At 48.0% G+C, this 125,165-nt stretch overlaps 6 protein-coding genes, 1 long non-coding RNA gene and 1 other non-coding gene across 16 annotated transcripts; 2 read left to right on the top strand and 6 right to left on the bottom strand.

Moving 5' to 3' along the window:
* Nucleotides 1-11,153: 11,153 nt before the first annotated feature.
* Nucleotides 11,154-15,742, bottom strand: LOC107542006 (uncharacterized). 2 transcript variants are annotated; one of them, XR_001603664.2, is made up of 2 exons: nucleotides 15,470-15,742; nucleotides 11,154-13,985 (listed from the first exon to the last, which is right to left on the bottom strand). It is a non-coding gene; the product is annotated as an uncharacterized LOC107542006 (long non-coding RNA). The 2 variants fall into 2 exon arrangements; XR_001603665.2 differs by lacking the exon at nucleotides 15,470-15,742 and adding an exon at nucleotides 15,380-15,443.
* A 15,724-nt stretch (nucleotides 15,743-31,466) lies between these two features.
* ZNF629 (zinc finger protein 629) lies at nucleotides 31,467-40,145 on the top strand. 2 transcript variants are annotated; one of them, XM_016219195.2, is made up of 3 exons: nucleotides 31,467-31,681; nucleotides 34,130-34,237; nucleotides 34,392-40,145. In XM_016219195.2, exons 2-3 carry the CDS (start codon nucleotides 34,165-34,167, stop codon nucleotides 36,923-36,925), a joined length of 2,607 nt encoding a protein of 868 aa, XP_016074681.2. In that variant the 5' UTR covers nucleotides 31,467-31,681; nucleotides 34,130-34,164; the 3' UTR covers nucleotides 36,926-40,145. The 2 variants fall into 2 exon arrangements, with proteins under 2 accessions (XP_016074681.2, XP_087671930.1); XM_087815804.1 differs by lacking the exon at nucleotides 31,467-31,681 and adding an exon at nucleotides 32,117-32,317.
* Nucleotides 40,146-43,303: 3,158 nt separating this feature from the next.
* RNF40 (ring finger protein 40) lies at nucleotides 43,304-55,301 on the bottom strand. 2 transcript variants are annotated; one of them, XM_016219193.2, is made up of 20 exons: nucleotides 55,182-55,301; nucleotides 54,872-55,072; nucleotides 54,316-54,483; nucleotides 54,041-54,182; nucleotides 53,011-53,217; nucleotides 52,347-52,468; nucleotides 52,077-52,223; nucleotides 51,906-51,980; nucleotides 51,099-51,218; nucleotides 50,838-51,017; nucleotides 50,507-50,642; nucleotides 49,531-49,652; nucleotides 49,016-49,443; nucleotides 48,812-48,929; nucleotides 48,539-48,688; nucleotides 48,143-48,355; nucleotides 47,939-48,064; nucleotides 46,853-46,993; nucleotides 46,643-46,744; nucleotides 43,304-44,443 (listed from the first exon to the last, which is right to left on the bottom strand). In XM_016219193.2, exons 2-20 carry the CDS (start codon nucleotides 54,998-55,000, stop codon nucleotides 44,267-44,269), a joined length of 3,003 nt encoding a protein of 1,000 aa, XP_016074679.1. In that variant the 5' UTR covers nucleotides 55,001-55,072; nucleotides 55,182-55,301; the 3' UTR covers nucleotides 43,304-44,266. The 2 variants fall into 2 exon arrangements, with proteins under 2 accessions (XP_016074679.1, XP_016074680.1); XM_016219194.2 differs by lacking the exons at nucleotides 54,872-55,072; nucleotides 55,182-55,301 and adding an exon at nucleotides 54,634-54,864.
* A 261-nt stretch (nucleotides 55,302-55,562) lies between these two features.
* Nucleotides 55,563-60,231, top strand: CFAP119 (cilia and flagella associated protein 119). The gene is made up of 9 exons (XM_016219180.2): nucleotides 55,563-55,949; nucleotides 56,247-56,278; nucleotides 57,454-57,519; nucleotides 57,682-57,851; nucleotides 58,748-58,818; nucleotides 59,016-59,132; nucleotides 59,221-59,290; nucleotides 59,363-59,452; nucleotides 60,053-60,231. The coding sequence occupies exons 1-9, from the start codon at nucleotides 55,785-55,787 to the stop codon at nucleotides 60,229-60,231; spliced, it is 960 nt and encodes a 319-aa protein (XP_016074666.2). The 5' UTR covers nucleotides 55,563-55,784.
* On the bottom strand, nucleotides 58,342-69,059 carry PHKG2 (phosphorylase kinase catalytic subunit gamma 2). Its single transcript, XM_016219207.2, has 10 exons — nucleotides 68,997-69,059; nucleotides 68,568-68,680; nucleotides 65,346-65,521; nucleotides 65,014-65,068; nucleotides 63,627-63,692; nucleotides 63,380-63,543; nucleotides 61,466-61,556; nucleotides 61,217-61,370; nucleotides 61,020-61,145; nucleotides 58,342-60,932 (listed from the first exon to the last, which is right to left on the bottom strand). The coding sequence occupies exons 2-10, from the start codon at nucleotides 68,660-68,662 to the stop codon at nucleotides 60,639-60,641; spliced, it is 1,221 nt and encodes a 406-aa protein (XP_016074693.2). The 5' UTR covers nucleotides 68,663-68,680; nucleotides 68,997-69,059; the 3' UTR covers nucleotides 58,342-60,638.
* A 5,244-nt stretch (nucleotides 69,060-74,303) lies between these two features.
* On the bottom strand, nucleotides 74,304-77,804 carry TMEM265 (transmembrane protein 265). The gene is made up of 3 exons (XM_016219192.2): nucleotides 77,324-77,804; nucleotides 76,159-76,329; nucleotides 74,304-74,749 (listed from the first exon to the last, which is right to left on the bottom strand). Exons 2-3 carry the CDS (start codon nucleotides 76,324-76,326, stop codon nucleotides 74,588-74,590), a joined length of 330 nt encoding a protein of 109 aa, XP_016074678.2. The 5' UTR covers nucleotides 76,327-76,329; nucleotides 77,324-77,804; the 3' UTR covers nucleotides 74,304-74,587.
* A 100-nt stretch (nucleotides 77,805-77,904) lies between these two features.
* Nucleotides 77,905-114,605, bottom strand: SRCAP (Snf2 related CREBBP activator protein). 6 transcript variants are annotated; one of them, XM_016219191.2, is made up of 34 exons: nucleotides 114,524-114,605; nucleotides 113,023-113,096; nucleotides 112,427-112,689; nucleotides 110,976-111,227; nucleotides 108,931-109,116; nucleotides 108,540-108,680; nucleotides 105,934-106,156; nucleotides 105,541-105,818; nucleotides 104,817-104,910; nucleotides 104,592-104,681; nucleotides 103,678-103,866; nucleotides 103,272-103,588; nucleotides 102,991-103,168; nucleotides 102,107-102,243; nucleotides 101,706-101,875; nucleotides 101,401-101,593; nucleotides 99,727-99,863; nucleotides 99,444-99,630; nucleotides 95,959-96,128; nucleotides 95,310-95,575; nucleotides 94,817-95,101; nucleotides 94,145-94,309; nucleotides 93,691-93,876; nucleotides 93,211-93,477; nucleotides 91,384-92,858; nucleotides 87,267-87,532; nucleotides 86,925-87,127; nucleotides 84,853-85,022; nucleotides 84,502-84,698; nucleotides 84,293-84,407; nucleotides 83,968-84,087; nucleotides 81,319-81,513; nucleotides 81,095-81,178; nucleotides 77,905-80,987 (listed from the first exon to the last, which is right to left on the bottom strand). In XM_016219191.2, exons 3-34 carry the CDS (start codon nucleotides 112,478-112,480, stop codon nucleotides 78,312-78,314), a joined length of 9,666 nt encoding a protein of 3,221 aa, XP_016074677.2. In that variant the 5' UTR covers nucleotides 112,481-112,689; nucleotides 113,023-113,096; nucleotides 114,524-114,605; the 3' UTR covers nucleotides 77,905-78,311. The 6 variants fall into 6 exon arrangements, with proteins under 6 accessions (XP_016074677.2, XP_016074676.2, XP_016074672.2 ...); XM_016219190.2 differs by lacking the exon at nucleotides 114,524-114,605 and adding an exon at nucleotides 113,515-113,616; XM_016219186.2 differs by lacking the exon at nucleotides 114,524-114,605 and having other exon boundaries at nucleotides 83,968-84,084; nucleotides 113,023-113,798.
* On the bottom strand, nucleotides 105,001-105,129 carry LOC148093592 (small nucleolar RNA SNORA30/SNORA37 family). The gene has a single exon (XR_015714308.1). It is a non-coding gene; the product is annotated as a small nucleolar RNA SNORA30/SNORA37 family (small nucleolar RNA).
* Nucleotides 114,606-125,165: the final 10,560 nt, after the last annotated feature.

Here is a 125,165-nt window from a genome sequence, read left to right as displayed (position 1 = left end):
TCTCCAGGGCGCCCCCTACTGGGGATGGAGCCTGCAGCCGGGGTATGTGCCCTGACCGGGAACTGAACATTGACCTCCTGCATGGGACCATGCTCAGCCAACAGAGCCACAGGGACCAGGGCTATATAAAACATTTTTTAAAAACTTTTTAAAAAAATATGTTTTTATTGATTTCAGAGAGGTGAAGGGAGAGGGAGGGAAAGGGAGGGAGAGAGAGAAACAGCAATGATGAGAGAGAGTCATTGATCGGCTGCCCGCCCCACACTGGGGATCGAGGGGGCAACCCAGGCCGTGTGCCCTGACCAGGAATCAAACCACGGCCTCGGGGTTCATAGGTCGACGCTCAACTGCTGAGCCACGCCTGCTGGGCTCTATTTTCCCAATTTTCTGACTGATTGTTCTTAAGGTTCAGAAAAACATAAAATTTTTGGAAAATGTCAGTAAGGACTTTCTGCATATAAATACTATTCCAGGCTGAGCAGGACTGGCAAGGCAGCTGCAGAAATAATTACTTAGCACATCTTCAAGCCAGTCACTGAGGCTTCATGGTTTCAGGGGGCTCAGAGCCAGGAGATCCAGTTATGGATCCCAGTCCTGCCATCTCCTGGTTGTGAGACATTGGGCAAGTCACCTTACCTCTCTGAGCTTCAATTTAGTGGATAGCATGGTGCCTGGGAAATAACATACTTGCTTTCTGAGGCAATAGTGTAGAAGGTTAAAAGTGTGGCTTTGGAGTCAGACAGTCTGGGGTGTGAATCTATTATTTGCTACCTCTTTGATCTGGGGCAAGGTCTAACCTCTCAGAGCCTCATTTTTCTCTTCTGTAAAATGGACAAGCTGATTGACCCCATTTCATAGGATTTAGGTGAGTTTAAATGAGATCACATATGAAAATTCTCAACGCAGAACACGGTACATTGTAAACTCTTGACAAATGTGGAACAGTGTAATTATTATCTGCTATATCTACCTCACAGGGCAGTTGTGAGAATGAAAGGGAAGTTATGCTGTGAAAATGCTTTCTGAGCTATGAAATGGTACCCACACGCTTCTCTTTCTTTCAGAAATGGGGCCGTCAGAAGTTGCTGGCAGACATTAGTGGTCTCCCAAGTAGGGGGCCTGAGAATGCCTACTCATATTCATAGAGTAACTGTTGAGAAGGAGGTGTCACATGGTAAACAGGGTTTAGTTGCAATCAAATAGGCCCACTCCGGCATCACCTGACTTGGGGCACACTTGGATGACGGGGGGAAACCAATTTCAGGAGCAGGCTTTGGAGAAAGGCCAATGTGAAACGGAGCCTGCCTGCTGTAGGTTCGTTTAACAGGGATTGCAGCAGAGGAAGGGGACATGTGATAGAGGGTGGTGAGGAGGCCCTGACTGTTGTCTGACGCCCTACTATTGGCTGAACTTAGGAAACAATCCTCTTCACTGGAGCCAGCGCATCCTGCCCCTGCTGTGCATGCACCTCTGGCTCTCGCTCATCCCGAGGCTGTAGACCAAAGGTGGCTCACAGGGCTTTCCAAGACGCTCTCGATCTCGTGTGATCCTGCCAGCAGCCCCAGACACTAAGCACTAGCGCCTTTCCCAGATGAGGGCTTGGATCTGGGAGCTAAGTGCTTGCCCAGGGTTACTCAGCCTATATGTTGTGGAGTCAGGATTCAGACAGAGTCCAAGCCCTTAGCCCCCTGCAGGCTGGGTCAGCTCACCGAGAGCCAGATGCTGAGCTTGAACCGGAAGAAGGAAACACAAGTGTAAGGGACTGAGCACCTAAGTGGCCTCCTCTCTTGCCTTCTGTGACAACTCTCTCTCCTGATATCGCCCGCTGTTCCTGGACACTGTGCCTGTGCTTCCACAGATGTTTTTCTCTGCTTAGCCCTTAAGTCCAGGTCTTCTGGGCCCCATCCTTGGACTCCCTTCTCTTTCTCTGGCACAGGCCTGTGAGGGAGCTTCTTTATGCCCACAGCTGCAGCTACTGGCATCTCTCATTCTGACCCAGACTGTCCCTCTGAGCGCCAGCCGGGTCCAGCCAGCTGCCTCCCGACATCCCTGCTCATTCCAGGCTCCCGACTGAATTCATCATCTGTTCCCTAATGTCACTCTCCTTCCAACTTCCCCTTCCTCCTTACCATGGCCTCTTCATGTCTTTATTTTTTAAAATATATTTTTATTGATTTCAGAGAAATGAAGGGAGAGGGAGAGAGAGATAGAAACATCAATGATGAGAGTCATTGATCGGCTGCCTCCTGCACGCTCCCGACTGGGGATCAAGCCCACAACCCAGGCATGTGCCCTGACCAGGAATCGAACCCCGATCGCCTGGATCCTAGGTCAAAGCTCAACACTGAGCCATGCCCAGCTTTGCTTTTTTTTTTTTTTTTTTTTTAGTATATCTTTAGCCTCTTCATTTCAAATGCTGGTTGTAGTGGTGGGAAAGCCCAGCAACCTTCGTAGATGAAGCCTCTGGAATCAGTTCTTGGGGCTGGAGATGGACTATCAGGTGTGTTCTCTAAGAGCAGCTCTTTTTTTTTTTTACCCTCACCTGAGGGTATTTTCTCCATTGCTTTTCAGAGAGAGTGGAAGGGGGAGAGAGAGAGAGAGAGAGAAACATCGATGTGAGAGAGACACATCAATCGGTTGCCTCCCACCAGGGCTGGGGGATCGAGCCTGCAACCGAGGTATGTGCCCTTGGCCGGATAGAACCCTGAACCCTTCAATCCAAGGGTCTCTAACCCCTGAGCCAAACCTACCAGGGCCCACTTCCTCATATTTTAATGACATTGTCAACACAATCATTACTGGTTGCATAAATATCTCATTAGGCAAATCATAGTTAATCCTCTTAGTGTTGGAATAATTCACTTCAGGCCTCACGACATTGGCTTGGAGGCTGTGGCTGGGTAGTGGGAACAGAAGCAACTAGCGACCAAATGCAACTCAGGAATCAGTGCTTGAGCGCATCCAACTCATTCTTTCATTCAGCAAATGTTTGTTAAGGATCCACCCCAGCCCAGGCTCTGAGGACACAGATGATCAGGACATGCTTCCTGTCGTGAAGACCTCAAGTCTAGTAGAAAGGGAGTCCCAGGTGGAAAGAATTCATTGTGGCGCGCATGTGGGTGCCACCACGGACGCACAGCGTGTAGAAGACGCGGCGCTGGTTAGAGAAGGGAGGCGAAGGGAGCTGGGGCCTTGGGAGTAGATGAGCGCACTGAGCAGAGATGGCGCGGTGGGCACGGGAGGCCTGCGGGCAGCGTCAGACCAAGTCCACGCGGGCACAGCTGCTTGCTGCTGCCCGGGGGCTGGAAGGTAGAGCTTTCCTACCCTTCGGCTGCTGGGTGTTTGTTTCTTCTGTTTCTACTTCAGATATTTCCTTTCTCCCTTTGGGGGTGAGATGGCATTGTCACACTCTTCCAAAATCTCAACTTGCCTGCTTCATTCATTCATTTTATTCTTATTTTTGACACTAACAACATTTAATGCTGTTAATTTTACCTCTGCGAGAGCTTTGCCTATATATTTTTTATTATTATTTTCTAAATAGTTTTTTTTTATTGTCCTAAGGGTAATTCGAGGTGCTATCTATATGTTTTAATTTCTAAGTGGTGTGCTTTATACTATTATTAGTTGAATTGCATTTTGATCAGAGATTGACTTCTAGAATTTCCACTTTTCAAAATTTACCAAAATAGTCTCTGTAGCTTAATATTTATTGAATTTTGTCACTGTTCATGAAACTTGAAAAGAAGGTATACTATTTGTTTTCAGGGTAAAACATTTTATGTTCATATCTTCTGTGTCCCTATTTATTTTTCATTACTTGTTCAGAAAACGTGTTAGAATGTTTCAAATAAAACTGTTTCTTATGTTTCTCCTTGTTTATTAAATATTTTATTCCATGAAGCTTTGCTGTTATTTAACATGTAAGAAATTAAACCCCTTGACGTTGCCTGAGGTGGCAGCATCTTTGACGGCGGAGAAATGAGGCAGGAGCGGAGAGGAGGTCTCAGCCCCGAGCTGATGACACTGACCATAGATGTCATCAAACACCTGACTGAGCCCACAGTCAGGGGAGAGACGTGGATCTAGGTAAGGTAAACCCAAGGAAGGTGCCAAATGCGGCCTTTGGGCGCAGCCCCGCCTGCTGGATATTGTTGCTGCAGCCCCGCCTCTGTCGGAAGGTCTGGGTCCCAAGTTAAAGGCAAAGTCCACCGGAAACGCCGGCGGGATACCCCCCAGTTGCCCACACCCCAGTGTTACAGGAAATACATCTGTACCCTGCCCTGGTGGCCTGGTTCCGATGCTGAATGTCGGACCCAGTCCTGTGCCGGGTACGAGCCAACCTCCGTGCTCGCTACCCTGGCAGACACGGCCCTTCCCTCAGACAGGACGCAGAGGACAGGAGTTCAGACGCCTTGGCCTCAGTGTGGATAAAGCGGAGCCTATGGAGATGGGTGGAATGTTTATGGTTCTTCCAGAAGAATGCAGAGATTTTTATTTTTTGTTGACAGAATTACAGATGTCCCCCACTCCTCCTATTTGTCCCCCTCCAACCAACCCCCACCCACCCCAAGCTCTCCCCACGCTATTGTCTGTGTCCATGGGCTATGCGTCTATGCTTATATGTTCTCTGGTCAGTCTCTTCCTGTCCCTCCACCCCCCACCCTCTGAGATCTGTCAGTCTGTTCCATGCGTCCATGCCTCCGGACCCATTTTGTTGGTCAGTTTATTTTGTTCATTAGATTCCACATATAAGTGAGATCATGTGATTTTGTCTTTCACTATCTGGCTTATTTTGCTTCGCATAATTATCTCGAGGTGCATCCACGCTGTCACAAAGGGTAAGAGACCCTTCTTTTTAACAGCCACATAGTATTCCATTGTGTGGAGGGTGTGGAGAAACGGGAGCCCTGGTGCACTGCTGGGGGGAATGCAGACTGGGGCAGCCACTGTGGAAAACAGTATGGAGGTTCCTCAGATAATTAAAAATGGAGCTGCCGTTTCACCCAGTGACCTCACTTCTGGGAATGTATCCTAAGAATCTCAAAACACCCATCAGAAAGAATATATGCTCCCCTATGTTCATAGCAGTGTCATTTATAATAGCTAAGATCTGGAAACAGCCCAAGTGCCCATCAGTAGGTGAGTGAATAAAAAAGCTGTGTTATGCCCAGCTGGTGTGGCTCAGCAGTTGAGCATCGACCTAGGATCCAGGAGATCGAGGTTTGATTCCCGGTCAGGGCACATGCCCAGGTTTCGGGCTTGGTCTCCAGTTGGGGACCTGCAGGAAGCAGTCGATCAATGACTCTCTCATGATTGGTGTTTCTATCTCACTCTCTCCCTCTCCCTTCCTCTCTCTGAAATCAGTAAAGATATATTTTTTTAAATAATAAAAATTTTAAAAAATGTTTTTATTGATTTTATAGAGAGAGTGAGAGAGAGAGACATCAATGTGAGAAACATCTATCGGTTGCCTCCCACACTCACCCTGACTGGGCATCAAAACCTGCAACCTGGGTATGTACCCTGACTAGGAATCAATCCCAAGACCTCTTGGCATATGGAACGATGCTCCAACCAACTGAGCCACACTGGCCAGGCCCTTTACTATAATTTTAAAGGGGTTTTGTTAGGGGCAGAATTGTTGATCATGCTCTGTTGACCGTGATTGTTCTGTTCTGATTAGAGAAAGCACATTCTAACCTGACAGAGTTGTACACCCTGGGACCTGGGAACTAACCTGGGAATTCGGCCCATTCTCCTGTTCCAAGAACTGCCTCTCATCATGGAAAGATGAACAACCTTGTTCCTGAAACAAGAGAGTCCCAGAGGCGCCTGCCCTTTGCAGCCCCCAGCCCGCATTTCCTGTAACCATGATGCCCATTCTTATTCCTTTCGCCCACTTCCCCATGTACTCTGTCCTTCTACCCAATACAAGCAGCTGGCTTATGGGAGGGTGGAGCGTATTTTCATGGACGACCTCCTGCTCTCCCATGCTGCCCGTGTTATTGGAATAAATGCTCATATATGATTCAACCCTGTCTTTGCTTAATTGGCTCAAGTAGTGACAAGCAGCCTGTACCCATTTGTTGCCCAGTTTCAGTTTCAGGAAAAATCAGAAATAAATAAGTGCCTACAAACTGCCACATTTAACTAGAAGTTGTCCATTAATGCCTGTTATATCATTTTTATAAATAAACGTGATTAAAAAAAAGTCTAGAGGCTGTACAAGATGATTCTTTCTGGCCCTGTCACATGATGACTGATTTCCAACTTGGGGGAAATAGTTGTTCCACAAGATGAGCCCTTTACTAGAGTAGAGAGAGACCAGTCCCTCCCTCCTTGTCATCCTCAGTGTTCATTGCTGCGCTGACTGCACACACTGCGCCAGCCACTGATCACCACGCTTTCTCCCGCCAGCTGTCATCATCAAGATCTGGGCAAGTAAAGATTGCCTCAGTGGTTTAGATTGAAAAGATTTCCAAGTGATTCTGATACGAACCCACATCACTCATTAGAGAATCACTGGGGTAGCTCTTCACCCTTATAGAAGTACAATTGATTTTTTAAATGTTGATCTTGTATCCTGACTTTTTGACCCGAAGTTATCAAACTTTGTTATGTGCTCTGGTCATATCTGTACTTCTCTAATTGAAACACTCCACTTGTAAATTTTTTTTTAAAAATATATCTTTATTGATTTCAGAGAGAGGAAAGGAGAGGGAGAGAGACAGAAATATCAATAATGAGAGTCATTGATCGAGCCCACAACCCAGGCATGTACCCCGACCGGGAATCGAACCCCGATTGCCTGGATCCTAGGTAGATGCTCAAACGCCGAGCCACGCTCGGCGGGGCATCCACTTGTAAATATTGATTTTCCTAAGAACCCCAAGCCTGCTCCACTCCCAGCCTTTTCTACTTCAGTTGATAGCAACTCCTCCTTCAGTTGCTCAGGTCCTGTCTTTAAATCATAGACAATTTCCAATCTTCTGAGGAATCCTTTAAACTCTACCTTCAAAATGTATGCACAATCTAACCATTTTCACCACTTCCAGTACAAACTAACATCATCTCCTACATACTGTGGTATGCATTATTGCAATAACCTAGCAGGTCTCCCTACTGCTATCCTTGCCACCCCCCTCCACTGATTCTCAACACAGCAGCCAGCATGGTTATTTTAAAATATGTCAGATGATGTCACTCTTCTGCTCAAAACCCTGCAATGGCTCCCTATGTCAGAGTAACAACTGTTACCCTGGAAACAATGAGAAGACCTCTGTTCTTGATTTTTTTTTAAAATCTTTATTGATTTCAGAGAGAGGAAGGGAGAGAGAGGGAGAGAGAAACATCAGTGATGAGAGAGTTGTCATTGTTCAGGTGCCTCCTGCACGCCCCAGACTGGGGATCGAGCCCGCAACCCGGGCATGTGCCCTGACCGGGAATTGAACCACGATCTCCTGGATCCTAGGCCGATGCTCAATCACTGAGCCATGTCGGGCTGGGCTGTTCTTGACTTCTTGAGAGAGAGATTTCAATCAAGAGACAAAGTGTAGAAAAGAAAGCAAGAATTTATTGACTGCAGCAAAAATATACTTGGGAAAATGAAACAAGGACGGGCATAGAAGCAACAGGAGAGCCTAGGCCAGGCTGCCTTGGCTCACTGGGATGTCAGAGAAAAGGGGGAAAAGGGGGCCTTGGAGACAGGTTTAGGGGGTTAGCCTTGGACGAGCTGCCTCTGCCCATTGCTCCCCTGGTTGCAAGTCTCGTGGGGTCCCCTCAGAGGAAAGAAGGGGGAAGGAGATGATACTGGCATGCTCCCCATGGGGGAGAGCGCATTGGGATCTGTATTTTCAGGGGTTTTAAAGGCTGGGCACTTAGGGGAGGTCTTAGAGGAGGGTCAATAGAATATTCATCACCCTTATGCTAATGTGCCAAAATGAGGTTTATTCTCTTAATTTGTCTGTCCTTGGGTGTGGTTTGCAAATGGCACTAATTGGGTTTCTGTTACCTGACTCCCTGAGTGGTGTGATTTAAGCTATTTACCCTCTGGCTGGGGAGGAGAAATACAAACCATTTACTCTCAAGTGTCCTTGGTTTAGGGAAGATAGAATTTACCAGGTGGTTGCACCTGCTGTTTAACTATCTGTCTCAGTTTCCCTGTTCCACTTGTCCTGGAATTTTCCTAGCTTCTTACTATGCTAACACAGCTAAGCATCCAAGACTGTACAAGACCCGCACTCCCTTTACCCCCGACTTGTTGCTACCACTCTCCCCTCACACACAATGCTCCAGTCACTCTCTTCTCCCCGCTGTTCTTCTATAAGACCAGTCAGCTGGTCCGTCTGGAATGCTCTGCTCCCAGAGAGCTCACTGGCTAACCATTTTGCCTGCAATTCTACTTTCAGATCTCACTTTCTCACTGGTGTCTAACCAGCCACCTCTTTAATGATGTAACCCGCTCCATCTAATTAACTTACTCATTTGTAGGTGGCTGGAACGGCAATAGGTGTTAGACCCACAGGGTTGGACCAGACCTGGGTTCAGCAACCTCCCTTACTTGAGTTCTGGCTGGGAAAGAATTCATAGCCAAGACTCCAAATATAAGAGAACATTTATTTATAAAATCATGGAGGTAGGAACAGTAATTCCTAGAAGAAATGGGCTGAGCATACAAGTTATAGAGGTAAAGGGAGGGCCCTTGGAGCTTGGGAGTGAGAAAGCTAACAGTAACGAGCCGGGGGAGGGAGAAGGGGAGAGGAACCGTAGACAGGGGTATGCTCCTGGGAGGGAGAGCCCACTGGGTCCTCCATCCTAAGGGTTTTAAGGGTGAAGATTTTAGGGGAGGTCCCAGGGGAAGATCTCAATAGAATATTCATCAGCTTTCCAGGTGTGTCCTGTCAGGATCTAGGTCTCCACTAATTGATTGGTTGAGGGGGGGGTGGTCATTATCCAGTGCAGGTGGTCCTGGGGTCAGTCAGTGGCTGGTTTTGTTGCATTTCTGGGCCTGGAGCTGAAATACACTGAAGCCTACATATTATCTAAAGGCCAGGGGGTCCAAACCACTTGACCATTGACAGGCTAGGGGAGGAAAGGTTACCCTGGGGTTGAGGTCCCACCCTACAGCTGTCTGTTTCTAGGCACCTGGGGCTTCGGCCCTGGGGCCCTTCTGTACCTGCCCACCGTCCTTGCTCTGCTCATGTCTAACTGCCCACCGCAGCTCTACTCCCCCCTCCCCCCATAGCCTTGTCCCATCTTGTAACACACTAGGTGATGTATTTTCTCCTCTTGTTAGAACACAAACTTCCAAGAAGGCAGGAACCTTTTTGTTCGCTGAGCCCAAACACTTAGAACCGTGTCTGGCACACAGCAGCCGCTCAAGAAATGTTAAATTTAAACATTAAATGCCCGCATTCCTCGCAATACTACTATCAAGAAAGTGTAACTAACAATATCGGATGGTGGGGCCCGGGGGTTCTTGGACTCCCACTACGTTCACTCACACCTGGAAGAACCGTTATTTTGAAGGGAAAACACCGAATTTTCAAGTCCTGTCTCCGCTCCGCTCCTCAAACGTGCGCCTCCCGGCCTCCCCGCGTCCACCCCGGGCGAGTCGCGCCGCAGCGCCCAGCGCGCCAGCTCGCCAACCAATCGGAACCTCCGTCCTTTGTGCCCTTTAAAGGACTTCGCTTTCGGTCCAGTTGCGCGAAGAGGGCAGGGACGCAGCTTATTTAGCAAATGGAGGCTAAGCCAGGCCCGTTGCCTAGGTCACCGCGCAGCGTTTCAGCGGCGGAGAGGAAAATGGGCGGGGTGAGAACGCGGACCTCCCGCCCTATCACGGCGAGGCCCGGGATTGGCTCGCCGCCGTCGGGCCCCGCCCCCAACGCCTGGCTGCTCCGGGGCTGGTTGCGAGAGGACCAGCCGGCTTCTGCCTGGGGAGGGGACCCCAAAGGCAGCGACACCTGGGCCCTGCGCCGAGCAATCCGCCGACCCTGCGCTGGGAGAGATGTCTCTGACCCCGGGGTCCCCTGCGATCACAGCTTCACCGGTTATTCACGCAGGATGCCGTGCGAGTCTGGAGGTCTGGATCCAGGTTCAGTAAATTCCGAAAAACCTCAGCCCAGGGCCGGCATTCGTCTCAGCCGGTTAAAAAAGGGATTGGACTCCACAGATGATCTCCAAGAAGCCTGCCCCGTCTGACAGGCCCGATAAAAGTCTCTGGGCTTCGGCTTCCTCCTAATCGAGTGTAAATGATTATGATCGGGAAGCCCAGAGCAGCCGGGGCTCTGGCACCCACTTGCTGCGTGGGTGGCCTTGGGCAAGTCACATCCTATTTTCAGGCTTCGGTCCTCATCTCATTGTGAAGGTATTGGACTAGATGTCCTCTAAGGTCCCTTCTAGTTCCTCCTAACTGTGAAAAAGCCTTGACAACATGTGTAAAGGCTTTGTAAATGTATAACATGTTATACAAATTTTAAGCAATTCATATTGCTTTCTTTACCCAGAAGTCCCAGGAATGGCAGGAAAAGTCTAGAAGGGCACCTAAAAATAAAATAGGGACATCACCAGATACTGGAAAGGCTGATTGCCTGCAACTCAGGAGATGATGCTGGAGAGGAGGGTGGACTACTCCTCTATACTTTAAGCCCCTCATTTTACAGAAAAATTTAAAAGCAGCTAAATCAGGCTGCTTATATAAGGGGGAAACCCAGGTTTTCTGACTATAACTCTTCCCACTCCCATTTACTTGCTGTTCCTATCCTATGGACATTTGGGGTAACTTACAAAGCAGAAATAGAGCAATAAAAAAATAAAACATAAGCAAGTTATCTTCTGCTTTTTCTTTTTGTTGCCCTTATCTCTCCAGAAGAGCTTCTCACCTTTATTTTTAGTTGATTTTAGAGAGAGGGAGAAAAGCATTGCTTTGTTGTTTCACTTATTTATACATTCATTGGTTGTTTCTTGTATGTGCCCTGACTGGGGTTCGAATCCACAGCCTTGGTGTATCAGGATGTCCTTTTAGCCTACTGAGCCCCCGGTCAGGGCGAGCTCCTCAGCTTCTGATGTTCCAAACCCCCTTCATAATATTCTTCAGTGGCCACCCACCAACATTCCAAAATGAGAAAAAAAAAGTCAAGTAAAGCCAAAAACAAAACATGCCATTTATATGAAATGTCCAGAATAGGCAAATTACAAATACAGTACATTAGTGGTGACCTAGAGTTGGGGTGGGAGTGGGTGGGGTGGAGATTGAGGGGAAATAAGAATTAACTAACAGATACAAAGTTTATTTTGGGGGGGTGATGAAAATGTTTGAAAATTATGGTGATGATTGTACAGCTCTGTGAATAGACTAGTACAATATGTGACTTTTTTCTCAACGAAGCTATTACCACAAAGGAGACATACCCGAAAGCAAACCAAAAAAAATCCTATGTGTTTACATCCTCTCACTTTCAGGAGACCTGGGTGGCAGTTCTGGGCCATCTGCTCCTGAAGATGCTTCCTCAAATCTCCAGGTGTGTCAGCCCCAGGGTTGCCCACCTCGTGCTCCAGCCACCACTTTACACTCTGCCTAGATCCGTATCATTGAAGGAAGCATGCTAGTTCCCCTGCTCACCTGCTGCAGCTGCCACCTCCTTTCCTGGCTACCCTGGACGGAGTTGGGATATAGAAGGGAAGGACAGACTGGACAGAATAGGGGTGAGTCCTGTGGGAGACTGAAGAAGGGAGAAACCATCTAGAGCAAAATCAGGAAGAACAAAAGGGACTGTTGAGAAGGGAAATAATCAACTTCGATCTGTGTGATTTTTTCCCTCCTAAACTACTTCAAGGATGACAGGTAGTGTTTGAGCAGCTTTCCTCCAGGTCTAGGCTATCTTCTTGCTGGAGGAGTTCTTGGAGCGAGCAGCCCGCAGTTGACTGTCACACACCTACTTCAAGTCTTTTCAAGTTCACCTCAGAGTCTCCCTGGCCTCCTCAGCCAAAACTTCAACACCTTCCCTGGTCCTGACACTTCCTAGCCCCCTTTCCCACTTTTGTCTTATTTTGTTTCTCTGTCTTCCTAGAATTTAACCTCTGTAAGGGCAGGAATTTTTATTTTAGGGTTTTAATTTTTATCTGTTTTGTTCACAACCATTCTTTTCAGTGCCTAGAAGAGCCCAGAGTAGGGACTCATATGTATTTGCTGATGGAAGAAGGAAGGGAGAGAGGGAGCGAGGAAGGAAGGAAGGAACCTACTATGTGTGGGGGGCTTTTTTAATAAAAAGGGAAAATTTTAAAAGAGTATTTTGTAAACCCGACAGATTCATAGATAGCTAGGAGGCAAGGGAGATAAAGAGGCCTTTTTAAAATTTCCCTCATATGGGGCCATCTAAAAAAAACCTGGAATACAAGGAGAGAGAGGTCTAGAATGACGTCTAGGCCATGAGGGACTAAAGTTAGATGGACCCATAACTCATAAGTCAACAGTTTCTTTGACTGGACCATTCCACACAGAGACATAGAAGAGAGGATGAATGCAGGCACCTTCCTGAGAGCCAGGACCGGCTTCTGCTCCAAGCTCTAGACCTCAGTATAACTTGTGCAAAATGGCATAATATTTTAAAGCTTCCCTTCCCAATTCTGCACAATAAAATGATAGTACCTTCATATTTGTAAGATTCAGCGAGATGAAATAGGAAAACATCTGTCAGCCCCTGGCACGGTGGGCGTTCAGTTCACTGCCGCTTTCCCTCTCTGCCCTTTCTTTGGGACGCTGCTTTGCCCTCTTGTGACTTCCTCCTGTCAACATAGGCTTGTTAATCAAGTTTGAAGCTACAGTGTCAATTTGATTTTTAAAAATCTGACGTGTTCTTTTTGGACTTTTTGAGTTTATTGGGTTCTAAAGATATATATTTTAATTCCTTAGGTAGGGAGTTAAAAAAGAATGTAAGAAAAAAATGAGCGAAAAGGCACTGAGGGTTGGCATTTGCATTAGGTTTACTACTTGGCACATAACCTAGAGCCCAAATTAGCTGACAGCTGAGTCTCTGGGTCCTGCCCAACATCCCTCTTCAGCCTTAGATGTTCGGAAGGAACACAGCACTAAACACGGGGGGCCCTGGAATCAGTCCACATGGACTTGAACTCCTGGTTCAGCCTGTTACTATTGGCCTTGGGCAAGCTACTCAGGCACTGGAGCCTCAGCCTTCTCATTCTGCAAAGAGGAGATGCAGTATTGACTCCAAAGCAGTGGTGAGGCTGGAAGGAGGCCATGGATACTAAGCCTTTGGCAGTGCTTGGCTCTGAGAGTGCCTCAGTACATGAGAACTATTGTTATTCTAGAGCCTGGAATTCAGAATCAGAATCAGGTTGGATTTCCTCTCACAAGGTCATATGAATACAGCTGGGTCCTGGATGTAACTTCAGCTGAATCCTGACCAGAGCCTCCAGGTCAAGGTGGCTGCGAAGTGCTCCCCACTTTTAGAACTGAGTAAGGCCTCTGATCTCTAGGGCTGCCTCTCCCTTCCTCTGCACCACTAAGGCTCGGGGATGAGGTAGTGGGGTGATGCTTCCAGCTGTGGGACATGACTGAACCTTGGTATCTATTGCTTGTCTGAGGCACCCCCTCATAGCCCGTATTTTCTCAGACATTACCAAGTGTCAGCTATGTGCCAGGCACTGTGCTAGTTGCTAGGGCAGTGCAGATGGAAACCCTTTGAACCCCACTCTCAAAGATCTTAAAATCTAACTAGGAGAGTGATGTATTGTGACTGTGCCAGTTACCCGATTGATAATTATTTACTGATCACCTACCACGTGTAAGGCATCGACTCAGGCACAGCCACAGAAGTCCAGAGGAGGGAGTGATGGTGGTGGCTTGGGCATACATATCTAACCCAGTGCCTGGCCTCCAGAAATGTGGATGAGATGAATGGATGGAGTTGTTTGGACGGTTGGTTGTCAGGGAAAGCCACGGACCTTGTTGAATAGAATTTACTCTGCGGAGATGGTGCAAAGATATGGTAGTGAGGTTCATTTCAAGCTGTGAGGCATTAATCTAGCTGTTTGTAAGGTTCCTGTAGGGCCTGAAGAGAAAATTCAAATAGCTATGGGGTCCATAAAGAAAAGCAAGTAAGTCAAGGAGGCTGGGTGCTTACTCTCCCCGTCTTTACACATGCATCCCTCTTAAAGAAAAAAATAAGTTTCTATTAATTTCAGAGAGGAAGGGAGAGGGGGAGAGAGAGAGAGAAACATCAATGATGAGAAAGTCATTGATCAACTGCCTCCTACACGCCCCCTCCTGGGGATCAAGCCTGCAACCCAGACACGTGTCCTGACCTGGAATTGATCCATGACCTCCTGGTTCATAGGTTGTCCCTCAACCACTCAGCCACGCTGGCCAGGCACGCAATGCAGCCTTCTTGGTCTACTTTTCCTTTTTGCACTTTTGATAGAGATATGGAAACCAGAAACCTGTTTCTCTATTTTATGAAAAAAACCAGTGCAAGCACAACAGCTGATCCTCAAGCTTAGAGACAAGGACTTGGGACTGAAAGAGACTAAGGTGAACTGGGAGACACAGCCCTACATAAGGGAGCAGCTACTTCTCAGTTTAAACCAGTTTCTGATGCAAGGACATAGGCCAACTGTTTCCAGCTCCAATGTTTCAAAAGAACCTAGAATTATGGGCTTTTTAAATGAAATCGCCCAATTTAGAAATAAATATCAACTCAAATTTTAAGAAGACACTTTGTGGGAGACAAAATTTCCAATTGTAGCTACCAGTCTGTACCCTCTACTTAGGGGGAACCAAGGGAAATCAGGTTAGACAGATGGGCTAAAGCCAAGTTTCAAGTGGCCTTAAATGTCACGCTTAAGCGTTTGACTTGAGCTTACAGTTTTAGTTTTAAAGGCTACATTGGGTTGCCCTGGCCAGCTTGGCTCAGTGGTTACAGCATTGGCCAGGGGGCTGAAGGCTCTGAGGTTCGATCCCAGCCAAGGGCACGTACCTCGGTTGCAGGCTCGATTCCCAGCCCCAGTCGGGCCCTGTGTGGGAGGCAACCAATTGATGTTTCTCTCTCCCTTTCACTGTTTCTGAAAAAACAATGGAAAAAAATATCTTCGTGTGAGGATTAAAAAACAAAAAAAGACTACATACGGTTTATCAAACAAGGAAGTGCCTTGATGCAAGGGTAGTGGAGTGGCATGTGAAATAAAGGCAGTCAGGATTGTAGGTTACTGCAATAACACGGGTCTGTGACAATGAGACTGAAAGATGGTGGCAGTGGGACTGCAAAGATGGGTTGGCCCAAAAAAGATAGCAAGGAGAAGACGAGGGAAATGAAGGGGTGTGCGGGGGAGGGGCAGGAGGAAAGATAACTGAGGTTCCAACCTGAGAATGACCATCTCCCTTGGCATTAGGCCTGCTGAGCTGAGAGAGGCTGGCCTGAGGGTCATCTCCCCAACAGGAAAGGGGTCTAACCTGCGCCGTGCAGTCCTGGCTCCGCTGCGAGACGGCGGGCGTCTCAGACGAGCTTGATTATAAAATAGACGGTACAGGCCAGTAGCCTATAAAATGGGGATGATGCCACTGCCTCCTCCAGGGGGTTGAGGGGAATAACGAGGGGGCGGGCCGGCCGCCCCGGGCACGGGGAGGACGAGCGACCCTTTCTCACCCGGGGCTCTGCAAGGCCCGAGGTCTCCGGGAGGGGCGGGCGGAGGGCCTCGTTCGGCCGGGGCCCAGGCAGCCGGCCCTTCCCCGGGGCTCGCCCGCCGCCACGTGCCTCCCGCTCACCCCGGCGCGTAGAGGACCAGAATGCACCGCGGCGGCCAAGTTCAAGGCCACCCGCGCCCGCGGCCCGCCCCTCCCCAGCTCGGAGCCCGGCCCTCTGGAACTCGGGAGGGCAGGGACGCCCTTACGAGGGACCCGCCCCCACCTCCGGCCCCGCACCGGCCGGGGTTCCCCGCGGGGAGGGGAGGGTCGGGCCGCGCCGAGCGGAGCGCCGCGAGCCGGGCAGGGCGGGCGGGTTCCCGGAGCCCGGACGGGCCGGAAGTGCCTGCGCCTCCCGCCCCCGGCGGCGCCTCTCTAGGAGCCGGGGTGCCGGCGTCTCAGTGGGAATAACCCCTTCGGCCCCAGCGGGCTGAGCCTGTGGCTGCAGGAATTCGTGCGTTTTCTCCCTGAGCCGGGCCGAGTTGTCTTGTGTTGACTGAGGGACGTTCTGACGAGTGAGAGCGGTGCCCGTGCGTAGTGGGCAGAGACCCACCGGCTGGGTTTGTGTCCCAGCGCTGGGTTTACGTCCCTGCTCCGCTAGGGTGCTGAGCAGCCTCGGCCAGGTTACCTAGCCTCTCTGAGCCTTGGCTTTCACGTTTGTAAATACTCAATGAATCGACACATGTAAAGCACTTAGTGCTTAATAAATACTGTGGAGTTAGTCTGGAGCTGAGGAGGCTGTGCGACATCACCCAATTCCTACAGCGGGATAAAAATCAACGATGAATGGTGCTGGCCCTGAATGAACATCAGCCTTGCTTAAAGAAAAGGATCTTGTGACCTTAAAAAGAAGCTAGCTGCAGACATCCAAAGGTGAAAATAAAACCACATTTTTATGTGCAAAAACAGTTACCATCCAGCCCAACCTTTCACACCACCTGTGGAAACCTCCGAGGCCAGTTCGACTGGCCATTTTTTAAAATCCTCACCCAAGGATAGGTTTTTCTTGATTTCAGAGGGGGGAGGGGAGAGAGATAAGCATCCATGTGAGAGAAACATTGATCAATTGCCTCCCATAGGCTCCCCAACTGGGCTTCGAACCCGCACCTGAGTATGTGCCCTGACTGGGGACCGAGCTCCGCTTGGTGTAGGGGGTGGTCCAACCAGCAGAGCCACCTGGCCAGGGCCCGACTGGCCTTTTCTCCCTGCTTCCATACTCCGTCCCTTTGGGCAGTTTCCACATGGCTCCAGCTTTAGTACTAAAGGTCTTTGGTTAGAGTTTGTGGAGGCCTGGAGAACATGGCCAGGCTGTCCTTTCTTCCTTTCACTCCCTAGGGATTCAGCAACTAGATAGTCATACAAGAGAGCAGCCCAGGAGAGTGGGGCCATGAGAGCATGAGAGAAAGGGGCCAGGGCGATGGGAGATGAGGAACTGGAGTTGGTGGGCATGGACTTTCTCACCTCGGTGCCCTTGGCCACGCTGCTCCCTCTTCCTGGTTTAGGATTTGAGAGGACACCCCGGCCGGGCGTGGCTCAGCGGTTGAGCATCGACCTAGGATCCAGGAGATCGGGGTTCGATTCCCGGTCAGGGCACATGCCTGGGTTTCGGGCTCGATCCCCAGCAGGGGGTGCGCAGGAGGCAGCTGATCAATGACTCATCATTGATGTTTCCATCTCTCTTTTCTCTCCCTTCCTCTCTCTGAAATCTGTAAAAATATATTAAAAACAAAAAAAAAGATTTGAGAGGACAGGACGTTTCCCATCTTGTCGTTTCTGCGCCCTAACACCAAGAAAGGTGGGCTTTCCCAAGATCACTCCACCAGTTAGTGATTCAGCCCGGACTGTTTGATCAGCAAGGGTCACTGAGCGTCTCTTGTAATAATGTACCCAAGGGCAGGAAGAGGAGTGTGGCGCCGCCCAGTTCAAAGACCACACACACTTTCTCCAGCAAGGAAATGATGTCTGTACCACACAGGGGAGATGTTTTCTAATAAGATTTGTTTAACGTTTTTCTTTCTCACTTCTTTTTTTATTGTGAAAAAAATTCAAACGGTGCAGAGAATAGTGAAAAGCAGGCTGCCCTCTGGCCTCTGTCCAAGCCCGGGCCTCTCACACCTCCTGGGTGAGCACTGTGGCCCGTTTCTTGTGTCGCTTTCTAGAGTAGTCTATGCATTTGCGAGCATCGCCTTTTAGAGAAACACAAGATGATAGCACACCGTAGTTACTTGCTTTCCCCCTTCCTTTTTTCACATAACGTATTTTGGAGAATGTTTCATGTCAGTTTGTACGTACCTGCTTTATTTATTTTCACAGTTGCCAAGTATTCCATTATATGGAAATGCCATAATTTATTTAATCAGCTCCCCTATTTCTAGACATGTAGGTTATTTTCAGTCTTTTGCTACCGAAAGAACATTTCAGCGTGATCACTGTGCACACATCTTTGGTTCTCTGCCACCACGCCTGTAGGATCCAGCAGCGGGCTTTTTGGGTCAATGGTTGTGGGCATTTTGAAATTTGACCAGTGCAGCCAGATTTTCCTTCCTCCAAAGAGGCAGTGCAGATGTATACTCTTACTAACAATGGTTGAGAGTGCCTGTTTCTCTACATAAAATATATCCAACTCTTTATATTTGATAACCTTAGATTTAAAATATTTCATGGTTGCTTTTATTTGCATTATGAGATTATTTTATAACAAACACTGGTAAGAGGCCGTTGAAACCTACCATTGGAGGTGTGAAGTTTTAAGAACTTGTGCTGCTTCGAGTTAGTCCACAGCTCCGGATCAGACGTGGACAAATAAATGAGCGCTCCAAGCCGCCTGACTCCTTGGAGAAGAGACACAGAAGCTGGAGACAGACAAAGAACATCCCAACTTTTAAAAAAGAAAAGAGGAAAGATATTGTTAATACAAACCAAAGGGGGCTCACAGGAGAACTTTCTCCCAAGCCTTGTATGAATTACGTAACAAATATTTGCTTGGGCCTCTAGAAACCTCAGCAGATCTCTAACCCACTTCCAGTAACTGTGTAATAAGCGGAGCTCTGTGTCGGGCTTTGTGTACCACGCTGGATTCATGTTCTCATTTTCCCGCTGCCTTCACTTCGCTATTTTATTTTCTCTCTAGTTCATGATACTCTGCTCCTCCTGCTGCTGTTGGTGATAATAGCCAGTGTTTAGTGACTGAGAGTCTTACCAGATGCCAGGCACCTGTTGTATATGTGGCTCCATAAATGCCTCAAGTCCTTTTCGAAACCAAGCAAGGTATAAATAAAGAAACAAACCCAACTGCCAATTCCCTCATCTCCTTTCTGTTACCCACCTAAGGTGTCTTTTTAATATCTGAGGCAGTAAGTATTAGAGAAGGACTCCACATCTGTGACTTCATAGTTCTCCTTACGAACCTGTATTTGAAAAAAAAAAACAACAGCAAACCTACAAAACAAGAATCTCTTAGCAGTCAGAGGCTATTAGTCGAGTGATAATAACCTTACAAAACTTAACCCCTAAGGCCCCAGTAAGGAAAGTGGTGATCACCAGGAACCCACAGAGAGCCACTGTACCAGACAACTCTTGTGTCATTTGTATAGTGAAGATAAGAACATGGGTTGACAGTGGCCGAGTGCTCGCTTATGCTAGACCCTCATCTAAGCTATTGTGCATTAATATGTTTAATCCCCACATCCACCCTATGAAGTGGGAAACATTTTCTTTTATTTGTATTTTTAATTTTTTGGTTCTTTTTCAATTTTATTTTTAATTGAATTTATTGGGGTGATGTTGGTTAGTAAAAGTATATAGGTTTCAGGTGTATAATTCTGTAATACGTTGTTTGTATATTGTATTTCCCAAGTGGGAAATGTTTTCTACAGGTATAAGGTTACAAGGGTCATAGACCAAGGAACTGAGATCTAGTTTATGTGGATTTCAGCATGGTAGGTACTAAAATCTCTACTCACATCCTTTAGATAAGATGGGCTGAATAGCTTGCACTTAGAGCCATGATAATTACAAGAGTATGCACCGCAAAGCCAGAGAAATGCTCACAGATTTGACCCAGTATTTCTATTCCTGGAACTGTATTTTAAGAAAATGGTCAAAATTAGGGAGACAGATATTCTCAGAGATGTTTATCAAAGGTTTATGTATAAGAGCAAAAAATGGCAGCCATGTAAATATTCAACAACAGGGAAATTGTTACAGGATAGGAGAGGGCCTCATCTCCCCTGCTTGCTCATGGAAGTGGGGCTCTTGGGGTAACGCTGGAATAAGCATTTCCAAAGGCCCCCACAGAAGGGTGAGGTATAATAGAAGGCTTTATTTCTGTGGAATTACACCCCTGGTTTTCCAAAGCCCCATTTCCCTTAGTCTAGTCATAGAAGAAGTGTAGCTGGAGCTTCAGTAGAGCTGAAATCAGATCCAGTGTGCAGAGTTCCTTTTCCATGTTGGAGCCGGGTCCAGGCCAGCATCAGTCTAGCTTAGCTTGTATTTCCCATCTGCAGTCCATTAGTCCATTGTGTGTGGGGTCCTTATGGCTGTGGACCATGGGGTGAATGCAAGGAAGCAGGAGCAAAAGAGCCCCACAAGTCAAGAGTCAAGTGCAACAGGAGAGAGAATTCCTTTGATTAGGGGGTTATGTATCCCAAGTTTTCTTGCGCTCACGGTAGCCACGCCCATTCTGGCCAACCATCTCTGTCCCCAGGTGTGACTGACAGACAAGTACCTTCCCTATGTCACCCCAACTTTAGTGGGCATGCGTCTGTCTTCCCTTTGTTGGACCTCTTCCCCCAGTGTTTTGCAGGGAAAATAGGCCAGTGGTTCCCTGGGGAGTGCAAAGTTGCAGCTTCCTGGTGAAGCTGCCCAAATGACATGCCTATAATGTCTGGCCTTCCCTTTGCTCCTTTCCTATTATTAACAACTAGCTAATTACAACAGTATCAAAATGACTCAGCAAAATATTGTATATGTGGAAATTGTATATACAGCCATTAAAATTATGGCTGTGAAGGCAGTGAAGCAGCAAAAACTTACAAATATGGTTTTTGGTTTTTTTCTTTAATATATTTTTATTTATTTTAGAGAGAGGCAGGGGAGGGAGAGAGAGAAATAGAAACACCAATGATGAGAGAGTTATTGATCGGCTGCCTCCTGCATGCCCCCTGCTGGAGATTGAGCCCAAAACCCCAGGCATGTGCTCTGACCGGGAATCAAACTTCGATCTCCTGGATCATAGGTCAATGCTCAACCACTGAGCCACACCAGTAGGGCCAAACATGGGTTTTTTTTTAAAGCTTAGAAAAAAATACTAGAGGGAAATACAACAAAATGCAAAAATAGTTGAACTAGGGGCAGTTATTTAATTTTTAATTTTTTATTGTATTTTCTTTTGTATGGTTATATTACTTTTCTAGTGCAAAAAACCAAGTGTATTTAAGCCAAAATGAAAGTTGAGTTGATTAATGGGAAAAGCAGGAGATGAAGGGAACAAAACTCAAGGTCAGTGTGTGCACACACCTCATTTAATCTTCACACTCTTCTGAGATGGTTTTCCCATTTTACAGATCAGCAATGGAGATTTAGAGAAGGTCTAGTAATTATGATAAGGTCTCACAGCTGGAATGTGGTGGAAACAAGAATTGCAACAGTCTTATTTGTTTTCAAGTTTATACCCTTTTCACTACCAGGTTTCCCAAAATATAGAGGAGGGCTCAGAAAGGTGCCCCTCAGGGAAGGCAAATAAAGGAAGACCCTTTACTCTGGGAAGAAATAGCCCCTGTACCACAGCCCTTGGCTTTTGGATTAAGCCTGGGTTGAAATGCAACCATATCTGTCCCAGTAGCCAGCACCTTTGTGCAGGACATGAACTGTACTAGCTCTCACACAGCGCCCATGTAGACACAGGTGGTACCCAGGTGATCTTAGGTGGTTTCTGCCAACGTGCTGAGATAGCACCATGAGAAAAGTGGTCCTTCAGGTTCTCCTTTAGGTCATTTGATTCCACCCAGGAAGAAGCCTCAGATTGGTGCTAAGCCTTTAATGCCTCTCAACTCTCTGTGTCTCTGTCTCTGTCACTCTCTCTCTTTCTCACACATACACACAGGACAAGCCCCTTAGACCCAGAGCCTTGCCTTAATTAGACAACAATATATAAGTGGCATTTATTAACATAATTTAATATCGATTGTAGTTTTTATCATGGTAAAATTCACATAACATAATTTCAACATTTAAATTTTTTAAACATATGTCTTTATTGATTTCAGAGACAGGATGGGAGAGAGAGAGAGAAACATCAATGAGTCATTGATTGGCTGCCTCTTGCATACCCCCTACTGGGGATTGAGCCCATAACTCAGGCATGTTCCCTGACCAGGAATCACACTTCCATCTCCTGGATCATAGGTTGATGTTCAGCCACTGAGCCACACCGACTGGACCTTAATTTCAACATTTTTAAAGTATACAATTCAGTGGCATCTAGTACATTTACAATGATGTGAAAACCATTACTATTATCTAGTTCTAAAACATTTCATCACACCAAAGGAAATCTTGTATCCATCAGCAGTCATTCCCTCCATCTAGCCCCTGGCAACCATTCATCTGCTTTTATCTCTATGGATTCACCTATTCTGGATACTTCATATAAGCAGAATCATAAAATATGCAGCCTTTTGTATCTGGTTTCTGTCACTTCATATGTTTTTAAGTTTCATCCATGTTTTAGCATGAACCAGTGCTTTATTTTTTTTATGGCTGAATTGTACAGATAGATACACTACATTTTGTTTATCTGTTCATAAGTTGATGGACATTTAGGTTGTTTTCACTTTTTGGCTATTATGAATAGTGCTACTATGAGCATTGTGTACAAGTGTTTGTGTAGACATATGTTTTCATTTCTCTTGGGTGTATGTCTGAAATTGCTGGGTTTATGGTAATTCTATGTTTAACTCTTTGAGGAATTGCTAAATTGCTTTCCACAGTGGCAATTCCATTTTACATTCCCACCAGCAATGTACAAATATTTTAATTTCTACACATCTTCACCAACATTGGTTATTCTTGTGGGTTTTTTTTAAAAAATACGTTTTTATTGACTTCAGGAGAAGAAGGGAGAGGGAGACAGAGATAGAAACATCAGTGGAGCCCAGCCAGGTGTGGCTCAGCTGTTGAGCATCCACCTAGGATCCAGGAGATGGAGGTTCGATTCCCGGTCAGGGCACATGCCCGGGTTGTGGGCTCAATCCTTAGTCAGGGGAGTGCAGGAGACAGCCGATCAATGACGACTCTGTTTTTCTCTCTCTCTCTTCCTCTCCTTTCCTCTCTGAAATCAATAAAGATATATTTAAAAAAAGAAAAGAAACATCAATGATGAGAGTCATTGATGAGCCGCCTCCTGCACATCTCCTACTGGGGATCCAGCCTGCAACCTGGGCATGTGCCCTGATGGGGAATTGAACTTGACCTCCTGGTTCATAGGTTGACGCTCAACCACTGAGCCATGCTGGCTGGGCTATTTTCAGGTTTCAAAAAATTATTATTATTATAACCATTCTAGTGGGTGTGAAATGGAGTCTCATTGTGGCTTTGATTTGCATTTCCTTAATGACTAATAATGTTGACCATTTTGTCATGTGGTTGTTGGCTGTTTGTCTATCTTCTTTAGAGAAGAGTGTATTCGAGTTTTTGCACATTTTTAAATTGCGTTGTCTGTATTGTTTAATTGTAACAATTCTTTATATACTCATAATACAAGTCCCTTATCAGATGTATGATTTACTAATGTTTCCCCCCAATCTGTGGGTTGTCTTTACTTTCTTAATAGTTTTCTTTGATATATAAATTTTTAAAATGTAGATAAAATCCAATTTACTTATTTTTTTCTCTTGTTACTTGTACTTTCAGTATCATAGCTAAGAAAACACTGGCGAATCCAAGGTCATGTTTTCTTCTAAAAGTTTTATAGTTTTAGGTCCTAATTTTAGGTCTTTGAACAACTTTGAGATAATTTAATATTGTATTTATTTATTTTAATTTTAATATTAATTTTAATATTGTATTTATTTATTTTTAATTTTATTAATTTTTAATTTTTATTTATTTTTAATTTTTAAATATTTTTAATATTTAATTTTAATATTGTATTTATTTATTTTTAATTTTATTTATTGATTTAGAGAGAGAGACAGAGATCAATTGTTGTTCCACTTATTCATGCATCATTGGTTGATTTTTTAAAATATATATCTTTATTGATTTCAGAGAGAGGAAGGGAGAGAGAGAGAGAGAGAGAAACATCAATGATGAGAGAGTCATTGATCTGCTGCCTCCTACGCGCCCCCGACTGGGGATCGAGCCCGCAACCTGGGCATGTGCCCTGACCAGAGATAGAACCTCGATCTCCTGGATCCTAGGTCGACGCTCAACCGCTGAGCCACATGGGCCGGGCACTGGCTGATTCTTGCATGTGCCCTGACCAGGGTTTGGTTCCACAGCCTTGGCGCGTTGGGATGATGCTCTCACCAACCGAGCTACCTGGCCAGGGCTATACTTATAATTTATAACAAGCAATTTTCTATTTACTGATATTGAGTTTCCTTCTCAGCTTTGTTTCTTTCAGTTGAAAAAGAAGGCTCAGTGGTTAGAGCGTCAGCCCGCGGACTGAAGGGTCTTGGGTTCAATTCTGGCCAAGGGCACGTGCCTCGGTTGCAAGCTCCATCCCCGCCTGGGTCGGGACATGCGTGGGAGGCCACCAATCGATGTCTCTCTCTCACATTGACGTTTTTTTCTCTCTCTCCTCCTTCCACGCTCTCTGAAAAGCAATGGAAAAAATATCCTTGGGTGAGGATTTTAAAAAAAAAGGGCAAATTGAAGAAAAATATCAAATAATAGTGCAGAGGGGATCAAGTGTGGCAAAGACGGTGAGTAAAACTTGGGAACCCCTGCAGTCAGACCATGACAAGGGGAGGAGACACTGTAGTCTGGGGAGGAAGAGGCAGGATTTAGCTGGATTTTGGAGGAGGGAAGCCCTAGGCCTGGAGTCAGGAAAGCCAAGACCTCCAGACCCCAAGACCTCACAGTTGCTCTGTAAGCGGGACCATGTGACCTGACCTGTCTGAAGTCCGCTTCCTCGTGGGTAAAAAGAGGGTGCCAGTGCATACCTCTCAGGGGTGTCAGGAGGAACAAACGCCTTGGCATGCATGAAAGTATAAATTGTGAAATGCTTAACCAATGTGAGTTAGTATCAGGGCCTAGACTTGCATGATCTGGAATTTGAACAGGGCCCTGAAGAGAAACAAGACTTGCCCAAGTGGAGAGGAGGGGAGGTGGTCTAGAGGGTGCCTGGAGTCACACTTGGCGAAAGCTTCAGAAGCAGGACAGTCCTGACTGTGATGGGGGAGGGTTGGAGTGGAGCACGTGGTCTGCGTGAGAGTGGGGATGACCTAGGAGATCACTGTGCAGAGAGGCGGGAAGGCTGGTTTCAGATGGGGCCAGGCCCTCTACGAGTTTGGACTTCACTGTTCTACAAGCACAATTCTCAGTTCCTTGGGATATGCCAATCATGAAATGAGATTTCAAATATCTTGAGAGTTTACTGATTTTTTAAAAGTACTAATGTGTGATAATATAATACTCTCCTCCATCTGGCGTCAATCTCCTATCCCATGTTTAGGCCACAGTAGAGCATTTGCTTCTAGGGGTGATGGGTCTTCTTTAGGAGGCTAGTTCATGGTTCACATTGGGTAGGAAATCAGTTGAATTTGACTTAACATGATTCAGATCAGTACAGACCTGAAAAGGAAATCAACATGTTTTAATCCTATAATCTTCACTCCCAATTTTATAGTCTAAACATTTACCATTTTAAAAGTGTTGTTTTCTGCCCGGCCGGGTGTAGCTCAGCGGTTGAGCATCGACCTAGGATCCAGGCGATCAGGGTTCGATTCCCGGTCAGGGCACATGCCCGGACTGAGGGCTTGATCAATGACTCTCTTATCATTGATGTTTCTATCTCTCTCTCTCCCTCTCCTTTCCTCCCTCTGAAATCAATAAAGATATATTTTTTTTAAAAAAAAGTGTTGTTTTCTTATTTAAACTAGAAATTATCGAACAGAACAAAAGGTTACAAAGTTAAGTCTCCCTGATCCTCAGTCTTCCTCCCCAGAAACAACTACTCTTTCCAGGCATTTATGTATTTGTCTCAAGTAATCAAATACACAAGTTATTCATAGAGTCAGACCTGCCCGGCCGGCATGGCTCAGCGGTTGAGCATCGACCTAGGATCCAGGAGATTATGGTTTGATTCCCGGTCAGGGCACATGCCCGGGTTGCGGACTTGATCCGCAGTGGGGAGTGTGCAGGAGGCAGCCGATCAATGACTCTCATCCTTGATGTTTCCATCTCTCTCCCTCTCCCTTCCTCTGTCTGAAATCAATAAAGACATATTAAAAAAAAAAAAGTCAGACCTAATGGGGGGAGAACATCTGATCAGACCCTGTCATTTTGCAGATGAAGAAACCGAAGCCCAGAAAGGGGCTTAGATTTATTTCAAATCACACCTTAATGCAAGTATTTGGTTACAATAGTGTATATATATTTTATTAATATTTAATATATATACACTTAATATATAAATTTATTTTATTTACCCAATTACATATGGTTTCTATAGCTTAATCAAAGTTATTTTGACTTTTCAAAAATATAAAAATTCTGTAATTTCCAAACATTAAAAAAACCCCAAACCCTCTCTATCGATAGTGAGGACCAAGGAGGCATTCCGAGGTGAGCACAGTGGTATTTTATGAATGGGCACCAGATGGTGGGGAGAACGGGTGGGGCTGGACTCAGGACAGTCACTGCAGCCATTCAGGAAGAAGAACCAGGGGGCTACAGTGGCCTGGAGCCGGGGGACAAGAGAGGTGGGCAGATTCAGCAGGATCACAACAGACCTGAGAACTTACTGGCTGAGGGGTGTCGAGGCGGGCACCCCCATGACCTTGGGGAGCGGGATGACCCGGTATCGTGCAGGGAAATGGAGCTGGTGAGTTTGGATGACTGCAGGCCGACGGGGCTGTTAAGCAGATGGAGGGAAAGAACGAGGCCTCGAGGACTGGAGCAGGTGGGCAGCTAACATGCGGTTGGATTTGACCGCATGAAGCAGGAGATTTTTGAGGAAGATAATGTAAGGAAGGACTTTGTTCTGAGCCTTAGAGAAGATGGTTAGGGGGCACCAGGGGGGAGACGATCTGAGAAGTCTTAGGGCCTCTCTAGTTTCTTGAGCAGAGGGGACCCTGGAACCCCAGACTCTCAGGCAGAAGGGAACTCCCAGGTCCTCAGATGGGACCCAGCTCTTGTCCCACATTTGAGGACCACATTCCCGAAAAGCAATCCCCCATACGCCTCGTAGGCATGGACATCTCCAGGAAAGGAGGCCCCAAGCTTTCCCGGCCGCAGCATCTGACAGCCTCCCCTACCTGTGGATAGATGCTGATCTGGTGAGATGGCTCATCAGCTTCACCTTCTTGGCCTTTGCGCCCTGCCCTGAGAGTGTCCCCATCTGTAGAGCATCTTGTCGTGGCCCCGAGTCCTCCCAGTTTACTCAGGACATGGTTTCCAGGCGCCTGGCTCTCCTGCTCAGCAGGCGAAGGGCTGTGCGTCCTGATGGAAAAGACCGAGGCAGGCCTATAGCGTTGGTCAGCTCGGAGTTCTTCCATCATTTCGTTGAACCCTCCTGTCTCTTGCGAACTAAGGCTTTTCCCCTTTCGAAAGAGGAAGCCGAATCTACAAGAGGCAAAGTGAGTTGCCCAAGGTCACACTGGCAGCGAGGATGGACAGGGTTTGGGCCAGGGTCCGCCTCTAGGACCTCGCTGGGCCTCGGCACACAATGGCAGTGCCAAGGGGCCATGTGGGGGCTGATGAGATTGTGCCCAAGAAGAGCGCAGTGGTGGGTTTTACATGAAATGTAGGAAGTTAGGGCTGGAGTTAGGGGTCATCCCCATCCTTCCAGGAGCTCCCCTGCCAGGAGGGTCTCCTTCATGGCCGCTGTGCCAGCCAGCTGCAGGCACCAGGAAGCACACCGCTGCCGTAGGCAGAGCGCCCTTTGCCTCCTGGAACGGGGCGCACAAACTCTTTCTGGAGAAGGCCCGGCCCAGTCGGGGGAGCCCTGCCTTCGGGACTCCTCTCCCCGGCTCCTGGAGCGAGGTGAGGGAGAGAATGTGGGGCTGAGGGGCTTACCCTGTCCTCATGCACGAGCCAACCAGAGAATTGGGGTTAGGAGCCAGGGAGGCTCTGGAATCAGCACGCCTGGGTTTGAATCCAGCTCTGTCCCCAGTGAGCTGTTTACAAGTGACTTACTCTATCCTCGGGGCGATAGTAATATTGGTGTCATGAGCTGTGAGTTTTCTAGGAACTGCTACAGTCATTCGCCACTTAACGACAGGGCTGGAGTCTGGGAAAGGCCGTTCGGCCAGGGCGCTTACGCACGCCCGCACGGGTGGCCCGCACGGGTGGCCCGCACGGGTGGCCCGCTGCGCACGAGGCTCTGTGGCGCGGGCTGCTGCTCCAGGCCGGCAGCCTGCACGGCACGCGACTGGACAAAACAGCTCGGGGTTAAATCAGGCTCGAGAGAAAATGATGCACTCAGGGGACGCGGCCAGCCTGACGTGGCACACCGACGGCAAGCCTCTTCCATAAGTAGAAGGCGCGCGCTGTAAAATCGTGATGAACGTATAGCATAGTAAATACACAAACTTGTAATATAGTCATTTATTATCATTATTAAACATTATGTGGTGTACATAATTGTTTGTGCTGTACTTTTATATGACTGGCAGGGCAGTAGGTGTGTTTACACCAGCATCACCACAAACACATGAGTAATAATACCTTGCGCTATGACATCTCCATGGCTATGATGCCACTCGGCAACAGGAATTTTTCAGCTCCATTATAATCTTATGGGACGACTGTCACATGTGGTCCATCGTTGACGGAACCAAGGTTATGCATTGCATCACTGCACATGTGAACCTTGGAACAGTGTCTGCACATAGTGACTATGTCAGGAGACATCCTCATTTATTAGTCTGCACCTGGGGGACACAGACCAAGGGATACAGAATCAATACCTATAGTGAAACGGGTGTTGGAACACCAACAGCGAAAGATCATTGATATACTGAGACCACCTCCCAGCCTCATGCTTGGGGACACAGTAAGAGTTGTGGAGACTGTGATAAACTGGAAAGCCAGTGCTGTCTAAAGAAGGAAGCTGCTGTCCCACCAGCTAGTGCCATGTGAAATGTGGGTCATTGTTGCCACATCTTTGGATTTTTCCAAAGAAGTAGGAAATGTGGGTTTTTATATGAAATGTACTGATATTTAAATGTGGCAATTAGTTCAATTTAAAACAAAATAAAACTGAAGGCCAAATTAAACTCTTCTGTGAGCCTCCAAGGCACAGCTTTCCTGTAGACCCACCATCCCAGGACCGGGTCAGGCTTTCACAGCCCTGAAGGGTCAGAGAAACAGTGAGGGCTGGATCTGTCCCAAGTCTCTCTGATCCTAAGTTGTCCTGCTTCTCACCTGTCTCTCAAAGTGAGGGGTGAGAGGGTGGGGGTGTCTGTGAATGAATGGGATTGTGCAGCAGAGCCCAGCGGTGGAGGCTCTGTACAAGTTTGCTCTGTCTGTCCTGCCTGAGGATTGACCCGGAGACAGATGATGGGGCAATGCATGACTTCATTCCGTGCACTGAGCACCTACTAACTACATGCCAGACACTGTTCTAGGTGCTGGGGAAACAGCAGCGTACCAGAGGCTGTGCCCCTGCCCTGGTGGAGCTGACACTAATGTGGGCGCACAGGAGGTGAAACTGGATACAGTGGGTCCAGGCGGCCTATCGCCACTTGAGTCAATTAAGCAGAGACAGATTGATTCATATATGAGCGTTTATTCCAGTAATGCCGGCAGTGCGGGGATAGCAACAGGATTTGCCCATATACAATCTGCTCTTCCCTCCTTCTACTAGCTGGTTGATTATATAGGTGTAAGGAAGAAAGGCTGCATGCAAGGGGGAAGGGGGAGTGGGGATGGCTGCCGGGTCTGTGGTCAGTGTGTCTCCTTCCAGGATCTTGAAGTCTGATAACAAGGTAGTTAATTTTCTATGGTGTTAAAACCCAGTTCCGCCAGTTCCTGGGACCTGAGGATGGTCAGCATTCCTGAGGCAAACTCCTGTGGGGGGGTCAGGCTCCAGGCACAGCAACCAAATCAAAGCACATCCTGTCCTTTGTTGTTCTCAAAATGCATTTTCTTTTCTGAGCAATGGACCCATCCAGGCCCCAAGGTATCTCTTATCTTTTTCAGCCCTGTTTTTCTCCTTGCCGCACACCCTCCAGTTTCCCAGGGTCAGTAGGAAAACTTCTTATCTATAGTTAGTAAGGTGAATAGTCATTAGACAACTATTAGGTGCCCTCCCCCCCTTCACAGTCATGGTCAACAGAGCATGATCAACATCTCTGCCCCCAGCAGAGGGATGGGCACAGACAGGTGAAAAACACATAGATATTCTGCCAGGGGTGATACATATTGTGAGAAACAGAGTAGGGTAAGGGGCCCAGGAGGGGCAAAGGCCCTGAGGTGAGAGTGAGGTAGCGAAGGTGATGGAAGCCAGGAATAAGATGGAGACATGCCCGGGTGAGAGGGAGGGTGAGGGAGTCAGCCCTGGGGCATGAGCCGAGGCTGGCCCAGGGGGCCTTCTCCTGGCGGCCACACTCTGAATGCCAGCTGTAGGCCCAGAGGAGCTGCATCCTCTTTAGCAATTCCTGACATACGGTTTGTTCCTCCTCTGGCTCCCTCACATCTCTGGACAGCTAGCCCTTTTCACCTGTAATTCCTTTGTGTCTATAACACACACAAACTTCTTGAGGGTAGAAAACCTGACTCTTGTTCAACTCTGAGATCTTCCCACCTCTATGTTCCCTCCAGTGCCCAGGAATAAGAAGATCCAACATAGGAATGTGTTGAATTGAAATGATGACATGGCCTTGAGCACCTGACCTCACGTCTCACGTGGTTTCCTCTCCTGCAAAACGGGGATCGTATGCTGTCTTACCTCAAGGGACTGTGGGGAGGAAATGAGTAAAGGACATAAAAACTGGGAGCCCAGGCAACCTGGGCCTTGGGATTCCCCCAGTGTTCCCAGGTTTTTAAAGGTTCCTTTTGTTCTGAGCTGGGTGCCCCCTGAGCTCCTGGGAAAGGTTCTTGCCCTCCTTGGTCAGGGAACTCCGCTGGCTTCCCTCCTGCCCCCAGGTTAGTCCTCTGAGGGCAGCAAACGGCAGAAGAGGGCCCAGGAACACAGGCTGCCGCAGAGTCCCCTAGGCCCCAACTCTAGTTGCCATGACTTACTATTTCATTTAAGCCATTTTTAGTCTGTAGGAGGTTCCCTCTCCGATCCTCCCGCCCAGCCCCTGCAGCCACCCCACAACCCAGGCTTCGGGGCCCATCTCTGGGTCTGAGTCCCAACAAAGGCAGGCCCCGGGGGACCAACGGCCACCAATCGGCTTCCTCGGTGGCTGGCAGAGCCCCTGCGAGATGGAGAGTGGCCAGAAATCCGGAGACCCCCGCTGGCACTGGGTTCCCCGAAGAATCTGCTCCCACTGGAGACAGAAAACGGGGCACCGCCGCAGCCACCTCCCTGCTCCCCGGCCTCTTTTTTTCCCAGGCTGTGGGAGGCAAAGGGTTAAATCCCATAGAGCTGATGCTCTGACTCCAGGCTAGAGGGACCCGGGAAGCTGGGGTCACTTCCTGCTCCGTCCCAGTCACCCTGAACTGGTCCCCGGGTCCTCAGCCTGGGATCACCCCTTGAGAAGGACCCCAGAGTCCTCGGCGTCTAGCCCGCCACCCCCCAGGCAGGGCATTCAAGGGGTTAAGTCCCCTGGGGCTGGATTCTGCCTTCTGCCTTTCCCAGACCCCAGAGCCGTGAGTTGGGGACGCCTGGGTCCCGAGGGGTGGCCCGCCGGCCCGGGAGGCGGCCCGGGAACAATGGGGCAGGGCGGCGGGCGCCGGCCGAGCCCTCCCGGCCGGGCGCAGGGGTGGGCCGGCGGGCAGGGGGCAGAGGCCGAGGATTCTGGGAAGACGCGGGGGTCTGGCTGTGGGGGAGGGGAGGCGGGGCATTCTGGGAAGAGGGAATTGGAGCGCCGGGCCGGCCGGGGCTGCGAGCGGCGCGATCCCGGGCCCGGGGGCGGAGGATGCCCGAGCCCGGAGCCGGGAACCGAAAGAGGGCGGCGGGGACCCGCTGGGGCAGAAGTCCAGGGTCTAGGCTGGTGCGGCTGTGGGGGGGCCGGGGACCAGGATGGCTGCGTGCCCGCTGCTGCCTCCACTTAGGGGTCACCCTGGGCCGCTCTCCACACCTCTCGGGGAGGCGGCTTCGCTCCCTCCCTGCCTCCCTCCGTCCGCAGTGGAGGGAGGTCCGAGGTCAGGGACCTGGGCCTAGGTCTGCTCTGAGCACTTCTCGCCTCCCTGTGTCTTCCCACTTTCACACTCCATGGCGGCCTTGTCATTAACCCCTTCCCTCTCCTCTGGACCGCTGGGTTTGAATTTCTGGAAATAGTGAAGGTACATAAGGTGTTACCTGTCCTCAGCAAACAGCAGGGCATCCTTCCAGGCCGCCTGAACAGGCAGCCCCAGCTTGGCAGAGGTGCCTGCTTCCATCCCCCCGAAAACACAGATGGGGGAGGGGAGGTTGTCATAGCCTAAGGAGCTACAGACATGAAGAAATTAATTTACTTCCTAAAATCGAACTCCTGTCTCCCCTGCTGCTATTTAGCAGGGTTCCACTAGCTCCTGCTTCACTTGGGTTACCTCCCGGCTGCCTCCTCCTGAGTCCCGGTCTTGTCTGCTTGCACCACTGGCCCCATACACACGGCCCGTCCCACACAGCGACCCAAAGCCCAGGCTTTCCCCAGGGACTCTCTTTGGGTCTCAACACTGTGGGGAGTTCTCCTAGCAGTCAGCTCCTGTGGTCCTGTTCCCTCATGCTGAAATCATATCTCCCTTTGTGGAGTGAGCTGGCTGTTTTTCCAGGCCACTCCGCACTGTTTCTTTGCTGTCCCCTTGCAGACTGACCTTTAAAGGTATTGGATAAGCAGGTTTTCCAGGAGCAAGGGGCATCTCATTCAGTTTTCAATCATTCAACAAAATGTACTGAGCACCTGTTCTTTGTTAGGCATCGTGCTAGGCACAGCATCCAGGAGCAGCAAGACAGAAAAAACAGGGTCCGAGACGGGGACTGATAGGGAAGGCTTCACTGGGGAGGGCCGTCTGAGTTTACAGGCACGGGTTGTCAGGCTAGTCACTGGATCCAACCCCTCCTTTTACAGCCAAGGACCTCTTGGTCCCAGGAATTTCGCTATCCCATTTTCATGGCAAGTAGGCTGCCTCTGAGCTTTCCTCATCACCGGTCCCTGCCAGCAGCCCACGTTTATGAGTTTCACATGACTCCCAAGGTCATCTTCCACTCTCAGAGGTTAGGGCAAGCCAGACACAGAACCTTGCATTTCTGGTCTATGCCGCTTCCCGGCCTGTGACCTTGGAGAAATCTCCCTGAGGGTTGATTTCCTAATCTGTAAAATGGACAATCTGATTCCTGGGTCTCCTCACGGGATTGGGAGGAAGATTGGGCCAGATAATGAGGACATCACAGTAGGCACTGTGTCAGCTGCCGGGGGCCTTCACACACATCTCCCTTCTCTCTTTTCCTTTCCATTTTCCTCTCAAGGTCGGTCCTGCACAAGCCCCTAGTGGCTTTAAAACAACCCTTCCTCCTAAACTGGCTTGACCTTCTTTCTGTGCTTGGATAACGGGGAACGTGCCCGAGTCCCTTTGGAGGGCTCCTGTCACCTCAGGAAAATCAGAGTGGTTTCTTTTTTTAACTCTTTAAGTGTTCCAGGCAGTCTCAGTTCTCCGTGAGGCTCTTAAGGAAAGTTTATTGGTCCCAATTAGCAGCCCCATTAAGGAGGAAAATTAGAGTCTTAATGAGTTTCTTCTGATTAGCAAAATAACAGGTTTCCCAGCCTCTGGGCATCATAGGGGTGGGGTGAGAGCCACTTCCCCTGTGGGTGTCAGATACCTCTTCAGCCCCCAGTCTGGGTTCAAAGGGTTATGACTGATGAGCTTTTAATTACACTCTTACATTCACCAACTTGCTTAGTTGTGCTCCTAAGAGCTGGATCAGGAATCAGGCCTGCGGAGGTGGGGTGGGTAGGCACAGTGAAAACGAACGCTCAGAAAAATGGGTTGGTAGGAAACTAAAGTTTACATAGAGGAATGAGAGCTGGGGGACTGGGCGAGCGGGGAGTGAAAAAAAAAGTGGCAGGTCAGCTCCCATTGTGTGCTCCTCTCTCTCCTCTCTCCTCTCCCCTCTCCCAGGGTCCCTGGAACACTGGGCAGCCCTGAGCTCTGGGATGGAGCCTGAAGCGGTGCTGTGGGGCCCAGATCTGCGGGGTCCTGAACAGAGCCCTAATGATGCTCACAGAGGTGAGGGGCACAAGAAGGGACTGCAGTCCTGACAAGACAGTGGCCCCAGTTCAGGGAGGGGCCCAGACTCTGGGGGAAACCCAGGGGAGGGAAGAGAGACCGACCCCCTGTTCTGAAAGGAGATGGGGGCTGGAGACTCCCTTTCTCTCTGTAGGTGCCGAGAGTGGGAACGAAGAGGAGAGCCCTCGGCAGGAAAGTTCTGGGGAGGAGATCATCTTGGGCGATCCAGCTCAGAGTCCAGAATTCAAGGACCCACCAGAGATGCCCCTGGAGAGACCCTCCCAGGATCCCTCAGGCCCCCAGGACCCCCCAACTTCACTGGGTCACTCCAACCCCTTGGACCACCAGACTCCTCTTGACTCCCCAACCCCCGAGGTAGTTCCTGCCCCGTCTGACTGGACCAAGGCCTGTGAGGCCAGTTGGCAGTGGGGGACTCTGACCACATGGAACAGCCCCCCGGTGGTCCCCGCCAACGAGTCCAGCCTGCGGGAGCTGGTGCAAGGCCGCCCCTCCGGGGCTGAGAAGCCCTACATCTGCAACGAGTGCGGCAAGAGCTTCAGCCAGTGGTCCAAGCTGCTGCGGCACCAGCGCATCCACACGGGCGAGCGGCCCAACACCTGCTCCGAGTGTGGCAAGAGCTTCACGCAGAGCTCGCACCTGGTGCAGCACCAGCGCACGCACACGGGCGAGAAGCCCTACAAGTGCCCGGACTGCGGCAAATGCTTCAGCTGGAGCTCCAACCTGGTGCAGCACCAGCGCACGCACACGGGCGAGAAGCCCTACAAGTGCACCGAGTGCGAGAAGGCCTTCACCCAGAGCACCAACCTCATCAAGCACCAGCGCTCACACACGGGCGAGAAGCCCTACAAGTGCGGCGAGTGCCGGCGCGCCTTCTACCGCAGCTCGGACCTCATCCAGCACCAGGCCACGCACACTGGGGAGAAGCCCTACAAGTGTCCCGAGTGCGGCAAGCGCTTCGGCCAGAACCACAACCTCCTCAAGCACCAGAAGATCCACGCCGGCGAGAAGCCGTACCGGTGCACCGAGTGCGGCAAGAGCTTCATCCAGAGCTCCGAGCTGACCCAACACCAGCGCACGCACACCGGCGAGAAGCCCTACGAGTGCCTCGAGTGCGGCAAGAGCTTCGGCCACAGCTCCACCCTCATCAAGCACCAGCGGACCCACCTGCGCGAGGACCCCTTCAAGTGCCCCGTCTGTGGCAAGACCTTCACCCTGAGCGCCACGCTGCTGCGGCACCAGCGCACGCACACAGGCGAGCGGCCCTACAAGTGCCCCGAGTGCGGCAAGAGCTTCAGCGTCAGCTCCAACCTCATCAACCACCAGCGAATCCACCGCGGCGAGCGGCCCTACATCTGCGCCGACTGTGGCAAGAGCTTCATCATGAGCTCCACGCTCATCCGCCACCAGCGAATTCACACGGGCGAGAAGCCCTACAAGTGCTCCGACTGCGGGAAGAGTTTCATCCGCAGCTCCCACCTCATCCAGCACCGTCGCACCCACACGGGCGAGAAGCCCTACAAGTGCCCCGAGTGCGGCAAGAGCTTCAGCCAGAGCTCGAACCTCATCACGCACGTGCGCACCCACATGGATGAGAACCTCTTTGTGTGCTCCGACTGCGGGAAGGCCTTCCTGGAGGCGCACGAGCTGGAGCAGCACCGGGTGATCCACGAAAGAGGGAAGACGCCAGCCCGGAGAGCTCAGGGCGACACTCTGCTGGGGCTCGGGGACCCAGCCCTGCTAACCCCGCCCCCTGGAGCCAAACCACACAAGTGTCTTGTCTGTGGAAAGGGGTTCAACGACGAGGGCATTTTCATGCAGCATCAGAGGATCCACATCGGAGAAAACCCCTACAAAAATTCAGATGGCCTCCTTGCACACCCAGCTCCCAAGCCTCCTCAGTTTCGATCTCCCAGGCTCCCTTTTGGAGGCAATTCCTATCCAGGTGCTTCAGAGGGCAGAGCTGAGCCCCCAGGACAGCCCTTTAAAATGCCTGAGGGGCAGGAGAGCTTTAGCCAAAGGCTGGGCCTGCTCTCCTCCAAGTCCTACATTTGCTCCCACTGTGGAGAAAGCTTTCTGGATCGGGCTGTGCTCCTCCAACACCAGCTCACCCACGGCAACGAGAAACCCTTTCTGTTTCCTGATTATAGGATTGGTTTAGCAGAAGGGGCAGGGCCCAGTCCCTTCCTAAGTGGAAAGCCCTTTAAATGCCCTGAATGCAAAAAAAGCTTTGCCCTCAGCTCTGAGCTGCTGCTGCACCAGAAAGTCCATGCAGGTGGGAAACCACAGAAGAGTCCAGAGCTGGGGAAGAGCTCTTCTGTCCTCCTGGAGCACCTCAGGAGCCCCCTGGGGGCCAGACCCTACAGCTGCTCAGATTGTGGGGCCTCCTTCCTGGATCGCCTGGCCCTCATCCGGCACCAGGAAACCCACACCCAAGAAAAGTCCCCCAGACCCGAAGACCCCCTTCCAGAGCCAGTCACCCTGTCCACAAGCCAGGAAGATGAAGGGGAGGCCCCCACCCCCACAGGGAGCAGTAGCCATGAGGAAGGGGAGACCCCCAAAACCCTTTTGGAAGAAAAGCCCTATTTGTGCCCCGAGTGTGGAGATGGCTTCACAGAAGTCGCAGCCCTCCTTCTCCATAGGAGCTGCCACCCAGGGGTCACCCTGTGAAATGGGCCTGGGGGCCAGGGCCTCTCCTGAGAGGAACACTGGATCTCCCCAAATGATTTTGCGAGAAAAGGAAGAAAACCTTATCAGATTGTAGAGATGTGGAGGATGAGGACCCTGGGTAAAAATAGTGCTTTTATATGAGTGATAAGAAACCCTATAAGTTGTTGGCGGGAACCACTTATAATGCAGTAGAGAAAAACTGGGGTTAGGAACCCTATAAATATGTAGGAAAAAAAGCCCTTTAAGTCTGTAGCAGAAAATCCCTATAAACCATAGTGGATAAAAGCCCTATTAATTGTAGGATGAGGTCCCAATATGTCTCTAGACAACCCTATAAAACTGTACCGAAATCCTTGTGAAACTATAGGGTCGGGGAAGTGCAGGGAATATACAATGGTGTTGACTTGGGAGCAGTGACCCTCGGAAGGTGTGGAAGAGCCTCCCGTGAACTTGTTGCCCAGGGCTCCCTCCTGCCACGTGGGAGGGGGGCTCCTTCCCAGCAGCCGTGGACACTTCCGCTGAGTAAACCGCTCGGTGCGGGATAGTGTGGCAGCCGGGTGGGACTGGGAAAGGAAAACAGGATGGGAGACCCCGCGGAGAAGTGGCCCAGGAACTAGGAAGAGGAAATCTAGTCATTGCGTGGGGTTTCCTGGGGGCACAAGGCCAGTCGGAGGTGAACAGTGCGTGCGAGAGGGAGAGGCCCATGGAATTCCATCAGAAAGAGGCCAAAAGTGGGGAAGGAAAAAAATGTTGAGCCTTTTTGAAGGCTGAAGTTTGGGGTGCATAAAACTTTTAAGTGTAAGAGTACTGGGGAACCACCCCAAAAATTTAGGGGGAAGAGTCAGGGGATTCTGTCACAGTGCTTTGAGGGAAGGAAACCAAGTAGCAAAACTGTCCAGGTGGAACCCAGCAAACTCCAGGCTGTCTTCCCGTTTCCGGGAGCTTGTTAAACTCCAAGTGCAAGCAGATCCTGGCCGGGCCGCCAGGGTCCTCTCCCAGCCGGGCAGGACGACCCTTTCCTGCGGACTTCTGTTCTGAGAGGCCTCCTGGAATGGAGGGTCCCTCCCGCTACATCTCAGGTCTCACTGTCAGGAGGTTCCTCCTGAAATCTAACTGCCACCAGTGTCGCTGCAGTGGCAGCCCGTTTCCTCGAATTCTGTCCTCAGTGAAGAGGGAGGACTGCTGCTAGTCGACCTCCAAAGAATAAAGCCCTTCAGAGACTCAAGGCCTGTGTGTGGTTAAATCCTCTAGACTGCTCTTCTCCAAGTCAGCGAGAGCCACATGTAGGTTCTCTGGCAACGAGGGACGGCAAGTTGACAGAATAGAGCTTTGATTAGCCAGCAGCCTGCTCTTAAATCTCAGTCTCCTCCAAGCTGATAGCAAGGCTGCGGGCAGGATGAGCCAGCCTGCACATATGATGGGTGTCCAAACACCCCACGGAAGAGAGTATGGAGCCCTGACCACCTTCCTCCAGTAGCTGGAGCCCTCTGAAGTCGTGACAACCCAGCCTGATTGCGGTTTTGGGAAGGGATGGATTCCACCTACTTGGCTTCTCTCCTTAGCCAGAAACCTTCAGAGGGGAATGGAAAGATGAGAACCACACCCTTGCCAGACCCATCTCCTGTCCCCACACACCACACACTGTTACACACTTCCATTAACCCAGCCAGACCCGCTAACGTGTGTGTGGCAGGGGAGAGACTGTTGCCCTCTAAAATGGTTGGAAAAAACTCTTGAAACATCTGTAACAAGAACCCATCCCCTAAGCCTGTAGACTCCATCCAGTGCTGGGTCCAAAGGAAGTGCCCATTGACCCCATGCTGCCACCAGTAATGCACTGTGGTCCTGGAGTAAGAGAACCAACGTGCCAGGTGAGGTGGCGCCCGTCAGGAGTCACATCCCCTAGAGGGTGACCCAGAATCCTACAAAGCTGTGGAAGAGACCTCTAATTTCATTACCTGAAGTTCAAAAGGTGAAAGTCTTTCACCTTTCATCTACCCTGCCCCCCAAAGGATAACCCGCAAACTCAAAGGATCAAAATCTAGAACACTAGTTGGAAAAGGCCAGGCCTGCTGGGGAGAAGGCAGGCATTGCATGATTGTGGGGAGACCCTTTCTACCCTCTGCATTAAAGCCCCACTGACCCCAGTGCCAGGTTGGAAAGCACTACTGAGGGGAGGAGCCTGCCTGCCGAAGCTCTGCTGACAAGCGTCCACAAAGGGGGTGTCCCTGTGAGACTGAGGAACAGGACACAGTCCTCCAAGTCAAAGCAGATTCTTTTCCCTCTAAGATGGTAGGAGAAAGAAACTCCAGTTGTAGACAAACCCCTTTTAAAGCTAGAAGCAGAACCCCCAGAGCAGGTCTGAGAAATCTTTCTCCAGAAGAGTCCTGGGGAGCAGCCTTCGAAGCTCGGGGGCCAGTCCGGGGGGAGGTGGGCAGTGTGGTCAGAGGCCAACTGCAGGCCGACTGAGGACTTGGGTGTAGCATATGTAGTGTGATGCTCGCATGTTGTAGGAACTGGTTGGGGCTGGGAGTTTAGGCTCTGGTACTTCAATGGATGATGCGGATACGATGAGTTGGGGTCTGGGGTTTTGTAGCAAGAAAGGGGCAGAGTCGGAGACCTTTGGGTATGACCTGTTCTTTGGGTATTGCCCACCACCCTAAACTCCTTTAGCCAGGTGCTTCCCAAAATAAGCTACATCTTGGAAGGAACTAAGCAGGGAACTGGCAGGGGGAGGTGGCAGTGTCCAGAGTCCCTCTGATCAGCTCCGGCAAAGGCCCAGCTCATTCTGGAAGGCCTCTTGTCCAGCTCCGTGCAGGCCTGACTCCAGAAGTGCCCCAGTTGAGGAGCCCATAGATAGGGTCACAGAGTCATTGGTGAAAGCAGAGGGAAGAGTAGAAACTGATCTGAGCTTAGGGTGAAACTTGAAACTGCTATGGATATGGAGGTCAAATGGGAACTCGAAAGAACTGGGCATGAATCCTGAATGATGGGGAAACTTGAAACCATCACAGTCAAGAGGTGGGGTTCCATGACACCTGCCCGAGGCGAGCAGCCCTAGACGCCTTTGCCTTCATTAGGGAAGCCCCACTTACCTAACTTGCCCACCTGGAGTGAAGAGAGGCCCCACTTTTGAGTGTTGTGTGTCAATAACAGTGTTGTGTCACTGGTGGTCATGTTGATTAGCTGAAGAGAATAAAGGGAATAAGGTTTCCCAGGTGCTCTCTGTCTTCTGTGTGAATCCTAGAGCAAGCTCAGAGAGTTTGCCCCTCCCAGAGCAAGGGTCCATATAGAGCCTCAGAAGCTCAGCTCAGCTCCAGGCCACTCTTGCACTCTTCCCAAAGACCCTAAAATCCCCACCCCATGCCTGCTGGTGAAGATTGAGTTTTAAAATCCATACCCTTGGGAGAAAGGGGGAGAAACTTCTGAGGTGGTGGCAGAGTCAAACAGCTCTTGTTGACTGATGTCTGGCTTTGGCATCAGCACATCCTGCTGATTGTTGGGTGACTGGCTGGTGACTCTGGCGCTGGCTAGCTCAGGTCCAGCTGTGCAGCTCCAGGGAGGTCTCTCTGGCCACCATACCCGCCCCCTCTCCAGACTGCCACATGGGAAAGCTCCAAAGATCAAGTTTCAAAAGCTGGAGGCCACCTTCCCTGGTTCACCTGGGTCCTGGACCTGGTACAGCCCATCATTTGGACAGCTTCCTAGACTTGGAAGAGAGGTGGTGGAGGAGACCTGGCTTGTGATCTCACTCTCAGGCTGTAGTCCATAGCCCTCACCATGTTGAAAGGCTGAGGCTCAGAGAAGGGCAGCCACTTGCCTAAGATCCACAGCAAGGAAGGGAGGGAAACCAGAATGGCCAGGAACAGCTCTACACCTAACCAAGCCTCTCACCCATCGTTGGGCCTGCCTGGGCCTAGTCTGGGCTCCACAATGGGTCAGGCAGGGCTGCTTTGATGAATCCTCAATGCCCGGCTTACCTCTATGCTATCTCCTGGGCCTAGGCCTGGCCATGGCCCAAGCCTGAGGTCAACACTTGCTCTAACCCATTGCCTGCATCTGCCCTGGTCTGCCAGGAGCCTCCTGCTCCAGCCAGGAAGCTGTCTCCCCATCTTCCCTGTGCTTCTCTGACCTAGACTCCCAGGGCAGGCTCACTGCCTCTCCTTCCCCTTCTCCATCTGGAAAGCAAGGAAAGAGGGACTTGTCTTTCATAGGGAGGTAATGAAGGCTATCCCACATTCCCTGTGTTCCCAGCCCTGGGGACAATTGAGGTACATCAGAACTGGTCTCAGCACAGGAGTCCTCAGTAAAGTGAGGAGACTGCAGGGAAAGAACATGCACTGGAGTAGTGATTTGTTCAGATTTAGCAGGAGGGACCATGTGCCCAGACATGGTGCCTGCCTCAGCGCAGGTTCAGGAAACTGGCTGGAGTGACCTAAGGAGTGAGGGTTGCAGCAACAGGAAATGGTATGTGTAGGGGCCAGGGGTGAGGTGGGGGATAGAGGGTGCATAACAGTTGGATGTGGGTGTTGAACAGGGGTGAGGATTGAAGGAAGGTAGAGAGCAGAGGCCAGAGTGTGGAGTATCCTGAGGAGCTTAGGGTCAGGGCACCATTGGGGGACTTTTAAGGAGAGTACATGACCTTACCCTCTAGTCCCACCCCAGGTTTGGACCTCAGGAAAGAAAACTGGGCTGGAGTTGGGCCTTAGCAGCTTAGCTGTAGCCATGGCCACGGATAAACATACCCAGGAAGAATAGCAGAGTAGAGAGGAGAGTCTAGAGAGAGGACCAGCAGAAAATAGTACATGAGGAAAAACCAGGGGAGTGTAGCACCACAGGTCTAAGGTAAGGTTTGAAGAGAGTGGTCAATGCTAAATGCTCCACTGGACCCCTGGGGCCAATCGCAGACAGTAACCCTAGTTCTGGCTAAAATGACCTTCACCAGAAGGCCAGCATCTGCTCACCAGAGACTAGGCAAGGTCAGTTTTGGCCTGGCTATCCCAGGAACCCAGGGTATCATAGCCACTGAGGCCACTGGGGTTGTAAGAGGTCAAAACTGGCTAGAGGGGCCTGACCAGCCCCTAAGGTAGGTCCTCCCAGCACTGGGCAGGCAACTGCAAACTAAAGTTTATGGAGTTTATGGAGTTTACTCTGCGGCATCAGTGCTTGCCCCGTCACTAAAATTCTGGATCTTTATCCCATGCCCTTGGGCTTGAGAATGTGGTTTGATGCCTACTTTATTAGGTATGAGGACTCACAAGGAGTTTTTAGCTCCTCTGGATATGGAGGATGGCTTAGGTAAGATACTTGGGGAGGTGATGTGTAGTTACTTGCATTTAAGGAACCTACATGGAGGTGACTCCTGGGAAAGAGGTGACTTACAGAGTATTGGCTGACCCCAACCGACTCCTAGGCACCATGCTCCTCTCAGAGGCAAGCAGCCTCTCTGTGATGCAATATGCTGCGTTTCCCCACCCTTGCTACGGCTGCTCCTGGGCCACGCACATTTGTTCAGAGGCTTGATGCCATCTCCGGCCCTGGCCCGTGCCTCAGTGAGCGTGCCCACGACCTCCAGCACGGCGCAGGAAGTCACTGTAGCCCGCGTGTCCCTCTCCAGTCCAACCTGGTCCAGCCGTTGCGGCCCCGCCGAAACCCTGGGCACCAGATGGGACCCACAGACGGACAAGGTTACAAGCCCCTGTGAAGGCGCCACTTCCAAGACTGCAGGACCGCGGGAAAGTGGGGCTGCTGCCAAGCCCACGGCCGTTACCCTGGCCATGGCCCCGACTCCAGCTCTGGAACCAACCGCGGTCAACACCGGCCTTAGTGGGAGCCCAGCACAGCCTCAGTGATGGCTCTCTCCACCACAAGACGCTGAACCCAGACGTGCCCCTCAACACTCGAAACAGTTCCGAGGGGCACTAGCCGCCGGCTCAAGTTGCAATAAAAAGTCACCCACTGAGGTGTCCCAATCTGTTTGTCCGAGGGGAGGGACCGCCCGCAGGATACAGGCCCATTTCTCGCAGGCACCACCAGAACCGGCCCTCCTGTGCCAGCACCTTGTCGCCCTGTGCCAACAAGGAACTATGTTTCCCAGGATGCAACTGGAGATTTCCCAGCATCCCAGCGGCCAATGACTGGCAGGGGTGTGGCGAGCCCGCGCGCAAGAGGCCAATGGGGTCAGCCTTCCAGGACCCGCTGGGTCGATGATTTCTTTACGCGGCCACATTCCTCCCAGGAGCCCGGTACGGAGTCTCCGGCAGCCGTTAGGTCTAAGCGTACCTACGTGTTGGGGTGGCAAGAGCAGGGCCTCTCATCTGTACAGAACGTTCCAGGTACACACACCAGGTGGGGCAGCATCGGGACAGGGGGACCAAGTTTAGGGCAGGAAACCTGGCTCCCCGGACCACGGGCTGAGCGTTTATTCGTAACATACAGCCTATACAAGACATCTCTAGAGCAGGGGCTGAGTCCGAATGGACCCTTGCACCTGCCAGCAGCTCCACCTTCCAGGCCTGGCCTGCTCCTTCACAGCCCAGTTTGCTTGGGCAGGCCGCACAGCAAGCATCGTGGATACAGGCTCAGTTACAGGGTTAGATGAAGCTCTTCTACCTGGAATGATCGGAAGTTCTGCCTCCACTGCAGTTAAGGCCACCAGGATGAAAGCAGAGTCAGGGCTGGGGACCCACTGGAGACTTGGGAAGCATGAGGTGGAGGTATGAGGGCTTGGGGGAGTAGATATTGAGAGGGGCCTGATTAGAATAGAAACTGATAATCTTGGCTCAGCACTCCCCAAATAAGGGCAAGGTGACTGCAGCAACCACAGAGCTTCCCAGAGGAAGAGGACCGTGCACCCCCCTCGCCCCCAACACCAGGATATAAGCCCTTTGCACAAGAGCCAGACCAAAGAGCCCAGGGAACTCCACAGGAGGGGAAGCCTGCCCAGGCCTGGAGGGCGGGGAGCAAGGGGCTGGGAACCTGGCCCACCCCTGGTCCTCACTTGTGGGTGTGTAAGCAGGTAGTGAGTGAGCCTCCTCTTCCATGGGAGGTCACAGCCTGGGGAAATTTCCCCCTTAGGGCTGGGATGGGCCTGGGTGTCTCACAGCACATCTTTCCTGCATGGCGGGTGCCTCAGCTCTGACTGGAGAAAAAATGGAACTGAGCTTGGCTGATTCCCACTCCCACTAACATGCACTGGGGACCCCAAACCAACTTGATGGGAAGGGGCTGGACACACAGAGTCCAGAACAAAGGGTGGGGCCACGGGATGTGGGGTGGGGAGGGACTGGGGGCACAGCCCCCAGGGTCCATGGGTGTTCTAAAGTCCCCTGAGTTACGGGTTCAGCTGATGTAGACACGGTGGAAGTCATGGGCACCAAAGGCTGCATTGCACTTGGGGCACTTCCTCTGGCGGGCTTCATAGCGGCCCCGCACACACTCAAAGCAGAAAACGTGGAAGCACTTCGTAAGGACTGCATCCTTCTTGCGGGTGTTACAGCAGGGGCAGGTCAACCTTGCCTGAGGCAGGAAAAGGTATCAAATCAGATCAGGAACATTCCTGACAGTGTCCAGACCCCAAGCTGCCAGCAGGAGGTGGTCTGCGCTAGGCCATCATACATATAGCCAACTGCAACTAACTCTCCCCATAACCCTGGGAGGTAGGGATGAGCACTCTCTACATGAGGAAACAGACTCAGAAGCTGGTCTCAAAGCTACAAAGTAGCAGTCTGGACTCTAACCTGGGCAATGATGGCCAGTGGTCACGTGTTCCCTCTTAAGGCCAACGATCCACAGGCTCAGCCTGGGCTTTTCTGCCCTTGGGTTTCATCTCTTTCCCCTCTGGTCTTCTCTGGAAAAACCCCAATCCTGGCTTAAGCCAACTGTCTACTTCACCTGCACCTGCTAAAGTCACAGCTGGGTATGGCAGAGCCACTAGAAATATGCTGTCTCCACCCTCACCTGGGCCCACCCCTGGTGCTACCCAGAGATCTTGCTGTGGGTCCCTGGAGGTTTCACAAATCTCCGTGTCTGTTCTGAAACCTGCCACCTGCCACCAGGTCTCTCCTCCAACTCCAGACAGAAATTCCCTCAACTCAGCATTCCTCAACATTCGTCCTCTGCTCTTCTTGAAATCCCAGCCCAGCCCACTGCCTTCGTCCCTAGCTCTCAGAACCCAACCCATCAGCATTTGACAGGCTCCAAAATCTGTCCCCTCTTGAGAAATCCTCCACCATGGCTGTCTGCAGCTGCCTGACCCTTTAAGTCCAAACTGTTTCAAATGTTTACTCTTTACTGACCCACCTTTTGCCCTCTCTCCACTCCAGTTAGTGAGAGTGCAGGTAATCTGACCTCCGCCTCCACCCCTACCCAAGAACCATTCCCACCAAAACTGCCAAATCCAAGGGGCACCTCTCATCACTCACTTCATTTGCCTACTTGGCAGCTCTGATTAGCTCACCCCCACCTCCTTGAAATTCCTCCCCCACCAACTCCGTCTACAACACTCTCCTTCCTTCCAGTCCACAGGCTTCTCTTCCTCTGCCAATCATTTAAGCTCTGAGGTTCCTGAGGAAAAAGGCTCCCAAACCTTCTCACGCCACAGACCCTCGTTTCCATTTCTGCCTCTGCTGACAATTCCCCAAGCCCGTTCTCCAGACTTGCCCTTTTGCTTTTTGAGTGCCTTCCCAGACAGCCTCTCCTAAGATGTCCCACATGCACCTTGTTCTCAACATCTTTGAACACTGTCCACCAACCCCTATTCACTACGTAGTCTTCCAAATCCCACTAGGTGCCACTAGTCATCCACCCAGTTTCTCAATCAGGAACCCAGGAGTTCTCAGTATCTCCATCTCCCTCCATGCATTCCATCCATCACTGAATCCAAGCATTTCTGCCTCTTAAATACTCCTGAACTCCTCTACTTGTTTCTAATACCTTAGACTAGCTCAGTATCAGGTTTTGCCCCAATGACTACACTAGCTTAACAAATTCCCCTGCCTCTAGTCTTTACCTACTCTAGCCCAAATCCAACAGCAAATCAGACCACGTCACTCTGGTTTAAAACCTTTCACGTCTCCAGTTGCCAACCTGGCTTACCACATGTTTAATTCTGTGTCAAATGTTTCAGGTTCTGACACTACCCAATGTTCTCAGGCTTGCCAATCACCACAAAACCCACGTTCTGTCCTCCAAATACAATGTCCAGCTCTGTCCTTCAGCACCCCTCTCTCAATTAGGGGCCTCACCTCTGCCTTCCCTTTTGCCAGAATCCCCTTGTCCCCATTCCTCACATCCAACTCTGACTCCTTGTGTTTCTTTTGGATGACATTCCTTCCAGGAAGCCTGCTGACACCCAGGGCTAGTTTAAGAGCCTCCCCTCCCCCAAGTTCCCATAGCCCCTGTAGCCTCTGCCATCACTTTGCTCATCACTCAGATGGGAGAATTACTTGGCTGCCTCCTCCCACACATACTCAATTTCAAGAGCTCTGAGACCAGGTCTAGTTCCAAGCCCTCCCACACCTTGCCAGGCACTCTGCCTGGCCTGCAGTACACATGTACAATTCTCAGTCAATTGTCTGATTCTTCACAACAGGTTCAGCCCACTCTTTACTATCCTACCTTATCTCCAGGGTCCCCAGACTACCCACGAGTGCTCTCACCAATCCCCCATCTAAGATTCCTAGATTGATGGGACACAACTTGGCCCCACAGCCCCACCTTGTACTCCTTGATCTCCTCCTGGAGAATTTCGTCAGCATCGGCATAAACCTCCACCTTCCTCTGCTTCTCCAGCTTGCGCCGCAGCCGAGAGATGTCCTCCTGAAGCAGGACAGGGGCCAGGCTAATTGCAGGGGTCTACATCCCAAACCACCCACCCCCAGGAGACACCAGTGACCCTGTGCGAACCTGTCCCCACCACATGCACACCTGAGCCCTCTTGAGGTTGAAGCTCTCTTTTTCTCGAGCAGCCCGGCTCTCTGCCAAGCAAGGCTGGATTTCTCGCAGCCGTGTCTGCACATGCTCCAGCTGCACCTTCAGGTCCTCAGCCAACTGGGCTGCTTCCACAGCCTGAGGTGGGTGAGATAGGAAGGAGGGCACCATTCTCTTGAGCCTAGGAAGTTAGGCACCATGGTCCACAGATGCTTGTCAGACATTCCAGTGATTCTTGCTCTTGCGATTAAGTCTAGTATCTTCAGTAGAGCTGGTTCTGCCTCCTGACCTCTCAACTCACACCTCCTATTCTCCCTTGTTCCCAACACTTCCAGCTCCTCACCTGAATAACTCTCCTGATTCCGAGCTTTCACAGGGCTTGTCCCTCTGCTACTGACTCCCCCAACACGTACATTTTCCCTGCAACTCCCTCAACTCAAATGACACTTCATATGTTTTTACAGCACCTTAGTTATCCTTCATAAGACTTACTATGATCTGTAATAACACTATTTTACCCTGGGATTATTGACTGGCTATCCGTCCCTAAAGACCGGAATTTCCTACTTCCAACAGGACCCTCTTATTCTCACGGTCTCGCCAGCACTCAGCGCAGGGTCTGGTATATACGGAGAGGGCATGTATAATATTGCCTAAACGAATGAACAAAGCAAGAGGAGAAAAAAGGCCAGTGGAGAAAGAAAATGAAAATCGATGTCCATCTCAAGCCTTTACTATGAACTGGATATTTCTTAGCTTTAATATAACTACATGGCAGGAGCCACCATCCCCATTTTACAGCTGACCAATGCCCTGGTCAGGATGTGGGTCCTGGAGCCAAGGAGACCCACCAAATCCCAGTTCTATTCTTTGACCTACTCAAGTCAGTTGACCTCCTGAGCCTTAGTTTCCTCATGGATGACAAGAAAAACCATCAAAGGATTATTGTGAGACTGAAATTTGACCAAGTACTGAAAGTCCTCAGCACAGGGTCTGGAACACAGAAAGTGCTTGAGATGTGAGCATGATTTCTTCAGCTGTGAGCCAGCATCTTAGGTTGCTTTCCCTCAGGCCCAGCCTCACCTTCCTCTTATTGAGTTCCAGGGCCTGGCTGCGCAACGTCAGTTCCTTCTCCACACCTCCAAGGCTGCCCTGCAGGGCCCGCTCTTTTTCCTCCAGCTTCTGCACAGTCAGCAGCTGGGCATCCACCTGGGGACAGGAGTAGGCACTCAGCACTGGAAGCCCCTACCTCTCCAGCTCCACCCTGCAAGCCCAGGACAACCATACCTGAGACTTGAGGCCAAGAACCTGCTCGCCCAGCTCGTCCTTCTCTTCCCGCAGCAGCTTGTGAATTTGGTTGGCCTTGATCCGCTCCGACATCAGTTTGAAGTTGGCATCATCCTTTTCCCGCAGCTGCTGTAGCAGCCGCCCATTTTGCTCCTGCATGTCCTCAAAAGCCTGGCCTGTCACATCCATCTCTGACAGCAGAGCCTCCTCCTCCTGTAGTGGGCAAGACCAGGACGGAATGTGGTAGACGGACACGATGACCATGTGGAAAACAGGAGAACATGGCTGAGCAAAGAACCACAGAGTGGACCAAGCTTCTGCTAGAAGCATCCGAGAGGGGGGCAGTTAAAGGGAATCCTAACATTCAGAAGCAAGAGGACCACAAGAGGTTCACACCTGCTTGGTGGCACCCAACTTGCGCTGCAGGTGTTCTATCTGCTCCTCCGCCTGCCGAATGCGCCTCAGGGCATCCTCATCTGCAATCTTCTTGCTCTCCCTTCGATCCCTCTCCTCCAGTTCCCGGATACGACTCCGGAGCTCATCGACCTAGTCACCAAAAGGAGGGAGCTCTCTTGTCATTATGGCTTCCTACTGACTGAGGGCTCTGCTTTGGTCAGAACCCGCTAGGGTAACCTCTCTGCATGTCCCACAGGCCCTACCTGACCTCACCTCAGCCTTGGCCTTGCGTTCAGCTGCCATGAGCTGCACCTTATCCCGCTGCTCCTTGGGCGCCGATTTGTACATGTCCAGCAGCAACTTCATCTCCTTCTGGCTTTCCTGGGCCTTCCTGTGGGAGGCACAGAAGAAGGACTTGGTAAGTAGGGCTGGATGCTGCTTGGCAGGGGTGGGAAGAAGACAGGAATAGGGCCTCACTTGAGCTCCACTCGGAGACCTTTGAGGAGTTCTGACTCCTTCCTCTTGGCCTCCTCCACCTTGACCTTCTCCCGATCAGCTCTTGAAAGTGCTGAGGCTACAGACTGAGGTCCCAGGCCAGGCCCTTCCCGCTCCCGAAGCTCCCGTTTGGGCCTGGCCTCAGGTTCTCGGCCCCGGGAAGAGAGGCCCTGGGACCCAGGGGTTAAGGCCTGGGTGTCTTCCTCAGAGGGGACCAGTTCCTCCTTCTTTGCTGAGGAGGTAGTCATGGTGGTAACAGGCATTGAAGCCATCTCCTTTCTGCTCTCGTGGGCACCAACAGGGCCTGCCCCACCCTCTTCTTTCCCTGGGGCTGGGGCAATGAGGCCAGAGTCCTCTGAGTGGCCCAGGTTGGGGACAGAATGCGTAGAGCCACTGGCTTGGGCCCGGAGCTGTAAAGAACAGGAGAGAAGAGGGCTGAAGTGAGATGGCACTCACTGGGGTCTAGCCAAGGCTTCTCCCAGGCAGCCCCTCCTCACCTTGCCAATCTCAGCCTGCACTTCCCGCAGCTTCCTCTTGTATCGCTGGGCATCCCCCTTTAGCTGGTGATTGTGGTTTTGAAGGCTGCTGATTAGGTGGCGCATCTCACGGTTGATGGGTCCTAGGGGCGGGTCAGGGACTAAGGTCAGACTGGCCCCTGGGTTAGGGGCCCAACTCCTCAGTGGGGAAAGAGGAGGAGCCAGAGCCATCACTCCCATTATAAAGACAAGGAAAACTGAGGCCTTATACAGTATGATCTCATCAAAGTAAATAACACAGACTTAAAGAAAATTCACCCCAAAGTAACTTCGCACTGCCTTTGTGTTATTTCTGCTCATGTACATTTTTAAATATTTCCAAATTTCCTTCAAAAGAATACATAACTGTAAATTCACAAAAATTAGTCAGCCTTTTTCTGAGTTTTTAAACAAATATCATCTTCTCAGTTATATCTCTCTGGTCTCCCCATCCAAAATTGCAACACCCTTTCTCCTAACACTTCCTGTCTTCCATCCCTGCTTTATTTTTCTTGACATATATATCATTACCTAAAAAACATGTTCTATTTTTTCTTCTCTACTGCCTGCCTTCCCCCATTACAACACTGCTCCACACCAGCAGGGATTCTTTGTGTTTTGTTCACTGGTATAATCCCAAAGCCTAGAACAGAGCCTGGCTCATAGGTAGTATTAGATAAGCCTTTCTAAAATAAATGAATTATTTCAGAGACAGAGAAGGCCAGAGAACCAAAGATGGGGTTGATAGCTCATATTCTAAACCTGCTCCACCAGCCACCTCAGCTGGTTGTGACCCTTACTGCGCCTTTGAGCCAGGTGGGTGATACTTGCTTTCCACTGGAGATGAGGCTCTGTGACAGGAAGGGTTAAACCTCTTGCATCTGGACGAGCAGCAGCCCCTCACCAGGGCCCAGCAATCCCAGACAAGGCCCACCTCCACCCTGTCTTCACCACATACCCGCCTGCTCGTTGGCCGCCAGGTTCTGTTCAAACTCGATGCGCAGCATCTCGTACTCCTTGCGTACCTGGGCCAGCGTGTCCTCCAGCTGGATAACCTCTGTGCGCAGCTTCTTCTGCAGCCCCAACTCATCGCTCTGTGGGTTGAGGCATTAAGGATCCACACAACCCCTTTGCCCTGTGGCAAGCCCCCCACCTTAGGCCTCAGTGGCTTAAGAAGAGTTTATTCCCAAGGGACCCCTGGCAGGCATACAGGCACTTGACTCAGGAATGCCTTGACCCTCAGGGTCTGGCCCTTACCCTCAGCCCTCACCCCTGTTCCAGGGCCTTACCTCCATGTGCTCAATGTGTCTCAGGTGGGAGTTCTTGGTGGCCAGCAGCAGCCCCCGGGCCTCATCCAGCTGCGTCTTCACTTGCAGAGACTCATTGTAAAGCAGTGAGAACTGGGCCTGCAGCATTCTATACTCCCCTGTCTCCCGTACCACCTCTTCAGGAAGGCTCCGTAGGGCCACCTAAACGCAGGGATGCCCAAATGTCAGGGCTCAGGCCCCACCTTGTAGTCTTAGGCCCTCCCAGCCCCAAACACAGCCCACCTTGAGGCGCTCATTGGTCCGCACAGCCCCCTGAAGTTCGGCCTGTAGCTTCTCCAGCTCTGCCATGCGGCTGTTGGCCAATTCCTGGTTTTCCTCTAACTCTGCATTCAACATCTCAAACTGTGGAGTGGGAAGGGCCGTGGGAGTCAGGGCCAGGCCAGGAGGCATGATTCCCTCACATAAGCCCCATCAAGCTCCCCTACGTGCAGCAATGATGTATTCTGAGGCCAAGCCAGTGCTTAGGACAAGCCAGACCTAAGCACTTTCCTAAGAGCTCCCAGGCAAGTGGAAGAAAAAGCCTTCCTGGAAGCCCTGAAGAGCAAGCTGAAGGAAAGGGAAATAGGGTGCAGTGATCCCCACAGCACCAAGAAAACATACAACAACCAAGAGGTGAGAGAGCAAAGGTAGGACAAGATATGAGATAGTGATTAAATGCACTGTCTCAGCAAGGCTCCTCTTCAGCCACCCAACTAAAAATTCCAATTGCCTCCAACACTTCCACTTATCTATTATCTGTGCTTTTTTTTGGTGGTACTTATGACCAACTGATGTACTATTTTACTTACTTCTTATTAGTTCTCCTAACTAGAACATAAGCCCTGTGAAAGCTTTGAATTTTGTCTCTCTTGTTCTCCAATACGCCTGCTTTCTAACAGTGTTTAGCAATTACTTAGTGGACATATTTGTGCACAAATACAAGAGCACCATGAGTGACAGGAAAGGGCCTCAGACACTATAATTCTGTGGGGAATTCCAAGGGTAGAGAAAAGATTACGGGAGGGACTTCGAAGAATGATGCCTGCTCACCTTTTGCATGCTGAGTGTGATCTGGCCCCCCTGGAAGCCTGAGGAGCTCCCAGACACATAGTAGCCAGAGTTGAGCTGTGGAGGGAAAAGAGACTGATGAGTGTGGAGCAGAGAACCTAGGGCCTTAAGTACCCAGCCCTGGCTCCATCTGACACAGCATTCTAGCCCCACCTGCTCCAAGGCCTCCGCCAGGTGCTTATTGAGCTTTTGCTCACGCTTGCGCAGCTTCTCAATGTCCCACTGCAGGTCCTCTACTGTAGTCTCCATCTCTAGCACTTTGGTCTCTGCTGATGTCACTTTATCCTGGAGCTCAGAGTACTGAGAACAATGAAGAGGGCAGATGCTTAGATGAGGAGACTTGGTTTCCTGAGATCCTTGGGTGTCCACCTAACCTAAACCCTGCCCTGGGTCTAAACCCATCCCAAAAAATGCAACTCCCACCTCCAAAGAGATACGGTGGTGCTTCTCCTGGAGCTGGGTGGCCAAGTCCTGAAGTCGCCGGTTCTCACGGCCCAGCTCCCGGGTACGTGCCCGAGCCGCCTCACCAGGGGGTTCATTGTCCCCTGGGAAATCAGAGCTTGGGTCAGTCAAGTCCAGGGCAATGGGGAGAAGTACTAACTCATTCTGGAGTCTGCTATGTGCCCAGTGTGATACACCATGACAAAGCCAGGAGTCTTTATCCCCACTGCACAGAGGAAACCAGTTCAGGGAGGAGAGCCACTTGCCCAGAATAACAAAGCTAGAGTGACAGAATTAAGGCTGGGAGAAGCCTGTCTGCACACAAAGCCTGGGCACTTGCTGCTATGTCTCATGGATCAGCAATTGCCACCAAGATTTGTGCAAAGTGCTCCAAAAAAGATATCCAGCCAAAAGGGCATGGCCTCACCAGATCAACAACTCCTTTCCCCCATCTCTTTAGAGTTCAACTCCAGAAATCAAAGTTGGAGCCCCCATCTACAACCTAACCCTTTCCCTAAGAACATGGCTGATTTATTCCTTGGGGAATTCTGGCTGTCTTTGGGCTAGAGGCATTGAGAAAGGGATATCAGAAAGATGCAAACTGGTATGGACATCTCTGGGGGGGGGGGGGGCACAAAACACTAACCTCGGCTGTATACTCGCTGACAGAGTTCCTCCACCTGGCGCTGTAGGCGGTCTGAGGCCTCTACGACACGGGACACGGCTGCCTTGGAGAACTCCATTCGGCCCTGCAGCTGCAGCTCCACCTCCTCAATACTGCTGGCGCCCAGTGCTACCACAAAAGCCAAGGCTGGCTCACTGAGTGGGGGCCGCAGCTGCACTTGCAGGGTCTCTGGGAGGATGGACAGACACTCATGAGGATAATAACAACAGTTACCACAACTCTGCACCAAGTACCACACAGAGCCCTTCAACACTCTATGGCTCACGTAATCAAAACAACTGACACCTGTAGTACATTGTTATTATCTTGAAATCAAAACAACCGAGATTCAAGAGGTAATTTCCTCAAGGCCACAAAGCTCCCAATTATTGCCGCAGGAGCCTTCTCTGCCTTCTCAAACTAAATCAGAACCCACACAAGGCCCTGGCCAGGTAACTCAGTTGGTTAGATCATCATCCAGACATGCCAAGATTGTGGCTGGATCCGAGCACATACAAGAATCAACCAATGAATGCATAAAAAGGTGGAACAACAAATCAGTGCTTCTCCCTCTCTCCCCCCCTGCAATCAGTAAGTAAAACAAATAGAACCACGCACAAGTACATACACACTAATTCCTGCTCAGGGGCCCCTATACTTTTAACTTATGGTTTTCAATCACTTCTTCTCTGGTGGTAGGGATAGTATTTCTTTTTGCTTATCTATGCCTCCTGCGAGTGTAGATCAGTGCCAAACAAATGAACATTCAATATTGACACTTTTTTTGAAGTGAGTGCCAAGACATAAAATGCACTACAAACCAAGTCACTCAGATTCCAAAGCCCGTGTTTTTACTCACTGTACTATGCTGCCCAAACATGAAGTTAATTTTGTGTGCACGTGTGGGAGGGGAGGTGGGGAATCCAGAAGCCTAATATCAAAAGTCCCTTCCTTTCCAGGATCTTTCCCAGAACTTAATTACACTCCCCAGATCCTAGGGCTCTGGCCCTACCCCTCAGTTCTGATGTCCCTGGCTCTGTGAGAGGGGTCTCATCACGTGTCGGCCCCTCCTGGGTCCCAGGCGCCTCTGTCCCTGAAGACAGCTCCCCCTGGTTCTCATGGTGTCGGAGAAGGGCTTCCACAGTTTCATCCAGCTGAAGGGAGAAAGCACCAAAAACGTTATGAATCCCTCAGGTGCTTCCCATCATAATACTGCTTCCTAGCAGAGGAGTCTGAGAATTGGCAACTGGATCAAGGCCAGGTCTTGGAAAGCAGAGGGGCATCCACCTGGGCCCAGTAGCGATTGACAATGAGGAGTGTGGCATCATCTGTGGCCTGCCGCTTTTCCAGCTTCTCAATTCGTTCTCGGAGTTCATCTTCACAAGCCTGTCGCTGTTCCAACCGCTCTGCTAGTTTCTTATTCTTGAACTGCAAAACCTTCAGGTCCATCTCCTCCTACCAAGGAAAACAATGGGGCCAAGGAGAAAGTCAAAGAGGGCCCAAGATACCAATCACAGAGACAGAGGAAAGCAAATGGAATGGGTGGGAAAGGGGAGTAACCCCAAACTAACTGCTAACAGGATTTAAAGAGGCTCAGACACCCACAGATAGCGTCTTGGTTGAGGAGGGTTTGCTTCTGTCTCTTCCTAACCCTTCTAGGAGCCTGTTTTCCTATCTGTAAAGGGAAAACAGACGTCTTGTTCTCGGTTTGTTTCAACAATGTGTTCTGTAAAGTGGGTCTTGCTAAACTTGGAGAACTGGGAATAAGATTCCGGATGATTTGGGCGGAGAACAGAGTTGGGAGTCTGGCAAGTTGTGAGGGCTGGAACAGGAGCCCACAAACCGTGGAAGAGATGCCCCCAAGACGAATGGGCTCTATAAGCGTGGTTGTGGTCTTCTCCTCGCGGCTCAACTTCTCTGGGGGCCCCGAGCCCCCATCGCCGGAGGCGCGTTTGTTGCCGGGCCCAGACATGGCTGCGGCTGCAAGGAGCGGCAAAGGGTCTCCCCAGGGACGTCAGGCAGGAGGCGGCGGCACTTCCGTCACCTGCAAAAGACGGAGAGCATACATGCGGACGCAATCGGTGCTCCGCAGCCCCAGCGCTCCCCCGCACACACCTGCTGCATCTGGCTCCCACAGGCCCCGAGCCCCTCACCTGCAGCAGGATCAGCCCAGCGCCGCCATCTTGGACTTCACCCGACGTCACCGGCCTCCCGGGCACAGAGCGCAGGCGCCAGAGGCAATGCCGGATGTGGTGGGACAGCATTTCCTGTTTCTATTGGTCGTGCTTAGTCCTGTCTCTCAGGTTGATTCCCGAACACCGCCTCTTTCTCTCGGTGATTGGCCAGTGGACGGTTCCCATGGTAACTGCACCACACTCCCACGCCCCAGCCCTAACGAGGCCGCTGGCCTCCCTCCCATTAGAAACTCTGGAGAGGCAAAGGGGCACGCTTTGCAATTTATTACGCATGCGCATTCTCTCCTCACTGATTGGGGAGCACATTACACTTCCCTCCCCCCCCAGTCGCCCTAACAACGGTCCGGGTTGAGACCAGATGAGCCGCCCCCCGCGGATTGGCTGCAGCTGACCTCTAGGCAGCGTAGATTGACTGAAGCTTGGATAGAGGGTCCGACCTTGGAAGTGGCTGCGGAGAACCGGCTGTCCCAGAACAGTGGCAGGATTGAACTTGCGGCGACCCAGACCCCGAGGAGCAACGAGATAACCCGTCAGAAGTCCAGCCAATTCCGGGGGCCGAGAATGCAGTCGGAGCCTGAGCAATCCTCCGAACTGCGGCCGGAACCCAAGAAGGGCCACAGCTCAGTGAATGAACCAGCCACGCGTGTGGGAACAGGTGTGCGGACCGAGTTCGGCCCCGCGGCCTCGGTGAAAAAGGATGAAGATCCTGCAGCCAGATTGTTCCCGGTGAGGGCGACAAGGAGTGGTCCAATCATGAATGTTCATAAAAGGGCACCACTCGTCATTATGTTTACTAAATGCTCAAGACGTTCCCTGGGCTGCCTTGGTGAAGGGGCGAGTGTATAACCCCGATTGTTAATATGTTCATTACTAGTATTACTTAGGGCCTGCTGAAGCCCAGCCCTCCCGCGTTGTTCGTTTATAGTCCTTAAGACGAGAAAGCAAGTGAGTTCTCAGGTCCGCTGGAGGGTCGCCAGGGACCAGGGACTAGGGCCTTGGTCCAATCTGCTTTCTCTCCCGCAGTCTCCGCTGCCCCAGCCCCGGATCTGCATGTGGTGAGTATACAGAGCCTGGGGAAAAGTTACATTTCACTCTTGAGTGATTTCCTTAGTGCCTCCCCAACAGTCCTGTCAAACAGCCAGGGCAGGGGGAAAAAAATAAAAATAAAAAGGTCAGGGCATCCCCATTTTACAGAGGAGACTGAAGCCCAGAAATGCGATTACCCAAGGTGACTAGAAGAGGGCCCTCGTGCCTCAGCAGTCCAAAGAGGTGTGGGAAGACGGGAGCCAAAGATTGAGGATGTAAATGGAGTATCACAGCTGCCATGGAGCATTGTGCAAATGGGGACACTGAGGCCCATGGGAGTACTTGCCCAAGGTCATACAGTAAGGGAATGACAGAGCAAAGACAAGAACTCATTTCCTAACCATAGACTTTATTATTTTTTATTTAAATATGTTTTTATTGATTTCAGAGAGGGAGGGAGAGGGAGAGGAAGAGAGAGATAGAAACATCAATGATGAGAGAGAATCATTGATCAGCTGCCTCCTGCATGCCCCCTACTGGGGATCAAGCCCACAACCATGTGCCCTGACCCAGAATCGAACCTTGGTCTCCTGTATGGTAGGTCCCTTGCTTAACCACTGAGCCACACCAGCCAGGCATCTAACCATTGGCTTTATAATGAAAAGAATCATTAAGAGTTCACTTAGGCCCTGGCTGGTGTCACTCTGTGGTTAGAGCACCACTTTGCACAGAAGGGTCGTGCAAGGGTCTTTGCTCTGTCATTCCCTTACTGTATGACCTTGGGCAAGTACTGGATGGTCAGTTCGTGGTCAGGGGCACATACCTGGGTTGCAGGTTTGATCCTCTGATCCTCCAGCCCAGTCAGGGCATATGCAGGAGGCAACCAATCAATGTGCATCTCTCTCTCTTTCTCCCTTTCCCCTTCCCTCCATCCCTCCTTTCCACTCTCTCTAAAAATCAATGAAAAAAATATCCTCAGGTGAGGATTAACAAAAAAGAGAGTTCATGAGACCATACTGGTATTTACAGATGGAAAATGTGAGGCCCAGAGAGGGAAGTGGCTTGCTTAAGGTCACACAGCAAGTTAGTGTAAGGGCTGAACTTCAAACTCAGGTCTCCTGGTTCCCAGTCCAGTGCTCTAGCCCTGCCATGAGACTAATGTATAATGGCCACCAACACTTTTTCTCCTCTTTTCTTATGACAGGAAGTACCTTGACATCCATTCTATGCACAGCCTGGAGAAGACGGCCAACGTTGAGGAGATGAGGGAGTATGGGGGGGAGAAGCAGGGAAGGGAAGAAGCATGTGAAAGGCTGAGGGTGTACTGGGAAGGCATGAGGAATGCCTGGCTCCAAAGCATGTTGTACACTAGTGTGGGGTAGTGAAGGGAGGCTTCCATTGTCACTCACTCCTTCCCTCTCTCCCTCTTAAGGGTGCTGGCCAAGATTTTGGGGCTAAGCTTTCCTGAGCAGAGCCTGCAGGATGCCATCACCCTGGATCTCTTCTCCCATGCACTCATCTTCTGCCGCCAGCAGGGCTTCTCACTGGAGCAGACATCAACAGCTTGTGCCCTGCTCCAAGATCTTCACAAGGCCTGTATTGGTAAGAGGAGGGGGCTACCGGAAGGTTTGAGCCCAGGAAAGAGGAGGCGGCTGGATGGTATAAGTAACCATGGGAAGTAGAAATAGGGAGATTATCACCTGGAGCCTGTTCATTACTAGCAGTGTTATCACACACACGTTATTTCACCTATGAAACCCTTCCTTTCCTTATTTAGAAAGACACTATTCTGTCCTAGCTGGCTTGGCTCAGTGGTTAGAGTGTTGGCCTCCGGACCGAAAAGCACTACCTTGTTGCAGGCTCCATCCCTGGTCCTGGTCAGGGCATGTGTGGGAGGCAACCAGTCAATGTGTCTCTCTCACATCAATGTTTCTCTCTCCCCCTCTCCCTTCCACTCTCTCTGAAAAGCAATGGAAAAAATATCCTCAGGTGAGGATTAAAAAAACACACCAAACTGATCATTCTAATATACAGTATGTCCCCAAAAATGTATACACACTGAGTAGTTATTAATTCCAATGTTTCTTTTTAGATTTAACCCATTGGAATTAATTATTCAGAATGTATACACTTTCTGGGAGGATACCCTATATAGGTAAATATATGCACAATGTTCAGTAAAATAGCTCTTGCTTTCCTCCCTTTATTCCCAGAACTGGTTTTCTTCAGAATGTTTAGCAAGAACTAAAATGATGTATTTCTTGGTTTATTGTATGTCACTTCCACTATCACGTAAGTCTCTTAAGGGCAGGGCCTTGTCTGTCTTAGTGCCCAGAACAGTCACAGCAGGTACTCAGTATTTGAGTTAATGAAACAAACCACTACTTAAACCTAGATCTGTCCACTTCTAAAGCTCATGCTCAATAAGTAGCTGCTGAGTGAGTGAAATGAATGATTATCAGAGAGGTGACTCACTGGACTATCTTGTTTTCCCTCAGCAACCCCCTTGGGCAATGTGGAGGAATGTTACCGCTACTTCACCAGTGCTCTTTTTTGCCATGGAGTCAGGGTCAGTTCCTCTGAGTGGGATCTTCACTCTTCCCCAGACGAGGTCTAGCCCAGTGTCCTGTTCTCTCACACTCACCACCCTCATCTTCCTCTGAAGGCCACAGTGGGCTCTCCCTACTCCTGGACCTCTGGGCACTAGGAGAAAAGGCCAGAGCTTCAGGAGGTGGTCAGTCCTCTAACACCCAATCACCTCCACAGCGGCCCCCTTTCAGTATCAATCTTTTTGAGGAGGAACAGCTGCTGGCCCTGGCTGATTATGTGGTCAACACCTATTTCCGCCACTTCAAGCTCTACAAATACGTCTTTACACCCCAGGTACTGGGCCATGGGCTACAATAGACCACTCATCTCCCCCTTTCCCTCAGCGCAGGGGCCCTCCTCTCAGCTGTCCTCCTCTTCCCAGGTGCGGCTGGATCTCTCTTTGACTTATGTGGGGCTGCAGCCACCCAAGCCCTGGCCAGAGGATGAGACAGGTAAGGGGGAATGCCAGGGCCAGGGCTCGGCTGCGGCTGGAGCTAAAGCCTCCTCCTGCGTCTGGCTTGCAGAGAAAGAAGGCGGCAAGGAGGTGGAGGAGCAGTCAGTCACCCTACAGGAGGAGGAACCAGAAAAGGTGGTCGAGCCACAGCGAGAGCCAAGTGAGGACCTGGAGGGGTTAAGGTCCCCTGTGATTTTGGGCAGGTGTAAAATGAAGGGTTTAGACCACATCAGGACTTCAGACTTTTTGTTTTAGTCATGGTGTCCTTCCTGCAAATGATTCCGTATGCAGAAGTCCAAGATGACAAACAGATAAAAGCACAGCTGGTGTGAGGCAGGAGCTCCAGAAAAGCATGATTATAAAACTATTGGCAGTAATAGCCAGCACACATTTGGTAATGCTGTGTGCCAAGCAGGCCCTATTTGAAACATTTATGTATATTACCCCATTTTATCTCCCCTCAACCCTAGATGCTAGGTGCTGTCACTGTCCACATCACACAGGACGAAACCTAAGGCATGGGAAGGTTAAATCACCTGCCTAAATTCACAAAGCTACTAAGTAGCAACCCAGAAAGTCTGGCATAGCCATTCTGCTCACCTATCTCACAGAAGGGCTGGCTGACATTTCCTGAATTGAAGCAGCATTGTCACCTGTGTAGCCCCTAGGAACACCTTGGATACTGTGTTTGTCCAGCTAGGGGCAATCTTTCAGCCTCAAGCAGCATCTCCTGACCTGCCCCTCTTCTCTGCCCCTGCAGGCCATGTCTCCATCCTTCAAGCCTACATCAAGACCCAGCTGAACAGGGAGCTGGAGCAGCTCCAACAGCTGGTGGAGGAGCGCCTCAAGGCCAGTGAGGAAAGGCTCAACATCAGGTTGACTGCATTAGAGCGGCCCTTCCAACTAACTCCAGGCAAAAACAAGAATAAGACCAAGTGACCCCCTGTGTTTTCCCCAATAAAGGCCTGGGCCACAGTGCCCCCATCTGTGCCCCCTCCCCCCATCCTGAGCAGCTTCTGGGCTTCCCTGCCAAAGCTTAACACCAGACATAGGGCACTGGCTCTCCCTGGTGTGCAGGTTTTATTGCATACACAGAACAGGCAGCGCTGACAGAGCCAGGCATGGCATTCTGAGTGGCTCCCTTCCACCTCAGCTCTGATCTCAAAGCCCTGGCCAGCGGGGGAGGTATTCAGGGATGGTCCTTATGATAGTATATTGAGTGGTGGACCTGGCCAGGCAGTGGGGCCTGAGGCCAGAGCCCAGAGCCCAGAGCCCAGAGGGGCTGGAATGATTAAAATCCTCCTTATGGAGAGTCCTGCATTCTGGGATTCCCCAGGGCTGAGGTGCTAGCCCAGCGCCATCATGGCCTCATCCTCAGTGACAGCAGCAGAGTCCCCCTCCTCTTCAGGGCCCACGATGGGAAAAGGCCCAGGGGGCCGGTGTTGGAAGAGGGCAGCCCGGTTCTGCTGCTCGCCCTTCTTCACCCAGTGCCCATAGAGCCGGAAGGCACAGCTGTCGATGAGACGCCGCACTGGCCGCAGTGCGTAGGGGTCCCTTAATAGTGCACTCTTGGTCAGTGGCCGTGCATGGTGGATGCTTAAGGCCACTCGTCCGGCAGCCAACACTGTCCACACTGCCACCTGGGAAGGGGGAGGGGAGTGAGTTCCAGTGTAGCATCACCACATGGGACAGAGGAACAGGCCCAGACCTGACACTCTCAGGCTTACCCGGAACCGCTGTCGGGGGGTGAGGTTCCAGGGTTTGCTGCCTTCACAGCGCTCAAAGAAGGGGTGCTGTAGGGCTTGCTCAGCTGTCAAGCGCTCCTCAGGATCCACCTGCAGCAGCCTTGAAATCTAGGGGAACTCCAGAGTATGAGGGGCAGCTCCTCGGCCTCCCACCTTGCACCCTCATTGCCCCAGCTCACCAGGTCTTTAACGGTGTTTGAACGGTCATCCCACTCGGGTGAATTAAACTGGTACTGGCCTTCCATGATCATGCGCAACATCAGGATCTGACGCCGGTGCCAAAATGGTGGTGAGCCAGCCAGGAGTGTGAACAAGATCACCCCACAGGCCCAGCTGGGAAAGAGACCAAAGTCAGGCAGGACTAGGTGCTGGGCAAATGTATTGAAGGACAGTACACAGGAAGAAGACGGGGGATACCGGAAACTCACAGGTCGACCTCCTTGCCATAGCCTGGGTGGGTTTCATCCATGGAGCATTTAAGGATCTCTGGTGCTAGATATCCTGGGGTCCCACACAACTCTGGGAAGAGAGGGCTGAGATTGATGGGATGCCACCAGCCCCCCCATGGGCCCTTAACACCAGCCCTCTGCTGGAGCCTCAACACTGCCAGGGCCACAAGTGTTCCCGTTCTGCTCCTGCCTGCCTCTGCTGAGTCTTAGTACTAGATCCTGACCCTGCTGAAAAACTCAGATACCCACCAAGGCTCTTGGTGGCCTTGGGCAAAATCAGAAAAAACCTGATTTTTGGATTGACTTCAAGGTCCTACCCAACTATCACCTGCCTCCAACACTCTGGCAAACCAACCTACCCACTCACACAACATGTTATCACATTTTTACATACATAACACAAGAAAAACAAAACTTTTCTGCATTCCTTTCTGCCCAAATCTCTTCCTATAATCCCTACTCTGGTTAGAACTACTACGCAAACCAAGGGGAATGAGCGCAAGTATGGGATTTCTTGGGTAGGTCCCTTGTTTTAACTCTTCCCTAGCTCCCCATTATGGCCTCAGGATCAAGTGTACTCTTATAGCACAGAGCCCTCCATGACTTGATCCAAACCTATATTTTTAGTTCCTACCACTTCAGGCACCAATTCTAACATCCCAGAAATTTCCAAACTGTATTCCATAGCGCACTTCCAGGAGACCTTAACAGGCATAAAATGAAAATGACTCTCGGGAAATTCATTCCTAAACCAAGTAAATTGCCAACCATGTCCCAAGCACCACACTGGACACACTGGTGAATTAGATGTACTCTTACCAAACTCGATGTCTACCAGAAAGCAAATGAGAAATACTGGAGTAAGAAGGATGCCACGAAGGGGGTGAAGAACAAAAAGCAAGGGTTCTCACCTGACCAAGAACCTGCAAGTGAAACCTGAATTGCCCAAGCCAGGGGACAGGATGAAGTGGGTGAGGGCGAAGGTGATTCCAGAATGGGGAAAAGTATATGTGGAAGCCCAAAGGGAAACAAAGCACAACATGGAAGACATGGAAGTCCACAGATCAAGAAGAGTTTGAGTCAGACCGCCCCAGTTCAAATCCCAGCTACAGGACCTCAGGCAAGTCACAACACATCTATAAAATGGAGACACAAATGCTATCTAAAAGAGTTGTTGAGGGGGGAAAAAGGGGACACCTGCAATAATGTCTACATTAAACATTTTTAATAAAAGTTGAGAGAATTTAGAGAAATAAGCCATGTGAAGACTCAGCATGGAGCCTAGCTCACAGTAAGTGCCCAGTAAATGTTAGCTATTAAATTCAGTGCAAAACCATTGAGGGAAAGTAGCATATTAAAAGCTCTGAGGAATCTTGCAGTTGAGCTTTATTCAGTTTTCCATTTGCACCAGGATTATTTCTGTCACAGCAAATGTATTGACACTGGGTGAGCCTGAGTCCCAGAGTACCAGGTTTCTCATAGCACCCAAGCTGCACACTGCCAGACCTCAAATGTGCAGCTGAGTCCTGCTATATCCCCCTCTCCTTTTTCCCCTCCTGGGACAAGCCCAGCCTCCCAAGGCCCAGCTCCAAGCGCCTGCTCTGCAGGCCCCACCAGCTAAATCAGGTGCTCCTGTGCCCTTGCTCTGCCCCCTTAAGGCCTCCAGCCCCTGCTGTGTGCTACTTACCTGCTCACTTGCCTGTCTCCACCCTCCCCAGGCCAGGAAACTCATTCTGAGCTGCACACAAGGCTTTGCACCCAGAGGGTACTTGGCAAGTGTTTACTGACTTCCGTTTGCTTGGTACCTGGGACTCGGTTCTCAGACCCAGCCAACAAGCCTCAGGTCTGGGTGTCCTTCCCTCTCAAGCCTCTTAGGGCACCAGGCCCCCTCACCTCGAAGCTTCTCGCCAGGTTCCAAGTGGCAGGAGAATCCAAAATCTGAAAGTCGGATCTGCATATTGTCATCTAGGAGAATATTCTCGGGCTTCAGATCTCGGTGCACAATGTTGTTGGCATGGAGAAATCTCACTGCTTCCAGCAGAGACCTCATGATGGACCTGGGGGAGGGGCAGTCTCCTCTGTTTCTCCTTGCCCCACCCCACTCCCTGCTCACCCCAGGGGCTGCAGGCTCGGCCATTACCTGGTTTCCTTTTCAGAGAGGGCCACCTTCTCTGTGAGATAGTCAAACAGCTCTCCCTTCCGCATCCTAAGGGATAGGAGTGGAAGGGAGGTAGGTGCACCTCACAATGAGGGCTGGGAAAATAAGCCAGGGCTCACAGAACAGGCCAGTAAAGAGAGATCCCTTTGTAAACAAACTAAAGGGTCTCAAGACAGAGCACTCCCAAGAGTGAGAGGAATGCCAGGGGCAGTTTGGCCCAGTGGATTGGCAGTTAAAATATCTGCATTGTGCCTGAGGAGGCTATTTTAGCAAGAATGAGTGCCTTCTTGTGCCAATAATTTGCAGGACCTTGTTATCTGATACTCAAAAAGGCCTTTTAAAGTGAATCTATTTAGCACTGGCCGGTATTGCTTAGTGGTTAGAGCGTAGGCCCATGCACCAAAGGTTGCGGTTTCAATTCCTGGTCAAGGACATGTACCTGGATTGCAGGTTCGCTCCCCACCCCAGGTCAGGGCACGTGCAAGAGGCAACCAGTCAATGTGTCTGTCTCTCTCACATCAATGTTTCTCCCCCTTCCACTCTCTCTGAAAAGCAATGGAAAAAATATCCTCAGGTGAGGATAACAAAAAATAAAAAAATAGAGTGAATCTATTTATACCACTGACCAAAATCTCAATAGTGGCAAAAAAGTTGTATAGGACTTTATTTTTGCTTATTTTGTCTTCTCTTTAAAGAGTGAGGTTATAATTGCAATTCTGTCAATCATTAAAATATAAAAAACACATTAGGTATCGTTTTAGGAAGTATCATTGTTGGGCAAAGTTGCATGATGGGTAAATAAAATGGACACTTCCTGCCTCCCCTCGGACTTTTGCAGAGGGTCATTTCTGTATGAAAACAATTTTTTCCAAGGGTCTCTCTTAAATATTTGGTGTTCAAACCATTCTCTTTTGAAGTACCTCTACAACTGGTTTGCATTATATTGTATAGTATGTGACATTCAGATTCACATTGACAAGAAAAAGAATTGATGAGCAGAGACAGACACCAGCATAGGGTATTAAACAGTGAGAGACTGGTGAGCAAAAATCTGTTTTCTAAGTGGTCAGCTCCTAGACAGACACTCAAATCAGCCCTTTCTTCCCTGCTAACCTTATAACCACGGGGGACTAAGATAGCTGGGGACTTGGGTCTTGAAGACCCTCTGTCTCTGGTCACTATTACTCTTTGAAGAGCTTGCCTCAATCAGGGCACCCAGGAAAGGGGCCAGGGCCATGGACTGCTAGGCAGGCCCTAGCGGGAACAGAGGGAGGTGTGAGCAGAGTGGTCTTCAGCCTACGGTGCTGTAAGGCTGGGGCTATGCATGGAGGTGAGGAGGCTTCTCAGATGGGGGTAGGGAGATACTCACAGGTCAAACACCAGGAACATGAAGCTAGAAGACTCGTAGGAATCGATGAGAGTGACTGGGGAAAGAGGCAGAAAGGCAGAGAGACAGAGATGGAAAGGAGTGGATGCATATTAAAGGGACTTTCCACCCTGAGGCAACAGTACACTGTTACTGGGAAGGAAGGAGAACCAAAGGAGGCAGCAGGGAGGACCCAAAGGCTGGCCACACTTTGAGGTGGAGCAGAGCCAAGAGGAAGGGAGTAGAGGGGTAGAGGCAGTGTTGGGGGAGTGGGCTATGGGCAGGGCCAGCAGGAGGTGGTTGTCCTCTAACAGGAGCTGGGAATGCAGCCTCACTGATGTGGGGGTGGCCAGCGACCTGGCGAAGGATGTGTGTCTCTCGCCGCGTGGCTTCTCGCACCTCCTCCAACTGCTCAGGACTCAGTCGCTCAGCTGTCACCTCCATGATTTTCACTGCAAACTCATGGCCAGTAGCTCGATGAACACAACGGCGGACCACAGAGCTCACTCCTCTGCCAGAGTCAGACAACACAGGAGTCAGGGCCTCCTGTTCTCTCGATTCCATATACAATGCATCAGACTCTGAAGACCCATCTGGACAAGGCAACCTCCCAAGGAGTTCGTCCTGGCCTACAATAGCTTCACGGTAACCTCAGCAAGCAACCTGGGTACCCACCAAAGTGCAACACAAAGCTCACAGGGAAGGCAGGCACGGCTACGTGGTTTCCAATCCATGCCCTCCATGGGTGAGCCCAGGCAAGTCCTTTCTACAGTGAGTCCCAGAACCTGCACCCTTGCCCTGAAACCCCATGAGGAAAAGTGAGAAGAAATGTTCTAAGGCTCCCTCCAAATTTTACTCATACTTCCTGATTACCCCATCCAAATCTCAAAGTTCCCCTACATTAGCTCAAGTACAGGAGGTTCCAAATAAATATTGGGCAACTGACTAGAAGAACAAGTTGAGAATTAGGAGATCGTGGTTTGGGCCCCAAATTTGCCACTAATTAATCTCCAAGGGACCCACTGACATAAGGTCTCTGAACTTCTGCCTCTCAGCTCTGAAATGTAGCCAAAAATATCTTGAAGGGATGTTGAAAGACATTAATGAGGTAGAGACAGGAAAGCCCATTTGGCATTGTAAAGAGAAAGTCCTAGATAGAGATGTCCTTGCTTGGGCTCTGTTACCAACTCCATATGACCCTACAATACTTCAGGCTAAAGTGCAAATCTTTCCAGGATCACACTACATTTCCTATGCTGGTTCCCAGGCTGCCCTTCATGTAACCTTCCTGCTGTGTTTTCATGGCCTCCTTGACCTTATGTAACTCCCTTTGCTTGGAATGCCTGTCACCCACATCTCTAGTTCAATCAAAGGGTGCAAACTATTGAACCTCTGGCTAAACACAGCCCACAGCTGAATTATGCTTTGGTCAGTGCAATGTTCTTTACAAATCTGAATTCACATATCTTAGATTGGAAAAGAACCCTCCAGCTGCCACAATGCTCATCATTTCCCACTGTCTTACTCTCAGCCACCTCACAGTTTTATTTTGTATTCAACCACTAAATGCATCTGAGTTTGAGGCCTATTGTAATTATTTTAAAACTTCACACCTTTATACATGAAGAAACTGGTACTCTGGGAAAAATAATTCAGTGTAAGTGTACAGGTAATTTACTGTGCAGGAAAAACAAGGGAAAATAGAGGAGGCAAGGGATGATGCCACACAGTAATCTCGGAATGAGATGATAAGGCCACTACCTTCTGATCTGCCTTTTCCCAAACTGCCTTTCTGTCCCCCTTTGCAGTAGAACCACCGTTCTTCCCTGAGGGTTCTTCCTAGCCTCTGTGACTCCTCCCTCATCTGATCCTAAAATCCTGCTCCTCTGGACTTGGATCTCAGCTCTCTTCTTTTCCCAATATTCTCCCCTGGAGACCTACATTCATAGTCCCAGGGGCTTTTAATACCAACCATGTGTAAATGATTCCTGTTATATGCCTTCATTATTTCTCTCCAGAATTCCTGCTTCCAATGGTCTGTTGACATCTCCATGCGATAGCTAAAAAGTCTGAACAAATCTAATGGACACACACCCATACACTTTCCTGGCCTCAGCAGCATTTGTCACAGACCACGCCAACCTTGCAGAAGCACATTCTTCCTGTTTTTCTTTGTAACTCACAGATGGCATCTCCTTGGTCTCCCTTGCTGGTTCCTCCTCTAACCCTTCATACTACGCCCCAGGGCCAGAGCCCAGGCCCCTTTCATTTCTCTGTCTATATTCTCTCACCAACTACTATCTATACACTGTTGCTTCCCAAATTTATAGCTTTAGATCTCTCCCTTGAATTCGAGACTCACAGACACACTTGACAGCTCCAGTTGCATATCTCAAATTCAACATTTTCAAAATGGAACTCTTAACTTGCTCACCCATCCCCACAGCCTGATCCTCCCATCTTCTCTGTTTCAATAAATGGTACTCAAGCGCTCAAATCCAAACCTTAGAGGTTACTCTTATTTTCTTCTCTTTTTCCTTCATGGTCATATGCAATCCTTCAGGAAACTGTATCAGGTCATCTCCTAAATCTATCCACTTCTCTCCACCTCTGCCACCCACTACTCTAGTCTTAACCCATCACCATCGCTAGCCTGAATGAAGCAATAGTTTCATAACTGGTCTCTATGCTTCCATTCCTGCCCCCTCCTCCACTCTCTACAGAAGAGACAGAATGATATAAGCTGCAATTAACACACCTGTACTGAGCACTTACCAAGTGCCTGGAAGTGTTCTCAGAGTATCGTATTAACTCTTTTCATCTCACATCAACCTACAAGGTAGGATACTTTTATTCCCAATTCACAATGGAGAAACTGAGGCATAGAAAGCCCTGTTCATTCTCATCTTAAGTCTCAGCTCCATTCATTTCTCTCGTTCCATCACCCTAGTTATTTTCTCCATAGCACGGCTGATCTTTATCTTGTTTTTGTTTATGTGGTCTGTCTCTACAACTGGAATATAATCTCCAGAATAGAAACCTTGTGGGTCTTGTATCCCCAGCGCCTGCCACAGTGCACCCTGCACACTGTACATGCTTAGGGAGCCTTTGATGAATATCTATCTGCCACTGCCTCTACATAGAGGCCTTCCTTCTGTTCTCTGCATGCTGAACTACTCATCCTCCAAAACCTAAATATCACCTCTTCTGGGAAGCTGTGGTTTTCTGAGACCCCACAGCACTTTTTGCACAGCCTGACACTTTTTGAATGTTCAAGTGTCTCTTTCAGTTACTTCACTTGGAGTACCTTGGGGGCATAAGCAGCTCTCCTTCCCTCCCCGTTTAGCTTTGTGCCTGGCACACAGTAGGTAATTCAACTATGTTTGAACACATAAATGAATTTGTGAGAAAATGGGGGTTGACTCAGAATAAGAGCCTAGTCACCAAACTAACCACTGACCTATCCCATTTAGAACTATCCAGCCCTTAGATGGAACTGTGTATCCCAGCTAGGACCCGACCTCTCTGGACCTCCGTTTTCCTGGCCGTGGTCTCACCTGCCAATGACGTCCTTAGGGTCGTACTTCTGGTAAAACTCCTTGGCCGCAGCCCAGTCGGGCAGCTCGTCCTCGGGTCCCACGTCCAGCGTCATTCTGACGGAGGTGGGGGCCTGCGTGGAGGAAACGGAGGGCAGGGAGGCCCACAGGCTCTGAGAGGACGCACATCGCGGCTCGCGGAGGCCCAGTCCTTGCGGCTGGGGCGCCAGGATCTTGGGGAGCGGGGACGGGGCTGGGGAAGGATCGGGACTGGGGAGGCCCAGCAGAAGGGCCTAAAGGGCCGGAGGGTTGGCAGGGCTGGGAGGGGGCGGGGGAGGGGGAGGGAAAGGCTTGGAGAATAAGGGAAGGGTACTAGGGCGGGCGGCTGTTGCTGCGCAGGCGCACTTGGCCCGGCGCTGCGAGGGGGCGCGGGGTCTCGCGCAGGCTCACCCGCGGGGGCGGAGAATGAAGCCGGGGACCACCGGAGGCCGCTCCGTCGCGGGGTTCGCCTCCAGCCCCTACCTTACCCCGGGCGGTGCCGGCAACCACCTCCGGCCCCGCCCCCGTCCTGCCCGCCAATAGCCAGCGCCGCCTGGAGACTGAGGTTCAAAAACCCTGCGGATTGGAAACCGCGTGTCTAATAGGCAGCCGAGAGGCCGCAGGCCGGAGCGGCCGTTGGAGCGTGGAGTCACTTAAGGCTGCGACGCTAAGGGGGCTTCAAATGTAGCCAATCAGCGCGCCGGGCCTGCTGGGCCAGGAGAGGGCGGGCCTTGTTGATCAGCCTGGTTGGCGGCCTGGCCCGCCACCCGGAAGCCGCGTTTACTGGGAAGCAGGGCCTCCGGGCGGCCGTGCGCGACTCGCTCACCTCGACTCCGGCCTCGGCGCGGCCCGCTCGGCCTCCGCCCCGCGTCCCCGTCTGCGTTTGGCTCTGTACTAGCGGCCGCGCCTGAGGCAGGCTCCGGCCTTGAAAACTCGAGCAGCACGGAGCTTTACTCCAGCGTAGCCACCCGGTGCCACCTGCCACGGTTTGTCAGCAAGGAGAGGCTGTCTGGTCCTGTCACTACTCTGACTCTTGAATACTTCTAAAGCCCTAGTGCTCACCAGCTGGGGGTTATACATTTTCCCAACCTCCCTTCCCCCCCCAAAGCCTTGGGGAGTCTCGCACTCTGTTCTAAGCCTACCAGGTTGTGAGATTCTGCCGGGGGCGACTTGCTTCCTAACCCTCCTCTGCACCGCAACCTTGGCATTCACTTACTCATTCATCAAATACTTGTGCGTCTATGCGCTAGACCAGAAGTTTTCAACCTTTCCATCTCATGGCACACAAATTCATTACTAAAATTCTGCAGCATACCAAAAAATAGGTTATAATTTTTGTCGATCTGACAAAAAATACGTATAATTTTGATTCATTCACACTGGCTGGCTATTGTTGTGTTGGCTGTTGTCATTTTTTGACAATCTAAGGGAAAGAAAAGAGGTCAGTGGCCCTGACTAAATAGTCAGGTATTGCATGTTTTAAAAATTCTTGTGGCACACTGGCTGAAAATCGCAGCGCTAGGCTAATAGCAATGAAAAAAAAATTCCCTACCCTTGTGGAAGTTGTTTTCCAATGAAAGAGGCACAGAATGAATTCATATAACCTAACAACTATCTTAGAAATGTCACTTTGGGATCACAACCATGTAACAAGTCCAAGTAACTTTAACAGAGTACTTTGACTATACCATCAATCTAAAGACAAAATAGTCGCACACTCCCTCCCAGGAGCATGCCCGCACATTTCTCTTCCCCTCTTCTTCCCCCACAGGTGTGTATCTCCTAAACTCTATGGGGCCCCATGAGACTTGCAACCAGGGAAACAGTGGGGAGCTCCTCCCAGGCTAACCCCTGAACCTGTCTCCATGGCTGACTCTCCACTGAGCTAACAACAGTCCCGCCTTGGCTCACTTCTTTCCCATAACATTTCTAGAGCGCCAAAGCAGCCCCGCCTAGTCGCTCCTTGTGCCTCTGCCCTAAGCCCTTCCTTGTTTCACTGTCCTCAGCTTTAATAAACATACTCTAAAAATAAAGACAAAATAATTGCAAAGAAATTTTGAACTTTACTTAGTAGGCTTATTTGGTAGTATAATGGGATAATTATTCTAAAATTGAGCAAGTGAATAAACATTTGGCAGCCAAGGTTCTTATTGTGGGAATATGGAATTTAGAATGGGGAAACGAGAGCCTTGGCCGGTGTGGCTCAGTTGGGCATTGGCCTGTGCACCAACGGGTTGCTGGTTTGATTCCAAGCCAGGGCACCAACCTGGGTTTCAGGCTCAATCTGGCTGGGGGGGAGGGGGGGAGTCGTGCAAGAGGCAGCTGATTGGTATTCCCCTCTCCCATCGATGTTTCTTTCTCTTCCTTCCACTCTAAAAATCAATGGAAAAAATATCCTCAGGTGAGGATTAACAACAACAAAAGAATGGGGAGAGAAAGAACCTTATGATTGATTTAAATCAGAGATGTGGTTTTAAAGATAGATTTAAAATACATAAAATTAGGTATTTTCTAGCTCTAACCTCTGAAAGGGCCTAGAAGCAGTAACATCCCAGTAGAATGAGCATAGCTAGTGTGTTAGAAATGGTCTATTCACCTAGGTGGCAATTATACAGGTGTGTTTGTATCAAAACATTCATCAAGCTGCACACTTAAAGATCTGTATACTTTACTGTATGTAAATTATACCTCAACAAAACATTTTAAGAAGGATGACAGTAAAGGATGTAATAAATTGAACTAAAGAACAATCTGAGACCACATTGACACTAAAAATTGTAAATAAATTATGGAGAAAGGACATTCTTCATAGTAGAATGCCAAATAATAAGTGTAGAACGATAAACTTAAAATATCAACATTTTGTAAGCCTCATAATTGTCTTGGGGAACTGGGCATTAAAATTATTGGTGAAAATTTGCTGGGGAACAGGGTATTTGTACAGATTAGTTTTAAAAAATATATATGTCTTTATTGATTTTAGAGAGAGCAAGGGAGAGGGAGAGAGATAAAAAATTCAATGATGAATCATTGAGTGGCTGCCTCCTGCACACCCCCTACTGGGAATCAAACTGTGATCTCCTCTATCATAGGTCAGTGCTCAACTACTGAGCCACGCTGGCCAGGCATACAGATTAGTTTTTAATTACCAAGAATAAAAGGTATCTTTACCTTGCAGAAGTCTGACAGACACTACCTTAACCCAGTTGTCAATATTATCAGCACCAATAAGAGAGTAAATTGACATCACATGCCTCTTGATGTGATGTTCTGAGGACACATTGACATTACATAGTATTTCTAACCTGAATCCAATCATAAGAACCCAAATTGAGGGCATTCTACAAACTGTCCTGACCTCAAAAACATCATGAAAGACAAAAATTGAAGGATGGTCCCCAGCCAGCATGGCTCAGTGGTTAAGCATCGACCTATGAACCAGGAGGTCATTCCCCATCAGGGCACATGCCCGGGTTGCGGGCTCGATCCCCAATGGGGCCGTGCAGGAGGCAGCCGATCAATGACTCTCTCATCGTTTATGTTTCTATCTCTCCCTCTCCCTTCCTCTCTCTGAAATCAATACATATTTTAAAATATATATATTAAAAAAAATTGAAGGAGACTAAAGAGATACAATTGAATGCAATGTGTTCCCACACAGGACCTTAAAACAGAAAATAAATTGCTATAAAGGATGTCACTGGGACAACTGGCAAATTTGAATATGGACTATATATTAGAAGAGACTCTTTTATTGATATACCTTTTGTGGATTACATAATTGTTCCCTAGTCATGTAAGAAAATATCCTTGTTCTTAGGAGATAGATCATGAAGTATTTAGGAATGATGGGCCTTCAATTTAGCCTCAGATGGTTCAGTAATAACAGTATGTATATTTAGAAAGACATATAGTAAATGTGGAGAAATATTAAAAATTATAAATCTAGCTGAAGAGTACACGAGCTCATTGTACTATTCTTTTATTGTTCTGAGGTTTGAACTTTTTTCAAAATAGAGTTAGAAATTAGCAAGACCTCATTTAATCAGTTTGGGGGAGTGACATTTTTTTCCTAGTAAACCGAAGCTGCTGATTAATCAAATATTAGCTTTAAAAGAAAGTTTCTGTAAAAATCTCTCTGGAATGTGTTATCCTGAAGACCAGGCAGCACCTCACACCAATTAAATTAGAATCTCTATAGGTAAAGCTCAGGCATAAGTACTTTTTAAGGCTCCCCACGTGGCTCCATTGTTGAAGACAGGTTGAGAACCACTGCCCTATGTATGGCTTCTACCCATTGTTGTGATTCTAAACTCTGGGACCAACAATGGATTCTCTTCACTTTTTCCTTCCTGGAGCACTTAGAAACACTGAAAACTATTACGTGCCTCGTTTTCCCCTTTAATCACCCTTCCATGTGTACTCTCTAATTCTTTTAGGTGCTCTGCTGATCTCTGGATTATGGTGAAATAACCCAACAATTCCACTCACAGGGCATATGCACTCCAAGAGACATGTACAAGAATATCCACAGCAGAATGATTCATAATATCCCCAAACTGGAAACATCCCCCAAATCCACCAACATAAAATGGATAAATTGCAGCATATTCATGTAATGGAATACTATACAGTAATGAAAACTATAGCTATACCAGACTGATAATCTCATAACCAACATTAAGCAGCCAGACAAAGAAAGAATACATATGAGTTTTGGCCAGGTGGCTCCTTTGGTTGGAGCACTGTCCTGTGCACCAAAGGGTCGTGGGTTCAATTCCAAGTCAGGGCACATGCTTAGGTTGCAGGTTTGATCCCCCGCCAGGGCACGTATGGGAGACAACCAATTGATGTTTCTCTCTCACATCGATGTTTCTGTTTCTCTCTCCCCCCTCCTAAAATCAATAAACATATCCTCTGGTGAGGATAAAAAAAATACATATGAATCCATTTATATAGTGTTCAAATGCAGGCAAAACTAAATTGTTTGAAGTCAGAATGATAGTTACCTGTGGGAAGAAAGGAAGTAGTAGTGATTAGAAGGGATTATAAGGGAGGCTCTGGAGTGTTGGCAATGTTCATTTCTTGATTGAATAGTAGTTTTTCAGATGTTTGCTTTGTGTTAATTTATTTAGCTGTTTATTTGTTTTGGATATTTTCCTGTATATGTGATATATCTCATTTTAAAAATGTTTAAAATATTAAGCCCAAGATAAAGGATATGAAAATTCATTATAATCATAGAAATCTCCATATACATGCTTGCTGTATCCAATCCTTTTACTGCTCTCTCAACTCCGGAGCCAAACTGTCTGGGTTCAATCCCAGCTCTGCCACTTACTAGCTGTGTAACCTTATAATCTGTACCTGTTTCCTCAACTATAAAACGAGCAGTGTTACCTACTATTGAGTGACTGTGAGAACTGAAGAAGTTAAGATATATAGTGTTTAGAACACGGCCTGGAATATATCAAGCATTCAATAAATAGTAGCTGGTGCTACTACTCTTTGCTCTCTGGCCCCTGGGTCTCCCTTCATGTGTAAGGAAGAAGCTGAGGTCTTTCCAAGAAGGGACACTTCCAGAAGAAGAAGAAAAGATCTTCTCATGGAGCAACTAGGTAAGGGGAGATGCAGATGTCTGCCATCAGTCCTGTCCACTCTGGCTCTCACCAAGGTTCCAGAGAAAAGCAGGGGAAGAACAAGTAGACAGGAGCAGCATTTCACCACTAAAAAAGGTTTTTATTACAAAACAAATTCTAATAAAAGCAGGCCTGGTCTTCAACCCCACCTCTGGGTAGAGGGCCCAAGGATGGGGTAAATTGGGGGGAACAGGGAATGATGAACACTGAAAGAACAGAGCAGGCTGGCCTCCCCTCATCAGTCTCAGTTGCCGTTTCCTTTTATAAAGGGCTGGAAGACCTCTTCCAAAGCCCTTTGAGAGAGGCACCGTCCTCCAGCCAGGAAGGATCCAGGTCTCAGCTCTCAGCAGAGGCCACCCATGGTCACTCAGCTTGGGCGATGGCGTAAGAGAGCAGCCACAGAAGTAGGGGGCCCAGAACGAGGACGGCAAGCCAGAGAGCAAAGCTGGCCAGGATGAACCTCCGGGCCCGGGTCCCCCAGCGCACTGCTTCCTCGGAGTGGCCTGCCTTATGCCGCTCTTCCGCCTGTGGGGGCAGGTTTTTGGTTAGGTTCTCCCCCTGATTCTGTCCCAACGTGCCCACTGCCCCACTCCAATCCTCCATCCTTGTCATAGCTCAAAACCTCACACCCAAATCCTCTACCGTCCTTTCCAGTTTCTATTTCTCATGCCTCATCTGCAAAATGTTATCCACTCTGCTCTGCCTATTTTTCAGGGTGACCATTGTTAGCTCACAAGATCATATATGGTAAAATACTTTTCAATCCTTTTATTCCCTATCTTTTTCTACTCATCCCAGATTCATCCAAATTTGGAATTCTTGGCAAGATATAGTGAGCTATCTTGGAGTATTTTTCACTCATGTCCAAATAACATCCCATTCTCATTAGTCCAATGGGCCTCATCTTTTCATTATTAAGAATTCTTTTTATGATTTTACCCTAATAAAACCCAGAAATTTTTATGACAACAGGAATAGTTTCTAATGGTTAAAATATAACCAGGGCTGAGAAAATTCAAGCATGATGTTTAAGTTAGTCTGTGTGGCCTTTCAAAAGGTATATGTGCAGTTTCCGTTAGGTATTTTGAAGTGATGAAGTCCTCTCAAAACCCCTATAGCTTCTCCTAGATGCCTACAGACTGCTCTCATCACTGTTCAGCTGCCTCCAGTTTTCCCTCTTCTAATTAATTCTCTATGTAGATCTTGAGAATGGATCTTACTAAAACACAAATCTGACCATGTCTCTCTCCTCTGCAAAAACCCTTGAATGGTTCTCCAGTATTTTCAAGATAAAGACCATACTCCTTGGGAATCTGGGCCCCCTGGCTTCATCTCTCACCATTTCTCACTGGTCCAGGCCTTTGTACACACTTCTTCAGTTATGCTGAACTAATAGTCCAGGCCCTCGTACACACTTCTTCCTTTACCTGGAATGCCTTTCACCCTAACTCACTCATCCTTTAAGGTTATTTTCCTGTCACCTAACCTCTCCAGGATGCCTTTCCTGCCGCTTACTCTACTCTACACACATGTAATCACACACATACACAGTGGAACAAAAGTAGGTTTACAGTTGTGTGGAAATTAATACAATAAATAATACAGGAATAAACTGTTTCACATACCCACAACTGGAAACCTACTTTTGTCCCACCCTGTATCTCCTTCCCCAACTCCCAGAATACCCTATGCTTCCTCTACCATAGTACCAATGAGCTACATTCCATTAGTAATTATCCATTTTCACAGCTGTCTCTTTCATTAGACTGTGGGACTGCTGACAACAGGAACCATGTCTTATTCTTACTTCTGGCACAAGGCGCAACACCAAGCTCTGACAGGCACTTAGTAACTGTTTGGTCAATGTAGATAGATATGAAACCACTGCCTTACTACACCCACCCTCCTGCTCCCATAGGAACTGCATTCCTCACCTTGATGGCAAACACAAGGGCCATGACTCCCAGGCAAGAGCAGCCACAGATAATGCTAGTAGCTGCCAAGTAGCGGAGGCGGAGCCAGCAGCAGCGAATGGGGGATGGAGAATGAGCAGCTTCCGTGTTGCTCACCAAGATCTCCACTGCATTCTCCTTGTCCTCCATCACCTGTGGGCGATATAGTCAAGGTACTTTTAAGCCCCCAAACTGAGCCCTTGGCCTGGCTTGCTCAGACTCCACCCCTCTTGATCATGTCCTTGTGGCCTAGCCCAACTCTCAAGAATGCTGCCTTACTGGGGAATTCTTCTAATGATTCAGACCAAGAGAGGAAATGTGTGGATGGAATCCTTTCCTCAGTCTAAGATTTCGAGTCCTTAAAGGCATGCCACTGTGAACACAGCATTATCTCTATTATTGTTTTGACAAGTGGGGAGAAGCAGAACGACAAGTGCACACTGAGCAGGAAATAGAATCTCAACAGCTGCTAGGAATCTGAGACTATCAAAGTCTGATTTTTAAACTGTATTTCAAAGGGCACTACAATTCCCCAGAAGTTCCTCAGATACTGCCCCTGATCATAAGGAGAGATCAGAGAATGGCACCCTAGGCCCTGTTTCCTACTTAAGCAAAACAGTCATTTCATGTGAAAACAATTCTGGGGATGGGAGAAAGGAGGGGAAAAGGACCCACCTAAGCTCTCTTTATAGTTGAGGAAACAGAACATCAGAAAGACCTTACCTCCCCAAACTGGGGCCTCCTTTGCTATGCTGACTCCTTGCCATCTCTTGTCTCCATTTCAACCCAGGCCACACAAAACAATGACCTCATAACCCACACAGAAACCTGCATGATGCCCTACTTAATCATTGCTCATTCCCCTATTTCTCAGGTCCTCTGAGCTTTGACACCAAACCACCATTTCTAACCATTCCTCTACATCCTAGAAAAAATGAAACCATTTGCAGTTCTCTGAACACAACACAGGACACAAAGGGTAAAGAGAAGAGGCAAGATAAGCAAAGAATATGTGCCACATAGCTGAAGTGGATATGAGAAAAGAACTCAGATGAAGTAAACAGATACAGACATGAAGGAGAGAACACAAGGAGAAGGTCCAGGGAGTTGAGGTCAGAGAAAATGTAAAATGAACAGGGGCTCTTACCTGGCTACAGGCCTTGAGGTACTGTGAGTTTCGGCTTCTGCCTCAGGTTTGATTTGGCTTGGGTAGACATGGAGCTGACTCAGGGCTCCAAGCCAAGCCCAGGGGTGGGGCTGGGTGGCCAGCCACCACCTGAAGAGCCTCAGGAGCTCATATGGGGGTGTAGCTGACTCAAACCAGTTTGGCTAGATGGAGGCAAGGGAGGAAAATGATGGGGGCAACTCAAGGTAGTGATGCCTGCCTTCTGGAAAAGGAGTAAAAGCACCTGAGCAAGGAAGATAAAAGCAGGGAAAAGTCTAAGGCATCAGAGGGCTCTGAGGGAAAAGTCCAGGAACTGAGAGAATAAAAGGGAGGAGAGGAAAAGTGTGTCTGAAAACTAAAACTTTAGGGAAAGGCACCCTACCAGATCAGATTTGCCAAATCTTCCCTCTTCCTGGGTGGACATTTTTACCTCCAAGGTATGTGATTCTGAGTTAGAGACGAGGTACTAGGATCTTGGCAGGAGCAAGAGAAAGAAAAAAAGATGCCCAAGTTCCCACCCAACCCTCCACCAGACCAGAAAATCAGAAGCCTCCTTACGCGGATGCTCATACAGAAACTAAGTTTATTATTTTTTCTTCTTAAAAAAAAAAAAAAAAAAAAAAAAGAAAGAAAAAAAACCTTATTGTAGAGAAGCCCCTCCCCCTTCCCCTAAGGGTGGGGGGCTGTGAGAGATTGCTGGGGAATCAAGTACAAGGGGGTGGGGACAGAGACTATCTTGCCACCCTTAACACTGCCCAGCCATGTGGGGTGGAAGGGAAGGGAATATCTGAAGTGCCCCATTTCCATGACAACCAGTTTCCTACCCCCTACTTTGGTGGAAAGAAGGGAGAAGGCCCCTGTCTCTGGGAGGCTTTCCCCCTCAAGACTTCAAGTAGTGGTTAACAGAGTCAGGCCTGGTAGTAAAGGGAGAGGGGCCATGGTGGAAAGCCTAGGTGGAGGGGCAGCCCACTCACGTCTTGGCCTTTCGGCCTCTGTGACTAACAGTGGGGCCAGCCGGGTGGGGAGGGGCACTGCTGCGCAGGATACGCTGGTCCCCTTGGTTGGTTGTCCCACCAAGGCGGTGGGAGCCAGACCTTCGGCGTAGGGTTCCATCCCCTTCCTCTTCCTCACCTGAGGCTTCAGCCTCAGACTCCTCTACTGAACCCTCAGGCCCCAAGGGACTTGGGGACTGCAGGCGGCCCCGCTTTGCCTGCCCAGGACCCCTACCAACTGGGACACCTGCCCGTTTGCGAGGCACCTTCTCAGTCTCTAGTGGGGGAACTAGAGAACCTGGACGCAGCCGGGTGGAGCGCAGTTTTGGAGCTAATGAGACCACGGGAGGTGACAATTCTAACCCGCCTGGCCCACCATCTGCTAAATCCAGGTCATCTTGAATTACAGCCACCACCATGGACCCTTCACTCTTTCGTCCCCGCATTCCCTCTGCTTCGAGGCGCAAGCGGGCCAGGCGGGTGAGGGGGCGGCTTCCGTCCTCATCAGAGGAACTACCCTCACTCTCCCCCTGGCCCTGGGGTTGCTGCCGCCTCCCCAATCCACAGCTCTCAAGGACAGAAGATGAGTCACGATCCAAGACAGGGAGCTGGCTGGGCCGGGGTGATGGTGGATTCTTGGGAGGTCGGCCCCGCTTCCGCTTAGGTGGGGATGTTGAAATGGTGAGAGTGGTGACAGTGTTGGCGACAGTAGCAATGGGACAGGCTAGGAGTGGTGGGAGTGGTGGCACAGGTGGTGGTATTGGGAGTGGCTGTGTCCGGCTCTCTAAGCTGTCATCCCCTGGAGAGGAAATGGTCCCAGGAATAGGTAAATCTCGTGCCTTAGGGGGCCGCCCACGCCTTCTTTTCTCCACAGGCGATAGGATGATGGGCTCTGGTCTATGAATTAGCTGGGGTCCAAGAGGCTGAGGCCCAGGAATAAGCTGGGGGCTCAGGGCAGGCTCTGCAACAATAAGGGTCTCAGCTCCAGGAACTGGGTCAGCCCCATTGGTTTTTCCCTTAGAGGTGGATGAAGGTGCCTCATCCACCCCTCGTCCAGCATCTGCTGGAGACCTGTTCTTCTTGGGAGGCCTCCCCCTCCGACGTTTCATAGCAGGAGAGGTGATGGCAAGCAGTGCCCCTTCTCCATTCTCTGGGCTGCCCTCTCCAGTCACCCCCAGCTCAATGTGACGGCGAGCTATGAAGGGCTGCTGGGTTGGGGTGGGCAGTGTGGATGGGGGAGCAGCTTCACAGGGCCCACTGATGGGAGGTGAGGATTCTGGCCCCAACATGCTGCGAGTAGATGGGCTTCCTGGGCTGGCACCAGTCTCAGAGACCCCAGGCACTAGGATGCTGGCAGTTCCCCGCTGCTGTCGCCGTCGCCTCACCAGTTCCTTTTCCTCTACCACAGTCACTAGCCGTCCTGGCAACTTGCGAAGCACTTTGGGGCCTGGAGGCTGCCCGGGCCGACCAGCCCCCTGACCCCTAATTTCTACATCAGCACTGGTGCGACGCCGAGGGGGCCGGGCAAGCGAAGAACCCTCAGGTGAGGAGGTGGCTGAGGATGAGGTTGATGGAGCTGTAACCTCAGCTGAACCAAGCTCCTGTGGTGGCTTCTGTGGGCTGGATGTTGGGGTCCGGGCTTCCACCAGCTCTTCTGAGTTCTTGTCAGCCTCCAATGGCAACTGAAGTAGTTCATCAGATACTGCTGAAGGTGGGAGCGCCAGCCCACTGTTCTCACTCAGACACATGGGCACCTCCTCACCATCAGGCAGCACTGTGAGGATGGTCCCCTCAGCAGGCTCTGGTACCTCCTGCTCTTGACCACTGGGGAAACTGCCAGCCTCCAGGATTGGGCTAGGTGCAGAAGAGGTGAGAGAAAGGTTCTTCTCTGATACAGGCAGGATCTCAACAGCAACTGGCAACAAATCCTTAGGGGGCATACAAGTAAGAGGGGAAGTCTCAGAACTGGCCATATCAGCCAGCTCCAGGGACTCAGTAGATGTCAATGCTTGTGCACATAGCTCTGCCTCAGGCCCCATGCCCAAGGGGAGGTTGGTGACTGGGGGGAAGATGGGCACAGAAGGTAGACCAAGCAAGAGAGGGGAGGTAGGAGTTAAGACAGAGGTTTGAGCAGGAGGTGGAGTATGAGCTGGTGGAGGAGTACCGGCAAGAGGAGGTGTGCTAGCAGAAGAACAAGAGGGAGGAGTCTGTGGAGGAAGTGGGGGAGAAGGCAAGATATGGACAGGAAGCATAGTTAATGAATTTGGAGCTGAAACAGGGGTTGGGGCAGGGATTGGGACAGGAATTGCAGTAGCTGAAGTTGGAGTGGGTCGAGGCCTAGGCGATGGCCTGGGAACTCGCTCCCTGGCAGGGCTGCAGCGGGGGGGTGTGGAGGTGCTGCGGGTATGATGGGTGGATACGATAGGAGTGTGGTTTGCCCCTTGAGTCTCAGCCCGGGCTCCACGAAGACGCTCACTGACTCGAGTTCCTGGCCTTTCAGGGGCTTTGACCTTCTTACTTCGCCGGTGGCTGCCTCCACCAGTCCCACAGGAAACCTCATCCCCAGCCCCTGGCCCCTCCTCCTCCTCTTGGGGTAGGCGGAACACCTCCTCCTTGGCTTGGTCCAGGTCCTTGCGGGCAGCTTCCACTTGCTCCTGCCAATGAGAGAGCCCATGGTGTGGTCAAGGAGAGGGAAGTAAGGTGGTAAGTGGGTAGAAAGCAGTAGCTTCCACTTCTAATCCCACCCCCTAGAACTACTCACTTCTGCCTGCTTGAGTTCCTCTCGGCTCACCTCCTCCAGTGAGGCTTCCAGGAATTTCATAGCATAGCGCTCAATAGGGGTCAGCTGTGGAGAGGAGCAGTGGTGGTGAGCCCAGGGCCCAATCAAAAAATGATTATTTTTACCAGGGAAGATAGCAGGGTCACAGAGTCCAGAGGGAGGAGTTGGAGAGGGTGAGGTTGAGAACTAGTGGGTCCAACACTGACCTGTTCCACAAGCGCAGCAATTTCCTGCTCAGCCCGGGACATCTCCTCATCCTCAGCCCCAGGCCGACCAGCCTCCTCTCCCTCGCCAGCAGGAAACCCATCATTCTCATTGAATTCTGCAAGCTCAGCCACCTGTTCAGCCTTGGCCTGGGTGGCCGCACGGATATCCTCTTCATCTTCTGCCCGACACAGTGCCTGCAAGAGTATGTGGAAGAAAATCCATGAAAATGAACAAACTTTACATTCTGTGATTTGATTCTGGCCAAAATTTGAGGCCAAATTTACACCAAAATAAGGAAACAAAAAAAGCACTGGGATCAAAAACCCTGGATCCCAGTCCTGGTTCTGTCCTTGTCTTTTTTATTAGACAAGTCAGTTAATGTCTAAGGAGCAATTTTCTCATCTGTAAAATGAGATCACAGCACTTTTCCTGCTTACCCTGATGCACTTACTGTATTTAGACATACTGTATGTTTATAATTTATTAAGTACTATAAAGGTGATAACATTATTATAAGCAGTGAACTAAACTGGTTCTTCAGTCTACATGGTAGATTCTGGAATAAATCAAATATCATCTGGGCCCAAGGGGAAAAAACTGTCTGGGTCACAGGCCAGATTAAAAAAACAAAACACAAAATCCCGTTTATACCAAACCAGCTTTATAATATTATAACCAAAGTTAACTCTCATCTGCGTCCCTAAAGTTACCAAAGCAATGCAGTGGTCCACATAGGATTTGACCAGGACTCCCACTAAGGACAAAATAACTGTTCTAGTGACCTTTCACTCTACTTCCTTTCTATTTGGGTAAACCTTAAGTCTTTTCAAAAGCAGAAAGTTTTGAATACAAAATTCTTTCTTGCACCGAGATGTCTCATGACAACAGACTAACCATATCTAATCTTTCCCTTGAGAAATGATGGGAGCTTACACCCAAGGCGCTGAAGGAAGCAGCCTAGAGTATGCTCAACAATGAGAAGGCACTTGGCACTGAAAAACAGCTCCATGATACTCTGCACCTATAGTTCCTAAACATTTGTTTGCTTCTGAAGAGCTTTGAAAAAATACATATGCCCAGACCTTATTTCCTAAAATGATTTAGATTTTCAGATGAGGTCTAGGAATCAAACCTTTTATTTTTTTAAAAAAATATTTTTATTGATTTTAGAGATAGAGGAAGAGGGAGGCATAGAGAGATTTTTAGAAACATCCATGAGACATTGATCAGCCGCCTCCTGCACTAGGGATCAAGCCCAAAACTCACGCATGTGCCCCGACTGGGAATCGAACTGGTGACCTTTGTTCACAGGTCAACTACTGAGCAACACCAGCCTGGTTAGGGATCAATCCTTTTAAAAGCTTTCCAAGTGATTCTATTATGCATCAATGTTTGGAAAATAGTAGTTCTACACCATGTACAAAGCACTTTTAAAAAAATTTAATATATCTTTATTGATTTCAGAGAGAGGAAGGGAGAGGGAGAGAGAGACAGAAACATCAATGATGAGAGTCATTGATCAGCTGCCTCCTGCACGTCCCCCAACTGGGGGATCAAGCCCACAACCTGGGCATGTGCCCTGACCGGTAATCAAACTGTGATTTCCTGGATCATACGTCGATGCTCAACCACTAAGCCATGCCAGCTACAAAGCACTTTTTAATCCACTATGCCATTTAACCTCAGGCACTTCCTTCTCATTAGCATTTTAGAAAAGTAGAAAGTAAGGCTCAAAAGATTAAACAATCTTAGCTTAACAAATACAATTATTATGAAGCACTGCTGCTGGGGCTGGGCGGGGGCGGTGCTGGGTAGAAGGGGTCAATGAGGGGAAAAGGGGACATCTGTAATACTTTCAACAATAAATTTTTTTTAAAAAGCACTGCTGGCTCTGGCTGGTATGGCTCAGTGGGTTAAATGTCATTCCATGCACTGAAGGGTCACTTGTTAGTTCCCAGTTGGGGCCCAGGCCCAGGTTGTGGGCTTGATCCCTGGTTGGGGTGCATGCAGGAGGCAGCTGATGAATGTTTCTCTCTCACATTGATGTTTCTGTCTCTCTCTCTCAAATCAGTAAGAACATATATATTTTTCTAATTTCTATTTATTTTAATATGTCTTTATTGATTTCAGAGAGAGGAAGGAAAAGGGAGAGAGAGAGAAACATCAACGATGAGAGAGTGTCACTGATCAGCTGCCTCCTGCATGCCCCCTGCTGGGGATCGAGCCCAAAACCCAGGCATGGGCCCTGATCAGGAACTGAACCTTGATCTCCTGGATCCTAGGTTGATGCTCAACTGCTGAGCCATGCCCTGCCAGGCAATAAAAACACATTTAAATAAATAAATAAATAAATAAATAAATAAATAAATAAATAAATAAATAAATAAATAAATAAAAAAGTTTTGTTTAAAAAAAAAAAAAAAAAAGCACTGCTGGATTTCAAACTTAGAAATAGAAACTTTAAATCCTGTCTTTGTTTTATGAAGTCACGTGAACCAATAAGCAATTTATCCACAACTATTAAAAGCCAACTGTAATCTGGGAAGCTGCAAAAACAGTTGCTTTCCCTCTGGACAACCTCAATAGACCAAGAGACCATACACACTATAACCATTAGCTCTCCTCTAGGGACTGCCCACTTTTTTCACCTGCTCCAGGATGTGGGTCTGCTTGCTGGCCACAGTCTCTTCCTCCTCTTCGGGGGCAGAGGGTACAGATGAGCCAGATGACTCTTCCAGGGGCATATCAAACAGCTCTCGGATGGTCTGCTTTGGGAAAGAACAGAAGGAAAATGTCAGAGTCAATGGAATGCTGATCCCAGGCCTACAGCTATGAGGCTAATGGTAGAAGTACCAGAGGTGCCACTGGTTGAAGACACAGATCTGTAAAGGTCAAAGCATCCTGTTTCATAAGCAGGAGTAACTCTTACAGGCATAGCAGTTCTCTCCTGCACAGGCTGGAAGATAGCAGTACCTGTTTAAAATAGGCTGTGGTAAAGTTGCCTCCCTCAATGGCCATGTCTCCCAACATTCTCTTCTGATTTGCCTTTTTTAGGATGTTCTCCTCCACTGTCCGTTCACTGATAAGCCTAGGGGTTGATGAAAGCCATGGGTAAACAGCCAAAAAAATCAATAAGCCCTACCAGCAAAGAGGAAGTAAAGTAAGGGGAGACTAGGCAATACCTATAGATGTGAACATCTCGGGTCTGGCCAATTCGGTGACAGCGATCCTGGGCCTGAGCATCCATGGTGGGATTCCAGTCGCTGTCATAAAAAACAACAGTGTCTGCTCCTGTCAGGTTCACGCCCACACCCCCACTTCGAGTTGAAAGGATGAAGCAGAATATGCGTTTGTCTGCATTGAATCGTTCCATCAAGGCCTAGAGGAAAAGGGGGGGAAAAAAAAGAGAGCATTGGGAAGACATCCCCCAAAACAGACTCAAGGCTTAGTGTAGCCCTCTCTGGGACCCTAAGGTCTCGGAAAAGGAGACAGAAGCTGAGGTGAGTCTGTAAGGGCCACAATGTCTGGATTACCTGTCTCTGTTCAACTCTCGTAGACCCATCCAGACGCAAGTAGAGGTGGCCATGGTAGGTGAGAAACTGCTCCAATACATCCAGCATTCTGGTCATCTGGGTGAATATGAGCACCCGGTGGCCCTCCACCTTGAGCTGTCGCAACAGCACTGCTAACGTCTGCAACTTTCCTGAAGAGATATGAAGGGATACAGAGAGATAGCTATAAACAAAAGTGGGGAGAAAATTTAGCACTGGAAGGCTGTAGTTGAAAGATAACCAAAATTTTAGACCAGGATTTCAATTAGCCTAGGATATAAAAAAATATCTGAGTTCATCTATTTTCTTCCCTTAAGGGTTCCCCTCTTCAGCTGCTCCTGTCTTGGATCTAACTTCTCTAGTCTAACTAGGGGTAGGGTAATATAGACCCTAAGGGGGAAAAAAGGAATCTGCAATAGTGTGTGAACAAGAGAACTTTAAATACTACAATAAATTATACCAGCTGTATCACAGGACAGATTCACAGGATAAACATCAATAAATCCACTGATGTCATGGTTCAGACATGGATTGAAGGTCACTGAGATCAGAACCATAGAGGCAGGATCTTAGGTTATCTAGTTCAACCTGCCATCAAACACAGAATTAACTTCTGCAACATTTCTAATAAGTGAGTCTGAAACACTTTTAACAAAGACTTTGGATTCATCTACTTTGAATGATTTCAAATTATTTTTTTACTAAAATCTGTACTGAGCCCTGGCTGGTGTGGTTAGAACGCCGGTCTGCACACCAAAGCGTGGGTTCGTTTCCTGGTCAAGGGCACGTACCTGGGTTGTGGGTTCATTCCTTACTCCTTGCTCCCTGCCCCCAGTCAGGGCATGTGGGGGAGGCAACCAGTCAATGTGTTTCTCTCATATCGATCTCTCTCTCTCTCTTCCCTTTCCCCCCTTCCACTCTCTCTGAAAAGCAATGGAAAAAATATCCTTGGGTGAGGATAAAATAACAATAATAATAAAATAAAATATGTACTGAGTACACAGTAATAAAAATTCTGCTGACTTTCTTATTAAGATATTTAGGAAATCTCCAAAAACATGTTACTATAGAAATACCTGTGCAGGGTTGTGGCAGAAACTATTCACTACTGTCCCAGAGACATTCTTGGTTAACAGATCCTGAATAATACCGTGGACACCTGGCAAAGATCCCTGGATCCCAGGGAAGGCAAGCCCCAACCCAACCTCGGAAGATAAATCATGATTGATCTAAACAAGCCAGAGTTCCTCTTTGCCATTTCCCTTTGTCAGTGATTATTCTAAGGATGGGCATATGGCCCAATCTGAGCTGATGAATTGTGAAGCGAAGTCAAGTGGGAGGGCTTTCTTTCCCAGAAAAGATTTGTTAGGATTATTTTGTCTCAACCCCTGACTTTGTGCTCAGAGCATTTGGTGTGCTCCCTAGAGTTATGGTAGCCATTAAGACCATGAAGAAATAAGCTTGAGAATAAAAAGATAAAAACTAAGGATGGTAGAAAGCAAGGTAGAAAGATAAGAAGGTCCTGGATCCATGAAGATACCACTAAGCTGCTGAACAGGCAACACACCACTATTCTCAAAATTGCTCATTAAATGATAAACACTGGTGGTTTAAGTCACTTTTGGTCTTCTGTTACTTGCAGCTTAATGCATTCTAACCAACAGGAATCTAACCAAAAGATAAGGATTGTCTTTTCACAAAACAAAATTTACTGTTTATGCAGTCCTGTACCACCCACATAAATCTGAACTCTATGCTATCTTGTTCACAATTACATCCCAAATGATTAGCAAAACAGATGTTCACAAAATAAACACTGAACAAATAAACGAGTTAGCACACATTTTCAACTTTCATCAAAGTCAAATGCATAAATGCCAAGAATCCATCATAAATCCTACAGTTCTCCATCTTGCCCATAAACATAACCTAAAAAAACTGTCTAATGTTCAATGAAATCTACAGAGACCTTATGAACAGAATCCCTGATATAACAGTCTTACTACTAACACAGGAAAAGAGGTCAAGGGACCCTTACTGGTCAATGAACTCACCGCAATCATACTGGATGAGCCTCAAGTCAGGGAACTGGGTGCGCATGTTACACACAATACGGTGCAAAGGACGAGCCCGGGGCCAGAGCTCACAGGCCAATTGCTCCTGGAAGGCTGCCTGACGTGGGGCCAGCCAAGGAGGTGGGTGGCAGGCATGTAGGGAAGGGGGAGGTGCCTCCACAGGAGGCATGACAAAGATGAACCTGCAAAAGGAAGAAGGCAAGCAGAATAAAAGATGGAACTCTGGAGAGTCCCAAAAGTTAGCACCTTCAACATCCCTAACCACTACATCCACTCAGAAGCCCCAAGACCCTCTTCCCATGAGCACGTAGCCCTGCCAACCTCTCAATGATTTCAGACAGCTGGTCTAGTCGTTGCTGAGGAAACAGTACAGCCTGGCGGGCAGCCTCAGTATAAGTCCAAAAGGTGGGATGACTGGGGTGAGGAGAACGAGGGCCGATGGGGCTGGCAACAGGTTGGGGCAGGGTACAGAAATCCAGAACTTCAGTCCCATACACCGGTGCCAGGGCCCCATGAGCCTCACTAAGTTGGAAAATCCGTTCCAGGCGTTCAGACCGCTGTCGTTTTCGCTTTTCCTCTAGAGAGTCCTGGGGATAGAAAGAGAAAAAAAAAACACCAGAAAAAGTAATCAGTGTCCTCATAGAAAACCTGACAGTTCCTCCCACAATTAAATGTAATCTATAGAAACCATAAGATTAAAAAATACATTATGTTTTTTAGTTTTCCAAGTTGTCAATAAAAGGAGTTATTCCTTTCACAAATGTTAAGTGAAATAACTTCTCTGCAAGAAAAAACAAACCTTTCCTTGTATGCTACCAAAGCAGAATGCCTAAATATTCAAATTTAAGATCCATATTCCAAAAATATAATAAAATAGATGATTTGTGGCAATTTTCCCATATAACGTTTAACTGCAGAACATTCAATTAATATCTTCTTGCAGTAGATCCAAAACAAGTATTAAAAGCCTTCCTCAAATCATTGACCAGGATATAGAGAGGTTATTCAAATCCACAGCAGGTTTCTGCCAAGGGCCAGAGCGGATTGAAGTGGAATGGGAACAATAACCAGATATTTAGGTTTCATTACCCTGAGAGAGAAAAGGGGAGTGCCCTGGCAGATAGGATATCTGTATGACCTTGACCCAATCCTTTTCCATCTCTGTGCTTCCAGTTTCAAAGGCTATAAATCCCTCCCCATCCCCCCAATGCACTTGCAGTTTTACTTTGTATGAAGGGAAAGGGGATACTTTGATTAACATCTTCTACCCACTAATCTGTAAGCCCCATATATCATGGATCATATTTGATCCTGTTCACTATAATTACCCAGTATCTAGCTCAGTATCTGGCACAAAGTAGGCTCTTGATAAATCTGTTAATAGAATGGATCCCAGGAAATGGTCCTAAAAAAAAGCAGTGTCCCAAATCTCTTTAAAAACATTGAAAAAAAAAAATTTTTTTTTTAATTCTCACCTGAGGATATGTTTTCATTGATTTTAGAGAGAGAGGAAAGGAGAAGGGGTAGAGACAGAAACATCAATGTGAGAAACATTGATGGGTTACCTCCCACATGCACTCCCAACCAGAGATTGAACCCATAACCTGGGTATGTTCCCGGACCTGGAATCGAACCCACGACCTTTTGGTGTATGGTCTGACACTCCAAGCAACTGAACTATACCAGCCAGGGCCCAAATCCCCCTTTTTGATGTCTACCTTAAGCTTAACCTCTTGGCTCACTGGGATTTTAGTAAGAAAGGAAAGCATCCTAGCATAGGGGAAAATCAATACAGGCAAGCTCTCAAATAGTAGCAAAACAGAAGATATGCAAGTCACATATCTGAAAAGGGACTTGTATCTAGAATATATAAAGAACTCTTACAACTCAATAATAAAAATAAATTAAATAACCCAATTAAAAAGGGCAAAAGATACATAGAGACATTTCTTCAAAGATACACAAATGGCCAACAACCACTTAAAAGATGCTCAACATCATTAGCCATCAAAAAATGCAAATCAAAACCATAAGATACTACACTACTTTATACACACTAGAATGTAATCAAAAAGACAAATAACAAGGGCTGGCAAAGTTGTGGAGATCCTGGAACCACCCTTAAAACAGGCTGCTGGTGGGAATGTAAACTGGTACAGCTACATTGGAAAACAGTTTGGCAATTCCTCAAACAGTTAAATATAGTTACTGTATGGCCCAGCAACTCCACTCTTAGGTTTACATCCACTGTAATGGAAAACGTGAAAAGACACAAAATCTTATTTCGTAGCTGCATTGTTCGTAACAGCCAACAAGTAAAATAATTCAAATGTCCCCATCAACTGGTGAATGTAGAAAATGTGGTGTATCTATAAAATGGAATATTTAACAATAAAAATAAATGAAGTACTGACATGTACTATAACATAAATGAGCCTCAGAAACATTAAGCTAAGTGAAAAAAGCCAGTCACAAAATACCACATACTATGTGAATCCATAGGCAAATCTATAAAGACAGAAAATAAATCAGTAGTTGCCTAAAGCTAGGAGGGATGGAGAAGTTAGGGGATGGTGGTTAAGGGTGTAAAGTTTCTCTTTAGGGCCATGAAAATGTTCTTAAGTAATACGGTGGTAATGGCTGCACAACTCTGTGAATATACTAAAAGCCACTGAATTGTACACTTTAAGTGGGTTAACTGTATGGTATGTGACTTATATCTCAAACTGTTTAAGGAAAAACTACTATAAAAAAGCTGCTATCTATTTGCAGAGCAACCAAAATTTAGCAGACCATGGGCTAAATTTAGCAGACCCTTGGGCTAGGATCTAGACTCTCTTCTACTTCCAACAAGCCAGACCAACCTGGCACTGGCAGTACTAGAAAGACAAAAGGCAGAGTTAGCCCTAGCCAGTTTGGCTCAGTGGTTAGAGTATCAGCCCACGGACTGAAGGATCTCAGGTTCAATTCCTGGTCAAGAGTATGTACCTCGGTTGCAGGTCTGATCCCTGGCCCAGTTGGGGGGGTGTGGGAGGCAATCAATTGATGTATCTCCCCCCCCACCCCCCTAAAAATCAATGGAAAAATATCCTCAAGTGAGGATTAACCAAGAAGAAAAAAAAATGGTGGAGTCAATGGCACTGATGGAGGGTGGGAGGCTGAGGCTGAGGCAAAGAATAAGAAGCAGTTCTGTAATAGAGTGAGCAAAAGATAAGATGGCCTGGAGGGATTCCCTAGATCTTTCTCCTAATTTGTTCCTGGGTTATTTACTTGAGTCTGAGTTTTAATTTAACTTAACCAAACATAAATGGAACTATTTATATGATAGAAAAACAATGGCTTTCATTAAGGGACAGGGAACAGAGTTCTTTTTTTTTCTAATCCTTATCCAATGATATGTTTTTATTGATTTTTTTGGAGAAAGGGGGGGAGAGGGAGAGGGAGAGAAACATCGATGTGAGAGAAAAACATTGATTGGTTGCCTCCCATATGTACCCTGACTAGGAATCAAACCCACAACCTTTTGGTGTACAGGACAATGCTCTAACCAATTGAGCCACCCGACCAGGGCCAGAGTTCTTTTTATTGCCCACTTAATCACCATGGAGGTAAAAAAACTTTTAAGAAATGGCCATCAAAGTTAGGTGATGATTGCCCGGCCAGGCGTGGCTCAGCGGTTGAGCGTTGACCTGGGATCCAGGCGATCGGGGTTCGATTCCCGGTCAGGGCACAGGCCCGGTTTGCGGGCTCGATCAATGACTCTCTCATCATTGATGTTTCTCTCTCTCTCTCTCTCTCCCTCTCCTTTCTTCTCTCTGAAATCAATAAAGATATATTTAAAAAAAAAAAAAAAAAAGTTAGGTGATGATCCTTGGGGAACTGCATTCCATAGTGTCATCCCCCCCTTAGAAGTTCAAATACTTGATGTTGGTAATGGTTTCAGCAACTGAACAAAGTAAAAGTCTTCCTGTCTCTGAGGACTGTCTCTTGCGGGGAAGAGGAGCAAACAATGTAGTCAGCACATCTCTGTTCTCACAAACTGTGTAACATTGATAACATCATGTAATGGGCTACTTTCTTAATCTGTAAAATGGGGCACTTAGATGCTAACACTAACTCAAAAGAGTAAGGAAGAGACCAATGATAACAAGAATGTCTTCAACATATCAGTGAGTAATAGTTTTAAAAGCACATTAGGTCCTCAATTACCCCTATTAAGAAAAGTAGAACATGGATTATTATTCCCATTTTACAGATTAAGAGTACAGGCTCAGGGAAGAGAAGGGACGTGTCCAATAGCATTGAATTAGTACGTCCACAAAATTAGACTTGGTAATTTACCAAGGTAAAAGTGACACTATTCTGTTTCATTCATTCTACCAACACTCCAAAGAAACTCAACTTCCCACTCCCTCTCCTTTGAGGCAGTATAACTTACCAGATAGAAAGGGGAACGAGGTGGTGGTGGGGGCTGGCGTCGAGGTCGGGGACCACTGAACGAGGTAGCAGTGGAGGGAGGGCTGGGGGGACCAGAGCGCAATGTCAGTGTCTCAGGCTCATCCTTGGAAACAGGCAGCCGGGATACCATGGTGATGGGCAAGGGAGCGGCGCCAGATGCAGAAACCACAAGGGAGGATGCCTGGGAAGCTGGGCCCTGTGTTGAGGCTGGGGCCAGTGCCAGAGTTTGAGCTGTGGCTGGACCCAAGGTGGGCACTGGAACTGGGGCAGGGCTCAAGGTCAGTGTTTGCACTGAAGCTGGGGCCAGGAGTGAAGCAGATGACGATACCGGAGCCAAAGTCAGAGTGTGAGCTGGGGTTGGGCCCATCGGAGAAGCAGGAGCCAGAGAGGGTGCTGGAGCCAGAGACAGCGTCTGAGTTGGACCCAGTGGTGGTCCTGGTGCCAAAGACAGTGTCTGGGCTGGAGCTGGTACTAGGGATGATGCTGGAGTCAATGACAATGTCTGAGCTGGAAAGGGCTTCTGGGGGTTCCCTGTTCCCAAAGAGAGTGTCTGAGAAGGAGACGAACCGCCAAGAGTGGATGCTAAAGCTGGGGCTAAGGCCAGTGTCTGTGTAGAAGCCGGGCTTGGGAGAGGTGACGGAATCGGGGCTGGTACCATAGTTTGAGTTGATGATGGAGCCAACATAGGAGTTGGGACTGGCACCAGTGAGGAAGTTGAGGCTAAAGGAGTTCCTGGAGTAGATGATGAAGCCAGAACTGGAACTGGAGTCTGCGATGGAGCCAGGACTGGAAGAGGAGCCAGGGAAGGAGCTGGAGGAGCCAGGATTGCTGTCTGTGGAGCCGCCATGGGAGCCAGAGAGGTGGCTAGAGCCTGAGATGCAGAAGGTGCTGGAGCCAGAAGGGAAGCCTGAGCTGGAGCTGGATTTGGTGCTGTCGGAAAAGAATTAGCCAGAGCGGAAGCTGGCACCATGACAGGTGAACATGCTGGGGCCACGGCTGAATTCAACCCTGGAACATGTGAAGAGGCTGGAGCCAACAACAAAGAGTGACCAGGTGCCTGAGATGGGGACAGGGATGAAGTTGTGGCCAAACCTAGAGTCAAGGCTGATGCTGATGGGGAAGTCCCAGCTGGTGCCAAAGAGGGAAGTCCAGGAGCCACTGAGACAACAGGTGCCATTGTTGGAGTCACATTGGTCAATACAGCCGGGCCTGAAGCCGAAACAGGTAAGGGAGCTGAGATGGGGATGGTGAGTGGGGCTGAGGCTGGGGGAGGAAGTGTGGTGGAGACAGAGATGGGGAGTGATGATGATACTGGAACTGAGACTGTAGAGGACACAGGACTAGCAAGGGGAGAGGAGTTGGAAACTGGCATTGGAGAAGAGGCTGGCCCAGGGAGTGAGGATGGCACAGGAAGGGAAGAAGAGATGGTCAAGGGAGCAGCTCCGGGTGCTGAAGCTGTGGAGACAGAGAATGAGTTAGACCCAGAATTCTTTCCTTGCTCCTTCTATTACCCTGTCCCACCCCTTCCCTTACCCCCCAGCTTCACCTGTTTCCCAGACAACCTTCACTCCCACATCATGAGGTCAAAGACTCAAGGAATCTGGCAACTTAACATTTCCTCTCCCTCCAGGATTCCAATAAATGTATCTTGGAATTAGTCAAGGGCTCAGCAGCCCAGTTCTGGGGCCCACTGCACAGCAAGTCAGTGTGCTAGATAATGAAGGGATTTGTTGTGACTAAGAAACCCTTGGGGCCATTCTATCTCCATTCCTGGCAAACATTCCTGGCCTCAGACACCTTGACTCACCACTGACTTCGGGCGAAGGACTGTGGACCAGCTTGAGAAGGGGCCTCACCAGAGTGGACGTGGGTATGGGAGCCCGGGCAGTACCCAGAGTAGGTGTGGGTAGCCGGCCAGGGGTTAATGTGGGGCGTGGAGTCAACACAGCTGGAAGCCCAGAGCTCGGAGGCCGGGGTGCTGGGGCCAACGGAGGAACAGGAGTCAGTCCATCCCGAGGGGCCTGTCTCACTACAATCTTCACCACGCCTGTATTATTCACCATGGTTGGTGGCACTGCAAGAGGAAGCTACATTGAGGGGAAGGTAGAAAAGAAACAAGAGACCCAAAGGATGGAAGAAGTCAGGGGAAGGAGAGGGAAGCAGACAGATATTGGAGATAATGGCAAGGGAAAACAATATTGAGGGAAGGCTGGACAGACAGTAGCCCAGGGCATGCCTGGAAGGACCAAGGCCTGCAAGAGCTAAATAGGAAGGCCAGGAGCCTCACCCTGGTTAGCAGCAAGCGGAAGGCTGAGGCCAGTGGGGGCAGGGGTGGTGCTGGGGGTCGAAGAAGGCAGCACAGAGACAGGGGTGGGGCCAGGGGTCGGGGCGACGGCCTGGATGAGGGCCACATGGGCAGGCTGACTGATGAGGTGGTGCTGCCCCCCTGCTGACACCAGGTGCACCACATTCCCTGGGTTAAGGGAAGAGAGAAAGAGAAAGAAGCAGCTATCAGCCGGAGGGAGGCAGAGAGGCAAGGGCAAGAGGAGAGAGAAAGAACAGAGGAGATAACTTCTCTAGAATGACCTCATCCTTAATAAAAAACTTCCTCCAACCATTCCCTTTGGCCCCACCAACCAAATACTAGGGAAAGAAACACACACTGACATTTTAAAAGAGCCATAAAAAACAAGACAAGGAAGAGGAGGAAAAAGGCAGGACAGGGGGTGGGTTTTACCTACTTTGCAGCGGGCGGGGCTGCCCCACGGCAAGCTGGCGCACCTGGGCACCAGTCAAAGTCAGCTTGTTGCCCTGGATTTGGAAGGTGAGAGGTTTGCTTCCCCCTGCACTAGCCACTGGACGTTGTGCCAGTGAGGCCAACTGGCCGATGCTGACCACTTCGCCTGCTATAAACAAAGAAGGGGCTTAATGTACGCAGGGCTCACTCTGCTCAATGCCACGTCACAGACCCTCATGAGGCACAAGTCTCAGTTCCTCTAACCCTTCCCCTCAATTTATCATGTTCCAACAAGCTCAGCCTTCAACTAGTCTGAACTTTTGACATGCTACTCCTTCCAATCCCACTTATTTGCTTAACAATCTCCTTTACATCCTCTACAGGCCTGCCACCATACTGAGCTAATTAATCACCACCCCCTCTTCTATGCTGCCCCTTTACCTCAAATGATCTTCTACCACTAGACTTACATGTCATCTCCCCAACTAGATTGTGAACTCTCCTACGGCTCTTACTTGATTATGAGTTACCAATGTCTGGCAAAATATCTAATATGTATTAGCTACCTGGAATTTTATACTCTTTCATGTTCCTGAGCTTTTCTTCTCCAGCTCCATGGCACATAAGCCTTCCTCCCATCTCAAGTCCCTCATCCTTAAGAGCCCTGGGAACTTACAGGGCAGGCGAGCTTGCATATCAGGAGACAGGATGAGGCGCTGTGGTGCAGTAGGAGCTGGTACTGCCATGGTAGGAGCAGTGGCTGTGGTGGTAGAAGTGGTGGTGGCAGCAGCAGAAGGGAAGGTGTAGCCTGGTGGCACTGTCAGGGGCTTCAACAGGCTGGAGGAGCCTGGGGGTGGGGCAGGACTCAGGCGAACAGGGGCAGGTGGGGCCGGCTTCAGGGACAGGGTTGGTGTTGGAGGCCGTGAGATCCCACTCAGGACCCCTAGGGGGGAAGGTAACACTGTAGACACAAAGGAAACATCTATCACATATACCCTGACCAGAGCCTTAGCCAGCTCCCAGCAACCTACATACATACTCCCTTCCGGCCGAACAAATACCACACCCATCTCTAACCCAACTTCTCATTCTAACTTCATTACTTCTTCCCCAATCTGGCCAATCTGAAGTAGCCCCCAACCCAACACTCTGGCTCCCTTGCAACTCACCCTGGGGAAGAGGTCCACTGTTTGGCTGCAGTGGAGGCAACAAAACAGGGCCCGGAGGCCGGGATGCTGGAATAAGTGGGGATCCGGTAGGCGAGGCTGACATCATCAGTGGTGCTGGCAGCACTGGAGGGGTTGGGCCAGGGGTTGGCTGAGCTGACAGCTCAGGGCCTGGAGGGGGTCGGACTGGGACAGGACCCAGGAGGGTCCGTGGGCTGTTCACTACCACCACGGTCCGGCCTTCTTGCTTGGGCACTGGCTGCAGCATCCTACGAGGAAAAAACAAGGGGTGAATAGGTAAGGAGAGAGAACAAGGAGCAAGATACAACACAGAAACAAGGAAGACGAGGCAGAAAGACCGACTGTAAAAGCAAAGGGGGAAAAGGAAAACGACCCAAAGGAGAAAGAGGGGGAAAAATCCAATATAACCAAAAAGCACCAAGCAGGGAAGGGGGGATGGGTATCAATGACAAACACAAGGGCCCCTCCCAGGAACCTCTTCTATTTTCTCCCCAATCCCTCCACAATATTTTGCATCCATCCCATATTACATTCTAGCCTAGTCTCCAACTCTCCTTGCCATCCCAATCCCCCCAGGCAGCTGTAGCCACTTTTTCTAGGAATCCATCCCCTTGTTCCTCAGCCCTGGTACCTGTTGACCTTCATCTTGACTGGCTTGGGCCGGGGTGGGGGGTCAGGAGCAGTAGCCACCTCTAGCAGTACCCGGCGGGACAGGCGGTGCCGGGGTAGAAATGTGTCAGCCTCATATCTAGAGATTCGACCCTCCAGGCCAATAAGATCAAAACGACCCATGTCTATCCGCTGGCACAAGAAGGAACAGAAAAGCACGGTGTCAAAGGGGCCAATGTGGCAATAATTTCCTAGATATGACACCAAAAGCACAGAAAACCAGAAAGAACTGATAAATTGAACTGCATCCAAGGGCACTATCAACAGAATGGAAAGGCAATCCATAGAATGGGACAAAATATTTGCAAGTCATGTATCTCATAAGGGGTTATATCCAGAACATATAAAGAACTCCTACAACTCATTAACAAAAGCACAAACAACCCAATTTAAAAATTGGCAAAGGCCTTTAATAGACGTTTCTCCAAAGAAAATACACAATAAGCACATGAAAAGATGCTCATCACTATCATTAGGGAAATGCAAATCAAAATCATGAGATAGCACCTCATCCATTTAGATATTACTTAAAAAAATAAAAACAAAAACAAAACACAGGAAAATAACAGTGTTGGCAGTCACTATGAAAAACAGTAATGGCGGTTCCTCAAAAATAAAAAAATAAAATTATGAATTACTGCATAATTCAGCAATTCCATTTCTGGATATACAGTCATGTACCACATCAGTCAATGAAGGACTGCATATACAATGGTGGTCCTGTAAGATAATAACGGAGCTGAAAAATTCCTATTGTCTAGTGGTATCTAGGCATGCTAATATTGTAGTGCAACTCTTTATGTTTGTGGTTAATTCTGTTGTGAACAAAGCTATTGTCATATAAAAGTATAGCACACATAATTATGTATAGTGTATATTTTCAAATTTTAATTATTTACTTATTTTTAATCCTTACCCAACCTTTTTTCCACTGCTTTTCAGAGACAGTAGGAGGAAAAAACCCCAAAACATCAATGTGAGACAGACACATCCACTGGTTGTCTCCGGAATGCGCCCCAACAAGGGCTGGAGATTGAGCCTACAACCGAAGTACGTGCTTTTGGCTGGAATTGAACCTGGGATCCTTCAGTCTGCAGGCTGGTGCTCTAACCACTAAACAACCGGCTAGGGCCATGCTTTTTTTAAACATGTTTTTATTGATGTTTTAAAGAGAGAGGAAGCAAGGGGGAGAGAGGTTGAGAAAGTGCAACATCGATGGGAAAGAGAAACATCGATTGGTTGCCTCTTGCCTGCCCCCACCCCGTGGGGAATGAGCCTGCAACCTGGGCATGTGCCATGACCAGGAATTGAACTGGTGACCTCTCGGTGCATGGGACAATGCTCAATCAAATGAGCCATACCAGCCAGGGCTGTATAGGGCATATTTAATAATGATCATAAATAACTACATTACAAGTTTATGTAATTACCATGCTATACTTTTACTGTTATTTTAAAGCGTACTTTTCCTACTTATTTTAAAAAAGTTTGCTGTTTAACAGTATGCATGTTAGGCCAGCAGCAGCCTCATACATCTCTCATTTGTCATATCTCTTGGTTGTATCCTTTTCTCTTGTGCTTCACTCAACCTTGTGTTGTGTTAGAAGCTTAACATGGCCTAAGCGTACAGCAATGTCCTAGACCTTCACAGTCACTCACCACTCACTCATTGACTCACTCAGAGCCATTTCCAGTCCTACAAGCTCCATTCATGGTAAGTGCCCTATACAGGTGCACCATTTTTAACTTTTATACCATATTTTTACTGCACCTTTTCTATGTTTAGATACACAAATACTTGCCATTGTGTTACTACTGCCTACAGTATTCAGCCTAATATGCTGTACAGGCATATAACCTAGGAGCAATATGCTACATCACACAGCCTAGGTATATAGTAGTTTGTATAAGTGCAAGCCATGATGTTCCCATAATGATGTAATCACCTAAAGACACATTTCTTTTAACAAATCCCCATCATGAAGCAGAGGATGACTGTATACCCAAAAAAGAATTGAAAGTTGAGAACTAGCCCAGCCGGGCATGGCTCAGCGGTTGAGCGTCAACCTAGGATCCAGGCGATCGGGGTTCGAGTCCCGGTCAGGGCACATGCCCGGGTTGCAGGCTCGATCCCCAGTCAGGGGCGTGCAGGAGGCAGCCGATCAATGACTCTCTCATCATTGATGTTTCTATCTCTCTCTCCCTCTCCTTTCCTCTCTCTGAAATCAATAAAGATATATTAAAAAAAAAAAAAAAAATTAAAAAAAAAAAGAGTTGAGAACTACATGATTTCATTCAGACGTGGGATATAAAACTGCAAGCAACAAATGAACAAACAGGACAAACAAAAAAACCCGATAGATGCAGACAACAGTATGGTGGTTACCAGAGGGACAGGGGTAGGAAGGAGGTAGAAAAGGGTAAAGGGGTCAAATATATGCTGAGAGAACAAGGCTTGACTTTGGGTGGTGAACACAATACAATATAAAGATGATGTATCATAGAATTAATTGTGCACTTAAAACCTGTATAATTTTATTAACCAATGTCACCCCCCAAAATTTAATAAAATTAAAAAGAAGAAAGAACTGAAAACAGAGACTTGAACAGATATTTGTACATCTATGTTCACAGCAGCATTATTCTAAATAACCAAAAGGTGGAAGCAACCCAAGTGTCCCGTGATGGATGAATGGACAATCAAAATGTGGTACATACGTTATGTGTAAATATATGAATATAACCCAACCTTAAAAAAACAAATTCTGACACATGCTACAACATGGATGAACCTTAAAGACATTCTGCTACATGAAATATGCCACTCACAAAAGGACAAATATTGTATGATTCCACTTATACGAAGTATCCAGAGTACTCCAATTTAAAGACAGAAAGAATAGTGGCTGCCAAGAGCTGGGGGGAGGGGGACAATGAGGAGTTAATATTTAATGTGTACAGAGTTTAGTTTGGAAAGATGAGAAAAGTTCTGAAGATGGATGGTGGTAATGGTTGTACAATGTGACTGTACTTATTGCCACTGAATCATATGCTTAAAATGGTTCAAACAGTACAATTTGTTATCCATTTTATCACACTAAAAACAAAAATTGGAGGGAGCAGGTAGGAAGTAGCCAAAAGGAGGAAAGAAATAGAAAAACAAAATACTTAAGTATTATTAACATGCCAGGCCCTTTCCAAAAGATGAACACAATTCTCACAAACCTACTACAGAATAGGCCATATAATCCCTATTTGGACAAGCAAATTTAGGGTTAGAGGTTAATAATTAGCTTGCCTAAAGTCACACAGCTAAAAAAACAATGAAACTAGGGGAATAGTGCTGAGATGACAGGAGAGGGAAGGATACAAAAGGTCAGACTCTAGCCTAAAGAAAATAAGTGAAGGTTTGGGATAGGACCAATAACTTTGGAGGCAACTACTTACCTGGAGGGGATGGATATCAGTGGCCCTTAGGACCAGAGAGGCGGTGCTGAAGCAGATGCCTGGGGTGATGAAGGGGGAGGTAACAGGTCTAGGGTCAAACAGGTTTGGATGATTGCAGACTTTTCGCAGCTGCATCAAAATGTTGATGACGCTCATGAAATGGCCAGTGGCCAGAGTCTCTTTAGTTCTGGAAGAGAAGAAAAATAAATGGGGCATCCTAACTCTCACCTCTGACCTCTGCTACAATCCAGAGTCCCAGGGTCCACCCTCAGTCCTCCCTTACGTGGTCTGTGCCATGAAGTCATCATAGAGACAGCGTTGGCGCTTGGAGAGGCGGCAGCGGATAACATGCTCATACTTTTTAGGCATCTGCTTCTCAACATCCACCTTAACTCGGCGCAGCAAAAAAGGCCGCAAAACCTAAAAGCAAATAATCAAGAGGCTGACAGGAGAACAGCAGGCAATGAGTGCTAGTGTAGCCCTTCTAGCTGGGTCTTGGCTTGATGACCAGCTGAGCACTGCCTTAGCCCATCAGTAAACACTCATGGAGCCATGCAGCAGGCCAGGAACTAATCCCACAAAGATGAGTCAAATGCAAGCCCTCCTCTCAAGGAATTTATTGTCTGCTGAAGGAGACAGACATTAAAATTATGATACCACAACATAAGAAGTGATAAAGAGCACTCAGGGCAGAGCAACTGACTATACAGGAGGGATATTCAAATTACATCTCAAAAAGTGAATGTAAACATACAAGATTATAAAAGTAAGTCCAGGAGAGAAACTGAGAAAAAAAATGGGGGCAGTGACAGCTGCATAGGCAACGGCAAAATCTGAGCTCGCAGGAGGTAAAATCTGACAGGACAGAGTCATCAAGTTAACATGGAAGAAGCGAAGGGAGATGAAGAGGTATAGTTAAGGAAAACTTCTTGGTTTATAGTTTGATTCACCAAAATGATGGTGTGATTGACCAAAAGAGTATAGAAATAATAGGCTATAAAGCTTGAGATATTTGGGTTAGAATTGAATTTAAAAGCAACTTTTGATTAAAGACATAAAGTCAGCCCAGCCAGGCATGGCTCAGCAGTTAAGCATCGACCTAGGATACAGATCATCATGGTTCGATTCCTGGTCAGGGCACATGCCCAGGTTACAGGCTCGATCCCCAGTCCGGGGAGTGTAGGAGGCATCCAATCAATGACTCTTTCATCATTGATGCTTCTGTCTCTCTCTCCCCCCCTTCCTTCCTCTCTCTGAAATCGAGATATATATATTTTTTAAAAAGACAAAGTCAAATTTAAATACAGGCCAAGTGGTCAATAGAGTTGAGAGATAAACACACAAACTGGAATCTTTAAAGCCTTATGAGCCCGGCCGGGCATGGCTCAGCAGTTGAGCGTCGACCTAGGATCCAGGCGATCGGGGTTCGATTCCTGGTCAGGGCACATGCCCGGGTTGCAGGCTCAATCAATGACTTTCTCATCATTGATGTTTCTATCTCTCTCTCTCCCTCTCCTTTCCTCGCTCTGAAATAAAGATATATTTTAAAAAACAAACAAAAAAAGCCTTATTGAATGAATATGCCTATGAGGTATATAAATTGGGAGACAATAAAAGTAAAGATCCAAATGCTAAGAGATATTATTTAAAAGCTGGACAAAGAAACAGGAGCCAAAAAGACAAGAAAGGGAGGGAGGGAAGGGAGAGAGCAAAAAGAAACACAACAAAAATACAAAGTTGAGGAAAGCCAGGTAAAGAGAAAATCCAAACAGGAACTGAAGAGCAGTGTCATTCCACTCAGAGAAAAAAGGACAAGAACATCACCATTGAAGAAAACACTGCAGCTTAACATGTGGGTGAATCCAGCCTATCTGTCTGGCTTCCCTCTCCCTAAGGGTTTTCTGTCCTTAGCTCCTCCCCATTCCCAAGACGCCAGACAAACTGTTACAGGCCCCACCTTGTGGAGACGTTTGACTAGACCTTCATTGTACTCTTGGCTGCCCTCAATCATGCCAGTTAGGGGGTTAGAGAACCACTCTTTGAACTCCCGATGAGACTGGAAGACATGGGGCATCAAAAAGTGCATCAAGGACCACAGCTCCATGAGGCTGTTCTGCAAGGGAGTTCCTGTCAGGAGCAGGCGCCTCTGGCTGCAAAGACAGAGGGAATTAGAGGAAGGATGGTCAGCAAGTTCTCAACCTTCCAAGCATCCCACGTTCAGACCAAGTCAACCTTCCCATGAATCCCCATCTCCATTTCTACCTGTTGAAGTTCAGCAGTGACTGCCAACGCTGCGACTTGAAGTTTTTGATGTTCTGAGCCTCATCAAGGATGAGATAGCGCCAGTTCTTGCGGCGAAAGGCTTGGTGGTCCTGCAGCACCAACTTGTAAGACGTGATACACACATGGAAGGCATTGGGCTTGGTCCAGCCCTGAGGCATCAAGAGAAAGCAGCAGATAGTGGGGTGAAAATAAAGAAAGAGTAAAGGGAAGACATGCCAAGGTCCTCAGGGGAAAGAAATCAGGCTGGGAGAAAACGAAGTCCCAGGAGCAAAATGGAGCAATAAAAAGGGGAAGGAAAGGAAGTCATCTGAAGAAAGGGTCTAAAAGAAAATGAGGCTCAACTGGGGGGCGGGGGGAAGAGTTCACATGGAGAATCGAACCTGCCGCTTGAGCTTCCTCTCTTTCTGGGCTCCATAGTAAGTGAGAATTTTAAAGCTGGGGCACCAACGCTTCAGCTCCATCTCCCAGTTCAACATCACACTGGTGGGGACAATGATCAAATGGGGACCCCAGTTACCTGTTTAGCAAAAGAATGAGAGATGTATAACATGGTAGCTATAGTTAGTACTGCATTCCATTATTTGAAAGTTAAGATAGATCTTAAAAGTTCTCATCATAAGAAAAATTTTTTTAATAATATGTATGGTGACAGATGTTAACTAAACTTATTGTGGAGATCATTTCGCAATGTATACAAATACTGAATCACGTTGTACACCTGAAACTAACATAGTATGTCAATATACCTCAATTAAAAAGATTAAAATTCAGAAAGACTTTAAACAGATGAAATTTTTTTTTTTTTTAAACATATCTTTATTGATTATAGAGAGAGGAAAGGAGGAGGAGAGAGAGAGATAGAAACACCAATGATGAGAGTCATTGATCGGCTGCCTGGCCCGCAACCCGGGCATGTCCCCCGACGGGGAATCAAACCCCGATCTCCTGGATCCTAAGTCGATGCTCAACCGCTGAGCCACGCCTGGCCGGGCTAAACAGATGAATTTTTAAAAATAAGAATGAGAGATGGTAAAGAGATATAAATTTTAAGGTTCTTGCTCCTCAGGCCTAGCCCTGACCAGTCTGGCCCTTCCTAAGAATCCTAGCACTTATGCTGGCTTCTCTATACAGTTACTGACCAACCAATGAAGCTATTAAGATTCTAGCAAGAGTATTTCACTATCCTGCAGCTGGAGTCACCACTATATAAGCTCCCCAGGGAGTTGTCCAAGGAGACCCAAGAGGAAGGGCCCTGCCTAATTACCTTTCTCACAAGCCAAGTGAGCAAGCAGGGAGATGGTCTGGATAGTCTTGCCCAGCCCCATCTCATCAGCAAGAATGCCATTAAGCTTCTTCTCATACATAGTAACCAGCCAGTCCAACCCAATGTGCTGGTACTCCCGGAGCTGGCCCCGCAGGAGCAAGGGGATGGGTGTCTTCACCTGGTAGGAAGAAAGAGAGGTGTCAAGGTGGGACTGAGGCACCTGTCACTGAGAAACAGGAAAGTCATGATATGAGAAAGCAGAAGCTGGGGCCTAGAGATACCTGGGTAGTGGCCAAGGTGTAACCCTTGGGCTGGAGACTTTCAGCTGCTGCAGCGATGTCAGTAATTTCTTTCTTAGGGCCTAGAGTGGTGGTGGGCCCTGGGGTGGGAGGTCCACTGCCCCCATCTGCCTCACTCTGCTCTTCGTCCCGGGCAAGCAAGTACTCCACCCCAAAGTCCTCCTCCTCCTCCGTGCGGCTCTGTGACGGGGACTCCTCGGACCCGTCAGACGCGGGTCCCTCTGACTCTGAACTCCCGCTTGTTTCGTCCTCCTCTGAGTGCTCATCTTCCTCATCCTCGCTCTGCTCCTCAGCAGAGTCTACAGCACAGGACCAAGGCTTAGTGCTCACTGTACCTGCTCTTCCAGTGGCTGCTCCCCCAGCTCCTGCCTCGCGACCACACACTTACCTGACTGACTGCTACTCTCCTCTTGGGGAGCCTCTACCGCTTCTGTGGCCCCCTCTGGCTCACAATCAGAGCTGTTAGCATCAACCTCATCTTCCTCTTCCTCTTCACTACTCCCAGAACCTGGGGCAGAGGCATCAGAGGCATAGGCTCCTGCATACCGCTGCAGTAGCTCCTCCATAGATAGCTCACCTGAAGGAAAAATAAAGGGTGAGTTTTTGGGTGCGTCAAAGGAGATGGAGGAGAGGTTTGAAGGGTGCCATTTCATTTTACCTAGTCATTGGTAGGCGCAGGTCCGAGGGAAGGCAAAAAGAGAGTTTACTCTCAGCACCAGCTACTAAATCCAAGCCTCACAACATGGGCTAGAACCATGGACGGTGCTGCCTTCCACTGGGAAGGACAATGTCAATGTGATGAACCTCCCTTTAAGGTTTATCCTGTTACAATGGCTCTTTCCTCCATGAGCTCTCACATCACTTTGTTCAAAATGTCATCATAACCAGTCACCATATTCTACTCATAAATATTCACTTATAAATCAGTCTTTGTGCCCAAGCTGATTTGGCTCAGTGGTCGTGTCAGCTCACAGACTGAAGGGTCCTGGGTTCGATTCTGACCAAGGGCGAGTACTTCAGTTGCAGGCTCGATCCCCAGCTCCAGTCAGGGCGCATGTGAGAGGCAACTGCTTGTTCTCTCTCTCTCCCTCTCTCCCCCCCTTCCACTCTCTCTGAAAAAGCAAATGGAAAAAATATCCTTGGATGAGGATTAAAAAAATATAAAAAAGTAAATTAGTAAATAAGTGTCTCTGTCATTAGAACTGGAGGGGGAGATAAAACATGTCTTACTCATCTCTTTATTCCTTCCACTCTACAGAGACACCAAAGTAGATGCTCATAACAACGTCTATTGAATGTCACCTTCTCGAGCCAACTCGCTCAGCTCCCTGGCATGATCCACCTCCCCTTCCAACTGCTCCTCAGCTGCTATGGTATCTTCTTCATCCTCCGCTACGAAAGAGAGTAAAGCAAGATCAATGGGGAGGAGGCAAAGACACAGGCCAAGAGGAAGTGAGAAGGGCTGAAACACTAAGACAAAGCTATTCAAGGATTAAGGGGCAACAGGATAAAGAGAACAGGCCTAACCTTCATCCTCGTTGGCAGTGAACTCTTCATCGTCCTCATCGGGATGCCAAGGCTGTTTGTTATGCTGGTTAACAGAGGAGGGTGGGGGTTTCACCTGTATGGCAAAGGATGAAAAGGAAGAGAGTCTAAGGTTAGACCAACAGGACAAAGGCACAACGTTGAATAAGATGCTATAGAACAGTGTCTCTGTGCCATTGAGTGACAGCTGCCACTGGCATAGTCCCAGGGCAAGGATGCAATCAAGGGTTTTCTTTCAGCACCAGCTACCAAATCCTGGCCCCACTGCCTGGGGGAGGACCTGTGAAAGTGCTAGATAACAAGTATAGGCCCCCAACACCATTCTCATGCACTCAGACATATGGAGAAACAGAGAACTTAGGTCCAAGGGACTTCAAGGTAACCATCTCAGCTCCAAATCTACAAACTAGTAAAGGGGTATCAGGACCATTTCACAGAAATGTGAAGGGCCAGAATAAATATTTTTCAAGGTCAGACATCAATTTAAAGAGTACAGTACACTCCTCTGCTACAGAAACTCTGCCCATCTCAGACTACTAGCCCCAAGCCCAGATTCTTCCTTATTTACCCCCAAATGAGAGCCCCAAAATTACCTTTAACCAGGTAGAAGTCTTAAAACCACAACCAACCTATAGACCAGAACTCCGTCCTAGAACCTCCCGTCCTGCTCCCTCTCTGAGCCCTCCCTCCCCCCTTCTGCCCATACCTTCAGCATTTGAGAGGGCTCCTCTTCACCACCATCTTCAGGCCCATCTCTGGTGTCACTATCACGAGATGATGGGGTTCTTGAGGGGCTGGAAGGCCCTCCTAGCAGCTGAGGGGGAAGGGAACGGAGCAGCTCTTCCAGTGGCAGTTCTCCCTCACGCCTAAGCAGCTCAATCTCACGCCTCTGTGTCTCTGCATCATTGCCTTCCTGTTGTTCTTCAACCTCAATCGTCTCCTCATCATCCTCTTCCTCCTCCTCTTGGGGTTGGAAGTCCCCATCTATAGCAGGAGAACAAGGTCACAAAGTCCACGGGGCCCTGCAAGCCACAGGGTGGGTTTTCAGCTCTTGAAAGGGTACATGAGGAAGAGTAACAGAGCCAAAGAGGACACACACCTTCATCATCCAGCTGGGAAACTGGGGGTGGAGGACTAGAGGCAGCTGAGGAAGAGCCAAGACAAGGGGACGAACCAGCTTTGCTGGAGGCTAGTGGCTGGTTGAGGCTCTGAGACAGAAGATCTGAGTACTTTTCAGTTTGCCCCACAATGAAGTCCAGGTGCAGGTCCAGAGCTTTTTTTCGCTTTTCCTCCAGCCGGGACTGTTGCTTGAATTGCACCACCTGCCACAAGCATGACATGGATGGTTCATCAAGATAATCTTTTATTCATGTACTCTTTTACTCAACATTTAGGGAGTCTCTGCTTATGCTAGGCCCTGGCTGTTTTTTTAGGAGGATGAACTAAATGTACTTAAGGGTGTTTCTGAGGAAAACACAAAGGGAGCACAGGGGAGAGAAGAGCCAATTTAGCTTTAGGCAACACAGAAAGATTTGCAAATGTATGTGGAGCTGAATCTTTTTTCTTACTCTTTTTTATTGATTTGAGTGAGAGGAAGGGAGAAACATCTATCTGCTGCCTCCACATGCACCCGGACTGGGGATCAAACCTGCAACCCAGGTACGTGCTCTGACTGAGAAGCGAACCGATCACCTCTTGGTGTACAGGACAATGCTCCAACTGGGCCATATGGGCTAGGGCTGGGCCTAAATCTTAAAGCCTAAGAAGCTCTTCCCTAAGTAGAAATGAGGAGAAAGGCATTCCTAGCAGCACAAAAAGCCATGTATTAATAGCCAGGGATGTGCAAAAGGAACAGTTTGCAATGGAAAAGAGAAGAAAAGGAACTGGCAGTGCACAAAAGACTGAAAATATAGAAGCCAGGTAGCGCTTGAGAAAAAATGGCGTTGATATATGTGAACAATTTAATTAATGAAAACTTTGATAGTATTTAAGCAGGTGACTGGCAGAGTTAGGTTTTAGAAAAAGCATGCTGAATGCCCTGTAAAGAACAGATGGCCTAGAGGAGTCAGTAAGTCCTATTAACAATCCCCAATCCAATTAAAAAAATGGGCAGAGAACCTGATTAGACATTTCTCCAAAGAGGACATACAGATGGCTAGTAATCATCAGAGCAGTGCAAATTAAAACCACAATTATCATCTCACACCTGTCAGAACGGCTATCATCAATAAATCAACAAACAACAAATGTTGGCAAGGGTGTGGAGAAAAGGGAACCCTCATGTGCTGTTAGTGGGATTGCAAATTGGTGGAGCCACTATGGAAAACAGTATGGAGGTTCCTCAAAAAAATAAAAAATAAGAACCTTAAAAATGAAATATAAAACTACCATATGACCCAGCAATCCCACTTCTGAGTATATATCTGAGGAAATCCAAAAAACTAATTAGAAAAGATATATGCATCCTTATGTCCACTGCAGCATTATTTACAATAGCCAAGACATGAAGCAACCCAAGTGTCCATGGAAAAACAAATGGATAAAGGAGATGTAGTACAGCCCTGGCCAGGTAGTTCAGTTGATTAGAGAGTTGTCCCAACATGCCAAGGTTGCAGGTTCAATCCCCGGTCAGGGCACATACTAGAATCAACCAATGATGCATAAATAAGCAGAACAACAAACTGATGGTTCTCTCTCTCTCTCTCTCCCCTCCTTCCTCTCTCTTAAAACCACACACACACACACACACACACACACACACACAATGGTGGTACATATATACAATGGCATATTACTCAGTCATAAAAAAGAATGGAATCTTGCACTAGCCAGGTTGGCTCAGTGATTAGAGCATTGGCCTGCAGACTTTGAAGGGTCCTCGGTTCGATTCCAGCCAAGGGCACGAACCTAAGTTGCAGGCTCAATCCCTGGCCCTGTTTGGGGCATGTGTGGGAGGTAACCAACTGATGTGTTTCACATCAATGTTTCTCCCCAGCCCCACTTCCACTCTTTCTGAAAAGCAATGGAAAAAAGATTCTTGGGTGAAGATTAAAAAAAAAGAACAGAATCTTGCCATTTGCGACAACATGGATGAAAATAGAGAGTATTATGCTAAATGAATTGAGACAGAAAAAGACAAATACCGTATAACTTCACTTATATGTGGAATCTAAAAACTAAAATGAACAAACAAAACAGAAACAAGACTCACAGATACAGAGAACTGAGAGTTGCCAGAAGTGGAGGGGGTTAGGGGGCTGGGTGAAAAGGTGAAGGGATAAGAAGTATAAACTGGCAGTTACAAATAGTCACGGGGATGTAAAGTACAGCCTAGGGAATATGGCCAACAATACTGTAATAACTATATACAATGTCAAGGGTGTGCTAGACTTATTGGGGGATCACTTCATAAATTATACGGATGTCTGACCACTATGTTGTCCACCTGAAACCAATATAATATTGAATGTCAACTGTAATGTAAAAATAAAAATTTAAACTATCCTCAAAGGCAGGGCCTATTTTCCACAGTACTTCTGTCTTCTTAATAGCACTTAATGCAAGAAAGGCTCAATGCACAATATAAACGTTGTCAAGAGTTGCTTGAAATCATAATATTCACTCTCACAAAGATTTGATCATTCCTGCTATCATGCTACCCACCAAAACCCAAGGCATCTACCTTTCCCAAACCCTACTGCCTACCTTCTCCACATTGCTCCAAAACTGCCTGACATCCTTGGCCATGGTGGAGGCGATTCGGCGCAGCTTTGCCTGCTCCTCCCTCCGGGCCCGTTCTTCTTTCTGCCGCTGTTCCTCGTGGTGCCGGATCACCATTCGCACTACCTGTGGGAAAGAGGAACCAGCATAAAAAACACTCCAAGGTGAGACCCCCCCCCCCATCCTCTCCCCAAGTCAAAAGTGAAGGAAATAACCAGGATCAAGAAACCTGGGATGTCAGCTTGCCTCTTGAGATTATGGGCATTAATAAACATCCTACACTGTTCTGTTTGGTTTTCCTCCAATCAACCCACCCATCAAAAAAAAAAGCAAACTGAATAAGAAATGGAAAGACATACCCATTTGGAAGACATACCTTACGGGCCACACCCCGTTTCCAACGACGCTCCTGAGCAAAGTCAGCAGATAGCCACTGCATCTCCTCACATAGGTAGTCCCAGTGGCCTTTGGGACGGGGCGGCTCGGGCACTTTTGGCAATCTCTTCAGTGACCAGAAACCCTCCTTCCGAAGCTCAGCAATCCGAGTCTCAATCTCAGCCTCCTATTGAGGGAGAGCTAGGTTAACCAAGTTACTGGACATATATTTCACCTCACGACCATGGCTAAATTCCTGAGCACTGACTATGCAGAGGAACTGGCTGGATTGAGTGTTTTATGCCTAAGTCCACATACCAATCCTACAAGTAGGTATTAAACTCTCTTCAGACGATTAAAAAAAGATCAGGCAGATTATGTGACTTACTTGAGATCACACAGCTAGGAAATATCAATAAGCTGAGAATTAAAAATGTCTAATGATTCTGAACACCAAATTTCATACTCTTTCCATTATTTCACACTCCCCATGAATATAGGTAAGGCTTGGAAAAACATATCCCAAGGGAACTTCAGAGAGAAGCAGGGAGCCCAAGTTTCTTTCTTTTTTCTTTTTTTAAATATATCTTTATTGATTTCAGAGAGAGGAAAGGAGAGGGAGAGAGACAGAAACATCAATGATGAGAGAGTCATTGATCGGCTGCCTCCTGCACACCCCCAACTGGTGATGGAGCCCGAAACCCAGGCATGTGCCCTGACTGGGAATCGAACCCCGATCACCTGGATCCTAGGTCAAAGCTCAACTGCTGAGCCATGCCTGGCCGGGCCCAAGTTTTTTTTACCGACTCTAAATGAGGGTTCTTCTCACTGTAGATTCTACTTATGCAGGAGCATGCTCATGTTTAGAATTATGCTATAAAGCCCAATTTATACAATCTTGTTTGTTTTTTTAAAATACAATTTTTAGAAAAATGTTCTTTTCTGGTGAAAATACTGTAAAGTTATACACCAAAACATTAACAGTGGTGACTACAATAAAAAAAAAACAACACATTATTTCTACATTGATTATACAAGGTGGAGCAAAAGTAGATTTAGTTTTGAGTAGCAAAAGTTTATTTTTGTATTATTTATTATATTATTTTACATATGAACAACTAACTGTAAACCTATTTTGCCCCACCCTGTATTTCATAAGGGAAAAAATAAAAACATTTTAATTTTTTCCATTTAACAGAGCTGACTTAAAAACTTGACAACTGCCCTCATTATTCTTGTCCTCTCCTGACAAAAACTAATCCATAGGAAATAATACCCAGAGATGAATCACAGAACTAAAAATTATCAAGAATGACTGGACATTTAAGACCAATGGCTCTCAAATTTGAGCATGTATCAGAATCATCTGAAGTGCTTTTTAGGACAGAATGCTGGGCCCCACCCTTCAATTTTATTTTTTTTAAATATCTTGATTGATTTCAGAGAGAGAAAAGGAGAGGGAGAGAAACATCAATGATGAGAATCATGATTGATCAGCTACCTCCTGCATGTCCGTGCCTCCCCCCCCCCCCCCCCCCGACTGGGGATCAAGCCCGCAACCCGGGAACCGGGAATCTAACCATGGTCTCCTGGATCCTAAGTTGATGCTCAACCATTGAGCCATGCCCGGCCGGCCCCATCCTTCAATTTTAAATGAGTAGGTGGAAGAGAGGTATTAATAATTTACATTTCAATAAAAAGAATTTGCATTTCTAACAATTTTCCAGGTGATGCTCATGCTGCAGGCCCATGGACCACACTTACCACTGGATAAATAAGCAGAAATCAGTAAATCTTAAGGGCCTCATAGCTTACAGAGCACTTTTACGTCCTTAATTTAAACCTCCTGACAGTCTATAGACTATTACACCATCCCTATTTTATAGAAGGGGAAACGAGGCTCAGAGTTCAAGTGACTTGCTCAAGATCATGTAAGTTAAGGCAGAACCTATACATGACGAGAAAAGAAATGTAAAATATCCATGGAACACAAGAGTTCAGGGAAGAAAATTCTCAAGAATCCTCACAAGTCTTCCCAATACATACATGCTTGGCTTGCTCTGCAATCTCAGCATGGCTCTTCTCCCACTTTGGGCCCTTGTTAGCCAGGTCAGAGGCCTGGAGTAAGCTGAGCCCCTCCAGGGACACTGTGGCACCATCTGGGGGCCCTGGAGGTCCATCCAGAGAGGAATCTTGAGCTATATGCTGGGGGGAGATGCCACCTGCCCCACTAGAGGCTGGGGAACTGGATGAGGCAGGGGACACAGGATTGCTGCCTGTCATGCCGTCCGACACCATCTAGAAAAGGGGAAAATGAAAGATAAAATGAATGCTTAGCACTGTACCAGGAGTTTGAAGTACATTATTTCATTCTATCTTCACAAGAAAAAAACTCTAAAGAAAGTTATCAACCTCCTTTTGTAAACACAAACCTTTGGGGTAAAGTTTTAATAACATGTTGAGAGAACAGAGCCAAGCTTACAGTAGAGGCCTGACATGCAAGAGGAATTATAGTCTGACGGTGTTAAAGAACACTACATAGTATTCTTTCATAGCTACAGTATTCAAGAATACTGTAACATATGATTTCAAATTTTAATGACCTTTCAGAACCTCAATGGTTTCACTTACATAAACACATCCCCATTTTTCCCACCTTTTCACAGCAAGTATGGCAGAGTAACCTATGCAAATAAATTTGAGCTACCACTGAATTCAAAAGGCCTCAGAAAGCCAAAACCAAGATCATCTAAACCTCTTTATATTCACTACCAATCTTGGTAGTTAGTTTCCTTTACTGGGGAGGTGTGAGGGGAAGGGGATGGGAAGTTGGTCACTATCCTCAAACACCTACCTATTATTTCTCAAGGTTTTGCACAAGCAATAAGAAGTAGAGAAAGAAGTCCTACTTAAACGTGGATAGTGAGGTAACTCATAAAATTCATTCCAGCACACAAGCTTCAGTGTGCCACTCAAATTTTTACTCAGCTAAATGACAAAAGACTATGTCAAAAAATTTCCCAGTTGCTCAGGAAAATTATAAATATCAAATCCATAACCATCAAAAGCCTACTATACACAAACCTAGGTCTGTCTAATCATCTCCCCACCTACTTCCTTAACCTCCTTGGTATGAAAAAGGAACGAACACCACAAACACACAATCACCCATAACGCTTATTCTAGTTCCAAGAAAGAAACTGAGCTATTCGCAGACAGTCTTAGGAGCATGTTGTCCCAACCTCCATTTTCAACCTGGCCTAATTCAACCTTTTTCAGGTAACGAGGAGTTTCCACACTCTGAGAGATCAACGATACATTAATATCAAGTACAATGTAAGTATCCAACAGGTTTACCAGTCCACTTGAAGATTTTCCTATCTCAGTACCCAGGTAGCTAGGATTATAGAAATATGATTAAGACCTGCCATACTTCTGCCTCAGAGCCAGCAGCCCACAAAGCAGAAGCAGAGAAGGAATCCTCCCCACTTTCAAACCTGTGTCTGTAGGACTGGGAGTTGAGGGTGAGCAGGGGAGGGGCTGCTCTGCATGGTCCCACTCCCAGGCTCCTCTTTGGATGCCTGAAGTACGACTGGGTCGTTGTCACCACTGCTGCTGGCCGAGGGGTTGGCGTCCGGCTGCAGGGCATGCTGGGAGCTGGCCTCATTCTGGGCCACAGGCCACCGGGACCCGCCTTCCAGGGCCCGGGGCCCACTAGGGCGTCCCAGCCTCCGCTCAGGTCCACCGGCCTCTGGAGCACCTAACGTAGGGTAGAAAGAGTAGAAACAGGATTTTAAAATATTTAAGAATCTTTTAGATAACCAGAAATAACATTAAAAAGCCAAATAAACACTAATTATAGCTTGCACTTCTTAAACATCTACTATGCGTGAGATACTTTACTTAGTACTTACTTAATGTATTCTATATCCTCACATCTACCTTATGAACCAGGTACTTTTCATTTCGTAGTAAATATTTACTTAGTTCCTTCTACATACTGAGGATAGAGCCTTGCAGGAAAAATCCTGACTTAAATGGATCGTTCATGTCTCATTAGCATCAGTACACAAAATGGTATCTGAACCTTTACCTGTGTGAGCTGAGACCACACCCCCTGTGAAAGTCTGTACTTCCACGGTGCCGCCGTACTGAGGGGAATCACAACTGAAACAAACAGAAGGGGAAGAAAACAGCAGTGAGGAATCAATCCACATTTACCAGCATCCATCAGAGCCTTCTTTACACCAACTTTTGAGACTTTTAAATATACCCAAATCAGTTCAAAGGCTAAAAAAAGTTACAGTATTAGGAAAAGCTCCTATTTCAGAAAAATCAAAGCAAATCAAGATTCTGGCTGGTGGGAAGAGCAGGGAAGGAAGCAAAACAAAGTTTAAAAAGTCTATGGGGAAAAGGTTCCAACACTGAATGGAAGACAAATAACAAAGAAAAAACCTCATCACATCTAGAAGTTCAAAAAGGTACTGGGTGCCTGGCAGCCTGCTCTCCTTGCTATTGAGGGCAGAACAGTTACAGGACAACCCACCCTTCCTCAGGGCAGGGTCCCCCCCCCCCACTCCCATACCTGCACCAGGAGACACTTCCCGAAACACAAGAACTAGAGCAGGAAACATGAGAGGAACAATCAGATGTGAGGAAGGCCGCATAGCAAAGAACCGTGGCCCGGAAACAGGCAGGGTAAACCCATACAAGGCCCGGAAGTGTTTCCCCAGTGTTTAAGGAAATTCCTTAACCAAGGTGCTGCCTTTGATTCACTCCCTCCTCACAACAGATTCACAGGACCCGAGCTAACTGGAATCCAAGAAGCTTGCTTGAACTCTTAACCCTAGGCTTTATTACTGTCTCTCACCCCTCCCAACAGTCTGACCCAACATGACCCCTGACCTCTGCCCCAAGTTGCCACTAGCCCTAAGATAGCCCCGCCCCTCCAAGACCAACACCCCACCCCAACGTGCGCGCGAGTGGGGGAGGGGCCCGCGCGTGCGCGGCTGGAGGCAGAGCGAGCCGGCTGCGCGCATCGCCCGGGGGCTCCCGCCAGAACCCAAGCCCACGCACACAAGGGTCGCAGGGCTGGGTAGCCTCGCATCCCTGCCCGTCAAGAAGCCCCCTCCCACTACCAGACCGCGAAAGACTAAGATAAGGAAGGGTTCAAGCCGCCAGGTCCTGGTCCCTGACTGGATATGGTGGGCGCACGCCCCGACTACTCATCCCACGCCCCCCTTCCTCTTCCCGCGCGCCCCCGAGGGGGGCTGGGGTTGGTAGGCGGGCAGGAGCACACCTGGGTCCGTCCTCTCAGGGCTCGCTGGCTCGCTCAGGCACGCGTGCGCAGACGGGCGGGAAGGGAGAGGAGACGCGCCCAGGCCCAGCGCCGGCCGGCGTGGCCCCCCTCAGCCTGTCTCTCTATGGGAGCGCGCCGACAGCCTCGCGTACCGGCCCCGGGGCCCCGGCCGAAGGTGCGCGCGCAGCACCCCGGGAAGGAGGGAGGGAAGGCGGTGGCGGAAAGATGCGCGCGCAGTCACCCGTAGGGGAGGGGGAACTGTGGAGCATCCGCCATCTTGTCTCCCTCTCCTTACCTGCGTCCTCGGGGGCGTACGCACCACCCCCCTCCCGCGGAAGAGGAGGGGGGGAGGGCCCCCTCTTGGCCGCCGCCTTCGCGGCCTTTAAATTCCCCTGGGGCCTGCGACTACTGCCACCGCCTTGCTTCCACTACCTCCTCTCACGCCACAGAGGTGCAGACGGTGGGTGGGAAAAATGAGACGGTAGCCCCAGCGAACCGCCGCCGCCGTTTCCGAGGCCTCACCAAAATGGCCGCCGCCGTCTCGGCCGCCACCACCAGCACCAGCACCAGCACCACCACACTATCGCTACCGCCGGCGCGGCCCGTCCTCTCGCGAGAGACGGTATCTGGAGGCTGGGAATGTGGAGAGCCCCGCGTGCTAGCGTAGGGCGCTGTCCAAAGCGCAAGGCAGGCTGGGAGGTGTAGTCTGCCGGAAGGCTCTGAGCTTTCCCCGCTGCAGAACGTCTTTACCCTCCACCACTGAAGCTGCCCTGGGGCTGCTTAGAGGCTGCCAAGTCGGACCAATTTACCCTTTTTAATAGATTACCTAGAAAGCTGAAGCAATTTGTCAGGTACTTTCAACAAGTTAGCAGTGGAACCTGGGCCTCTGGATTCTCACTTAACATAAAGCTGTTCCGTTTTACAGAAGGGTGGTATTCCAGATAGCTCCCAGACACCTGTGCCAACTTCTACGTTAAGAACTACTTTCCAGCCGTAGTCGGTTTGGCCCAGTGGTTAGAGTGTCTGCGAGTCCGAGGTTCGATTCCAGCTAAGAGTAGCTACCTGGCTTGCAGACTTCAACCCCAGTCGGGGGAATATGGGGGAGGCGACCAATCCATGTGTTTCTCTCTCCTTCTTTCTCCCCCCATTCCACGCTCCCTGAAAAGCAGTAGGAAAAGATAGCCTCAGGTGAGGATTAAACAAACAAGAACCACTTTAATAATAATAACAGTTAATTTCTACTAAGGCCACTTTGTGCACTGATTATCTCACTTAACCTCAACAATACTCCGTTTTACAAATGAATTGAGGCTGGTAGATTAGCCAGTGACAGAGCCCAAAACCAAGATTCATAGCCAAGCAGCCTGAATCACAGGGACGCTCACGCTCTAACAATTGCACCTCCTGAAGCCCACCCTAGGCACCAGGTTAGGAAGCCATGTTAGAGCTCTCATCTCCTCCTGCACTCAGGCTGGCTAGCCCTGTTCTACTCAGAATGTTGATCGTTCTCTCTGTGTGTCATTGGCTTGAAGTCCCTGTTCTTACAACAAAAACCAGGGGTTGAAAACTCAAAAACCTAAAAGGGCCAGAAAGTAATGTAAATGAAGTGAAGAGAAGCAAGTGAGGAATGTGAAAAACAGGAGACCGTATGCTCTGTCCTGAAGGAACAGCCACTGTTGAAACCACTATTCCAGTGATCCTCTAGCAGTGTGGGGCAAAATACATGTAAGGGTCAGATTCAGCCCATAGGCTACCAGTTTGCTACCTCTGGCCTCTGCTGGAGCCTTAAGGCACATAGAAGCACCCAGGAGTGGTTGTATGATTGAATAAATGGTTGAATGCCCAGCTCTGGCCTGTTTGGCTCAGTGGTTGGGGTGTCCGCAGGTGGACTGAAGGGCCCGGGGTTCAATTCCCGCCAAGGGCATATGCCTCGGTTGCAGGGGCGACTACAGGAGGCACCCAATAGATGTGTCTCTCTCACATTGATATTTCTCTCCCCCCCTCCCTCTCTGTCTCTCTCTCTCCCTTCCACTCTCTCTGAAAAGCAGTGGAAAAAATGTCCTCAGGATAGGATTAAAAAAAAATTAAATGGTACAGTGCCTATCTGTTTAGACCCAGTTGAAAGTCTTTCCAGGCCAGCTTATATATTTTTGAGATCCCATCATAGAAAACACACTGAGCTTCCAAGAGATCTCACATCGTCTGGCCTTCCCGTATACCTTTCATCCCTTTTAAACTATTTTTCCTTAAAATTTAGCTCAAGGGCCACACCCCCCAGGTGATGTAATACCCTTTCTGGCTCCCATAGCTTCCTACGCTTCTTAAAGCACTGATTGTATTGTATCTGGATTCATGTTCTGTCCACACCACTCCAAAGGTATTATTTACCCTTTGGGTGTAGGGTCATAGTTTATACACGAAAATTCACTGTTCCACTCTCAGAAAGAGGAAATTGATTAGTGTGACCTATTTGCATTATAATACTTAAAAAAATAACTGGTATTGGATACATGACCTCAAACTCAAATCCAAATCTTGTATTTCCATGACTATCACCCTGGTCCAGTCACCTCTTGCTTGGATTACTCCTAACTGGGCTCCCCGCTTCCACTCCTGTTTTCCTTTACTGCATTATTCATGCAGCAACCAGAGAGCCCTTTTCATGTAAATCAGATCATGTTGCTCTCAAACTTAAGACCTCCAAGTGACATCTTAGTCCACTTAAATCATCACAGGACAGGCATGATGAACTGAAGAAGCCAAATGTAAGCGTATATACATATGATTCCATTTGTTTAGAGTTAAAAAGGCAAAATTAATTGATGGTGATAAAATCATAGCAGTAACTTTGAGGGAGAGCGATTTGACTGGGAAGAGGTACAAGGGTGGTACTAAAAATGAATTATATCAGAAGTTGGTAAACTATGGTCCAAAGGGCAAATCCTGCCTGCCACCTGTTTTCCTACAGCCCATAAGCTAAGAATGCTTTGTACATTTTCAAATGGTTGAGGAAAAATCAAAATGAGACTAATATTTTGTGATACATGGAAATTCTGTGTGATTCAAATTTCATTGTTCATTAAAGGTTTATTGAAACCCAACTGTGTGCATCTGCTTACATAACATCTATGGCTTCTTTCCTGCTGCAACAGCAGAGCTGAGTAGTTGGAACTGAAACCATAGGCCCACAAAGTCTAAATGATTTTCTATCTGACACTTTACCAAAAAAAGTTCCCTGACCTCTGTTCTATGTCTTGATCTGGATGAGGTTACATCCATGGGTGTGTACATATGTAAACATTCACTAAGCTGTGCACTTAAAATTTATAGTTTATGTACCTCGCAGCATGTATTTTATACTTAAATTTTTAAAATATAACTATAGACCCTGGCCAGTGTGGCTCAGTTGGTTGGGTATCATCCTGTGCCTCAAAAGGTTGCTGGTTTGATTCACAATCAGGGCACGTGCCCAAGTTGTAGGCTCGATTCCCAGGAGGGAGCGTGCAGGAAGCAGCTGATGGATGTTTCTCTCTCACATTGATGTTTCTATCTCTAAAAATCAATAAAAATATTTTTAAAAATAATAACTATAGGCTATGACCCCTGTCTTTTTTTTTTTTTAACTTCGTTTACCCCTTGCTCACTATACCATAGCCACCATGCCCTTCTCCAAACCATCAAGTTCATTTCTGCTGCTTTCAGAGCCCTCATCTTTGTTGTCTAAACTTTTTTCTCATGGCTAGCTCTCCCTTTTCATGAAGATCATAGTTCAAACATTGCCTCCTCTGAGAAATTTCCTGTCATTAAGTAGCCTTTTCACTGCCAGTCACTTATCACATGCTTTCTTCACCTAACTGAAATTATTAGTTTCTTTGTATGCTTGTTTATTGTCTGTCTCCTTCCCCAATATAAGATAAGCTCTCTGAGAGCAGAGACACTATCACAGAGTTCACAGTGCTCTCTAGATAACTACTGAATTAATGAAAACACTTCAAACAACCTCATGAAGAGATAGTTGGTTCAGTTTTACAAATGAAATTTTGGTTGAATGAAAAATGACTCAATATCATCAAGATGTCAGTTTTTCTTCCCAACTTGATCGATAGATATAATGCAATCCCAATAAAAATCTCAGCAAGTTGTTTTGTGGATATCAATGGACTGATTCTAAAGTTTACATGGAGGGGCAAAGGACCCAGAATAGCCAACACATTATTGAAGGAAGCAAAATTGAAAGACTGACACAATCTGACATCAAGACTTACTATAAAGCTGCAGTAATCAAGACTGTGATATTGGTGAGAGGCTAGACAAATAGATCAGTGGAACAAAATAAAGAGCCCACGAGTAGACCCACATAAATATAAACTGCTCTTTGACAAAGGAACAAAGGCAATACAATGGATCAGTGATAGTCTTTATAACGAATGATACTGGAACAACTGGACATCCACACAAAAGATCTTGGCACAGGCTTTACACCCTTCACAAAAATAACTCAAAATGGAACACAGACCTAAATGTGAAGCACAAAGCGATAAAACTTCCCATAAACATAAAAGAAAATAGAAGGTAGGAGAAAAACCTAGAGGACCTTGGATATGGCAAAAATGACTTTTTGATACAACGCCAAAGGCAGGATCAATGAAAGAAAGACTTGACAAGCTGGACTTCATTACAATTTAAAACTTCTGCTCTGTGAAAGACAATGTCAAACAAATGAAAAGGCAAGCCATAGACTAGGAGAAAATATTTGCAAAACACAATCTGGTAAAGGACTTACCCAAAATATAGAAAGAACTCTTAAAACTCAACAACAACAACAAAAAAGCTGATTAAAAATGGGCCAAACCTTAACTGACAGTTCATCAAACAGACATACAGATGGCAAATATGCATACAAAAAGGTGTTCCAGCCCTAGCTGGTTTGCTCAGTAGAGTGTCAGCCCAAGGACTGAAAGGTCCTGGGTTCAATTCCAGCCAAGGGTATGTACCTCGGTTGCAGGCACGATCCCTGGCCCCAGTCAGGGTGTATGCAGGAGACAACCAATTGGTGTCTCACATCGATATTTCTCTCTCTCCCTCTCTCTCTGAAAACCAATGGAAAAAATATACTCTGGTGAGGATTAAAAAAATAAATAAATAAAAGATGCTCCAAAAAAAAAAAAAGACAAAAATAAATAAAAAGGTGCTCCACATCATATGTTATCAAATGCAAATTAAAATAACAATTGAGATACCACTACATACCAATTTGAATGGCCAAAATCCGGAAGACTAACAGTACCAAACACTAACGAAGATTTGGAACAGTAAGAACTCTCATTCATATCTGGTGGGAATGCAAAGTAGTGCAGCCACTTTGAAGACAGTTTGGTTGTTTCTTATAAAAGTAAACATACTCGCCATAGCAGGTTTGGCTCAGTGGTTAGAGCTCCGGCCTGCAGGCTGAAGGGTCCCAGGTTTGATCCCGGCCAAGGGAACGAACCTCGGTGGCGGCTCGATCCCCAGCCCCAGTCGGGGCAGATGCAGGAGGAGGCCAGTGTATCTCTTGCACGGTGATGTTTCTCTCTCTCTCTCCCTTCCACTCGGAAAAAGCAACAGGAAACATATTCTTGGGTGAGGACAAAAAAAATAAGTAAACATACTCTTCCTATAGGAAGCAGCAGTAACACTCCTTGTCACTCCCAAAAGAGTTGAAAACATGCCCACTCAAAAACAACATACGTGTTTATAGAAATTTTATTCGTGATTGCCAAAACCTGGAGGCAACCAAGATGCCCTTCAGTATATGAATAGATAAATAAGCTGTGGCATATATCTGATAAGGGATTAATATTCAAAATACATAAATAACACACACAACTTAAGAGCAAAAATACAACCCAATTTAAAAATGAGCGAAGGGCCTGAATAGACATTTTTTCAAAGGAGAGATATATGGGGTGATAGGTTAAAATGAAAAGATGTTCAACATCATTAGTCATTAGGAAAATGCAAATTAAAACCAGAATGAAATATTACCTCATTCCTGTTAAAATGGCCATTATAAAAAAAAACAAAGATGTTATATAGAGAGAACCCTAACAATTCCATCAAAAAACTTTTAGACTGAATTCAGTAAAGTAGCAGAATACAAAATTAATATTCAGAAATCTGCTGCATTTTTATACACCAATAGTGAACTATCAGGAAGAGAAATTAAGAAAATCCCATTTACAATTGCATGAAAAAGAATAAAATACTTAGGAATAAACTTAACTAAGGAGGTAAAGACCTGTGGTAAGAAAACTATAAGACATTGAAGAAAAAAAAATTGAAGAAGGTACAATAAATGAAAAGTTATACTGCATTCATGGATAGGAAGAATTAACATTGTTAAAATGTACATATTACCCAAAGCAATCTACAGATTAAATGTAATCCCTATCAAAATACCAATGGCATATTTCACAGAACTAGAACAAATAACCCTAAAATGTGTATGGAACCACAAAAGACCCCAAATAATGACAGCAATCTTGAGAAAGAACAAAGTTGGAGGTATCACATTACCTGATGTCTAACTATATTACAAGGCTATTGTAATCAAAACAGCATGGTACTGGCATAAAAACATACATAGATCAATGGAACAAAATAGCCCAGAAATAAACCCACACCTATATGATCAATTAATCTCTGACAAAGTAGGCAAGAACATACAATGGGGCAAAGACAGTCTCTTCAATAAATGATGCTGGGAAAAACTGGACAGATACATGCAAAAAAAAAAAAAAAAAAGGAAGAAGAAACTAGACCACTTTCTTACACCATATACGAGAATAAACTCAAAATGGATTAAATATTTAAATCAAAGCCTTAAAGACCTGAGCTCTAGCTGGCTGGCTCAGTTGGTTGGAGCATTGTCCCATACACCAAAAGGTTGTGGGTTCGATTCCCAGTCAGAGCACATACCTAGGTTATAGGTTCAATCCCCGGGGAGGGCCCGTAGGGAAGGCAACCTCTCTCTAAAATCAATGAAAACATATCCTTGGGAGAAGATTATAGAAAAATTAAAAAAAAAAAAAAAAAAAAGACTAAAAGACCTGAAACTATAAACTCCTAGAAGAAAACATAAGCTGTAAACGCTGTGACATTGCTCTTAGCAATATTTTTTTTGGTTATTACTCCTCAGGCAAGGGTAAAAAATAAACAAATAAACAAATGGGACTACATTAAAAGTTTTTTGCACAGTAAAGAAAACCATCAAAAAAGTGAAAAGACAGTCTACCGAATGGGAGAACATATTTGTCAATGATACATTGGGTAAGGGGTTAATATCTAAAATATATAAAAAACTCATACAACATCATAAAAACCCTGTCTGATTTTAAAATGGGCAGAGGACCTGGATAGACCTTTCTCCAAAGAGAATATGCAGATGGCTAACAGATACATAAGAAGGTGCTCAACATCATTAATCATCAGAGAAATGCAAATTAAAATCACAATGAGCCCTGGCTGGTGTGGCTCAGTTGATAGAACATCGGCCTGTGCACCAAAGGTTCTCAGTTTTGATTCCTGGTCAAGGGCACGTACCTGGGTTGCCTGTTCAACCCTGGTTAGGACTCATGTGGGAGGCAACCAATCAATATGTCTCTCTCACATGGATGTTTCTCTCTCACTCTCTTCCCCTCCGTCCCTTTCTTCCACTCTCTCTAAAAATCAATGGGAGGAAAAATCTTCAGGTGAGGATTAACCAAAAAACAAAACAAACAAACAAGAAAAACAAACCACAATGTGATATCACCACACACCTGTCAGAATGAATATCATCAATAAATCAACAAACAGCAAGTGTTGTCAAGGATGTAGAATAAAGGGCACCTTTGTGCGCTGTTGGTGGGATTGCAAATTGGTGCAGCCACTATGGAAAACAGTATGGAGACTCCTCAAAAAATTAAAAAACAGAACTACCTTATGACCCAGCAATTCTACTTCTGGGTATTTATCCAAAGAAATCTAAAACACTAATTCAAAAATATATATGCATCCCTATGTTCATTGCATCATTATTTACAATAGCCAAGATATGAAGCAACTTAAGTGTCCATTAATAGACAAATGGATAAAGAGATGTGGTGCATATATACAATGGAATATTGTTCAGCCATAAAAAAGAATGAAATTTTGCCATTTGTGACAACATGGATGGACCTAAAGTGTATTATGCTAAGTGAATTAAGTGAGACAGAGAAAGACAAATGCCATATGTGGCATTTCACTTATATGTGGCATCTAAAAAACAAAATAAATGAACAAACAAAACAAACAAATGCATAGATACAGAGAACACGTTGATGGTTGCCAGATGGGAGGTTGGTTGGGGGGATGGGTGAAAAAGGTAAAAGGATTAAGAAATACAAATTAGCAGTTCTAAAAATAGTCACGGGGATGTAAGGTACAGCACAGGGAATATAGTTAATAGTATTGTAATAACTGTGTCAGATGGGTACTACATTTATTGGGGTGATCACTTCATAAGTTACGTAAGTGTCTAATCACTATGCTGTACATGTAACATATAATATTGTATATCAACTGCAATCGAAAAATTAAAAAATATATTTTGAAGAAAAGACAAGAGATAACAAATACTGGCATGGATATAGAGAAAAGGGAACCCCTATGCATTGTTGGTGGAACTGTAAATTGAAACAACCACTATGGAAAACAGTATGGAAGATCTTCATAAACTTAAAAATAGAACCAAATATGATTCAGCAACTCCACTTTTGGAAATAGATCCAAAGGAAATGAAAACATTAACTTGAAAAGATATCTGCACCTGCATGTTCATTGAAGCATGGTTTACAATAGCCAAGGCATGGAAACAGGCTAAGTGTTAATGGATAAATGGATAAAGAAGTCATGGTATAAAATTCAATGGAGTGGCTCTCCAGAAACACCTGAGATCCTCGTGGGCCACCATTTGCTGGTGAGGAGGAAAGCAGGAAAAGTTCAGCAAATTAAGTTCAGCAGCCTGTGGGTTGTGGTGATTTCTGGAGAGAGTCAGAAATGCCATGCTGATCCAGTAAATGTAAAGCCAGAGCATCCCATTAGCAGCCATTTTCCAAAATAAGAAGAAAATTATCCAGGCCCAGGAATCCCTTACATTTGAATGATGTAGCTGTGAAGTTTACCTGAGAGAAATGGCAGCTTCTGGAACCCAATCAGAAGAACCTGTGTAGGGACATGATGTTGGAGAACTACAGCAACCTGCTATCAGTAGGGGATCAAGCCTGCAGAACTGTGGACAATACAGAATGAAATTCACCATCCAGTCTACAAAACTCAGGAAAGTTGATGATCCTCTGCAGCAGGCTTGATCCCCAGCAGGGGGTGTGCAGGAGGCAGCTGATCATTGATGTTTCTATCCCTCTCCCTTCCTCTCTCTGAAATCAATAAAAATATTAAAAAAAAAAAAAAAAAAGATGCCTCAGCTCACTAATCATCACAAAGTTCAGACGAGAGAGAAACCTTATGAATGCGGTCTGTGTGAGAAAGCCTTCTCCAGAAAATCCAGGCTCACTGAACATCAGAGAATTCATACAATAAGAATGCACTTAATATGACAAAACATTCCTCAAGAAATCACAGTTTGCTCAGCTGGTGTAGCTCATTGGTTGAGCATTGACCTATGATCCAGGAGATCAAGGTTCGGTTCCGGTCAGGGCACACGCCCGGGTTGTGGGCTTGACCCCCAGCAGGGGGAGTGCAGGAGGCAGACAATCAATGATTCTCTCATCATTGATGTTTCTGTCTCTCTCTCTCTCTTCATTCCTCTCTCTGAAATCAATAAAGATATATTTAAAAACAAAACAAAGCAAATCACAGTTCAATAAACCCTCATGGGAGTGAAGCCTTGTACTTGTAGTGAATGCAGGAAAGTATTCACGAAAAAGTGTCACCTCACTTATCATCAGTGAACTCATACAGGAGAAAAACCCCATGGATGCAGTCTATGTGGGAAGACCTTTTCTACAAAGTTTAGTCTTACTAATCATCAGAAAACTCATACAGGAGAGAAGCCTTATATATGCAGTAACCGTGGAAAAGGCTTCACCAAGAAGAGGCATCTTGTTGCAGATCATCATACTCATACAAGAGAGAAACCTTTTTTATACAGTGAATATAGGAAAGGCTTCTCAATGAAGCACTGCCTTATCAGATGTCAGTGAACTCATACAGGAGAGCAGCTGTATATTTGTAGTGTGGAAAAGGCTTCACCATGAACTGTGATCTCACTGTACATCAGCGAGCTCATACCTTAGAGAAATTGTATATGTGCAATGAATGTGGGAAAGCCTTCTCCAGAAAGTTCATGCTCACTGAACATCAGAGAATCCACACAGGAGAGAAATCTCATGAATTCTCAGAATATGGTAAAGCTTTTTTCAAGAAATCATGGCTCAATATGCATCAGAAAACATATATAGGAGAGAAACTCTTTATATGCATTGGCTGTGGGAAAGGCTTCATCCAAAAGGTCCATCTCATTGTACATTGGCGAAATCACACAGTCGAGAAATCTTATATATGCAATGAATATGGAAAATGCTTGGTCCAGAAGACATGCCTCAGCGCATCAGAGATTTCACACAGGGAAAATACCCTTTGTGTGCAGTAAGTGTGGAAAATCCTTTTCCCAGAAATCAGGTCTCATTAAACATCAAAGAATTCACACAGGTGCCCTGCTGGGTGTGGCTCAGTCATTGAGCATTGACCTAGGATCCAGGAGATCATGGTTCCATCCTGGTCAGGGCACATGCCCAGGTTGTGGGCTCTATCCCCAGTAGTGGGCATGCAGGAGGGCAGCTGATCAATGACGACTCTCTCATCATTGATGTTTCTATCTCTCTCCCTCTCTCTTCCTCTCTCTGAAATCAATAAAG

Source organism: Miniopterus natalensis, chromosome 3 (assembly GCF_054644295.1).
Source record: "Miniopterus natalensis isolate mMinNat1 chromosome 3, mMinNat1.hap1, whole genome shotgun sequence".
NCBI lineage: Eukaryota > Metazoa > Chordata > Mammalia > Chiroptera > Miniopteridae > Miniopterus > Miniopterus natalensis.
The sequence above is the reverse complement of the archived record's forward strand: the minus strand, read 5'-3'. Positions and strand labels throughout refer to the sequence as shown.

Bases quoted from the DNA above. Each gene is read 5' to 3' on its own strand.
- ZNF629 (XM_016219195.2), top strand. From the start codon at position 34,165: ATGGAGCCTGAAGCGGTGCTGTGGGGCCCAGATCTGCGGGGTCCTGAA. The intron at 34,238-34,391 runs GTGAGGGGCACA...TTCTCTCTGTAG, and splicing joins CCCTAATGATGCTCACAGAG to GTGCCGAGAGTGGGAACGAA.
- RNF40 (XM_016219193.2), bottom strand. From the start codon at position 55,000: ATGTCTGGGCCCGGCAACAAACGCGCCTCCGGCGATGGGGGCTCGGGG. The intron at 53,218-54,040 runs GTAGGGCCAGAG...CCATCCTCCCAG, and splicing joins AGGGACATCAGAACTGAGGG to AGACCCTGCAAGTGCAGCTG. The intron at 48,930-49,015 runs GTGAGGCCCTAT...TGCCTCCCACAG, and splicing joins GGTCTCCGAGTGGAGCTCAA to GAAGGCCCAGGAAAGCCAGA.
- CFAP119 (XM_016219180.2), top strand. From the start codon at position 55,785: ATGCAGTCGGAGCCTGAGCAATCCTCCGAACTGCGGCCGGAACCCAAG. The intron at 59,133-59,220 runs GTACTGGGCCAT...TCCTCTTCCCAG, and splicing joins AATACGTCTTTACACCCCAG to GTGCGGCTGGATCTCTCTTT. The intron at 59,291-59,362 runs GTAAGGGGGAAT...TCTGGCTTGCAG, and splicing joins CTGGCCAGAGGATGAGACAG to AGAAAGAAGGCGGCAAGGAG.
- PHKG2 (XM_016219207.2), bottom strand. From the start codon at position 68,662: ATGACGCTGGACGTGGGACCCGAGGACGAGCTGCCCGACTGGGCTGCG. The intron at 63,544-63,626 runs GTAATGGCCGAG...CCCCTCCCCCAG, and splicing joins CTCTCTGAAAAGGAAACCAG to GTCCATCATGAGGTCTCTGC. The intron at 61,371-61,465 runs GTGAGTTTCCGG...TCTCTTTCCCAG, and splicing joins TATGGCAAGGAGGTCGACCT to CTGGGCCTGTGGGGTGATCT.
- TMEM265 (XM_016219192.2), bottom strand. From the start codon at position 76,326: ATGGAGGACAAGGAGAATGCAGTGGAGATCTTGGTGAGCAACACGGAA. The intron at 74,750-76,158 runs GTGAGGAATGCA...CTGCCCCCACAG, and splicing joins CCCTTGTGTTTGCCATCAAG to GCGGAAGAGCGGCATAAGGC.
- SRCAP (XM_016219186.2), bottom strand. From the start codon at position 113,146: ATGTGGATTGATTCCTCACTGCTGTTTTCTTCCCCTTCTGTTTGTTTC. The intron at 105,819-105,933 runs GTGTGTGTCCTC...CTCCTGCTATAG, and splicing joins TTCCCAGCTGGATGATGAAG to ATGGGGACTTCCAACCCCAA. The intron at 87,128-87,266 runs GTTGGCAGGGCT...TTCCTTTTGCAG, and splicing joins CTGTCTGAAATCATTGAGAG to GTTCATCTTTGTCATGCCTC.